Consider the following 142,674-nt stretch of genomic DNA (forward strand, 5'->3'; position numbering starts at 1 on the left):
CCACTGGTGGTGGATGGCTGGGTCTGGAGCATTTGACCTGTGAGGAGAGGATGGGGCACATGGACTTGTTCAGCCTAGAAAAGGAACAGTTGTGGTGGCACCTAACAGAAGCCTCCAGTGCCTACAGGGCTCACCATGAAGACAGAATAGGGTTCTTTATAACGGTGCCAGGTGGGAGGATAAAAACACATGTAGACTTAAACAAGGGGTGCAGACAAGTTGCAAAACCTTTGCACCATGTGGATAGATGAGCAAAATGCTCAGAGAGGCTGTGCAGACCCTGTCCTTGGAAATTTTCAGGACCTCCTGAATCCACAGATTTCAGAGCATCTTGGTCTGACCCTGCTGTGAGCAGGAGGGTGGACCAGAGACCTCCTGAGGTCTCTTCAGCCTGAACCATGATTGCTGATTGTACAGCAGGGAGAGATGGGAGAGATGACAAGGCCTCAGCTGTACAAACTGCATTTCCCTCCTTCAGAATACTCAGTTTGATACAATCTGGGACTGATTTTTAGGTGGTGCAATAAATTCTTGAACACTGTCTCTCTCCTAAACAGAGATCCCAACACCAAGTCCACAGTCCAGGCAGGTAGATGAGATGTAGAACTATAGCTGATGGTCTCTCTTCGCAAGGACGATACACTGATGTTGAGGTACCTCTCTTTCTTGTGTTGCTTTACTGAGTGGTGAGAGGAGACTTCATTTAATTTCAGCTGGGAAAGGCAATAGCTCAATAACCTTTTCCTCCTGATGTGCTGTTTTGAGGATGCTCGGATAACAAATTAGAAAATGCAACCTGTTTGTCTCTGCTATAAAGCCAAATCCATGGGCTAAAGAGTCCCAGAGCCTCTACTTGCTTCGTTAAATACTTCAGCAACGTGGGGGGTTCTACCTATCTTGCTAACCTTTCCCAACAACAGAATTTCCTATTGTTTCTAAGATCTGTGCATTGAGATGGACATGGACAAATCAAAGAATCACAAGTACAGGCCTATGAACAGCAAAAAAGCTGAACACCACCAGGCTGGCACCAGACCAGGTCCAGCTGTAGCTGCATCCCACTGCATAACCCCTTGGTACTGTCCTCCCTCACTTGCTCAGGCATCACCCTGCAATAATATGTCAGCAGGTCCAAACCTTTCCAAGGGTTTGATATGGAAAACTGGACCTTTGGTCTAAAGCCCTGGATCCACATGGGTAGGGCTGCTCACCCAAAGCACAAAACCAGACAGGATCTTGTCATCCAAGTAACCACAGATGACTTCACCACACACTCAAAAAGGAGAAAGAGTTTTTGCTCTCCATGTTGCAGGGAATGCAGTTTTGCAGGAGGGCAAAAAGGAGGACCCTCTATTCAGGTGGCAGTCAAAGGGAGCGGAGAGTGCTCAGCCGCCTGCCGGAATTGGCCCTGTATTGGTTACACCCCCAGCTATTTGAGGTAAAACTTGGCCTCTCAAAGCTCTCTGCCTCTCTCCTGCGCCTTTGTATTCTCTAGAAGGTGAAGCATAAGGGTATAAAAAGCTGCAAACAAGTTCCTACCTCTGGAGACCAGGCATTTACTCTAAGAAAGAAAGACCAATTGCTTCCCAGAGCATTGTCCACCCACATTAGAGAAAGGATTAAGCAGATATATTCAGCTATTCTAACAGATTTTCTTTAAACCTTGAATACGCCTCTCACACTTGGTAAGATAATCACATTAGTTTTGTCATTAAAAGATCCCTTTTATAGAAAGTACCTAAACCGCTTAAACCACCCAGAGAGGTCGCATACATTAGAAAACAACAAGACAAACGGAAGGGATTTGCTATTCCCGGTCTCAGTGTTTCACTGCCCCTACTTTCTAAACTGGGGGATGGAAGCAAAAGATTGTTCAAATCACCAGCGGAGGGAAAAGTCCCTGAGGGCTGGGCAGCCCCCACCCAGCCCGGGAAACCCTCGCTCCCCACCGAGGAAACACTTGGGTACAGCTCTGAGGACTTTGGAGAGAACCTTGTTGCATATGGAGATGGCCACAGGTTACACTCCAATCTCCCCCACAGCTGAGTTTCCTCTGCTGAATATCTGGCACCCAAAACCCAGCTGCAAGATCAGCAACAGCTGAGGCTGAGCTTATTACTGCTTTGGAGAGCACAGCTGTGAGGTGCTCCATGCTGAAGGAGCACATCCTCACTGCTCCCTGCTGCGGGTGTTGAGGGCATTGCTGTCTCTGCATCACACCCCAGGACCACGGGGCTGCAGCCAGGACAGAGCAGGTCCCTACCTCAGCAGGGCTCACAGTAGCAATGCAACCAGCTGTCAGCAATCTAACTGTTCTGTCAGGCAATTTCTTCATTGAAGAACATTCTTGTGTTATTGAAAGGATACAGAGAAGAACACTGCCCTGAAGCATGTGGATCAAACAGTCTCAGATTTGCTGGGAAAGTGAGTTGGGCTGGGGGGTAAAAAAAGAAAGGCTTATGTTCCTTCAGCTGGAGGCAGTGCTGTGAAATCAAGGAATCAAAATAATACAGGAGCAGAAGTCCACACAGACCAGCGGAAGTCCCAATGCCCAGCATCTTTAAAAGATAAAATCTGGATTTTTTTTTTAACAATAGAAGGGGGAAATGAAAAAGTACTTAAACACTTTTAATTTACCACAAATATCTTCCATTCATATCTTTTACCACTGTTTCACTGCACATTTTCTGCTAACCTGCACTACCAAAACAAACCATTTTAGGATTTTTAACAGGGACAATCTTAAAGACAGATTTGTAGTCATCTTTGTAAGACCAAGGCTTTGGTTTAAAAACACAGAGAGGTTAGATTATTGGAAAAAAAAACCCAAAAAAACCCCCAAAATGTGGAGGCTACAGTAACATTCATTAAGATGCCAGTTACAGCATAACAATGATGTTCTGAATCAACAGGGGAGAGCAAAACATGGAGACTTGGAGTGTACAATCCCCTGTATGCTTTCATCTGATGTTTAGTGGTTTCATAGCATCCTCCTGACTGCCAGAAAGGCACAATGATTCCATTAGTCCTGCAAGGAGCTAAAATATCCAAGTGTCTATGTGCAGTCTTTAACATCAAAAAGGTCTTTAGATCCCTCATGATTCCTTAGAGATTTGATTCACAACAGCTAAATACCCTTTTAAAGAGCAGAGGTAGAAAAAGAAATCCCCTTATTTAAAGCATAATGACATTTTTCTGCAACATCCTTGGTGGGCAGACAGCATGGGAGACAAAACTTCTCACTTTTCCTGTGATTTAGAATCCATGCTCCAGGGGGGACTTTCTACACACCCCCTTGTTGATGAAATGCTTTATCATCTTCCAAATTAAAATTATCCTACAAACAAAATGAGTTGCAGAACCTATTTAGCTCCTTCCCAAGACTCTGCAGCCTTAGCTCTGCCCTATTAACTACTTGGTTAAAACCTGCCCTTGCCAGGTCATGGGGATGTTACAGATCTGTCCTCACAACCTTCATGATTAGTGACATGTGGGAAGTGTGTGTTTGCTTGGGAAAGCTTTCAAAGGGAAAATGGACTTTTCCCATAATAGATAGCTTGATTGCATTTAACGTGGTCACCTACAGAGAACAACCAGCTCATACACCTGCTCCTCACCACAGCCAAACCTCTGAAGTGAGAAACTACCAAAGGAGTTCAGACTCACCATCTGTCATCCTGACTGCCATGTGTGAGGATTTCTGTAACCAGTTTTCCTCCTGTTCCTCAAGAGTCAATTACAAACAAGACAATGTCACTTGCAGAACTTGGAATCTGCCAAAGGATAAAAATTCATGTCCCTGCAAAACAAAATCCAGTTCCAGAAATTCAACATTTCATTATTTTAATGCATTTTTATGCATACAAATGGCAGGTTCACCACTAAGATTCATGCTTTGGGGAAAACACTGATTCTTCTTCTGTCTGCATTTTTCCCAGTGAGTAGGAAACACACAGTTTTGAATTCCAATAATTTCTGACACATGCCAAGGACTTACATAAGCCTGAGATTAAGTATGGCCCATCATCATATGCCCAGAAAGATAAATCAACCATTTTTTGTGGCCCAACTTGTTCTCACCAGTATGAAACACACAGGAGAATCAACATTTAGATGAGGTAGCCAAACCACAAGACAGTCCCTTGGTAGCCTTCAGGGATGTGTACATGGATTTAAAGATGAAGTCTGAATGTTTGAGATAAATAAGACCTAAAGTTTCAACTAGTCAGCTTGATGGGGAAAAAGTAAGAAGATAAATTAGAAATAACATAAAAACAAGTCACAGAATTCATAAGCTGGTCCAAGCAATAAGAACCTCATCCAAAGTGCACTTGAATCAGTCTCACAGACAGAAACTGAATGAAACAGTAAGATTATTAAACAACCCCCACCAAATAAACAAAAAACACAAACAAATCCCCTCTGAAAAAGTCTTAAGTGTCATTTTACAACACTTAGAGTTTAAAAACTACGTTGTTTTAAGTGTTATTGAGGGTAACATTCTGCTTATGAAAGGAATGAAAAGAGAAAGAGGAATGAAAGTTTAAATTACTTATGCTGCTTGAAACTAAAAAGTGTTTTCCATAAAACAAAGCAGCAGCTGTTTCCTGAGACAGTAAGTTCACTAGCAGGGGAGTGAGAGGAGGCACAAGTTGACTAATAATATATAGTAGCTGTTTATTTGGACTGTTCACAGCCCAGTACATGAATGTCCCCACATCTTTATCCATACAACTTGGAAATGCTTATCCTAAATTTTTCACTTGGAGTAGCACCCTGAGAAATCAGTGGGCAGTAGCAACAATTGGACCGGAATCTTGCTTGCTTAATTAAACCATTTCCAATCCCCCAATTTATATTAACTCTTACAGGTTTCATTCCTTGCCCTAGAGTAAACCAGGACATTACCACACACCAATTAACGTGTAAGAAGATACAACAGTATTTCTAAAAACTTTGCTGTAACATAATTGATTAAAAAACAATAAATATTATTTGTTTCAAAAGAATCAAGGACATATTATAAAGTCTGTGAGAGAGAGTCTGGAGTATATTTACAGCAAAAACTGGAACTATTGGAAAAGGGGATCATCAACACCTTTTAGTGGACAGGCAAATCCTACACAGCTCTTCCTTTAGCCCTGTAGCTCTTGTCTGGCCCTGTTCTCTGTAGTCTCATTAAGAAATTACCTTGCTCAGAAGCATGACAGGTTCAGATTGCAGAGTCTGAACATGAATGCCATGTTTAACACTAGATGAGGAAAAAGACAATCAATTGGAAGAAGATACACAGGAGTGTTAGAAAAGAGAAAAATTCAGTGTTGGGTTTGCTTTGTTCCCAGAGGATGGGAGGAGACTGGAAACAGAAAAGGCCACCTGGGATCTTAGGAAAATACTCAACTACCAGGCATATCATCAAAGCTGAGAAAACTTTTCAACAGAGATAGAATTTTAAGAGTCAGGGGACACGAAGACTTGCCTGAGTCATTCTAAAATGGAATTGTCCTTTAAACTGCAAAGAATCCTTTCTGAAGAAGGGCTGCAGTGTGAATGAAGCCAAAGCTGGAAAATGAGGGGACTGCCCCAGCCATTTATTAATGTCAAATATGCTGTCTCATGAATCAGGGCAGTTTGTCTGGTTTGGAAGCCTTACAGAAAGCCCAGTGCACCTGGCTTGGTGAGCTCAGCATCAGGCTTTAGGCTGATCCAAGGGAATAGCTGCATTCTGTGTTTTCAATAGTTTGTCCAGCAAACAATTTTTTTTAAAAAGGCTTTTATTGAAGAGCCATCAGCAAACAGATCATGCAGAATTTGAACAATACACAGAATGGGGAGGAGGGAAGAACTCACACAAGGCACAGCCCCAATTATTTGTCACTTCATAAGATCTAGCCAGCACAAGTGTCACATTTGCTCAAGAGAATAGCTTCTAAAGCTTCCTGGTTTTAAAAAGCTAAGTGTTTGTATGGGATACACACACATACACACACAAAATATACCCACAGTTTTCTTTAGTAACCATCATCACAGATAGTGACAGATGAAAGTTAGGACATACAGCAAAAGAAGAAATAAAATCCTGATGCAGATTGTGCATGCTCAGCCAGTTATCAGTGGAGTGAGCCTGGGCCCAGCCCTGACCATTCAGTACAGCACAGAATACAAAAATCCACTGATTAATAAGCTACAGGAAAACTAGGTAGAAAAAGAAGTTGTATATTTCCTTTCCAACACTGATTCCAAAAGGTAAGGGCTGTTTAGTTTCTTTACAAACAGCACAGCCAGCTTCCCCAGGCCTTCCCCACACCTCCACCCAACATGTGGAGATGTGATTTTGGTTCCCTCATCATCTCCACCAGCAGAGGATGTCTGAAATTCAATCACGCTGGAGGAAGCAGGAGTTTCACCACCAACACTGCCATGTATTCCAACTGCTGGTATAGCCAACAGTGGAACAATCACTCAGTGCAGTGAGGAGAAGGGCAGCAAGCCTAGAAGAGCAGCCCATTACTATGTGGTAAAGTACAGATTTTGAGAAGCGTAGAAGAGGAAAGCAAACCAGAGCAGGCAGCTCAATCCATGCACTTTGACTGGAGTTTATCATCTGAGAATGCTCTCCATCCATCTGCTGCCTGCCTCTCTCACGGACACAGGCCGTGGCGACCCCTGCAATGCAGGTGAGGAAGCAGGAGGGAAATGCTCCAATGACCATATCATAAGGCCTGGCCCTGCTCCCAGCAAAGCCAAGAGAGGTGTAATGGCCACAGCTGTTGCTGTACCACTTCAGTGGCTGTGCCTGGCCTCTTCAATCCACTGCTTCATGAGGCAGATCTCCAAGGCTCGAGCTTGCTGTACAGACTTGGGGTCCAAAGGGTTCCGGCTGCGCAGGTCCAGGTGATGTGCTCCATCTGGGATCACAACTGCCACGAGGGAATTGGTGATATTTTGGGTCACCCCACCTGCAGACCACGGATCCAGGCCACCATTGCTATAAGGAAAGAGTACTTCATTAGGGTACATGAGCACAGCAGTCAGCAGCAAGGCTGCAGCTCACATCAGTACTTCTACTGGTTTTGCATATGCAGCAGCAGAAACAGACCTCCGCCTTGTCTTAATGTCTTGTGCCCAACCCTCTATGAAGAGGCACCTTTTTGACAGAGGTACGGAGCTATCAGCAGCTTAAGCAAGGCTACACTTCTTACTAATTATCTGCTAATTCAGATAATAACCCATAACAAGTGCCAAAGTGCCAAAGGCTCTGAAAAGAAATCTGCTGCCACCTGTAATTGTCATAAAAGTTTCAGGTTTCCCTCTAAAAAAACATGTCTAAATTCCCAAATCAAAGCACTTCACTTTCCTTCTTTGCAATCTGCCATAAACAAATCACACCCTCTAGGGCTGAATTTTCAGGAAGTTCTACCTTTTACTTTCTCAGCCGAGTGCCAACCTGGTTTTGCAAAGAAATGCTCTGATAGTCTGTTAGTTTGCTGATTTCAATAACAACCATATGAAAATCAAGATTTTATCCCTTAAACTGTCTAAAATTACTCTTCCTCTGTGACAGGACAATTTAATGCCATTTACTCCCCCTTCTCCCTCACCCCAAATTAATTAAAAGAATTCCTTGCACTACAGATATGGCTCCAAAGAACAGTCCATGGAGCAAGCAATGGCTCAGCTGGGGAGAGAACTTTCCATCTCTCATTTCTAGCTTTGGACTTGACCCAATGACCCCTACTACATCTTGTTTTCCTTTACTGCAATGCTCTTCCCACACGCAGCCCACCTTTCTGCACAAAGAAAACAACATCCATGTACTTGTGGAACTACACAAACACAGATCTGTTCCTCATTTAAAACACTGGACCTGCCCACAAAAGGAAATGTCAGAGATGGGCTGTGGTATGGGAAGGTAAATTTCTAGAAGGATCTAGAAAGTTAAAACATCCTTGGACATTGAGAGATACGCAGCTAGAAAAATACCACAATGGTGGCACCAGACAATAACAGAAAAATGACAAATGAAAAAAGAGCTTTTTTAAAAAATAATCAAGAGTAAAAACCTGATGGGGTCTGAACTAATATTTAACTGAAAAAAAGCCAAAAAACCCCAACTAACCCCACTCTGTAGTTCTTTATTTTCAGTGATTCTAAATATGACTTGGGACAAGAGAAACATTTTGTAACCTCAAAACAAAAAGCATAGAGAGCTGCCCAATAAGCCAAAAGCATTGGATTTAAAAGGTCACCTGAATCAGCAGAGCACCTTGGCAACAGGGGGATGAGTTGCTGAGAGACCCATGATGCACATGAACTTGGATCTTTTGGTCCTAGTCATGTGGAAACTAAGCATGCCACAGGCTTTTCTGTGAGCTTCTGGCTGCATCTTCTACATCTCCTGCCAAAGGATGGCACCAGAGGCACTGACGCAGTTTGGGAAGTGAAACTTGCTGGAGGGAGGGGGGATGGAGGGCTCACCACAAAAATCATAAATCTTAACAGTTTTTGCAGATTAAGATGATTCCAACTGGAATTAATTATTTATGTGTTAAAACTAAGCATGCATGTGAGTACTCAGTTGCCCATGTCACAGGACAGGAATTTCCCAGTACAAACCGAAGAAGCAAAGGAAGAGGAAGAATAAAAGTCACCCATTTCTTTCTAGCAGTGGCCAGGCAAGCAGGACTTCAGAAAAAAACTAATGCAAAAATCAGCATGCTAGTCCTGTTTTTAATTCATATACTTCCTTAACAGCATACATAGGGTTCTGCCTGTCCCACAGCACACAGCTCCCTTTCCTATATTCTCTTTAGTCTCCTCAGCCCTGCCCAGTTTTACACAATCTTAGCAGCACTGTCTGTGCATCCTTTAACATGACCACTCTCCACAATCGTGGGGAAAAAATGATTCCTGTTATTTTTTCCTCACCTTTTCTCTTCAACCATTGTTGCACCTTCTCTTCTTTGCCACCATTCCCTTCTTTAATGCTCACAATTCTCCCTTCTGCACAGAGCACCAGAATCTCTTAAAACAGAGCCTTCACTTTCTGCCTCTCCCCTGCCAGTGCAGAACTGGATATATGGGTGCCCTGACTTAGAAGCCTACAACCTAGATGTGATTCATTGAGATTGAAAAATACCCATTTTTAGACTGTACATACCAAATTTCATATTGTCTGATACAACCTGGGCTGATTTTGACTACCATAGTACACTGATGAGATACTACAACTGCTACAAGCTTTCTGCCACCACATGCATGAACAGTGCTGAAGTGTCACTTCCCACCCCAAGTACACAACATGTTCTAGTAAGAGGAGTGAAAATGGCTGGAAGAGAAAGGGGAAACAGTGTTCTGAAACCCCCAATTTCCTCAAACTAGTTTAAATAAAGATGTGCTGCCCATCAGGCAAGTACCACCAGCCGACAGCCTAAGTAAGCACTCACACACTACATAACTCCAGGAAGGTACCAGAAGAGCAGTGGAATTTCCTGCATTATTACCACACAGTACAAACAACACAGTGTGACTGTGCAGAGTGATGTACTGCTCACAGAGGGAGAAGCAGCAGCAGCAGTTTAAGCATCCTGGCCAAATTTCGCTGCGTCTGGATAAATCCACCCTACAGTGGTTCTCTTTAAATGGAGTACTTTTCCCTTCCTGCACTACACTGTTGTGCAAGTTGCCTGTCACTTGAAGCACAGTCCTTTTCTCCCCACAGGGAGCCACATCCCCTGGTAAACACTGGGATGTTTTTTGTAAAGCACTCTGCAGTGTTTGAGGATAAAAGGCTCTTATATAAAATGTACAGTGTTGACAATGTATTTGTTTGAAGAGAAACATCCCAGCTTGAGATCCAAAAGCTTTGTGTGTACAGCACTACTTTAACATTCATTTGGTTGCTTTCAGGCTTTTCTCATTTCCAGCTCCTTCAGCTGGCATAAATTCTTAAACACTTATTTAGATTTGTTTGCTTGTCGATTGCTTACAAAGCAGATTTCTACTGTACAGAGCTGTGCAGCCTTGGAAATAAGCAACACTCTGCAGAAACTAAGTTAAACCAACAAATTTTTATTTAAAAGTTCTCCAAAAAAGGGTGGAATTTCTCACTCCAGGGTAGATATCCTGCTGGGACAGAAACAGCAAGAGGCAAACAAGAGGAAAGCAACAGGCCTTTGCAGCCAAACAGACTGACACTAACAGCTGCAATCCAGAAAATAATCCCCAATTCAAGTAAGAACTTTCTACTCTTAAAACGCACACCTATCTACTACATCTAAACAGACTGATTCTGAGCTTGGTTTGTAGAAGTGGCAGGGTTTTTATGAAAAGGCCTTGCACAATTTTAACCAGAGCACAGAGGAATATATACCCAGGAGCTTCCCACAGTGGGCAATAGGTACAGCAACTCAGGACTTCTGAGGACTCAGTGTGGGTGTGGAACACCTCCCTCCCACATAAGAACCTGACAGACACAAAGCACTCACCTGGATCACCTCACAGCAGAAGTACAACTACATTAACCTCCCTTTAAAGATAGAGTTTAATCTTAAAAATCAGGAAAGTGAAAGTGAATAGAGCACAAGCATCATACACTAGTTTTTTGTGCTATACTGAAACATCTTTCACTTTTTGTCCATATATAAAGGTGTTTCAGACAAACTTTTGTTGTATTGCCAGTATTCCTTACCAAAATAGAAACACCTCTGTATTTGGATCTTACACAAGTTTATTGAAACTTGCCTAAATGCCGCTAAAAGAAAAGGGCTGTTGGCAGTAATAGAAAAACTCCCAAAGTTACTTCCCTCTCTTTTCTGTATCAAAGGGAAAAAGGAATGTCATGCCAGCCCCCTCACAAGGCTATCCCTCAGAGCAATTTTGGTGACCAAGATTCTGTGGTATAACTAGAGCTCATTTAGACTTCCCTTTTATGTATAAGTGACAGTGCTTTGGGCTCATAAAAGTAGGAATTTACCAACATGGGAAGCCTGGATTTTGCCCACAAGATAATATGGAATCCACATGGAGAGAAGAGGATGTTTGGCAGAATCCCAGCCCAGATTCATTTTTTAAGGTCACACAGGCAGTAACCGAACAGTTGGCTACTTTGGCCACTGCAGACTGACCATTTTACTCTCAAGAAGAACACAAAGTATGCCCATCATTTATTCAGCTGGAGTGCTGGAGATAGATTCCTTTCGTACTCGGGGCAGATTCTCTGCACTGACAACCCAAACTGGTGGAAGACTCTACACTATCAGCTGAAGCAAGGCTCACCTGAAGATGATGTTGCTGTGTGAACTGATGTTTTTTCCTCCATACATTGAAAGAATCCAAGAGAGGCGAGGCCTCACTCCCCACATCCTGTAACACTCTTCTGAAAGTGCATCAAAGTCCCATTTCTGAGGCTCAAACATGTCATGGACACCATCTGTGCACAAGGGCATTACCATCTCAGTGCAAGCCTGAAAGAAAGGGCAGGTCAATATGAAGTGTTCCCAGGAGAACATCCAATAGCTGTTACTGCAGTATTTAAAAAAGAAAATTCAAACAGCATTTGATGAGTAATTACTATCAAACCATTACAGAATTGTTTAGGTAGGAAAAGATCTTTTAAGATCGAGTCCAACCATAACCTAAAACTGCCAAGTCCTCCACTAAACTGTGTGCCCTAAGTGAATACTGCCTTTTAAAAGACTCCAAGGATGGGGACTCCACCATTTCCCTTTGCAGCCTGTTTCAGTGCTTGACATTTTTCCTAATATTCAATTTAAACCTTCCCTGGTACAGCTTGAGGCCATTTCTTCTCATTCTATTACTTGTTACTTAAGAGACAGAAACCTACCTCCCTACAATCTCCTTTCAGGGAGCTGTAGAGAGCATTAAGGTCTTTCCTCAGCCTCCTCCTTTTCTCCAGAATAAACATTCCCAGCTCCCTCAGCCAGTCCTCAGCAGAGTTGTGCTCCAGACCCTTCCCCAGCTCTGTTGCCTTTCTCTGGACACGCTCCAGCCCCTCAATGTCCTTCTTGCAGTGAGGGGCCCAAAACTGAACACAGGATTTGAAATGTGACCTCACCAGTGCTGAATTCATGGGGACAAAAATTTCCCTGCTCCTGCTGGCCACACTATTGCTGATCCAGGCCAGGATGCCATTGGCCTTCTTGGCCACCTGGGCACACACTGGCTCGTGTTCAGCTGCTGTCACCAGCACCTCCAGGTCATTTTTCACCGAGCAGCTTCCCAGCTTCTCTGTCCCCAGCCTGCAGCCCTGCCCAGGGTTGTTGTGACCCCAGCACAGGATCTGCCACTTGGCCTTGTTAAACCTCATACAACTAAATGCTGTACATAATTTACAATTGACTGCTGTACATAATTTTCCACTCTATATGAAGAGCTGAAACTCAACAATTAGCTAGATTATGAAAACACAACCTAAATCTCCTGGAAAAGCTGCTTGTCTTTCCTGCCCTGCCTTCACCTCTACAATCATACTCGGTTGGTGACCACATCTGTCATCAGAACATCAATACATCTAGCACAATATATTGTCAGCTAAAAGACAATTCTCATCAGCTCTAGCCCAAAAAGCCCTCACTGATTTGCAATTTATAAAGATTAGTGTGAATATACCTGGTAGTACCAACCCATTTCGCCCAGGCTCTTTGTTGCAGTCTGTGACACATCTAAGCATGAGGTTTCTCCTGTATAATTGTAATATAAATTTACTGCCTGGAAAACATTCTGCATCAACTCTTTGTCAGAGAGACTGGGATCCTTCAGGAACTTGCAGACTTCCTGCAATGAAGAGAGGAGAAGTCTAAATCTATAGGAATTAAATATTAATACATGATACCTGGTAGGATATTAATTTCTTTTCCAAATACAGTCAGATCACTTCCAGAAAGTGCCTATGAAATTATATATCCTGATTATCACAAAAAGCAGTATTACATGTGTGTGGTGCATGCTACTGTGAGGAACCTGAAACTTTATATTTCCTTATTAAATTTAAAAAGAAAAAATAGTGCCACCTTAATGTTTTATTCACCAAATTTTTCAATCAATTTCCCAAACTATAAAATAGATTCAATTTAATAAATAGTATTTAGTTCCTCTGTAATTACAGTAAAACCAAATGGTCAATTTTACAAGATATTGGTTCTAAATTACCTGTATAGGCCAAGCTGGCAGAGGCTGCAAGAAGTCAGCTTTATAGGGATAATTCACCATAGCCAAATTTACCCACGTTTCACTCAGCCAATTTTTCAATACAGCAGCATCCTGAAGATTTTTTAAAGGGTTGCACAAATGAAATGTGTTGGAAAGCCACTGCAGACCTGCATCTTTAATAAAAATAAATAGATAAAACAATACTTAGTGTATTGTACCTTTAATGCATAGGTCAGTTGTGCTGCTACTAAAAAATATTTCCACTTAGCCTAACTGATTTAGTGAAACTATTCCACATACATACAAGCACAGCAGATCAAGTTTTAGTCGGCACCTCACTACAACCTCTTTTCAGGTAGTTGTATAATCACAGCATCACATTGGCTGGAAAAGATCCTCAACATCCTCAAGTCCAACTGAGTCCCTATCACTGAAATCATAATGATTACACTAATTTTTGTTTTCCTGAATGCTTCAGCTGGCAAAGAACGTACTTTCTTATAGTAATGACTATCTGGCCTATTTTGTCAAGAAAGAATATAAGCTTCTGAAGTCTGCTCTTATCTAACCTTAGGGATCTTTGGACCTAGATTCTGCATCCCACCAGGCCTGAAAGAAGTCTGTGATACAACCAACCAGGCATTCAGAAGTAGCGCTATGTTCACTTGGCACTTTTCAGTACCAGGAGCAGAGTTTCACAAAATCCAATACATATGCAGATGAAAGTCATAACACAATCCTGATAATTGCTATTCTTTGAGAAAGCATTGGTGAAGTCTTACCTGTTGAGGAAAGGTGGTTAATAGCATTCCAGGAATTCCGGATGCTCTCTGAGCAGCCTGTGCCACTCTTTTTGAAATCATTGGTCACTATGCTGAAAAATGTGCCACATGGAACCAAGTCACCAAACTGCCAGATTGGGGCAGAGGCTGCCAGAGCTCTGCAAAGGGACATAGAAAGATCCTGAACTCCTGCAAAGTGAATTTCCATCCTCTGGTCAATACCCTCCCCACAGCCCTATCTAAGCAATATTTATAATTCAGCTTGGACACTGTGCTCTAGGTGAACTAACCATAATGTTGCAAAATTATTCCACAAGTCTGAATGCTGTGGAATACAACAATATCAGCAAATACAAGCAGAAATTCAGACTTGATTACTCTATTGTTTTTCATTCTTATCTGTCAATTAAGTCTTTCTCACTAAGAATTGAGTGAACTCAAATGAAGAGAGCCCCAGTCCACAAAAATATATTCTCTAGCTTGTTTCCAAGAAGGTAACTAGAGCATTGAAGAGATTAAAGACCTGCCTAAAGTCACCAGGAAGTCTGGAGACCCTAAAAAAAATTTAGGTGCCAAGCCAGCATTCACATGCTGTTCTCACAAATCTAAAAAACAGATAACTGACAAAATACACCATCCAGTACCTGCTGACCTACAGTTGCCTTTATTAGGTGCCACTTCCCAAATTCAAAGTAACTTGATTCCTTCTCCCAGCACTGACAAATTCAAGCCAGCTTCAATTATGGTACTTCCAGAACTGTAATACTTGCAGCACCGAAGTAACAAATGCCTACTGTATTTAAGCAGGATGAGCACACTCACCCAACCACCACATGGGGATACTTCATCCTAAACCAGGCTGCAAGCATTCCTCCATAAGATCCTCCTATAGCTATGACTGGACTGTGCCAGGCTCCTGCAATGGTCGTCTTTAAATACTCCACAAGTACTGCAAAGTCTGCCAGAGCTTGTTCTGATGTCAAGTAATTTAGGTGCTTGGAATCCTGAGAGAGAGAAGGCAGGATGTAGACAGCATTAGTGATTTTCAGCAACAGTCTTTCTATTCCCTGCAGCAGCTACAGCTAAAATCAGGTCTACAGCTAAAATCACAGGTCTAAATCTGTGCCTGAGAACAAATGAAATATTCTTTGCAGGTGTCTCATGAAGCACTAAAAAAAAAAATCTCTAGGTTTTTTTTTTACCCTAGAATTGATAGTTACAAAAAAGTTTCATCTTACTCAAGATAACACTCATTGCCCTGGCAAGAATTAAAATACGCAGAATTATCTCTGTATGGAACGCATTTATTAGGAAGACAAAAGATGGCACTTACACTGAAAGACTCATTCCCAAAGGGCAAAGATTCTCCATAATATCTGTGCTCAGCAAATACCAACATAGCATCAAGCTCTTCAGCCACATCCCACATAAAACCCTAGTAGGAGAAAAACAGACCATGAAAATAATTCAACTTGTTTAAAAGTCTCTAGTTTCAGTCTAGTGTATTCCAATTCTTTCATTAGAAAGATATCCCTATCAAAATGCCACTAGAAAGACAGAGTGAAATTTGGTTTTAAAGTATCACTGAAGTAAGAAAACACAAATAACACATGAGTTATGGCATGAGCTTAATCCACAGGCAATATAATAGGCTAAAGGAGAAAAGCATGCATTTGAGTTAAGACTAGGCTACAGAAAAAACAAAACTTGTTTGGCAATAAGCAATAATCTAGAGCATTGCAACAGAATTATTTTCAAGTAATAAATAGGTATAACTTGTTATTACTTGTTGATAAAAGTTTGTTACCATCAGCTACAGAAAGAGGCAGACAGAGATCATCTGCTGACAGCACAAAGCATGTAAGCAGCCCTTGGTGGCTTTGAGCTAAGCTCATGCCACCTCCTGTCGTGTTACTGGACTTTGAAATGGCTGAAAAATACCCACACAGTCCATTCTGCATTTTTATCAGTCAGGGAAGTAAAAACTTCCACAAGTATTGCAGAGAACAAGAATTATCTAGCTTTGATTTACAGCTCCCTTCATGTATTTTTTTAATAGAGAAAAAAAAACCAAACATGAAAATGTCCCATTTTACTTGGGGAATCTAACATACTAGGGTAAGTTTAATTTGGTCCAAAATTCTGAATTCTTAGGTCAAGGCACCTTATGGTGTTTCCTCTAGAAATTTTCTTCACTGCTCCAGGAATTTCATATTTTAATTTAAAGTGTATCCCTTTGGTGTGTTTGGTCTTCAAATAGGACCCTGAACGCCCTTAAATTTTTTCTGTGCTTTTGTTCAGCTTCCTCTTCCTCCTACAACAATAATCACAAACTTCTCTTTCAATGACCTTCCCAGACTGTTTTCTTGTTCCTCCTCACTTTTTCAGCATGCCATAACTGAAAGGTTGGACTGTAGTTTAGGAATCTGTTTCCCACATACTGTATTGTTGCAGAACCACGTGATGTCTCCTTCATTGCCTGTGTAAAATAGTATTGGTCCATTGTCCTTCTTCCAGTACTGATCTGCTACCAGGTACCGCTGCTGGAATGTATGATTTTCATCAAATCCAAAGTGATCAATCTGTAAGAACAAGGAACAGCAACATGTTCAGAAAGCTAGAATTCATCCTGGAGTCCACTGGGAGTGCCAACAGACACTTTGCAGAGAAAAAAAAGTCATTAAATTAATTTATATTCCTACGTTTTCTTCTGCTTTGTGAAAAGAAGAGCCAAAATTACAGGTATATATACTGAAGGAGAAACACTATTTTCAGCCATTAAGAAAAAAAAAAATCCATTCCCTTTTTATAGTATCACACTTAACATCAGATATTCTAAATATATTTAGGAAGTCAGACAAATCTGCTGAGAGGTCACAAAGCATCTCATGCAATAAAACTGTATCTACAAGTAAAAAGAGTACTCACAAGATGTTTCGAGCCTTGTTATCAAAAGAAACCAAAAAGAACAGCAAAGTAAATTAAAAAACCCCAAAACTAAAACCAACAAAAATGCCTTCTTTTCTTCTGGCATAAGAATCAAATTTAAAGAGGCTCTTGTTACAAAGTGGGTTTTGATTGTTTTCCACTGCCTTACAAATATTGCTGGCCTATACATCCTACCCCTTAACCCAAACCCCACAGTGTTAGATTTATTCCCTCATTAGAAATTCAATTGCTAAGGTCATTTTTTTCCAGCTTTTACTCACACTGCTTTGTATTCACTATCCACCTTGACCCTTCCCCTAGCATTCATCCACACTCGTAAGTTTTTCCATTGCTTTTACAAGTAACTACCTGCATAGACAATGTTATTCTGGAATACCCATGCAGGCTTTTACTATGAAATATAAAAAATTCAAACCAAACCACAGAACTCCAGAAGATCTATGCTACTTAATTATCATATGTTAACAGTTCTTCACTATTTTATTCATCAGCTGAAGAGGATCTGTAGCTTCCCAATTTTGACTTTCATCAGCACATCAATTCACCTTTTGCCTCCATAGTCCCTGCTGGTGGTAACAGCCTGACATCTGCTGGCTTGAGGATCTCTGTTTGCTCATCCATCTGCCTTTACACCCAAAACCTTGCCATACCTCTCAGATGCTACAGGAACCAAACTTTCATGTTCCCTGTTTTGGCAACATCTGAAAGTTAATGCTGAAAAGCAGCAGATCACACACAAATTCATGCACTTGTTATCACAGTAAGACATCTGCTAGGCAGACTCCTTTAGGCAGCTCAGAAAAGCCTGACTACTCTTGACCTGCACGATTCAGCTACTCCACACCATGTACTTACATTTGCTTTGGGCCAAAGAGAGCGCAAGAACTTATTTCAGTTATACAGTCTGCTGCAAAATGTCTTTTCTGAACTGTCTCAAAGGTTATTCACTGTTGGACTCAGGTAGGAATATATGTATGCTGCAGTTCATTCAGTTCATTGCTACAGCAGCAGGAGCAGAGGGAGGTCTGGGCATGGTGTGGACAGACATGGTCTTCACCTTCAATAAGTAACTTCAGTGACTGCTTCCAGACCCAAATAAAACTAATTTATGTACTTCTACACTTTTCCTCAGCGAGGCCATTTACTCCTTATTCATAAGTACATGGTGATGTTATCATTTGCATATTTAAGGACTCTTTCCCTAAACTCAAGTACTGACAAACACATGCTGGGCTTGGTTTACACTGACAACTCACCTGCCCCTTTTTCATTTGCACAGTTATCACTAATTTTAGTTTCATCTATTAAGAATGATTAGATGTAGAAAGGCAGAACAAGGTCAGCAACTGATAAAGTCATTGGTTGTAAGACCTTGGGAGAATTAAAGAGAAGGATCAGTTAAGGCACATCAAAAAAGTCACGGTAAAGTTTAACAAACTCCAACACTATTAGAAAGTGCAACTAATACATCTTTTGTTCCAGGTCTGTTTGTAAAGGGGAGAAGTATCTTTTTATATTTAAAATTTCTGGTTAGACTGCTTTCCAGAGATAGGAAAAACAGGCCCATGTGTCCTGTTTGCCCTTTAAGGATTCATCTAAAATTAAACATTTAGTTTTAAAACCTAATTCTGCATCATTCCTACCAGAAGCCAGAGCTCCAACTAGAGGACTACACCTGAGGAAGTATTCAACTTTCCTAACTACAAAGATATGTACCAGTGCAGGCAGCTTAACATGCAACAGACAAAAAACAGAGTGCAGAGGAAAAACTAAACAAAGCAAACCCAAGCAAACAAAACAGAAAAGAATTGACACCAGTCTTATCCAATGGCAGAATAGATTCTAAAGACCATCTTACTGTTCCTATTCCACAGGAGCTAGAAAATTAGGATGATGATACTCCAATATGCATATACTTTCCCAAATTATAGCTAGTTTTCTTTAGAGATGTGATTTACTGTGGTTTTCCTCTGATGTGATCTGCAAATTTACTTCCCCAAAACAAATCCCACAAACCCCAAAAATCCCAATGCTCTCTGTGAGTCAGTTTCTCAATACCAAGAGGAGAAAAATACAGGAATTAAGGTTCTCTTTTGGTGGTTTCAGTAACCATGTTGATCAAAGTGTCATGATTCTCTGTCTTGACTCATGCTGTACACTCCCTCACTGCCCTCGGCCATGTTATTCTTTCCTATTCTTCCCTCAATCTGTAAAAATTTGATAGCTCCACAACAGCTAAATTACCTCTGTTCATCATATTCATAGCACATCCAGCTATGGACATGTGCAAGATCCCAGGCAGCACAGACAAGTCCAGACTTCTCCAGGAAAAAATAAAACAAAATCCCAAGCAGATATTACTCAACTGAAGAGCAGAAATTCCTTTCTTGCTGGATGATGGGGCTTCATATCTTGTAGTAGCTTGTCTTTGCAAGGATAAGGCATACAACAAAAAAGAAAATCCAAACCAAAACAAAATCTAATGTTTATAAAGCAGTCAGAGAAGAAAGTGTCACAAATGCTGGTTATTGCCAAGAAATTCAAAGAAATTCTGAATCCAGAACATCAAAACACAGTGTGGAGGTGTCCCAAGGAGTATCTTCTCGCAAGAGTAAAAACGGTGTGAAAATGTGTCAAGCCAGAAGGAAGAAGCCCAAGAATCAATACCAGTGAAGTGAAAGGTTTGGACATGAAGGTAAAGCTGCAGTTCAGGAACAGCAGATGGAGCTGTCGTGTAGCCAAAGTGCACTGCAGCAACATGCAGGGCTCTGCACTGGAGCTGCTGGGTCTCACAAACAACTGCTTCGTTTCACCATTCTTTACAACACAGGTATGCAAACAGGTAATAAACCCCAGCAACTGTGTGAAGCATACTGTACAACCCAAATGAACCAGATATTTTTGTAGCTTTTTTCCTTAAGTCAGATGTTAAAAGGTTGAACCACAAAGGCTTTTTTCCCTACACTTATGCAAAAGGAGTAAGATAAAAGCAATGACTTTTGCAACCAGACTTGATTGGAATAGACCACAACGAAAGAAAAAAAAAAATCTGTTTAGTACACATTTAAAATGCCTTAACTGCTGGTTAAAACAATGGTAATGGTACAGTAGCAGATATGTTTTTTCCAATTAAAATTTTCATAATTACAGCTGTGGCCAGGATATCAACAGTAAGTACAAGTTCCTGAACAGTCCAACAATTTTGAAATTGGCCCTGCTTTGAATGGGAGGTTTGATGAGATGATGTGCAAAGTTCCCTTCTCAAACGAAACTCTTCTATAATTAATGCAAACCAGTTACTCAGCCCAAAGTTCTAAGCTTCTGTAAAGACAACTGTGCAGCAAGTTTGGTAAAAAATAATAACACAGTCATCACCAGCAACAGAAATGTTTTACAGATGAAAGCATGATCTACTGACACAAGAACAGCCATTCAGATACAAGTAAGAGGAAGGATAAAATTAGAAAAAGCAGCACTGAAAGTCATAAGTTATGAATAAGTTTTTAAGAGAAACTTTTGTCAGCTGAGGCAGGCAGGATGGCAAAGTGAGGAACAAAATTTCAGTTGCACATACAAAAACCTTTGTAAACATTGTTCAGTTAAGAAAACCTTGTATTTCCCTTCACACTTTTGAGTCCAAAGACTCACAAAGCATTTGGGGGAAATAAAAGCATACATATAGCAGATGGCTTGAGAGGCAGACAGCTCTGATGGAAGACTGGACACACCACCCAAGGCACTGCTGCTGGGAACTGCACTCCCTGGGCTGGATGACAAACATCAGTGGGCAGCACAAGGCACTGAGCCCACGAGGCTGATGAGAGCACCAGACTGATCAGCAGCTTTGATCCTTCAGCTCAGAGACACTTTCTACAGAGAAGTGCAGCTCGTCAGCTCAGGGTGAGGCACCTTCCCCAGAATGGTTTGCTGAACAAACACACTATGAGGAAGGGCCAAACCCCACCTGGGTGCCTTCTGTTTGAAATATACAGCACCTTTCTGTATCTTTACCTTACATGTGCACAGGTACCATGTGCTGTTGTTGAGCTCTCAGAGATTACTTATATCAGGGTGGGGGTTTTTTGTAATGTGTTTTTTTGTTATTTTAAAAGTCCATCTAAAATAAAACTAGCCACTCTACCACACATCTCCCCTGGGGAGGAGACAAAAAAGGCACAACAGATGTTAATTATTGTACAGATGTTAGTGTGCTTAATGTACTTCTGGAAATACTCAGGAACTCTGGCAGTGAGTAGAGTACAAAGACAAAACAGGACATGTGGGCTAAAATCCACTTCCTTCTCAGCAGCACCTTAAGGTCATCAGTGACTACAAAGACAGGGCAGCAAAGTCAAACCTCTGCCAAAAAAGACTAATTCACTGGGCAGTTTCTAACCAAAAGCCTCTAATACCATTTGAGGCTGTAAATCAGCACCTGATGGTTTTATGCTTTTGGCTTTCTGGCAAGACTGTCAGCATCTGAAAGCCTTTCTGTGATGCCTTGAATTTCAATCCTCTGTGATAGCTTTATTTCCCAAATTGGATATCCCATGTGAAATCAAGCCAGGTTTTTACTGGTGAGAAGCCAAGGGATTTTAAAGAGTCATGCTTTACTCTCCACATGTCCATGGAGTTGTTTTGAGTGCTCATCCTGTCTGAATTATTTCCTGAGGACAGGAAGATACAGGATAGCCTGAGGATATCCTCCTGTGTAAATGGCAATGAGGACCTTAGCCTCCTTGGGATTTCACTGATGTGTTTCTATTCCTGCTTTTACTCCTGATGGGCTGTGGGACTCCAGTTCAGTCAGCTGGCCCTGTTAGTTTTGTTTCCTCTTGTAACCTTTGCTTCCTCTATTCAAATATTAAGTTCATGAAGGCAGGGACTTCCTTGTCATCTTTGTATAACACCATGTTCAAATGGGCAGTGGGGGAGAGGAGGGGGCAGATTTTGTTGAGTTCTACTACAAATAATTAAATATTCAAGCTCATGAACACCACTGCAGCAGTAGAGTACCACTAAGAAAACACAAATTTACTCACTATTTAGTTCTTCATAGCAGGGGAGACAGAGAATCAGAAATGAATGCTAAATAAAATTCAGTTTTAAATCAGGTCTCCCTGCCTGATGCTATTCTTGTTGCTTTGTTTCCTCCCATCATACATTTGCGTGTATCACAGCTTGCCAGGACTGAGGCTTCATGCCACCAATATCTTGCAAGATTCTCTATTTGTCCCTGCTCACTTAGTGCAGAAAAGGGAGGGTAAAAAAAGAAATAAAAGAAAGTCAAGGTTAGCTTTGTTTTATCTTGTTAATTGTAAATGCAAGGAATGAGGGGTTTCCTTGCTTTCAAGGCTGATACTTGCGCAAGGGACAGCAGAGACTGAAGCTTTGCACCCCTCTGTTGAAATGCAGAACCATTTGGTGCTCTGTGGAAGAGCAGGGAAATAGATGTAAACTGCACCTTCTTGCATCAGGCTGTGTAACCACTAACGGGAAGGTCTTAGGCATAAACAACACAAGAAATTTAAGAGATAGGATTGTAGATTAGAATAACAGAACTGCTTAGGCTGGAACAACACCTTTAAGGGTCCAACCATTAACCCAGCATTGCAAAGCCCACTCCTAAACCATGTCCCCAAGAGCCACATCCACCCTTTGAACACTTCCAGAGATGGCAATTCCACCATTTCCCTGGGCATCCTGTTCCAGTGCCTGATAACCCTTTCAGTGAAGATTTCCTATTATCCAATCTAAACCTCCCCTGTTACAACTTGAGACTGTTTCTTCTCATTCTGTTGCCTGTTACTTGGCCACACTATTGCTCATCCAGGCCAGGATGCCATTGGCTTTCTTGGCCACCTGGGCACTCTGCTGACTCAGCTGCTGTTGACCAGAACTCCCAGATCCTTTTATCCTGGGCAGCTTTCCAGCCATTCTTCCCCAGCACTGCCTGGGGTTGCTGTGACCCAAGGTCAGGACTGAGCACTTTGCCTTGTTGAACCTCATACAATTGGCCTCAGGTCATACATTCAGCCTGTCCAGATCCCTCTGCTGAGCCTTCCAGCCCTCCAGAAGACCAGCAGCTGGATTTAACCCCACTCATCACCACTCTCTGGGCTTAGCTATCCAGCCAGTTTTCCACCCAGCAAAAAGTACACTCATCCAAGCCAAGACTGACTATCATTTTCCTTGAGCTCCATAATGCAGAGGTTTTGTTTACCAGATTTCATTTTATGTGTCACATTTACCAAACCATACAGATAACAAAAGATAAGCTTTTTGATTATTTATTGTTTCCAACTTCTATTCAACTATTGAGATGGTCTAGAGCAACTTAAAGCAAGTTTTCCCTGACCATAATGAGCTTCCAGCCAATATACCCTCAAAGCAAATGCAGGCTTATGATCCTTGTAACAGAAAGAATCTATTATTGCAACTGTGTCCTTGAGAATACACTGGCCTTTGACCAGGCACAGGGTTAGTGATAAACCTGGCAGTGTCACATTACCGATGAAACTTGATGATCCTAGTGTTTTCTAGCCTAAATGCATCTAGGATTCTATACTCTATGTATCTTTCTGAAGCTTCTCTAATGCTGCAGGAATCACAGAACCTGGTCTTGTGATGCTGTTTAAGGAAGTCTGATTTTTAGCACTGATTTATCTCTTCAATGATTAAAAGACATGGACAAGGAAAACCTCAGACAGGAACTCTACCCCTGCCCTGAGTCACACAGTTTGGACAGGCACTGGAAAAGACCAAAGAACATTTAAACAGCCACAGGATATGCTGTAGGAAAGCACCAGGGTACTCAGGTCAGCCCTTGTTAGAAACAAACAGTACATGATGAAAGGTTATTTTTATGTCGGAAGCCCAACCAGCTAATGAGAACACAAACAAATTGATTTCAACTTCCACAAACCATTAATAGTTTTGTGCTGCAATTGAAACTCCAAATTCTGCTTACCATGTAAAAATGAAGTCCTAAATAAACACATTTAGGCTTTAATGACTTAGGTATAAAATCCTCCAGCAGACAGTGAAGATGCTATTCCCTGTTAAAATTCCTCCATTTGGAAGGACAGGTAATCACAGGCACTCTCAACATTTTCTGTCCCAGACTTGAGAGCCACAAAGCTCCAGCACAAGGGTGAGAATGGGTGACCAAGGCAGGAATCTCTTCAATCAGCTTTACTGCTGACACTCCTTAACCACAGTCTCCATTCCCCTGCCACCCAGTTCTTCTCGGAGCAGAGAAGAGGCTTGTGCTGCTCAGAATCCACCAGCTACATAAGTCTGTAACAAATTACTATAGCAATAAATACCCCAAATGTTCACACCACTGATGCTTCCATTCAAGGTATTATTTTCCTGGTGAAATTCTTCCACAGGGCAAGGGATGGGGCAAGGCATAGGGAACAACCAGGTCAGAGCTGTACTTCACAAGGTGTGATTTCACAAGGCTGAAAAAAGCACACAGATGCACTAAACCAACAAGAACAAAGTTACCCTCGTGCAAGGTCTCTCAGACCCCTAACAGGCAAAGGCCACTAATTTTTTCCATGTGCCTTACAGATTGAATTACAAATCCATCACATTCAAAGGATTAACTTCAGAGGAGAGGAAAAAATTGGATGTTAAACGTCAATATGTCACAGATTAAGCAGCATAAAAGCATTCCAGGATTTTTTAGGAGTGTCCTAAAATTCTGTGTAGGACTAATTGTTTAAACAAAAGAATTTACAAAGTTTCATCTTCTCTTATGAACACAATTTTCATTTGAAAGACTTCCTCAATTATTTTTTTAACAAAGACACGACATAAATGATATCGGATCCAACATATTTTTATTTATTCAAATTAAATATATAAACCAGCTCTACCCCTACCACAAAAAAGTCTAGAACTGTCCTCTTTGCTAAATATTTTAAAAGGTTTAATTCAGCTTGAAATTGTTTTCAGAACTACAAATAAATTTGCTTTATCATTCTCCCAGCCTTAGTTCAACCACTATTATTTGTATTTTATTTTCTATTGCTAATCCTACAAAAGACAGAGGATCCAAGGAAGCAGAGATGAACAGTGACAGCAAACAGGAAAACTGTCCTGTCATCTATCCAGATAATCTTCTAATTAGGTAAAGCACAGACAAAATGACAAAAGCTCAGTGCAGGGATTGCAGTTTATCAGTATTAAAAGGCTAAGTATTTTACATGTGCCACTGTGTACTTAGTTGCCACCAATTCTGATGAGCATCAAGGTGGGGAAAGAGAAAATTTCAGACAACAAAGCATCAAAGCAGCAATTACTTCTACAGCTCTGATGCAATAGCAAAAATACCACGTAGCAAATGCTACTTTGGCAAGCTTGCAACACCGAGGAACAACTTCTGCTTGCAGGGCTGCAAGATGTTGGTAGACAGGATGATGGGGAAACCAGCAGCATTCAGGGAAACATCATCCACGGCCCCCTGCACCACCAAGTGTGTCCATATCAGCAATCAGAGGGAAAAGACATCACACAGTTTCATAGCTCCCTGCTATCCCATGCAGGTTGGCTTCTCAGTGAACATCTCCTCTTCAGGAAAGAGACACATGTCTCAAATTTCACTCTACAAGCAGCCATTCCAGCTAATCTTAACATAATCACTTTGGCTTTAAGCCTGACACAAGGGTGAACTTGTCTGTGAACTGTATCTTGGCTGCAGGCGTGAATAATGGAAAAAGCTGCTACATCAATTTAAAGTTAGAAACAACGTACAAGGATCAGCAGTTTTGTTCTTTGCTCACCGTGTGTGTTTAGAGAACAACCACACAGCACACCTGACAGTAGCACTATAACAGCAACAAATATCAGAACATACTACATGCATGCTAGAGCTGCACTAAAGCATAGGAAACAGCAACTAGAAATTTAAAACAAAAAGAAAATTATCCCATTGCACCACAGGCAAGTAAATAAGATGGCCCAGTACAGCCTGGTTTACCCCAGTAAATTTCTTATAAGCTTATAAGATATAAACTCCAAATATCACAGAATGTATTAAATAAATTTAGGTATTCTGTTTTTGAAGGCTTAAAATGAATCAAGGCTGACTTCTGCTCTCTCACCAACTTGGTAAAATGCTACAAATTATCTGCACAATCTACAAGAATTTCTTATGCTGATGGCTGGTCTTGATCTCCTCAAAGTCAGATGGAGAAATAGATATGGAACTCATTAGCGTAACATTTTATTTTGAACTTAATTTTCCTCCATATCTCACCACCCAGTCCCCTACACAAAAAAAAAAAAAAAAGAAAAAATATCAGCTCTAAGGCTTTGCTTCAGCTGGTAAGAAGCTCATGTTACAAGTCAAATTCAATGAAGTTAACAGGACTTCTCATGCACATCTGTCTTGTGAACAGCTGGCTACTTAAGCCATGTGCAGTTCTGCGTATTGTTTTGTTCTTTAGACTTTCTTTAATGTAGACAGTCTATCAGAAATCTTTCAGTGGCCTATTACAGCTTTTAATGATTAAAGCTAGTGAGATATGAAAAGCTCACTTTCAATAAGAGTGCAGTGATCATTGATGTTTGTTGAGTCACTAGTATTAACTGCACACTTGAAGGAAGAGGCTGCAAGTTGTGAGGAAATTGCTTCCTGCTTAATTTAAGAAGCTGATGTCTGCATTGTGACCCCACAGATAAGTAGTGCATAAAAATAAAATTTCACTGACAAGCTTTAACAAGTACTTCCCCGTTTTCCTGTCCACTGAATAAGAGCTATTGTTTCTGCTTATGGACCTGGTGTATAGCTTAGAGTTCCCATTTTAAATCACACTATGAAATCACAGAGTAAGAGCTGCCAAATACTCCTGTACTACTTGATGAGTAAAACATATATTCCAAGTAATTCACCTCAGAGACAAACATCAGCATCACTTCTTCTCTAAACACCAGCATAACTTTTAATTGGTACCAAGGGGCTCCGTAAAAAGCACTTTGTTTTTTCCTTCACCAGAAGCCAAAAGTGCTATTGTATTATGGTGCCAGGTATGAAAAACAAACCCATCTTAACCATTCCCAGCATCTGTTACTATTCTGAGACACAGCCTGAGTCACTATAAGATGCTAACCACAATTAAAAATTATAACCTCAATCCATCTCAATGCCTTCCTAAACAAGTTTTGGACCCATGATTGAAAACTACTTCATTAGGTTTAAAAAACATTTATGTATAACTGTTATATACATGTTTTTAGTGGTGCTCATTTACACACAACAGTAAAAATTTCAAATACTTAAAAATGCTGAATTGGATTAAAGGTATTTTGCTCAATAAATGTAAACCTCCTTCTTGTGATATAAGAAATGTAACATTTAAGAGCAAAACTGCACCCTAAGTTTTTACTAATTTGATAAATTAAGACATTACCATAAAAAGGTGAGCCAAGCTCTTCATCACATATTTCTTTACCCTGCACATTCATGAAGTAGTCTGACAGAAGTCAAATTGGTTTTTGATGTAGTACTGATTTACAAGTAAAGCACAAAAATTCTTTTATTTGCTCTCTTCCTCTTAATAGATCCCCTTTTATTTGCTCACTTCCTCTTTGCAGTCCTTCTCAAATTCCCTTCCAGCTTGAAACTTGCATTATAATTTTCACATTTTCAGTCAAGGCTTTTATTTTCTATACTTCAAAATTTTAGTCTGTAACACAAAATAGTGCATTAAAAACTCCCAATAAAGCCAGAAAGGATCAAACTGCATTACTTCTTAAACTTCATCACCTTGAAGTTTCAACAAATCTTCCTTTTACACACAATGTGAAGTGTGGATGTGTTTCAGAGCACAAAGACTTGCATATGAATTTACTCTGAAATACTGACATAGGCGTGAAAACTAGGAAGTTATTAAATGCAATCAGAATTCTTCTTTCTAAAGGGGTGGCACAATTGACATGTATTAGTTCAAAAGAATCTGACTGAAGGACCAGGCTCAGTAAGCTGCTGAACAAAAATTAATTTATACTTGTTACATTGCTTCTTAGACAAACTCATAGCAGTTCACAAACTGTGACTGAGGTGAAGGATCCACCAGCACATTAAATTTCACACAGCCATCAATTATCAAATTGAGTGAAGAGACACCACATCCATTCTCCCTGTAAAGTTCCATTTTGGATGGATTAATTTAACACAAATCACAACCAACCGCTTAGCGGTTGGAAAGGAAATTACCAAAGACTTGCCTACAACAAAAGTCTTGTTAATCACATCAGAAAAGCCATAGAGGAGACCATCACCCCCTAAATAGATAAAAATTTGTGGATGTAAAGATGTATGTGATGGCAGAGCTTCTCCTTCAAGGGCCATGTACTATGCTAGGTCTGCATGAGGTACCTTTTTACTTTACGAATTTATTTATTTCACCCATACACTGGAGGAGTAGAGGGCTGAAAGACATCAGTTACTTTTGAAGGGAGAGGAAAACAAACAAACAAAAAAATCACACCTCCAAGAAGAAATAGAAGTTTTTTAATCCATACACAGGTCAGCAAACAAGATAACATGCTAGTCACACTGACAAAGGCATTGCTTGACTGATTTCTCAATATTCTAGACTTTAGCCCCATCATCATAGATGTCTAACACTCAAGATGGTAAACAGGAGGAAGTTTAATGCAAATGAACATTGAGCTGAACTCTGACCCTGTTATTTCTCCATTTTTATGAAAACAGACTTAAATGCCACTGATTTACAGTAAAAGCTGACACTAAACCCTCAAACAATGTTACATATCTATAGACTGTCATGCCCAGAGGTTCCAATGTGCAGCAGTAATAAATTATTCCGTGATCAAGAAGTAACTTTTTAGGCAACAAATAATGTAAGGAATCTATTTATATTTTCAAAGTTTTCTTCTGTAGAAGTATTAAATATTTACTCTATTTAAAGATATTTTAATATTAATTGGTATAAAAATGTTTCCTTTGTGACGGTAATATTTTGCCATATTATAAAGGGCTTTTTTATATTGAATGCTTTTATATAAATTATTTCAACTTTGGGGAATACCACTAAAGAAAGAAACAAGAATCGAAACAGGAACCTCAGCTGAGATGAAGGGCTTGGCAGCATGGAACAGAAGCAGATAATTCATGTCATAAGTAAATATAATGTAAGTAATTAAACTTCAACAATCCTGAGAGGTGGCAAAGTCTCACCGCCCCTATTTAACATGTTAATCATAGTTTTTATGTTGCACTACAGAATAATGATGCAATTACAAATTCCCAGACAACAGCACTGAGTGCATGTTTCATCAGGGCTGAATGCTATCAGCTCTACACACTGTGCTCCTGATAGTGTGTCTTATGCCCTCCCTGTGATTAGACCTCTCGTGCTACTCCTGTATCTTTCAAGTGCTAGGCAGAAGCGTTCAAATCTGTGATGAATGCAAAAAATACATGAATACACACACCTCTCACGCTCTGTTCAACAATATTAGTAGGTCTTTGGACAAGGAAAGCAAGGATTTCAAGGCCTGTGAATGAGCTCCCTCTTTCCTGCAGCAGCCACTCCCAGCCAACATGATTTTGCTTGGAGCATGAGAGGAAGACAGCATGGAAAAGATGGAAGGGAACAAGATGTAGTATCAATATATACAAAAGGATGTTACTGTGACTCTTCCCTCCCTTCCCTCAACACCTATGTACATCCCAAAATCCACAAATCTCAACTACACAGCAGCTCTGCTGCTTTGCTGGCAGCTGGATGTCACCCGGGCTGCCTGTGCTGAGAGCTGAGGAGAAAAGCCTGGTGACACCACAGCCCTGGGAGGAGATAAGGACAGAGGTGTAACAGATGGTGACAAAGGGTGGTTCAGACCACGGCACAGAATTAGTATCACTGATACTATGATAACAGTGTGTAACAACCAGTGTGCCACAACAATTAGAGTTAATTACACCACTATCACAGGAGTATTATCCTGGCCAACGCTGGCCACACACTGCGGATGGTATCTGCACTATGCTCACAAAATAAGATCCAGGGCTGTTAAATGAGCTAATGCAGGGACACAAATCTCAAATCATTACCCGAGTGAGCATTAGGCAGAGATGTTTTCAAGATACAGGAATTCCATTATTTATGCAGGGAGACCCCTGAACAGGAGCATTCCCAAACCAGTAACGCTGTCTGAGGAAGACTGTAATCTCAGTGGATGGATTTCTCACTAAAACCATTCCCAATCTATCTCTCACCTCAAATGACAGGGACCTTGACCCTAAAATTACTCCGTAGCTGTTCAGGATAATCTTACAAGGGTTATCTGTCTTCTTTACGTCTATTCTGTCTGTCAGTGTAATCTTCCCATTTTGACCACTCCATCATCACTTCACCTTGTAAAAAGCTGAAACAGAAGATATTCAATCCACATATCACCCAAGATGCCCAGTCACAAGTCGCACTAAGAGAGGTTCAGACAGGATATTAACAAAAAATTACTCACTGACACAGTTATCAAGCGTTGGAAGGCTGCCCAGGGAGTGGTCAAATCAACAACCCTGGAGGTGTTTAAAAGAGGTGTAGACATGGCATTTGGGGACATTGTTCAGGGGTGCACTTGGCAGTACTGGGTTAATGGTTGGACTCGATAATCTTAAAGCTCTTCTCCAACCTAAATAATTCTATGCCCATGAATTAAACACCTTCTTCTTCCCACCACTCCCTATGTAGACCAGGACATGAAATTCAGATGCATGCTACAAGCCTGATTCTGAACAAAGCAAGAGAATACTAGAAAAATATCCTCTTCCTTACTATGCCTCCCAGTAAAAAGAGCCATTGCCTCCCCTTTGAAACCCAGGTACAGAGCAGGTGACAATGCAGACACTGCTTGACACACCAAAGGAACTGTTCACTGTTTTTATGAAAGCCTATGAACAAGGGGCGATTTCAAGTCTTATTCGAGGAAACTACACCAACACTTAAAGACAACACTGCAGAGCTCTCCATTCTGTCCACACGCCACATCCTGCCCACAAACTGGAGGAGACAGTACGACAAAGCTCAAGTTAGTAGCAGAAATCTGTTCCATATTCCATGCAGGGGAAAGTGTCCCTGCCAGGGCTGGGGCGAAGGTGGAATTAGATGATCTTTAAGGTCCCTTCCAACCCAAACCATTCCGTGATCAAACAAACCACCAAAAAGCTGCCGCAGCTGCTGTTTGCAAGCACGCCGCGGGTGCCTTTGCCGAGCGCAGCCCCTCGCTGCCGGCACGCCGTGCAGCACAGCGGGCATGGGGCTGCAGGGCCAGGACACACTGCGCGGACACGGCAGAGCGCACAACTGCCTGACACTGCGAACAGCGGCACTTCACTGGAACGCGCAAGGCTCGGGACACTTTGCCACAGGAAACCAGCACTGAGGGGTTTTTGCCCACCTGCGAATAGCCCTGTCCCGCCTGTGGCTCAAGTGAGGCTAATGACAGCGGGAAATGCCCCCAATTCCCCACGGAAACTCCCTCCCTCCCCGCCCGGCTCCTACCTGCTGGGTCAGGTAGCGCGTCAGGTAGGGGCCGACTGACGGCGAGGCGCTGCGGAGGCGGCGGCGGAGCGGGGAGGGCAGTGCGCTGGCCGCGCCGAGGAGCGGCAGAATCAGGAGGAGCCGCAGCATCGCCGCGGGCAGCAGGAGCAGCGGGAGGAGAGGCGGAGCAGCAGGAGCAGCGGAGGCCCCGCCGCTTTATAGGGGCTCGGCTCCCCGCTCGGGCTGCCCCGGGGCGCTGCGGGCCTGGGGCGGGGCCAGCCCCACACGTGCAGGGGCGGGGCCTGCGCAGCGGCGCCTTGCGATTGGCTGTCGGCCGGGGCTGAGCTCGCGCGCGCCTTCGCGGTTGGCTGCGGCCGCTTCTATAGGTGTTTCGGCCGCGCGGCCTCCCGCGGGACGGCAGCGATTGGCCGCTCGAAGCACGTGACACGCCCGTCTCGCCGCTCCGTGCCGTGCTCCCTTCTCGCTTTCTGATTGGGCGAGCGGGGCCGCGCTCCCTCCGCTGTGCCTCGCGATTGGCTGAGCTCCGCTTCGTCCCGCCCCCGTGGCTGCCCTCGGCAGCCGCACTTCCGCCCTTCCGGCTGCCCTCAGGCCGCGAGACCGCCCGTGCCCCGCTGCTCCCGGAGCGACCCGGCCTGAGGGCACCGAGCGCAGCCCAGCGCAGCCCAGCCCAGCCCAGCCCAGCCCAGCCCAGCGCAGCCCAGCCCAGCGCAGCCCAGCCCAGCCCAGCGCAGCCCAGCCCAGCCCAGCCCAGCCCAGCGCAGCCCAGCCCAGCCCAGCCCAGCGCAGCCCAGCCCAGCCCAGCCCAGCCCAGCCCAGCGCAGCCCAGCCCAGCCCAGCCCAGCGCAGCCCAGCGCAGCCCAGCGCAGCCCAGCGCAGCGCAGCCCAGCCCAGCCCAGCGCAGCCCAGCGCAGCGCAGCCCAGCCCAGCACAGCCCAGCCCAGCCCAGCGCAGCCCGCCCGCAGGTGAGTCGGACCGGAGCGGAGCGGTCCGGAGCGGCCGGCCTCGGGGCGGCTCAGGGCTGAAAACTGGGCTGTGGGATGTGCTAACGACTCGTGCTCTGGTTTTCCGCAGGGAGCGAGCGAGGCGGCGGGATCGGCAGAGGGCTCCAGGCACCGCCGGGAGCCGCGCTGCGGGCCGGGCTGCTGAAAGGCGCCTGCAGGGCTGAGGGATCCCCGGCGGGGCGCTGAGGCTTGCGCTGTTTCGTTTATTACACAAAGTAAAGCAGGTCTGTTCATGCAGTCCCCTTTCAGTCTGCGTCCGGATAGCGGATTCTGTGTTTGTTCCTAAGGGAAATAGCGGTGTGGGTCTGGGGTCTGTTGGCTCTTGCCAGAGCCTGTGTGAGCATTAGATGCTGTGCTTTATCTCCCGTATTTCAGCTGAGTGCTTGCAGTGGGCTGTGCTTTCTGGGCTGTGCGGGTTTGTGGTTTTTAATGTCTTTTTGAAGTGCAGGTAACAAAAACTATGTAAACTTTGTTTCTGAGTTGAAAACAGGTGGGAATGTGAAGCACCTGCGAGCTTCTCCAAGCCCACCTTTTTGGGCAATAAAAAGTCAGACTTAACATTATTACCCCTTTTATATGTATTTATGTGTTTTCCACGTATTTTTGCTGGTTTCTTGTAGTGTGACTAAAGCTAAATTGTTCCCTTTTGTCAAGAGTTGAAGGCATGCACCATTTAATGTTCTGAGTCAAATGAGTCTCTGTTGATATGTGTGTTCTGAAGAGATGTATTTATCCCATTTTGGTTGGCCCCTTATTAAAGCTTTTCCCTTTCCCTTTCTCTGTTTTCCAAACGTAGGGAACATTGACGTATCTTTTTTGTTTTTTTTTTTCTTTGAACTACTCGGGGTAATGAGTTTAGTCACTCACATTTTTCTAGTACTCAACGTTATAGATCTTATTTTTACCAGAATGCTGAGAAAGGTGTCCCAGAGGGCAAAAAAATAGCCTGGAAGTTTAACTTTCTGGTGGCAAAATATGAACAAAACAGAATTGTTGATCACTGAATGTGGGGTTTTTTAACCTGCAAAAGCCATACTTAAGTTTCCTTTATCTCTTTCATCTTTTGCCTCTCTGAGAGAGTTTTGGGATAAAGATGTGGAATTCACTTCCTGTTCTGAGTTCATCCTGCAGTTTATAGCGAAGAGAGATTTATATTTAGCCACAGCTGTGATAAAAGAGCTTTTGATCATTTAAGTTGGAGCTCTGTGATTTGAGGTATTGGATGTGGCTCTGAGGAACTTGCTCTAGGGGAAGGTCTCCCTGCCCATGGCAGGGGGGCTGGAACTAAATGATCTTTAAGATCCTTTCCACCCCAGACCATTCTAGAGTTCTGTGATTGTTGTCTATGTGTTTCCAACATCTGCTGGGAAAAAAGTTGACTGACTGAAATAAGAGAAGCTTCCTAAAACTTGATATTTTGGGCAGTATGGTATAATAAAGGCAAAATAAATCTGCAGGAAAGTAATACTGAATAAAAATAAATTAATTCCTATTTATTTAAATGTTTAGTTCATCATTTACTTGTCAAATCCATACAGCCTCTGTTGAAATCAGCAATAAACACCTGGAGCTGCCTCTTTATCTCAAAGAGTGTGATGTAAGTGCAAATATGGTTGCTATTGTGAGCCTTTCTCAAGATCTTCTGAGCATCCTTCCCAAGTCATTGGTGTTGAGGAGTTTGCAGAATTACAAGTGCAGAATCATTTCAGTTTTTAACCCCATGTTGTGGCTTCACTCTAAATTAAGGAAAATAATTAGAAAGCAATTTGCTGCAGTGCTGTGCCCAAGGGTAATTCTAATAAAGGTTCCCTAAATGCAAGTGAGAATTTGCATGATCTATCTGCAGTGGTGCGTAAATGCCATGAGCACTTCCTTCTTATTACATAATTTTATCTTTTTTTTTTGTTTTTAAAGAGTTAATTAATAGAATTTCTGTTTTCAGACAGAGATCATAATTTCCTGAAGATTGCTGTTAAAAATGTTATAATAACCCAACTGAAAGCAGTGAATATTAACATCTCATAAAATGTGAACTCTTTGAACCATTTTGACTTACTCATTTCAGGTGATGCTGTGAGCACATGAATAGTGTACAGGGACTCTTGGCTGCCTCTGTGATTTCCATCCGGAATTCCTGCTTCTTCTATCCTGCCTGTCAAAACTGCTTTTCTAGGCTGCTACTGGATTCCAGGAGGTATGTCCTGTTTTGGGAATCATTTACTGATTTCCATACACTTGGGAATCTCTGTTAGCTTAACAAAAAACAAAAGGGTTAAAATCCAGCCATGGTAGAAATAAGTTCTAATTTCAGCTCTTATGTTACTAATCACTGTTTAGATCTCTGTATTCCAGGAGCAGTTTGGAGGTTGTTATGCCTCGAGAGTTCTCTTGTGCTCAGTGCTTTGTGGTATCAATTAATGGTTTAGCAGAATAAATGATGTGTGTTAAAGCTTCTAAGTGTATCCCCTGCAGTCAACCCAGTCCCTCAGTGCTGTTCCTAAGTTGGAAAACATTGTCTGAAAGCCCCTCCAAATCAAATCCTGATTTTCTTTTTTTTCATCTCATTCTATATGTGTATTGCACCTGGTAGTCCTGTATGACTCTTCACTGAGTGCATGTCCAGAAATGTATGAGCTTTCCTTTTAAATTGCAGTGTTGGGTGAAATCTCTGACACACAGAAGAACAGGAAATCAATGAATGTCAGCACTAAATGGAAGGAGCTGACTTTGTAAAGCAAGGATATCTGCTGTTTCAAATGCTGAAATACAAGATAACAGTGCTGTTTCCTGATTATTTTTTTAAACCTAGGTATTTGTACTCAAGCTGCAGGAAGAAATATCCCAAAACAGAATGAAATGAGAAAAAAATGGGTGCAGGGAATTCAAAATTACACCCCAACAGGCTCTCAAAGCCCAGTGTCCTTTCTAGTTTCACAACAGGCTAGCATTTAATAAATCAGTAAAAGAAGCCAGAGGCATTCTGTCATAATACAGCCATCTTGCTCTGAGCCTTTGGTAAGATTAATGCCTCAAGGAGTAAAGAGTAAGAAAAAAAATTTTGTTTTTTATTGAATATTTGATACATTATAGTGGTAATACTTACGGCTGCAGATAAGTTCTTACCTCAGCACTGATTAACTGAGGTTCGTGCATTCATCTTTTCTATCCTTTTACTGTCTTTTGTCAGGTTCAGCTGTCTGAAATGTGGCTGCACAGGTGAAGCTAAAGATGCAAGCTACAGATATAGATTGTCCCTAAAGATTGCTGACACTAATGATTTGTTTGACATCACTGTTTTTGGAAGTTGCTTAGATCCATTCTTTGGGGTCACCGCAGAAAATCTGCAGAGGTAAGGAATAGATTGTCTGACCATATAGCTGCTGCTATTTATTCAGCCTAAAAAAAACTGAAATGAGCCTAGATGGTGGGAAGATGAGTGGGAAGTAACTGCTAAAGTGCTCCCTTCCAGCATTTCCTTGGTACCCATCACCTTGAGAAAATGCTGAAGTTTGTTTCTTCTGAAATCTTGATGTTTTGAGAGGGATTACTTACAGGTAGAAGAAGAAATCCTCCACTTGTCTATTGAAGGCAGCTACTACTTGTCACTATTTGGTTGGTTTGGCTTCTTGCTCATGTCCCTTCTCCTTTTTTTGAGGTGATTGAATTTTCTTTGTTTATGTAAGTTGGCTTTTCAAGGTAGAGCCTCTGGGTTTTCTGTTTTAACAGTTTGAATGCACCTTGTGACTTTTTGTCAATATGACCAAACTTTCCTGAAGAAAGAAGGAATTTCTAAGAAAGTCTGTTAGTCCTCAGAGACAGACCACCCACACTGTAGGCTTCAGATTTTCTGAAATGTGAAACTGCTAGGATGGGATATTCAGATAGATTCCCTGCTTCTTTCTCTAGTCTGTTGTTTTCCAATGCCTTGTTATCACTGGCTCAAAGATGAATGCTTTTTTAATGCCATATTAGCAGCATTAATAACAGGCTCATGACAGGCATTCTGCCCTACATTGCTGTACTGCTGTCAGCTGTGAAGAGCAGTCATTTCCATGTCTTATCTGGATACTGCTGTGCTGTAAAGGCCTGGGCAGGAAGGATGTGTAAGGGATAGCAGCATATTGACAGCACTGCACAGTCACTGTGTTGGCAGAAAAATCACAACCACACAGGGAACACCTGAAAGCCATGGGTGTATTAAACCTGTTGAGTGGTCGTTTTTTTCTTTACTTTATCTCACTAACAAATTAGGTGAACTAAAGAATTGAAATTATAGGTTTACTGCTTCCTGTTTTCGTTCTATGTTTAGTTGAAGCTACCACAAAATCTTCTCCTTAACATGTGTCCTCATTAACACTGTACTACAGCTGAAATGCTATGTAAGACTTCCTCTGTGGGTCCAATACTTCTGTATGTTTTTATTCAAGGTATATTCAAGACTTCAATCAGCTGGCAGGAGAAACAAACACAGAGTCATCTACAAGAGCGTTAGCTCAAGCAGTAGAAGCCTGTTTCATTGGAAAAAGGTTTATATTTGGAGTGAAGGTAACTTCTAATCCACATTACTGTCTTTTAAGGAGTTTTTGTGGTCAGTTAGAGATATAGACTGAGTTATCAAAGCTTCACATACAACATTTTTTGGGAATTTGAGAAAATTTGATGCTAAAATGAGAAGGATTCTGCTTCTTTTTCCCAAGACTCCTGTGGGTTTTTTTTAATGAGTCACATCCAAAAATCATCTTGAATGGCAGTAGTCAGCTTAACAGCTTGTCGGGGTGCTTTTCAGAGAGCCTGAGCAGTGCCAGCTCCTGTGCATATCAGTAACAGCTTGGAGTCTGTAAAAAAACCATGTACGTTTGGAGCAAGAAACAGACTCTCTTTCCAAGCACTGTCCTACCTTTCCCATGCTGTGTAGTCTCCTGGTGTCTGAAATGTCTGCACATCCCCTTGCAGTATTTTAATATTCCTGGATTTAAGAGTATTTTCAAAATGTTGTTAAAGTACAGCTGTTCAGCATCTGCACTGGTGGCTCTTTTGTGTGTTTAACACACTTCGAGATATTAGTTCTTTGAAATATTTCTACAGAAACAGTCTTCTAGGTTCTCTTCAAGTGGTGCTTGTGTGAGTCATTCTTATTATGAAATCTGTGAACTAAATCCTACCTGGCAGGTGTTTTGCCTCTCCCACAGATATGATGAGGTTTGTATCTGAACTGAGATTTTTCCTGATGTACAGTATGTATTTAATGGAAGCTGGAGGACTTAATGGATTAACTTTACTTACCTGGAACCCTTGACCAGGTCTTCTGGCCTGATGCATTGACAAACATAACTAATCCTGGATATCACCAGCCTTGTGGCTGCTCCTGCACACACAAGGGCTGAACACACATTTGAAGACTGTTTGTTCAGCCCTTGGCTGTAGACATTTCTACAGTTGTGTTCAGCTGTGTATGCAGTTGTACCCTCCCAGATAATACTCAGAATCAGCATGACATAGTTTTTAAAGACTTATCTAGAGGGTTGCTGTCCTTGGCTAACAGCCTTCAGCCTCAATCCTTGCACAGACTCAGGGAGGAGGAGGGTTTTTGGAGATAACTATATCTGCATTTTGGCCTCTCTGACTTTGCCAGACCTTGAGGGGTAGATGAGAGTTTATCCACTTCTTAAAATATTAGCTAATTCCCTCTCTATTTAATGTAATTTTTCACCTGTAACTTCTATTTAGAGAGAAGCGGGTTTTACAAAGAATTGCAGCTGAAGCTCCTTTGAAACACTGTTCTCTAAAAAATTCTGAGCAGATAAAGGTTGTAGCTTATTCCCTTTCACTTTCTGTAGTGCACAGAAAGTCCCATGCTGGCTTTGGTAGCTGAGCTGCCAAGTCAAGTATCTGGTACCAGTTCTTTGCTTCAAGTGCTGCCCAGTGCCTCCTGGATAAGAGAAAAGCACTGGCCTGAGGCAGCCAGCCATTTGCACTGAACTGCACAGGAGGAAGCCCGGAAGCATCCAGTGCCCTAAAGGGAGGAAGAAATTTTCTGTGGAGTCCTTTCTCAGAGTTCTTGGTTGTTTTTCCAGCTCCAAAACTCTGTAACTGCAACAAGCAAAGAACCTCTCACTGTGATGCCCTTTATAGCTCTTGCCAGGGCTTATTTCCCAGGGACTGCCTTGTGTGACAGACTGTTTTGTATTCTCTTCCCTGCAGATCCTGACAAAAAGTGAGACCTAAATTTATGCCTGACTTAAAAGACACGTGTTAATTTTTTTTTTTTCTCTAAGTTGCTTGTTTTTTTTTGTTTTCTTTTTTCCCCCCAGGGGTGGGCAAGGGAAGATGGAGGACATTCTGCTGCCAGCAGCATCTTGCAGAAGTGTTCCAGAATTAACAGAAGTACGAAAAACCTTGTAGCTTGCCAGATATTCCTGCCAAGTGCTGCTGTTACTGGCTTTACTGTTATCAGCTACTTAGATCGTCTCCTGCAGTCGGCAAAATTCAGGAGCTGTAATAACAGCTCATATTTACCTGATGTGTCATCAACTCCCGTAGATGAACCTCTCAGTGAGCTCAGCAGCTTGTCTAGCCTGAGCAGGAACTCCTGTTTTGTTCAGTCTAGTGGCAGGGAAAGTTTTTTAGGGTACTGGCAGCAATCCTTCAGTCTGACTTCATCTGTTGCTTGGGTAACAGCGGAAGACTTTCCCACTCTGGAAGTGGGAAAGCTGGTGAGTGAACAGCATGAACAAGAGGAGAGGCCTGTCTCTGCAGAATTGTGCAGTGTAAGCCTCAACAATCAAACTCTTTGGGACTCACAGTTTCTCATCTCTTCTGTGAAGGAGGGGGATAAAAAGAAGGATAATGAATCAAGTTCACAGCTTAGTCGGACTGATGGTCTCTCTGCAACTGATAAATTGGAGAGAGTACCCTCTTCAAACCCTGAATGTTCACATCAAAACAGTTCCAAGTTGTTACAACATCCCTTGGAATCTGAGGTAAAAAACATTTACCCAAAAACTAATAGTAGAAATTATTGTTACCCAGAAAAATCCCACAACTCCCTTGTTTGCAAGAGAGATGCCTCAGCTGCTAATCATGTAAATGTAGCTGAAGTGTCTCAGATGGACTCTATGCTTTGGGAAGAGCTCCCATTCTCAGAAAGCCTAAATCAATTGTTAGCCAGAATAGAGGATGGCAGGAGTGTTGTAACATCACCCAGCCTTGATGCAGGCAAACATGTCCTTCTTGAAAGCAGCAAGTTGGGTGTAAATCTTAACAAATCATATCCCAGGCAAACCCCAAATGATTTGCCTGCAGCAAGCATCTCAGGGAGGCTGTTGCCACCAGCAGAGAATGATAGCTGGGAGAATATAGTGTTTGCTTGTCTTCAGTCAAATACAAACCCTCTAAGTGATGTGTCACAATGTGAGTCTTCCCTTAGTGATTTATCTTCAACCCTCAAGGAATGTGGAGCATCCTCACCAGTCACACCAGAGCCTTCTGCTTCTCAGAGCAGATGTGTGCAGTCCAAAGAAGCAAATAGTGACACTGCAAATTCATCTTGGTCTTTTATTAGGCTGCCTGGAGAAACCTCCTGTTTGAAAAGGAGAAAGATAGCCACCTGTATGCATTCTGCATGTGAAAGCTGTTTAGCTGGTTGTGAGAATAAAGAAAATTATTCTTCTACACCAAGCCAAAAAACAGATCTTACACTTACGGGGACCTGGGTCTCTGATCCACCAACTCCCAACAATGCCAGAAGGATATATAAAAGAGAATTAAAACCATTGGCAGAACTGTCAGATAATACCTTCAAAAGTATTAGCAGGAATGAGCTGCATGGGAACAACATCTTCCCTGAAGGCAGCTACAATGCTTCTGCTGATCTCTTTGATGCAAGTGTAAGAGCGGTAGCAAAACCTGTGGAATTCTTAAATAAATCATGTAATTCTTTAATACAGGAAGATACTTTGACAGAGAAGGTCACAGCTGAATCAGTCCTCTCTCCTAGAGGTGTTCCTTGTAACAGTTCAAAACTGAGCTCATCCCTACACAGGTCTCATGCTTTTAGCAAGCACAGTACACCTGTAACTTACTCCTTTTGTGATTCAGAATGCAGTTCAGTTTGTGCTCAGGACTTTGTTCCTTATTCACAGTCAACTCCTATGGCTAAACCTCTGCAGAAGCTGTGGCCTGTTGGGGAAAGGAGCTCTTCTGTCACCATCTTCACCCCTAAAAATCCCACTAAAATCTCTGCCAAATGCAAGCGATCTAGGTCTTCCTTTCAGAACACTCTGCTGCAGCAGCTTACTGGCAAGTTAGTGAAACAGGGGAGGCCAAGCAACAGGGAAAACCAAGAAGGTGGTAGCTCTACTTCACAGCAGTTCCTTAACAGCCAACTGCCTGCCAGCTTGGAGGAGTGGATCCCTCCATCTTCAAACAAAAGGCTGAAACCAACACTGTCTTTAAATTTAAAAACAGTTAGCTGGGCTGCTGACTTGCAATCCACCTATGGGCACACTGGCAGGAACTCTATTTCTGAAAGCAGAAAGAGCAGTGAAAATGATGAAAATGTCATCCAAAGTGAGAGATTAAGCCCTGGGGATAGAGCCAAGATTCTAACAACTCCTGTATCTGCCAGTGTCACCAAGACCTTGTCTTTAAATGATACAGTCCTGAAAACTTACTCCCCTTCAGAAGGTAAGAATTGCCTCTCATGTGGAAACTATTCAGGAGTTATATTGGAAGGGCCAACTGTCTGGTCTCCTGAGCTGTTCTTCCATGCACAGATCCCTTTTTCCAATGAGCCAAAATACTAAAACAAATACACTTCTATGCTGTGTTCTTTTGTATTATTTTTTTAAACTTTTGAGAAGGAGCCAGTAGAAGAAATGAGCTATTTAACAGTTAAATAGTTTATACATCTGTTGCTAAGAGGACTTATGTTTCTTTTGAGGCCTTTGTATTACAGAGATGAGGGAAATCATAATTTGCAGTTACTGTATTTTATTAAAAATTATGTAGGATGAGCAAGAAACACTTTTGCAAATGTGTGAATATTAAATAGATCTCATTTTATCAAGTACAAGTAGGTGAAGTGTTTTAATGTTCACTGTTCTTTTTACCGCAAGAGCAGCACTGGAGTCCATGTCCACTCCACATTCTTGCCTGATGACTCTGGGGAGAAAGAGCCAAGTTTTCATCCAAGATTTGATGGTGCCTTGTATCTGAGCCCATTTGGGATCCTGTGACAGCCTTGAGTTGGGTGAAAGGAGCCATCCTGAGAGCTTGGTAGCAGCTTCCAGTTTTCCTATAGGCTTTTTCAAGTTAAAGACTGCTAGTGGCAGATCCCTGACAGTGTCTTTCCTCTCCTTGCTTTAAGATCTTCCATATTCCCCAACCCAAAACAGCTGCATTTAGGATCATTGAATAGAGAAACCTTGGATCTGCTACTGTAAGCTTGTGTATCAGATCCTGCAGAAGGATATGGCAATCTGGTGGCACAGGATCTGAGCAGCCTGAAAATGCTGACATTTTGTTGTGAGTGAGTGTTTTTAAGGTCATAGTGTGGCCTGAGGGGGTGGAGGGGATGTACCACCACACTCATAGAACCAGAAACAGACCTTAAAGTACCTGCTGTAATTTTTTTTTTTTTTCCTTTTGTGGTATAAAATGAATGTGCACCATTTACGTTATGACTCGTGACAGGGAGGGATTACTTGTTTCCTTCTCAGCTGCAAGGTGGATGCTTTTAATCTTCCTATATTTGAGGCCTCATATAATTTCTACAGCACCTATGAAGCCTAGTCTTTGTTCAGAAGAGTTTTGTGTCTCACCATGCAAGGAACAAATTGTATCAATACTGATGTCTAAAGGACTTTCAGGTTATAAAGACACCACTTCTGCCTTAGGAAACCTGAGAGGCAGAAGTTGCTGGAAATTAGAGGAATATCGTGGGAATGTATCATTTGGTGCTGATCTTGTTCCTGTGCATTTTAGTCCCTATATGTCATTGATCATGGTTGGAGTCAGGGCTAGAAGGGCTTCTTGTGTGACTCAAAAGCTTCTCTAACTCTCAGTCCCTTGGTCCCACAGTAGGTGCCTCAGTGGAGCTTCCACTCAGACCAGCAGGCAGGACCTTCCTAAGGCAGCCAACAGAAACCATGGTTGGGATGGATGGAAAAAACACACCTTTGGAATTGGAGCTGTAATCTTTGCATGGCTTCATACATCTTCTACAAAATAATTATGTACCTGCTCATTACTTTCAGGAAACTTAGCAATGAGGGCATTTACTCTCACCACCTTGCTCCTTATCCATGATTTTGAACATGGATCACCATTACAGAACATATGGGTAAACTTTTTAAGTTTTTCAGTCTCTAGCCTAAGTTCTGCACCTTCTAATCAAATGTATTTCCCTTTGAGAGATGGGAGAGAGAAGAATATTTGGAACAAGCTTCTCCTTTGGCTGTGCAAGGTATAAATGAGGTACAGCCTCTCCTGCCAAGGGTGCAGATGTGCTGAGGCTGCAAGCATTCCTGCAGGCTGACCCAAGAAAAAGTTCCACTTGGCTATGCAGCAGGTCTGGACAAGTGAATTCCCTCTACAAAGAAACTTTTCCAAGTCAGCACTGGTTGGTTTGGTTGTTTTTTTCACTCCTTACTTACAGTTGAAATCTAGGCACTGGCTCAAAGATTTGCCTGACATTGAAAGGACATGCAGCAGAGCTCTGGAGATGAGTGAAAGACCTTAACCAGCAAACCATCTCTTCTTGCTGTCCCAAGCAAGATACTCAACACACCACCAAAGTTCTTCCTGGTGTTTAAGGTTCCTGCAACAGCAGACAGCAGTGGAAAGAGCTGCAAGATTTCTTCTGACAGGTCCAAGCCTAGATCCCTGCAGTCCCTGAACCCTAGACATAAACAGAAGAAAAAGGAATATCTTATAGCAAAGAAAGATGGGAAAAGAGCAGAAGTAGACATCACAGTTTTTAGCAACGTTTAATTGATAAGCTGATTATGTTTTTAAACTGAGAGAGGGGAAATTTAGGTGAGATATGCAGAAAAAATTATGCACTGTGAGGCACTGGCACAGGTTGCCCAGAGAAGTTGTGGATGCCTCATCCCTGGAAGCATTTAAGGCCAGGTTTGATGCAGCTCTGAGCCACCTGGTCTAGTGGAAGGTGTCCCTGCCATTGACAGGGGAACTGGAACAAGGTCTTTAAAGTCGCTTCCAACCCAAATCCATTCTGTGGTTCTGTGACCAAGGTAACTGCAAGCACCTGCCTGTGAATGGAGCCACTTGCTAAGTGTGGTGCCAGTGACAGCACTGTTGCAGAGCAGGGGCTCTGCTGTAAGGGACACAGCTCCCTGTGAAAGGCTTCCTGGCACAGCCAAAGGGACATGAGGTAATAGCAGAAGCTAGGGACTTTGTAAGCTGCTGCTGAGTTGCCCAGCTGAGCTTTAGCCCAGCAAATCAGTGCACCAAAACTGCATCAGGGCTGCTTCAGTCAGGGTAGCTCAGGGCTCCAGGATGAGACCAAGTGAAAAGACCTGGGCTTGTGCTTGCATTTACCAGTCCTGTGTCTGCTGAAAAGAATTATTTATTGTAAATAAAATCCTGCTTGAGGAGCCCTAGGGGCATGTAGAAAGGGAGTAAGAAGTGTTGCCTGCCTGGAAATTAGACATCTGCATGTATAGCTCACACAGAAGAAATGAAAGGAAAACCAGCATTACTCATGCCCAAATCAGTGAGCATAGGGAAGGCAATATGGAAAAGGTTTTAAGGCATCATAACACTTGAAACTAGTTTTTTGTACTACAGCATATTACAGGATACTGCAGTTATCACTGGCTCTTTAAGCACTCCCTTGTGATGAACTGGACAGACACCCACTCTATCACCAGGAGTTAGACCTGATCCAAGTGAGACACCAGAGACTTGATGCAGCTAGCTCTGAAACACTGCCAGAGCTTCTACATCATAGTCCTGACAGCATCTTGACATGAAATGTTTGGTCCAGCATGAGTGATTTTATTCAGCAGACAATTCATTCACATACTATGGTAAGTGATAGCTTTGGTGCAGGCTGATGTGATTATAATTATAAGCTTGTACAAAAAGACTAGAGCTCAGCATGTTTAATTCTGAAGGTAATAAAACTCCTGAAAATGCACACTGGTTTTGTGATTGATTCCCTATGCATAGAAATCCATAAATCAAGACTAGATTTTAAATTAGGCAGGACTGTCTGTGCCATACCATTGAAATTAAAGCAGGGCACTCAGATCTCCTGTGCTTTGTGCAAGAGGACTGCACACAGAGTAAGGGCAAAAAGTATTGTGTGACAGGTCCCTGTCAGCAAGATGACATCTTCTGGGCAGAGTTCCTCACATGCCCAGTAGGGAGACTTTGACCATGAGAGGATAGAAGAGAGGCAGTAAAAGCTCTCTTGCTCCTCTAGTCAGTCAGCCTTGCATTTCTTCCCCTGGGCAGCTTGTTCCCTTTTGCAGGGAGCCTTTGTGTGCTCACATTCCTCTCACCCTCAGCAAAGCCTGGCACAGGCTGTACCCTTGCTGCTACACCTGCTGAACAAGAAGGTTGCACACCCCACTGGTTCATGCTCCTGCAAGGAAGAGCTGCTGGTCATCACCTGCCCCTTGCTTTTCTCTTTTCTCCAGCCTTCACCCCCAAAAGCAACACACTTGAGCCCTCCCTTTCACTAAATACTCACTTCACAAGCGGTCTGAGCATCTAAAGGATGTTTTCTTCCTCTCCCTTTGCCTCGTTCCTACCTAGAAGCATAGAGGAACTTTTCCCTATCCAAGTACCTCGCTGTTCTCTCAATGACTCAAACTGCCAGCTTCCTGGGGAAGGAAGAGCAGATGGTCCAGCCCTCATGTCAGACATTTACCAAGGAAGGAGCTTCAAGGTCAGTGGAAGAGGCAATAAAAGACACATGGTGTCTTCAAGCTTCACAGCTCGTTTCTCAGTCTAAGTGTTAGCAGGAGTTGTCTTTGATGTGGAGCACAGCACAGGCGAGGAAACCTGGTCCCCAGAATGAGTCAGAACACAAACTTTATATATTTACCAAAAGACAAAAGGCTTAAAATGGGAGATCTTGTCCAAAAAAGATTCTAGGCCTTGAGGGAGGCAGGTCATTGGAGAACTCCAGTGGAGTTCAAAGAGAATGAAAACAAGTTGAAGGCTGAACAGAAGGAATAACATTAAAAAACCCCAAGTGACTGGGCTAAAGAATAAAAGACAACTGAAGCATCCAATTATCATCCAACATTTATCCTACACCAATCCAGCATCTTGCAAGGACAAGAGTTTAACCTGCCACAGGTTTGCAAGGCCAGTGAGTGGATGGTGCCTCTGTCAAAGGCCCCCTCTAGTGCCTGATGCTGGTGTTTCTTTGACATTTCAAACCTGTACAATTTCTCCTGCTTTGAATATTTTTTTTTTCTCTTCTAGTGCAAAGGGACATTGCCCCCATGGGCAGCAGCTCAATCTCTGCTCTTCTGGTGAGGTCTCAATGCTGTGAGAGCCTTGGTATGCTCAGCTCAAGCAGAAAATCTTTAGCAGCCATTCGTTTGCTGGTCTGATGTCAAACCATATCAACTGAATGCCTTGTATTTAAGGCAACTTTGCTTTCCAATCCAAATCAAAAAACAAACAAATCTCACATTTTAAACACCAAGTGGAAAGGATTAAACATTTATTTACATACAGATACACATGTAAGCAATTTCTAAGTATAAAAAGGACATTACAAATAAACATGAAGCATCATACATTCATCATCCTGGTCATCCAAAACACATTCCTTTCTCAAGCCCACTGTACCACACTTGACACAAGAACTTAGAGAAGAGACAAGCCAAATGCTTCTGACAGTCAATGATTCACAGTTTGGTGATAGTTCCTAACACCTATACCCTCCCCAAAAACAGCACTACCCCAGCAACAAATCAATGGTCTGATCAGCTGTAGTGCATATTTTCCACTGAAATGGTTGTGCTTGATCAACAAAAACCACATCCTCTCCTCATCCTTCTGGCCACATGTTTAGGAATCAGGGTTCTTGCTAAAATTCTGTACATTGTGCTAAATTCACAATTGTTGGGGAAAAGACAGCAGACTTTTGTGGGAAAAACTCCAACACAGGAAATTCTTTTAATGCTGTGACTTCCCTGGCATGGAAATCACAAACAAAATGCTGCTGTTAGTGCTTAAGCAGATTTTTAAACTACAATCCAAACTACAGCTGATGGAATAAAACATACTTTGTTCATGCTGTAAAAGAAATTACGTGCTTCAATGTTGACTTGATAGTAATCAAAGCTGAGGGTAATTCAGGTTTTCTCCTGAGGAAATGAAGATGCCTTTGTAGCATCTCTAAAAATTATCATAGCTTTCAAGAAAGAGGAAATGTTTTAGATTCAAAAGTCTAAAGGTAATGCAGAGCACGACAAACTTGTCAGTTAGATAACATTACAAAGGGAAACAAGCCAGTAAACATAAAATTAAAATGCCTACTCAAAGTATTAATGAATTCAAATGAGAACTGGGTGAGTCTTTCTGTATAGATCAAAGGCAGTTTGAAAAAAAATCTCATGATCTGCAAATTCACAGAACAGCCAAATATGTGCAGCAGAATAGAGTGAAGTGGAAATAAAAGAGCAGAAAGAGCCTTGTCCCATATTGACAGCTGAGTGACTGCAGCTGCTCCAATCTCAGGGTTTTGGGTCTTTTTTTTCCTTTTGTAAACAGCTGTGGAGAATAAAATGGATGTGACATATCTGCAGTGAATCTTATTATGCTAAAAACCATGGCATATTTTAAACTACTTCCCTAATATCCAGAGATATACTTGTCACTCCAAATCAGCATAGTAACAAGCGCTGGGCTTGCTCCATACTCTCATTAGAGGGCCTTTTCTCCACTAAAATGTTGGCTCTAGAAGTTAGTTTTTCCCCCTTCAGTGCTGGCTGTGAGTGGGGTGAGTGGTAACCCTTTCTTCCCAACAGTCTGCAAGAGCTGAGGCAATAGCCATGCCTGAAATCATGGCAGCTCTCCCCACCATAGACCAAGTATTTTATTCCCCCTCTATTAAAATGTAAAAATGGCATTCCCTCTGCTCTGCTTGCCCCTCAGTAAAGATTCAGCTGCTGGGACACTGCAGGACACTACATTCACTAAAGCTCCATGCCACTGATGTAGCCTCAGGCCTTGGAGACATTCCCAGCAGTGCCCCAGCCACAGCTCCTCCTCCACACTGCCCGGAGAGCAGAGAGTCTCACTGCACGGAGAGCAGCACCCACCTACCACTGGAGAGCAACTCATTTGCACCAAACTCCCATCAGTTCTTAAAGTCTGAATCTCTTTTATTGGTCCCCTAAGAAGGGAAATATTCCCGACAGGATGCCCTGGCTGGAATGGGCTTATTGAATTATTAATTTTATGTCCATGGTAAGAAGCTCAAGGCAGCACAGAAGATGAGCCTCTGATGTTCTTCGTTCTAACTAAAGCAGGAGTCAGATCCAGTGGTTCACGCAGTCAGATTATCCCTCCACAGTGCTTGAGGCATGAGCAGTAATTAGGGAGGAGCAGATTCATTGATGAGAGGCGCTAGAGGAATCAAGCTTTGAAAAGTGTTGAGGTTTGCATTCATGTGACACCAGACACTCCAGAGCCCTTGACTGCTGCCCATGAAAGCTTAAGAATACTTTTAACATCCCCTCTGCCCCAGAGAACCATGCACAGCCAAAATCATGACTGACACAGGTTTTGGCCATGTCATTTTTTGCCTGAGGACCAGGGAACTGGCCTTCAGAAGATGCTCAGCAGGGACACCACCACAGTGTACTCACGAGTGTACATGTCCTTCAGAATGTTATCCCAAGATAAGAAGAAGTGGAAAAAGCAAAGGTGCAAATGTAAAGCTGGCATCTGCTTTTTAATTGTAGGACTAACCACAGCTAAAATTATCTTCTGAGCTTACTGGAAAAGGATAACTGGTTCAAAACATGTGGTCACATCCACCAAGTCCCAATTGCAAGTTATTAATGTGAAAACAATCTCTGAGTATTGCAAACCCAGCTCCTGCTCATCCAGACAGATGAGCTGAGCTGTTAACACTGGCTATGCTCTTAAAACCAGCCTAATTTTTCACTGGCAACATTTAAAGCTTAAATTACACTCACTGCCTTCTCATTTTCTGCTCTGTCTGGGTTATCTTCCCCCAGTTATCCCACTGACTGTATTTGGAGGAGCAAGCTTTAGAGATGAGGCTTTCTTTCTGGATATGCAGCTCCCACTCAGAAAGAAACAAACACCCATGACTCACATGGCATCGTTTTTACTTCTGGTTTAAGTTAAAGCTCATTCACATGAGGGGAAAGGTTGTGATGCCATCTGTGAGTGTTGACAGCCAGTGATCTATCCTAGCTGGATATAGTTCAGTACAGCAAAGGCAGCTTTGGGTCAGGTGAGTGAGATGGGGATTAGAGGAGTAAGTCAGAGGAAGGCAGTGTGCTACTTTGGGAGCCCTGCATCATGGTCAGCATGATTACCCTGCTGTCTACTTTCCTAGCCAAGATAAACCCTAAACTGAGGCAGATGTGTGAGCAGTAACATTTATGGTACATTTAACTACAGCTCAAGTGGATGATTGCTTTTCAAAGACACCACCAGTTCCAGTTGACTCTGCTCTGCTTAGAATGCACTCCTTGCTCTTAAGAAATCAAGCTATTGTTTCCCCACCACTCATCATGATAAGACAAGACTGTCCTTCAAAATTATGATCCTTTCATGCTTGTGAACAGCAGCTACAACAATTTTTATTACCCACAGCAACAAGAGGATAGAACAGATGCAAGGAAAAAGGGTGATGCCAGACCCCAAATTTGTTGAGGTAACAAAGTTTATAAAAAGAGGAAGATAAGATTTTGATATAACAGGGTTTTCACTACTACAATTGAATAGAGTATTTTCTTTGGCTCCAGAGGGTTTTTTGGTGAGCACTTATGTACAGAGACATTTAAAAAAGGACAGAGTGTTTCCATACTTGCTCACTGGGAATTCACAAAGTATCCTCTAGAAACACCTTTTTCTAACTGAATTAACTCAAAAAGGACTTTCTTTGTAGGAGCCAACCATATAAGGATTTTGGGTGCTTTGATTGTAAAAGAATGCAGAACTTCAGGCTAAATTTCAAAGCAAACCATTCTGAAAGCCCAGAGCAATCAAAATCTAATTCATAGATGCCATTTTAAAAAAGGGTTGGGATGGAAGAAATCCTGAGCACACAGAACCATCTCTTTACTTGCCTTTTCTACTCGAGTCATCTTTCTCTTGCACAAAGGGCTGTAGCATTCATTCTGCCCCACAGCCAGGAGAGAGTTTCTGTGACAGTGTCCCCAGCCATATCTGACCCCGATGGCACCACAGCTTCCCAAAGGGCATCATATCCTGCATGTTTGCTAAGCCTATTTCAATAGCTGGAGAATTTCACCTATTTTCCAATTGAATTCAGTCTCTGACTTGCAGGAATCATGCCAGCTCAACATTTCAGCCTGATTTACAGACAGTCCTTCCTACTGAAAAGAGAAGACAAGTGGAAAAGCAGCTGAACAAACAGCAGTCCTTAGGGATAACGAACAAGGCAAAGCCCAGTGGATTTGACTATAACTAATTGCATCCCTTGTCAGCAAAAGCTCTGGAAAGCCTGCTGTCCCACGTGTGTGCACCCACCGTGCTTCTGCATCACTAACTTCGACTTTCCCTCTTTTCCAATCACTGTCTCCTGTGTCAGCCTCAGTCTGCTGCTGTTATTACTGATGCTGGAGGAATTCAATAGCCATTAGCTGCTAAACCTAGACTAGCGGGAGCCAACTATTACCAATACAGCCTTTTCCAAAAAAACACAAACAGCACCAGCAGGCTGACAGATTTTAAGGGCTGTTTCATGTGTTCTACAGCAAAGAACAAAGTATCTTGCCTGACAATTTGTCATTCATGTGTGGTTTTCATTAAATAATGATCACACAGCCATTTAGCATTCAGCACAAACACCTGACTGTGTGCTCAAACAGCTTACCTGGAGGTCAAATCAAGACTTCAGGGGTCGAGGTAGGAAGAGGCACCCAGCATTCCCTTCTTTACAGAGGTTGTAATTTCACTTTTTCCACCTTATTTATTTGACCTGAAGAGGTTTTGTTGGCTTTTTTTGTTTCCTTCCCCCTAGCACTTTCATGGGGGAACACAAGTATGGACAGAAGGGAGTCACAGCTTGTCTCAGCAAACTTTCAGTGTCAACACCCAATGCCAAACAGCAGAGAGTACTTCACACCCAGTGACCTGAAGCACTGAATGTTTGGTGGTTTACTCAAGATCAGCCTGACTGAATCAGTGACTCCCACTGGAAATCACAGGTTAGACCATCCAGTTTTCAGAGATGCTTTTACTAATCTCTGCTAACAGGCTAGATTAAGCAAACATCTGTTGATCATCCAGTATTGGCTTCTGCTTGGACATAATCATTGTGCTAAAAATGTCAAGAAAGTGTCTCATTACAGGACTACTACAAAAATTAACACTCAGCCAGAAATTCCATGGCTGTGAATATATTGCCCTCAAAACACATTCAAATGCAGCAACCATACTAAAAGCTTGGCTCTCTTCATAGCAGAGAACATTCCCAGTCAAATTTGGCCCCCATTATATCAATTCTGCATGGCTTTTGAATACTTTAGCCAGCAAGCATCACAATGCTTTTACGGACAGTTCTCTCAAAAATCTAGCAAGGTGGAGAGGTGATTATCACATAATTAGGATTTTTTTATTTTTCAAGACTTTCTAGTTGACGAAGCTTCTCCTTCCAGCTGGGAAGACTTCAGCAGTGGACCAGACAGTAGAAAAGAAGATAAACCCTCAGTGCTACAAGGAAAGTTTGGCTGTGTGCACTATAGAGATATTCAAAGGTGTACAAAAGTAACACCAGCAAAGGAGTTACCACATTAAAAAAACACTTCTTCAAGAAGAGCCATGTTTGCAAACAGCAGAAAGAGAGGCGAGTCTCAAAATACAGCTTTGGTTCATGACCTTGTAAAAAGTGTTGCACATACCATCACTGTTTCCTTTCAACTTTGTAAGACTACATAGAATAGACATTGAAAGGAACCAGTTCAAATTTGATTGGAGAAGTCAGGTGATTCACGTGAACATCAGCCCAGCTGCAGCACTCCATCCTGCCACAAAAGCACATCACTGTCTGGAGATGGAGTCCTTACACAAAGATTTGCTAGCAATAAAAACAAACAGGGCTTTGAGGTTGTTAGTAGGCAGCTAGTCTCCAAAATAGTCTCCAAAATAGTCTGTAGGTGACCTACAGATCAGGAAAGCATTGGGAAAAGATTTAGGCTTCTAGAAAACTCAAAAGTAAATATCCAAGAAAATAAAGTTACTGGTTTCTGCTATTTGACCAGCTCAGCTTGTTCAGTCATGTTAATGCATTAGAGTTCCAGCTCCAGAAGTGATGCAAGGAGCACTTTAAAATGCATTTATAGTGGTACTCAGCAGGGATGAAGAGCACCTGCCCAGCTTTGATCTTTCTGGAAACCTGGCTGAGGAACCCACAGGTGTTTTACTGGGCAGTCTCCTTCCTCCTTGATTAAGCTGATCAAAGAGCCCTGCCCTGTTTGTTATCAGTTATATGCTGATTGGTCCAGCACTGGGGAGAAGAGCTGCTACAAATTAAATACACATGGTATTGATCTTTGACTTGACTGGTCCCTGCCATGGAACACCCTGAGCCCAGCTCTAAAGAACTACCTCAGAGCTGTGCAGAATCAGCTGTCTTGGAGCTGGGTGCTCTTCACAAGCTCAAATGAAGCTGCACTTGGCAATTTGGGGAATGCTCAAGAAGAAAGATATTGCTCTTCAGCACAGGCTGTATCACATGGTCCAGCACAGCAGAAGCCACCAAGTCCCACACATTTCCAAATCCTCCGGATTGCAACATGAGCAGAGACTGAAAAGGACCAGAGCAGAGCAGCAGATGACATGTTCCCCAGCATCTCACACTTACAGAAGCTCTTTGCTAAATGTTACCTAAATGACAAACAAGCTTCATAGCACAACTTCTACATCCTCCTTTTACCATTAGCCATAAAAGTGACCTAAAAATAGCAAGAAAATATTAAAAATGGCCATATGACAAACCAATCCCCCCTCTCTTTGACACAGAGTCAACTCCCCATTACATATCAAAGGCACAGCATGATACAGCCCAAAGAAACTTTTCCAGGAAATAAAAAAAAGCATTTCAAAATGCCTCTTTTTTAATTGATATTTTTTCCAAGAAGTACTTACTGGCAGCTTTTTATGTCAATACAAAAGCTCTGTTATAATCTTCCGTAAAAGCCAAATAATATTAAATTGATTAATTCTAAATTGCAGCATACCACAGCCATGTAATCACCAGGAGAGATTTATCCAGATTAGCTAAACTGAACTCAGACTCCTAAATATAATCATGTGCGCATTCACTATCTTCTGATTTACTTCCATGCCAATGTGTAAACTTACAATGCATTGTATGGCACTAGAGGTGGAGTAACATCACAAACTCCATGGTGCATCCACTTCAGGGGCTCTGTAGGAAGAAGTTGCCTGAACAGTTACATGTACACTGGAGTTTGGGATTAAGGGTACAAAGCATCAAGTAAATAAAATGACTCTACAGCCCTGAACCTAAAAGCTACCCCAGCAGAGAGACTGGATGCTGACAAGAGACCTTCAAGAGCACCTTTGAGAGCAGTTCCACAAGGTGAGAGCTGGATGGGTCAGACATGGAATGACACCACTTGCAACCCATTGCTATTTCCACTTACCATAAAAAAAACCCTCTACAAATTTGTACTCCTGCCTTTCAACAAGAACTGTATCTGTAAGCTGTGTTTTTCAGCCAGACCATATTGCAGACTGCCAGTTCAGACTGTGCTTCCTTTGAACCCTTAGACACAATCCATGCCCACACAACACTTTGGTCATGTCTGGTGCACTTTTTCCAAGTCCACCAATAAGCTTTCCCAAAGCTAACTTTTTACATCAGGACATGACTAATTAGAGGAGGAATGGTTAATTTATTTATTTTTATTTCTGGAAAGTCTTTTCATCCTTTGTTGGATATCAAAGAAGCACACAGTCTTTTCCCACTATGTTCAGGCCTAGAAAAAGAGGTAATGAGATTTTTTTTTTTATTTGTATGAACAGTGCTTATTAGTGTTTTTTCCTAACCAGTCTAAGTTACACATTCAGAAGACAGTAATGTGGTAAGACTACATTTGGCCTATGGAATATTTGCTGAACTGCTAGCACCAAAGGGAGCAACCGAGCTGTATCCATGTCTTCTTCAATCTCAAAAATGTTGCTATATGTAGCTTTTTTTTGTTTATTCCACATTCACAGAAGTGCCTGTAGATGAGAGACATAACACTTATTTCAAACACCAGAGTCCTCCATGAAGATGCAGGGACAGACATTATGTACACATCCTAAGAGCTCGCTGACAGCCCAGAAGATTGCCAGTGTAGTCCAAAGTCAGCGTTCATTGTTGCGTTTTTTCTTGTTTTGTTTGACTTTAAAAAGGATCCAACACATTGTTCTGTAAGAGAGATGTGGATCTCTTCAGTATCTTCCAGAAAGGCTGGTCTGCTCTCCCACAGAAGGAAACAAAACAGCTCATGTTCTGCATTACATGAAGCACTTGTGCAACTCTTCCTTTTCTGACCTTCTCCACAGACTGCAAGAAAAATGAAATTTAAACCCTGTTGTATTCTGCTACATCATCATGCAGCTGGAGCCATCAGCCTGCTATGTTTCCTGGACTGTAACCTGACTGTGGGTAAGCCAGATGGGTCAGATTGGAATGAATTCCTTCAAGTAGACAAATCCCAGCATGGAAAAAAAAAAAATCCACTTGGCCCATGGCAGAAGGGGCAATCACATGCCAGCTCTTTAATTAAAATTACAGCAAGTCAAGTAGCTGATGCTTTTCCCCTCTCCTGGTAAGGGGGATGAGACATTGTTCACAAGGGTGTTCTGTCGTGCCTCGCTGATCAACCGGCAGGCCAAGTCCAGGAAGAGTTTTTCCACATTATCCGATTCTTTTGCTGATGTTTCCAGATAGTACATGTCCTGTGCTTCAGAAAACTCTGCAGCTCTTTGCTGGGAGACTTCCCTCTTATCAGCTAAATCAATCTTATTACCTGCATTGATAAAATATTTTAGAAAAGGAGTTAATTTGATTTCAAAACCAAAAGAAACTGAGGTCTATCAGGGATAAATAGTTTGGTGTTCAATATGTGTATGGACAGTGGTTTGGATATGTTACTTTTCATGCTTGCTCTCCTCTCCAAATAATGCATTCCCTGAAACACCCAAGTCCATTTAGCATAAGCTCATTTAATGAAATATGCCCTGTGAACATCCAAGTCAGTTTGCTTTTATTTAGCACCAGTGCATCTGTTTGCTGCTATCAACCAACATGAAAGGATTTCCATTCTAACATCTATTGAAAATTCTCCTATGCTTGCTCTGAGGAGCACTTAAAATGTCAATTATAGCATATGAGACACTAAACATGATGTTCATCATGTTGTTACAAGCTTTTAAAAAAGTCTGGCATTTAAGGAAGTTTCCCTATTTCAATATTCCAGCATAGGATTTGGCTGTGGAGGCTGGAAGAGGGATGGGCTTGGGGGGCACTTGCAGAGCAAGGTGGGGTGAGAAACCAACCCTTTGGCTCAGAGAGATCTGTTTAACAGAGAGTTGATTAAAGCCTCAAGCAAGCATCTGATATGATTATACACTATTGCTGGCCACTTAACTTCAAACATGATGTTTCTGCCATAAATTAATCTTCCAATGAATGTAACAGACCAGGATCTGCAATAACAGATAGCTCTGTCCATGGACTTAGCAGGTTCAGAAGGAAACACCTCCTGGTCCCACTCCTACCAGAAATTTTGTGAGAACTCCCGGGAGGAAAAGGTGGTGTTTCCACTGGCACCTTGTCTCATTGCCGTTCCCTGATCTGAGATCTCCTCCTTTCCCATCAAAGCAGTTTCTTGGACCCACTACATGCACTGAAGTTACCCTTCTAAATAGATTATCACTCTAAACAAGTGATTTATGGGTGTCACCATCTTCAAAGTGTGGGTTATGACTAAAATATAATTTATACATTGTGCTGTAGATCCTAGCAATTAACTTAATGTTCACTAAAAAATTTAATATACATTTGTTAGCCATCTATTAATTATTTCTGCACCATTTGTACCCAGCCCATACTCATGAAGTATGAGTTTCTTGTACGGAAGCTCTAAAAAACCCCACAGCTCACTTGAATTAGCACTGGGGCACGTAAAACTCAGAAGATTTTTTTTTTTTTCTTTAAATACACTTTTAGACACCTCTTACAATGACCTAGATTTTTTCATTAAAATAGCAAACTATTAAAGGTGACACTGTAGCATGAAACTTTTTGGCTTTCCCCAAGTTATTTTTCCACTGTTCTTTATATATTCTTGGACCTTTAAAAGCCAAGTCCCAGTGATCAGATGCTGAAAGCAGAGCATGGAAAAGCACTGGTAGGCAAAATAACCTTCCCCTTGCTTGTAGCAGACAGATGGCCTGAGGTCTGTTTTGCCTTGAATTGAAGCTCTACAGATTAATATAACATTCAGTTATTTATTTTTAGTTTCCCTAAAATCCATGCAAGAATACCCAGTTTTCCAGCTCTGCCCCACCTATGAATGCTATAATCAGGACATGATGTGATTCCCAGATCCCGACCGCTTAAGACAAGGCTGGTTTGTCCCACAGCCATGGCATACAGCAGCCTGCAGACATCACTGGCTTGAGCAGATCCTCACATTTGTGGAGATCTGAGCTTGGAGTCACACAAGGGAAGCTGCTCTATTCTTAGCTTGGTTGGCAGCTGTGCCATCACCACTTCAGTCTTTTATGGGACCAGCTGGTGGGAAGCATCCCCCTCTGCATGCAATAGCCTTAGACCCAAAAGTGGACCACACTTCAAGAAGTGACTATGGCATCCTGAACACTGCTATCAGCATCCTGGGGTTATTTGCAGAAGGAATGGTCCAAGCACTGAGCTCAAGGCTGTACCCTGTGCCCACCTGCAGATACACCTGGTTGGCACCAAGACCCACCGCCGCAGTTCAAGCATCCCGCAGCTCCCAGAGACGCCAGCTTTTCCTCCTGCTAACCTCTCCATCTGCCAGCCAGCCCTGGGCAGGCACACCCCGCTGGCCACCCCGTGGTCACTTACCCACGAGCACGGTGATGACCTTGTTGCTGGCATACTGCTCGATCTCGCGCAGCCACTCGGGGAGGCAGCGGAAGGACTCCTCGCAGGTGATGTCGTAGGTCAGGATCAGCGCGTTGGCGCTGCGGTAGTAACTCTGCGTGATGGAGCGGAAGCGCTCCTGGCCGGCCGTGTCCCAGATCTGCAGCTTTGGCCACAACAAGGAACGGTGGGAAAAGGAAAAATAAAAAAAAGTTAATTAATTTTTTTTGTTTGATAGCAGCACCATTTTGACCCGAAAAAAAATCCCCCTCAACGTAAAACCAGTGCTGGGAAAGCACTGAGCTCTTCTCCCTTTGGCTTCCCTTCCCCCAGCATTATTTGTTTCTGTTCCTGCACTTGTGGATTGAAATGCAAGGCACAAAGTCAGCTGGCACTGCAGCCGACGGCCCTGGAAGCTGCAGGTCTGTCAGCTTTCATGCAACTTCCAGCATCTCCCTCTGCAGTGGGCAGAGCCGCCAGCCTGGAGGGGCTAGAGGGAGAAAGTCGCTTCTCCCACCCCTGAAGTCCCTAAAGCAGCTTCCATTCCCAAGAAGGAATAAGAATGCCTCTCCTCTAGCTCAGTGAGCTGGTTATAGTTATCCAGAGACAATGCAGTAATGGGTGGAAAGCACAGGACTGAACAAGGAGCTCACCTGAAGGCTCATCTAAGGTTTGGAACACATTTCCTCTCTACAGGTTCAGCCATCTCATCCAGCTGCTCACTGTTTGCCTTCCCAACATGTACAATTGGCTGACGTGCCCTCAGCTACATCACAGAATCCTCAAATGGTTTGGGTTGGAAGGGATCATCACATTCCAACCCCCCTGCCACAGGAAGGGACACCTCCCACTAGATCAGGTTGCTCCAAGCCCCATCCAACCTGGCCTTGAACACTTCCCAGGCTGGGGCATCCACAGCTTCTCTGGACAGCCTGCTCCTGTGCCTCACCACCATCAATAAACTCCTGAATGTTTGCCAAACCCTCTGGATCCACGAAGACAACATACATCTCCCAATAAAAACTACAATTATACTGCTTTTATATTTTGACCATCTGATAGTTTTTGCTGGATCATCAAAACCCCAATTCTTCAAAAAGAAAGTCTAAGAAACAAACATCCACTATTAACACACTTCAAGATAAAAGAGTATTTCTCTGCTTCAGCTTTTATTTTTTTAAAGCACTTCTCCCTGGAATTAAATATGTGGAATGATGATTTCCAGCCAAAATTCTGTGTACTTTGGGAAGAAAACGGTAAAGTATTTGAGATTTTTTCCATATATTCAGCAGCCTGTACACAGAAAACCTTATTCTTGCCCAGTTCCAAAGCTGAGCTACGCCAGCCACTCATCATAAATATGTTCGTTTGAAATGAGAGCTTGCAGTAGCAGCTTTCAGATGTGGGATATAATTTTTATTTTTAAAAAAAAAAGCCACTTTTTTTTGCAGAGAAAGTAATTGTTGCTGGCTCACAGCTCCTAGGCACCTTTGTGCTTTAATCTCTTGGAACAGTTGTACTTAAATGGCTGAACCTGGTATCTGTAAAGTGACACACACAACCATACGTGAAATTACTTGCACATGAAAACCAGTTAATGAGTGAGTCCTCGTTAAAACAAACCAGCCTCCAAACTCTGGCAGATGGAAAGATACAGATAGTTCTGTTGTTACTCAGCTGTTTCCCAGGAAAAACATTTAATCACTGTCTATTGGCTAACTCCAGCTTATATACCTTCTGCCTTTATTGAGAAGATCTCTAAGCTGATAAAAACTTGATGTGAATATGCTCTTCCATTGCTTTAATCTAAGAGACATTGAAAGCAGGAGAGATTGTGCTGGGGAGAGCAGACATGAGTTTACCTGTGAGCTGGGTGCAGAAGGCAGGGAGGAGCCACCAGTCTTACAGTCACTGATAAACTCTTCCTGCACACAAAATGCACATCTCACACTTTCCCTCACTGGTCATTTCTGTCAAATAAAATATTTCACAGCAACTATTTTATTTGTACAATGTTTTTTTCCCCAGAATAACCAAAGGACAGCGTCTGACTCAGCCTGCAGAAAATCTAGATGTTTACTTTCTTGGTGTCAGCTGATGCCTCCTGCCCTCCCAAGGTTTGCACACACATTTAGCTTTCCACCAAGCACAATGAGATCACTGCTCCATAGAGCACAGCCCTCTGCTTGCAGCACTGAGGATGCTCAGCTTGGACCAGCATGGTAGCTGCTATCTGCTTTGCTTCAATTTGTGGGCCCTCTTGGTACAAGTGCTGCACACATATTTGGAGTTTATGAGAAGAAGCCAGGCAGATGAAAATCCCCCACAACTGCACAGTGATCTCTCAGCTCACTGGGCAGTGAGCTCTGGTAGCTGCTCATATCTGGAAGAGCTGGCAAAGAAGTTTTCATACCAGCAAGTCCCTCTCCACTGACTTTCTAATGCAATTTTGAAAGCTGGAAAGTATTTTTCCCCAGAAGTCCATAATTTATTTTCAAGTCTGAAAACTTTTTTGGTAAACAGCTCTGCTCTCTCATTCTGGATCCCAGCAGACATGAAGGGGAGGCTCAGCACAGAGGCAGGAGTCATGGCTCAGGCACTGCTAAATGAGCTAACAGCCAGAGCAGCTCTGTTCTCTGCCTCATTCCTGCTTTTCCCACTCATTTAATGTTTCTTCTCACAAGCACTGCTTATTCAAAAAGTTTCAGCCACAAGACCACTGAAAGAAATCTGTTTGCCTTCCAGACTCCAGAAGGTTCATTCCAATGCCCAAATGTACCATCCTAAACTCCCACCAAGGCATGGTCACTGAGCAGGACTGGGACTTTAGGAACACAGTATTTGCCATGTGAAATACAGCTGATACACCAGCTAGCACTTGCTAAGGCTCTGTGACACAAAATCCTGCCCCAAGGTGATTCAGAGAGGACACTTGTGCATTCATCAGATATTTGCAGGTCAGCAGTGACTTTTCATTTAGCTTGCAGAGCTTCCCTGAGCCATCCTTGCCCCTGAGACAGCCCATATTGGCACATCTACTTCCAATATTCTCTTAAGAAGTCTGCACCCTCTTTTCAAATAAGTCTTAAAACAGGATTATATCACAGGAGCAACACTTCAAACACAGACAAATCCTTAGGGTAAGTTGACCAGTACAAACCCCAGACCTCATATACAAGGGATGTTCTTAAGGCTCCAGCAGAATTTGACAGAGAACCAGATGACTGAAAAGGAGAGGTATGTGAAGTGGATGGGATTCATGTTCTGCAGGACTGCTTTTCTCCCTCTAATGACCAGGACAATCTTGAGACTGCTGGTTCAAACTACGCATATAAGAAAAAAAAGAATTCCACCTCCAGTGCAGTGATTACACCATTTACCAGCCCAGATCCTCTGAGTCGCTTCACTAGGACTGCTTTTGGCTGGAATAAACATCTCTGCTGTCTGAGGAGCTTGGCACAAGCACCATTCATGTCCTGGCCAGCCCTGCTAATAGGCATTGCAACCACCAAGCTGAGCACCAGCACCACTGGGGCTACATGTGATCCTCACTGCTTCCCTGCCTGCTGCTCATGGCCCACTTGCACAGCCAAGTGCTGAGTATCAGCTTGCTCCTTATCAGGTGAAGGATTCTCATGCCCTTTAGCTGCTCAGGTGGGAAAGTCTCCTGGTGAAGCACCACCACTTCCCATAGGTTTGTAAGCTCCTCCCACAGCAGAGTGGCAGCCTGCTCACATGGCTATGGCTCTTAAAATATGTCCTAAACTTAGCAACACAACATCCCATTTTCTTCTTAAAAACCCTCTGTGTGAAATACAGGTTAAAAAAAACAAACAAACCTCAAAACAGGGCTGCAAATCTGCCCAAGTCTACTGTTTCCATCCCATTGCTTACACAAGCTTGCAAACAGGTCTCAGTGTCACACCCAGACACTGTCACACTGGTGCCACTCTCACATTTGCTCACTCTTGGGTTTGATAAAGGCAGCAAGGGGAAAACTGCTGGTTTTCACTTTGATGGCCCTGAATTTCATGCAAGCAGAGTAAATCCAGGAGCAGCTCAGGGACTATGGATACCTTGATATTAGAGGCTCAAACGACTGTACTCTTCTCTCACCTCAGACACCACAGTAGCTCAAGTGAAACCTCTACTAATGAACAAAGTGGCAGCAGCCAACATTTCTGGGCTCTGGAACCCAACCATGCATCCCATTAATGCATGATATTGGTCCCCAGTGTGTTTTGGTCCAGGCAAAGGAGCTCTCTTGCCAAGTGATGCTCAGGCTCAGTTTGGGAGTTAGCTAAGGACAAGGACAGTTTCCCATCAGTTGTTTGGTTGCAACCACACTATTTTTGAGAGTGAAAAAGTTAATAATATGGAGAGGTTTGCCCTTTGGATTTCAACCTGTTTTCTGAAACACCAGTGCTGTGATCATCTCTGCTTCTCCCAAATCAATAACTTGGCAGAAGTGGAAGATGAGCCTGCACTCCCCAATGACCACCTTGGGAGCTCACAGAGAAGACTTTCCTCAAGCACATCCCAGTGGGAATACAACATATTTCTGCTTACCAGAACCACAGTGAGCAGAGGCTGCACTGAAATGGTTCTTTGGGCTTCCTCAACCCCAGCCAGACCCAATCTTACCTAAGCAAGGAGTTTTACAGGATCTCCCTGTTCCATCTTCTCCCCTCCAGCAGGTTCACTGTTACAATCCTGACAGTAATGGTGGAGAGGGGCATATAGATTGTTGGACCCTGCATTGCCCAAGCCATGCCAGGCAGCCCTGGCCTTCCTCAAGTGTCTTCCAGCAGTGGAATGGTTGCAGCAAGAAACCTCAGCTATGATACTGCCACATGAATTTACACTTAAAATCATCAGGCTCTTACCTTTACTTTTTCACCGTTTATCTCCACAGTTTTAATCATAAAGTCAACCCCAATCGTGGCTCCTTGCCCTGGTGGGAAAAGCCCCTGGAAGAAAACAAGAGTTTGATTAAACTTATTTCTACAGCAAGACAAAACTCTCTCTGGGTGCCAATCCTCACCCTTTTCCATCCTCAAAACTATTCACCCATCATCCCCTTCCCATGACACTTATTTCCATCACATTTAGAGTGCAACATTTCCCCAGCATGAAGGTTACCATAATTCAGCCCTGATGTGTTTTCCCTGCCTTATACATCCCTAGCTGCATAGCAAGCCATTAACTTCAGAAGTAGGAAAACAGGAAAAGAAAAGGAGGAAAAAAGAGAGGGGGAAAGCCCTTCAACTTCTGTGCAGTTGGAAGAGGCAGGGGAAGGGCAAGTGAGGACCTTTTCCATCCTACTTCACAATGCACTGAAAGACATGTGAACATCTGTGTGGGATGAGATGCCTTTTGCTCCTGCAACCCCATGCCTTCTGTCTTCCCTCCACAGCACCCCATGGCACCAATAGGCATTTCTGGCAGCTCTCAACAGGGTCACATCTCTGCATGGCATTTCAGGAGTGAAGCATAGAGCCAGACATCACAAATCCCACAGCAAAGGCAAGGGACAGCGAGATGCTGGTGATATTTGATTGCAGCACCATCAGAAAGGAGCAACAGCAAATTAAATGAGAGCTTTTTGATTTCTGGTTGACCAAGTCATGTTGATTTTGGGACACATCCATCCCCTAGAGTAGATGTCCTGACAAAGAACAAGCAGCAGAAGTGGCCAAAGATTTTTGCTGTTAACCTTTTGGGTTTGACTAGATTGTCACCGGTTGCCAGATGTTTTTGGAGAGCATCTAAAAATCACTGTAGCTTTAAAACTAAAATTAACAGTGAAGGAGAAATTGCTGACAATTCCTAGTGGAGAGTGCAGCCAAACCCCCACAACTTGTACTTTATAATCCATCATGCAAAGCCTTCCCTTGCCCTGGATCACAGTAGCATGGTCCTTTCCCTGCTATTCTACCACAGAAAAAGACACTGGACTGACAGCTCAGGACCCAGATTATTTATTTACTAATGACAAATAACAGGGAGAGCTTTGTGCAGCAAAGGTTGGCGAGGAGAACAGGAGACGTGTTGGTCCTTTTAACTGGTTCAGAACGCCACCAAAACAAGAGGAGCTGACCCAGTGGCTTTCAGAGGGGACTTTCTACCTCCAGAGAGGAATGAGCTTTCTCCAACACAAAATCCAGAACAGGGCCAGGTGCAGCACCAGACACAGAAGCACTGCTTGTGCCAGTATGTCACTGTATATGGCACATGCAGCAAGGGTGTGAACAACAAAATGCTCTGGAGCTGCAATGCTGGCAGAGCCCTCAGTGCCATCCCAACATTCCCCAATCCAAGAGGTGGCCAACCTTACCTGAGTGAAGCGACGGACTAAGCAGGTCTTCCCCACACCGGCGTTGCCGATTAAAACAATTTTGAAGAGGAAATCATAATCTTCCATACTCATTTACGCAGCTGCAAGAGAGACAGAGAGCACAACACTGTGTGAACCAAGTCAGTGGGGACATGCCCTTTTATCCCTGCTGAACTCCAAATATTCAGAACAAAGGTCTCTTGGCACACACATTGCTCCTCAGATAAGGGAGAAGAGCACTTCCCACTCTGAGCTGGGGCATCCACGTAGTCAGAGTCAGCTGCTGTGAAACCTTGGCCCCATTTCGGTTCTCAAGCAGTCTCACCTGGCTGCCTACAAGTCATAGATGCTGGGTTTCAACTTTCCAAGCAATGCTCCACAGACCTGACACACTGATTGCTAGATGTTCCCAAATGTTTGTTTTGCTGTTAACTACAGCAGCTCCAAAGTACAGCATGGACTTTGTCACATTGTCTGAGGGGATCATGGAATTTATTCCTGTTAGGGCAATACCCAAAACACCACCATGAACTCCTCCTGGAGGGCACTGGGTGCACACAGAGCAGGGCTTGGGAACACATTGGGGCAGAACTGGGAGGGAACTTAATTTTTAAACAAAAGTAGCAGTGTTTGCCTTAAAACCAGAAAGAGCTCATGTGCTAAAAGTGTGGTGGAAAGTGGGGTAACAGTTTAGCTGAAGTACATTAATAGAGGTCTTTAAAAGACAAAAAGTAATAGATGCTCTCAGGAATGTTACCACTATGATAGTTTTCTTTAGTTTTGTGAGGATAGATTGCTCAAATGGGAAGCGAACAGAGAGGACCTTAGCAACTATCCAGCACACATTCCATGCCCTAAGTCCAAGCTCCTTGGCTGGTTCAGAGACTGACATTTCAGCAATATCACAGGAGATGGGCACAGTTGCCTACATGGGGAAGATCCACATGGCTTCCTATGCCACTCACAGCATGGGGAGGACCAAACAGACAAATACAGAGTTTTCTGCAACTGAGCAAGTCATGAGAGATGAGAATCCACATCTCCATCTCCAGTGCTTCCCAGGGTGCTGCCAACACTGTGCCCAGAGAAGGGGTCTGTCACCTTCCAGGAAAGCAACAACAGCCAGAAGAGATCCACTTGGAAATTTTAGGCAGAAAGAAAAACCCAGACACAAGGCAGCAGAAGGGTAGTGTCTAAACCCAGCTATGTCCAGGAGGATCCAGGCATTAAGAACGGCATCATCAAAGACCCATCCTCAAGACTGCTTTGGAGTAAAAAAAGACATCAGTAAAGAGACACATTTACATGCTACCAATTCAGATACCATGTAAGGCAAAACCAAAGCATTAGTGCCTAACCCACCAGTACCTACAGATTAGGTAATTATTGAGGAGATAGAGTGAAAGAGGGTAAGTGTAGAAGTATGGGGCATGTTGGCGGGGAATGGGGGGAAAAGAAAAAGTATTATAGAAGTGCTATCCTCAGTAAATACTGAGATTGCTTAGAGGATGTTTATAGAGCTGATGAAGGGAGCAAATGCAGCTTGGATGTAACCAACTTCTCATGCTCAGTCCAAAGTCAGAGTGCTGTCTTCCTCTGCCTCCAAAGGTCTTTCCTTTGCACATACCAGAAGGCTGCAGCTACAGACTCCAGTCCCACCAAACAACCATGACAGGCTCATAGTCAAATAACCAGAGAATACAAAAAAACAGCTGTGACAGTCTGGATCTGCCTGGCAGGGCACATTGAAACAGCTCTCCAAGCACCACCAAGAGTTCGGCAGACCTGAGGGCAAAAGAGGTAGAAGACTGACTCAGCTACTCTACATCTATGCGGCCCTTGACCTTTCCAACAGCCTAAAAAAAGGGTAACCACACCAATCAGTGACTAATGAGCTGCATCACATCAGCAGATGGTTAGCAGGAACACAGCTGAGTCACTGCACAGACCTGTCACTTCACCCGGGTCAGGGACACAGTGCAGCTAAGTGTCACCAAACAGTAGCAGCTGGAGGTATCCTGAGGATGCTCTGACTTCACTGTTCTCCAACACACAAGACCTCACAGGTCCTTCTCCCCTCTCAATAAGAAAGAATGGGACCTTAAAGAATAGCCAAAAAAGGCCCTTTTTAAATTTTCTAGAGTTCTTATTTTGTGTAATCACTTCATATCTCCATGACTGGCTTTCCCAGAGTGGGACTGGATAACAACAGCATATTAAACACATGTTGACAGTGCTCTTAAATGAAGAATAAATGTTAATATAAGGTTTCAAGCTTTCACACTAGCTTCTTCCATGACGAAAAACGTGATCATCCACTAAAAGCTATTTCAAGACTAATGATACTCACGCAGCATCACATAATTATTCCTGGGATTCTTCATTCCCCAGAGGGTATGCTCCCCCCAGAGAGATTTCAGTTCCATTACTTGCACCATAAACAATCCAAAATTCAAATTTATCTTCTTAGGAAGCTTAAAAATAAACTTCCTCTGCAGATCTTTGAGGTCGGAAATGCTAAATGGCTCAGACATACCCTAGAGTTATGTCTGATGCCCTTCATTAGGCTCTAGGACTAATCACATGTGATAGTGACCCCAAACGGGAACTGAAAGATGAGCCAAGACCTTAAAACAAGCCACGCAATGATGAGATTAAATGCCAGAACTGAAGATATACAAGGAGTCAGGGCATGGGTGGGAAGAAGTGCTTAGTGAGGCAGACTGGACAGGTGAAGCTGCTCATTGCTGCCCTCTCAGCCCAGCTGGTGTTTCCCCCTCTGAGCACACATGCTGCCCCAGCACACTGGCAGTGCTGGACACACACACTGCATCGGCCACGTTACGAAATCCTTTCCTCCTGCACGCCAAGCCTCACAGCCAAGTGACCTTTGCTGCTGACTCAGGCTCACACCACCCTCCCTCTCCCCAGAGAAGATATGTCTCAACCTCTACCCCACTGCCACAGCTGGGGAATGTGCATCTCAGCAATAGAGCACACTGAGTTATATGCTTAAAAAGAAACCAAAACAAATGCAGAGCATGAGTTTTCTATTTGTTTTTGTTTTCTTGAGGTTTTTTGGTGTGGGTTTGGGTTTTTTTACCCTCCTCTCTTTTCTTATGTTTGCAGGTGCAGGGCTCTGCCTTGCATTCCCTGCGTTGGTTTAAAGTTTTCAGGATGCAGCTGCTTGTCCCACCCTTTGGAGGAGACAAGACCTGCAGTGAGGGCAGGGGATGAGATGCCAGTCCACACCTCAGCCACCCCTCACCACAATCATTTAAATCACAAACACTACAGCACAGAGACATGCCCTGTCATGAGATGAAGCAGGAGTAGAGCCCAAGGCTGGCAGCAGGGCAGAAAATTTGGTTTCACAGTTGTTTTTCCCCAAGGCAGTTTATGCAGCTGGCATCCCAACCAGCCTCCATGGGCTGTTCTTGCCAGCCTCACATGGAATCAATTTTGTGGGGTTTTATTTCATTTTTGTCACTGCTCTGCTCCACTCCATCATGTGACCCCACACATGGTCACTCTGGGCAAAACAAGAGGCCAGGAGGGGTACATCTAAGCAGGGCAACCATCTGGAGAGGTGGTCCATCAGTGGGAATGCAGCTGAAGGGCAGCAGGACATGTTTGAGACTTAGCTAGTTTTCACAGAATCATAGAATCATTAAGGTTGGAAAAGACCTCCAAGATCATCATCAAGTTCAGCACTGACAAGTCCACCACTAAAGCATTTCCCTAAGTGACACATCCATATATTTTTCAAACACTTCCAGGGATGGTGACTCCACCACTTCCCTGGACAGCCCATTCCAGTGCTTGATCACCCTTTTATAGTGGAGAAGTTTTTCCTAATACCCAATCGAAATCTCCCCTGACACAACTTGATGCTTCCTCTCATCCTATCGCTTTTTGCATGGGAGAAGAGACCAACCCCTACTTCATTACACCCTCCTTTCAGGCACTTATAGGGTGAGAAGCTCCCCCCAGCCTCTTTTTCTCCAAGCTAAAGACCTCCAGCTCCCTCAGCTACTCCTCATCAGATCTGTGCTCCAGACCCCTCATCAGCTCCACTGCCCCTCTCAGGACATGCTCCAGAACCTCCATGTTTCTCCATTTGGGCAAGATACTGCAACAAATGCTCTTGGCGTTCTTCAATTATTAATTCCAATTCAACCAAAAGACTAGTGAGATCCACCCAGAGCAAAAGCACAGGCACTAGAGACTTTCACCTCTCCTTCTCCCACCCTAGCTTGTACAAACAAGCTCCTGCTCCCACAGAGACATCTGAAAAGGGAATGCAGAAGTTGTGGGCTGCTTTCCCCATGCTTATGTTCAGCTGCTGTCAACTAGCACCCCCAGGTCCTTTCCCACCAGGCAGCTTTCCAGACATTCTCCCCCCAAGCCAGTAGTGCTGGCCTGGGGTTGTTGTGATCCAAGTGCAGAACCCAGCACTTGGCCTGCCAAACCTCATACCATCTGCCTCAGATCCAGCCTGTCCAGATCCCTCTGCAGAGCCTTCCTGCCATCCAGCAGATCAACATTCCCACTTGGTGTGTTATGCTACCTGACTGAGGGTGCTCTTGATCCCCTCTCCAGATCATTGACAAAGATATGAAACAGGACTGTCCCCAAAACTGAGCTCTTGGGAACACCATTTGGGACCAGCTGCCAGATGGATGCAAATCCATTCACCACTTCTCTCTGGGCTCAGCCATCCAGCCAGTTTTTTTCCAGGTAAAGAGCTGGATGAAAAACAAAACAAAACAGACTATACACAGCTGCAAAGGTTTCTCCACATTTAGGGATGAAGACCAAAACCATATCAACCCAGGAATGCTGATAATTTGCACCTCAGCTCTATCCCACCTCAAAACACCATTACAATCTGCTGCTGCAACTAGACACAGAGAAGGATCTGAAGCATCTTCCACCTGCTGGATCTAACCAGTAGGTCAGGGCAGGTTTTGATGTATTTATACAGTTCTTAATACACAAGTATTTTCTGTCCTTCATCATCCAACAGCTATAAACAAAAATAAATTTACCCAAACATCTCAAGTTCAAACAGCAGCAGTTATGTACGCAGATAATACACTGATCGTATATGCCTTATGAGACACAAAATTCAAGGCTAAGGCTAGTATTTCAAGCAGAAAATTATTCCTCACCGGCCAGAAAATTGCAGGGAATTCAGGTCTGGACATGCTGCGGCATTACGTAACTCAGGATAAAGTATTTTCATTTCCAAAGCACCTGCCAACCCAAGCAGGCTCCTGCACTCAGCAAGCACAAGCCCAGCTCATGGCCCTCTGCAAATGAGCAGCCTGGATTTCCTTCTGCTTCCTTGCCCACCTCCCCCACTCCTCATCTCCACAAGGTTTAATTTCACTTTCATTCACACTAGAAAAATTAAGAGGGACTTAATTCCCAAGAAAGTCTGGATCATGCATGCCTCTGTGCTGATGGTGGCAAAGCCACAAGTACATGGGATCAATGCTCTCAGCACAGCACGACAATAGAACTCCAGGAATGTCTTTTCCAAAATCAAAGGAGAAAGATATATTGCAGGCACTTGGGGTTGCAGAGCTTGGCATTTCCCCAACTCCTCCCATCACACTTGCCGTTTCAGGTGAGCTAAATCCAGTAGCCTGTGCTCCGGCAATCCTAAACATCCCTCTTCAAGGATGGTGCAGGATGCTCTGCTGTGATGCCCACACTTAATGAGACATCCCAGCCTTCCCCCAGCCCATGGCTGGACACCAGACATAACCCTAGAGGTTAGATCTCACACTCAGGATCAATATTGGGATTTTCATATGTTCCTGGCATCCCCTGACAGTGGAAAGGCTAATAGTGGTTTGAAGAGCATCATTAATATACATCATTGATCTTTTTTTTTTTTGGATGTTAGAAAGATGGCTTTTGGGTTGGGCACATCCTTGTGGATCTCAGTGCCACCTAAGACTCTTCAGGAGAGATCAGGCAAGTCACAGCTTGCCTGGTGCAGTGTCCTCATCTAACTTTCTCACCTCCTGGAGGGAAGGGAGACTCAGTGACATTTGTGCACGTCAGCGTTGGGAACAGCCATGGAAGTGCTAAATATTGCATGCAGACAGCAAGTTATATTCCATCAAACACATCTGAGGATTGAGCTGTTAATCAATGATAATTCTCCTCACGTAGATAAACTAATCAGATTTCTGAGTTACGCAGGAATAACGAGATACACACTGTAGTTACAAAATGATAAACAGAACATTAATTTCTTCGGGATTAAAAAAAAACTGCTGACATGCACAGCCACAATGCCTCAGTGGTGTCTGACCAAACCACACACCAACTTCAGAAACCTAGTTTGGAGCACGAGAACAGCCTCACACTCCATTTTACTGTCAGAATCTGGGGTTTCAATGCAATAAAGTTGGTGCAATATTAACACATGCTTTTATAAACACTTTTTAAGACATGCCTGGAGATGGAGACAATACTGCATGCTCAAAACAACACTCCGTTGGTCTTGGCTACATTTTAGCACATCCTGAGACCACCAAGCTGTACACTCTGCAGCAGCATGTTTTTGTGTGTAGAAGCAGTTACAGACTCAGCCAGCACAGCAGACAGGCTGACTTCCAAGTGTGGAAAAAACTGCATTGCCAGAAATCCAGCCAAAAAATGCTGTTTCATCCACTCAAAAACAACAGCCTCTTCCCAAAGGGGGAAAAAAAACCCAACAAAACTATTTTTTAAACTGCAGTGAAGCAATAACTGAAACATATCTTGCATGGAAAAGCCAGGAAAGGTTACCAAGTCCAGCTCTCTATGCGATATAAAGCTCCTACACCAAGACCTGACCCACTAAAATGGGGAAACCCATCAGCAACTTAGGTGAGATTTTCTGTCTTTAGAAACCAGGTGCAGGGTCAGACTGAAGCCCAGGTGTCTCCCACAAGGTTTCTGGGGACAAACTACAATCAGTGAGGCGCAGGCTGCCCAACTCACAAGGAGGCAAAGGCAGTGGAGAAACAAATCCTCAGTTTAGAAGAAAAGCTTGCGCATGTCAAGTATGTAAAAGGCAAAGAAGTCTCCTGATGCATTAGTTTGCTGGGCTGGCATGGGTTTGAGTGGCATCACGATCATACAGGGAGAAGTTTTGAAACTGGGTGACAAGTCTCTGCTAGAAAACGTACAAGATTAGACAGCTTGACACCATCATTTTTGAAAATACATGAGAAGATCTATCATAACTAAAGAATTTCAATAAAGAATTTACAGGAACATCGTGACTCAAATGAGGTTGCAAGTGCAGAATTAGCACAAGTGTAACTATGCCATTTAGCAGTGACATAAGAATCAAATGTATTGTGAAATACGAGTATGTGCCTTAGACACACTTTCATAACCCAGATTATCCAAGAAAATTTTTGTGAGTTTTGACTGCAGTGACATGTCTAACTGCTGTTGACCATCTTGTTTTCATTGTGTCAGAGACTGTGGTATGAACAAAATTTAAAAAAAAATTCTAATATGGTTTTATTTTGCAAGAATGCTTTTTAATTGAAAAAATAAGCCATTATTTCCACCTCTTCACTTCTGCTTAAGTAAGCTTGGGATTTACTGGGATTTACATCACTTCTCCATCAAATCTATTAGAAGTAATAAGTAATTAAACTTCATCTAATTGCACTTGCAGTTGTCTGAGGTCTGAGCTGTGCTTGGTACCTCACAGCTTGGGCTGTGGGCTCCTTTTCCGTGATACTCCTCTGCCATGCCATGCCTCTGGAAAAGGCCATGCCAAATCAACAGCATCCTGGAACAGTAATCAAAAACAAAAAAAAAGGAAAAAAAAAAAAAGAAAAAAAAGAAGCTTTTGGCTCAGGACAGATATATCATACCTAAAGTCTAAACACAAAATATATAAATATATTCCAAAATACACTTATATAATACATAGTTTTTATGTATTATAAATATGTAATTAAAATCTTGTAATAGTAATAGCAATACCAGCAGCCAAGGAAGAGGCAATAAGAAGGATAAAAGTCATAGATCCTTACAATAGTTTGGGCTGGAAGGGACCTATGAAAATCATCCCTGGAAGTGTTTGAGGCCAGGTTGGATGAGACTTTGAGTAACCTGATCCAGTGGAAGGTTCCTGCCCATAACAGGAGGCCTGGAACCAGATGATCTTTAAGGTCCCTTCCAACCCAAACCATTCTAGGATTTTCAATAACACTTCATCTGGAGGAGCTCAATCCCTAACTAGCACCTCTCATGCATTTTGTTACAGTGCAAAGTGCAGTGAAGCAGCTTCCTCAAGACAACTGCTTAAAGGAACCTTATCCGGGAACAAGCACAAAATTACCACGGCATTTATCTGCAAAGTTCAAGTAACCCACTTTCACTCAGTAATTTTCACTGGGTTACAGGAGCAGCTTCTTCCTGGTGACTCAAGAAGGTGGCTGTCACTCCCAGGCAAAACTTTCAGGAATGCCCCCTAACTCAAGGGCAAGCCTGCTACTATAGAGTTGGATTGCTAAGAGAGGAGTTCTGCGTTGTGGTTATTTTTCAACTTACACGAGGAAATAAAGTGACCCAGTGTTTCAGCTGGAGGCTCCCTTTTCACAAGCACACATGCAACATCAGCCAGCCTGTGCACCACACCTGGGCCACCACAACAGGAATAGGTAGCACTTTGCCACAGCACATTTGCATTTCTGCAAGGACTTTTGCCTGTTATAACTTTTAAAGGAAGTTTTCTTAACTAGAAGTGATAGCATTTTTGAACATGAAGTGATGGAGGAATAAAATAGAGTTGAGTGTTACAGGCTTTTGTTAAGGGGGTAGAGGGAACGCAATGGCAATGGCTATTTAAATCCTTACAGGGGAACAGATAAAGTGCTGGAGCACCTGAGGGCAGTCCAGAGAAGCTCATTCCCTAGATCCCCATTGCCACCAAAGATGAGCTTGGAATCCCAAACCAGGGGCCCTTCTCTGCCACCAAAGTCTGGTTTGGGGTGATAAGTTCTCAGATATTCCTAGGCTGATTGTTGCCCCAGTGGTCCTCAATTTGCCACCTGCTGTTTCCAGATGGGAAGAACATTTTTACCTGTAACAGTCAGGCTCGTACACACATGTATGCTTCAGCTTCCTCATGGAGCTACACCACCAGCACAACCTTTCTATCTGCCCTCTAAGAAGCTTCCCCCTCTAAAAATGGTCTCATCTGATGGAAACCCCTCAGCTGGGATCAACCATCCTGTCTGGCAAGTGACTGAGCTGGCAGGCAATATTCTTTGCATTTCTGCAAAGAAACACTGCGGTACAGCTTTAACTGTGGGTATCTGCCAGAGCAGCAGATGTTTCACGAAAACAAATTGTTCAGAGAGGGAAGAAAGTAGAAACAATAGAGACTTGGGTGTAGCTTCAGAACTGGCTTAAGCTGATGTCTCCAAAGGGAAGGCTTCCAGCCCTGCCTGCTCCAGACAGCTGCAGGAGGGACCCAATCCAGATGGGAAAAAAAGCCCTGAGGGTGGGACAGCAGAACTAGACTTTACAGCCTGGGTTACAGGATTTAATTTTATAAAGATGTATGTTTACTATCTTGAGGATCTCAATAATGGTAATTTCATATCGTGGCTCCCAAGTAAGATTTTTATAAGGATATCACAGGTCTCTTCAAAAGGTGAGTAATAATATTCATACTCTGGGTACATTTTGGCTCACACACTAATGCATAGCCTATTTTCAGTTCCCCTTATAGTTTCAGGTGGTTACAGTACTTTTGGTTTGTCCTAAACCACTGCAGAAGTACAGCTAGTCTTCTAGGGCAACTATCTGCTGTTAAAACCTCATCTCAGCTTTGGACCAGCTGCAATTCAAGAAACAGCACGGGGTAAATTTGGCACTAAAACAAATCCTGAAACACAAAAAGGCAGCTCTTTAGCAGAAACTTTCTGCTCCAGGCCTCCTACCACTGCAGGGACATTACTCAAACAGCTTACCTAAAAGAACAAAATCAGAAAACATAATTTTAAAAATTGTGTTCCAGGGTCTTTGAGATTTATTGTTTAGAGCTGATGCAGCAAGCAGTACCTTGAGGACTAAGCAGGCACAAAACCAAGCATTGCATGTGCATGCACACGCACATTAAAAGATGGTGTTGGTCACAGCAGCTCTCCAGCCCAGACAAATCATGTCTTCACCCCTGCACACCTCCACACCCAGCTCAGCTACTCCCCATCTCTAGCCACATGGGTTAATAAATTATTGCAGAGATCTGCAGAGAGAGATTTGCATTTGGAGAGAAGGTGAAGGCACAAGCACAGCTTCTGCAGCACTGATATTCACCCTTTTGATGTCATCCATGACCAGCAACTCTGTGACATAGCCCAAGATCTCCCAAAAAATGATGCTTTTGTTCAAAAACATGTTCCCACCACAAACATGATCTCTCAGGGCTCTTCCAGTATAGACATGGCTGTATTATAGATAACAGCACACAAAACTACACATGTTTTTCTGTATACATGAAACACGTATGCTATCTCCTGGCAGCAGCCCTCTGAAGCTTTCATCTCTTTGGGACTAAGATTAGGAAACAGAAAATTACTTCCTGTTGTTTACTTAAAGCAAGCAGCAGCCAGTCCTTGGTAGCCAGTGATGCCAACATGACGTGTGCAGCCCAGGCAGTGCTGCCACTGGGACAGGGACCTTCGCACTCACAGCCGCACGGTCATGGGGACACAGCCTGGCACGTCAGCACTGTGTTTGTGACCATCTGTTTTTATTCCTTAGCAACAGAGCAGCTTTTGGGGTTGGGCTTTGAGTTTGGGTTTGTGGGGCTTTTTTTTTTTGTGTGTTGAATCTATATTTGGCACCCTGAGGAAATTCCTAAACAGAATATAGCAATTTTTAAGATAGGATAAATGCCAGCATTCAGCTTTGCTGACAGTAATACCACCACCAGGCTCTTGGTCAGTGTGAAATGCTCAGACCTGGAGCCAAGGGAAGCCCTCACACGGACCAGGCATCAAGAATCGTATCTCTCACACTCCCTGCCTTTGCAAAACCTTGCCCTGGCATAAGAACAGGAAAAGATTTATTGGCTCATAAAGTCTCTAAGCCATTTGTATCCTGTGTAAACCAACATCTCCAAGGCTCTGCACCTCATCACTGTTCAGCAGCACTGAAGGGTCCCACGATAATTTTTGTCGTGTGGGAGACAGTGCTATTGCTGAGTAGTCCTGTCTCAAAGGGGGAGAGGGGCAGAGAGGGCAGACTTCAATACAATACAGCAATTCTGAACTAAGATAACATCCTTACCATACATAAATCATGGAAATATCAATATCCCCCAGCTCTCTACAGCTCTTAAATAAAAACATGTGAACTAAATCCCGAGTAATCTACATGAGAAAAGCAAATAACACCTGATGTTTCCCAACTGTTAGCAACATGTCCTTAAATTTTTTTTTTTTAAAAAGATTTCATCATAGGAAGGATAAAGATATCACATGGCTTGGCAGTTTCAATGGTTGTCATGGCAAATGAAAATCCCGGACTCTCCAACTTGCCTGTTTTAGAGGAAAGGAGACATAAAAAATGCCCTTTTTTATGACTAGAAAGGAATGTTTTCCTAATAATCAATCCCAAACCCACTGCACACTATATATAAACAGCTGCTCCTTCCCAGGGAAAATGTTTGCTGTTTCTTACTGAGCAGCTCTCGGGGACCCAGGCAATTCAGCCCCAGCAGACATCCAGGCACGGATAATGAAAATCATGTGCTCTCACATGTGGCGACTTCTTGCCTGCCAAAGGCAGCCTGAGCTAGCTGCCAGGGGGGTCTCAGCTCCACCAGGGCTCAGTCACCAGCTCCCAGGGAAGGCCGCCAGCACAGCACCGCCAGGAGAAGCTGGCAGCAGCAGGAGCCCCTTCCTCTGCGCCCACACTCAGCATCACCCTGCCATTTCTTGCCACACATCCAGCAATGGGTGTCTTCTCATCTGTTCTCAAAGCAAGACAGAGCCATGGATATTTGGGTGAGTTTTAATCTGACAGATGAGTAACAGCAGCAAAGACATCCCAGTGTTTGCTCCAACTCGGGCAATCCAAAGTACCTTGCACACCTTGTACCCTGCCTGCATGACCAGCATCACACATCTTTCATTATGCCAGATTTTCTAAATATAGGCGGGAGTTAATTTGGCTATAACTTCAAAAGATCCCTAGAGAGCTTGCTCCTTCCAGTCACCCTGCCTTTTGTTTTTGGCTGCATGCTAAGAATCTGGGAAGCTGAGGATATCCCCACAGCAGATTTACATCACTGATTTCACCACCAGGTTTTAGTCCACTGGTTTGTCTCCAGCCTTTCCCCTCCTGCAAATCACTCTCCACTCCTGGGCTTCGGAGCAAGACTTTTGTCTAGAAGGAACAACAGGACCCTAAGGAATAATGTTGATTGTACAGTGTTGCAAGCAGTGCTCCTCTGCAGGTTAGGTTTTTTCCAACACCCCCATCCACTGTGATTGTGTGCAGAGATCAGAAGTTGCACCACCACAGATGGGCAGCTGGCTGGAAAGCAGCCCCTTCCCTAAGGAAAGCCACAAGCTCTGCCCCTTATCTTCCAAAAAAAGCAGCTGTGTATCAAACTGCACCACTGCAACACTGGCTGTGTACAGAGGACCACATCCTACCAAAGCCTCAGTGAGTTTGCACTGCAGTCTTCAATGCAACAGCAAAACCATGCTCCTGCACAAACCTCATCCATAATCAGGGATGGCCACACAAATCAGCTGAAGGTAATGAGATAGCATATGGATAACTAATTTGGATCCCCTATCTTTTGGATATAAGGCAGAAGGAAGGCAAGTTATCATTGTCCTTCCTCGCTGGCCAGGCTGTGCCTGTAGGACTGCGTGTGAGACACACACCTTAATTTACAGCCTGCACATGCCAAAAGGAGGTCACTTTGTATCAACTAGGAGCTAAATAGATTCCCACAATAACTTCAGCTGAAACACTGTGAATTGTATCACAAGCCTCAAACATTAACCCTTACCCAAACCACAGAGATGGCAACATTCAGGTTACTGAAGTTGCTAGGAATGCAATAACAAGCCAAGGGACAAAGGAACTTGGTTCTTTCACCCATCCAATAAGCCAAATGCATAAAAAACATTATTTTTCCATGGAGGACTGCAGCCAACTACCCCTCATCACTCTGGTCCTGCAGCATCCCCTCCCTGCAAGGGTTGCTGGCTTGCACACTCAGTCCCCCGTGGTTCAGGGTCCAAAGCGCTCCTGGATTGCTGTGCACAAGGGTGGATGCGGGAAGGAATGGCCAAGGGACAGAGCATGAGCCAATGGGGAATTACAAGGCAGGCTCAGAAAGAAAAAGGGAAACAGACAGAAAACAAAAACCAAGCAAGAATAATTCTCTTTGGGTATTACAGCAGAGCAGGCTGACACTGTTGGACACCACACAGTTTCACTGCTTTTAGCTGTAAGGATGTGACAGAGCAAATATTTTCCATCCCAACTACGATGGAAAAGACTACAGCTGGTTACACTCAGGTGTTCAAGATCTTGACACACAATCCTGGAAAAGAAGTCTTACAGTCACAAAAAAGACTGCATTTTCAGCCTCTCAAATACATATATACTTAAACATCTTCCTTTAGGATAAAGCTTGACAACTGAGATGGTATGAGCCAGACAGACTGCTCATGGGAGTAGGGCACACTTCACATTTGTTCATCCCTTGCATTTTCCCAATTTTGCACAAAACTATTTGGACTAGCACCATTTGTTCTTTAACAAAATGGGCAGTCTATCCAAAAATACTACTTGTAATTCAAAACTCAACATAAGGCATTTTTATTTAGTGAAATAAAGAATTCCCTCACATCGTGTTTCTGTTTGCCATTTATCCCCTCAAACACAAGCACAGCCTTGCTGCCCCCCAGCACAGCACACTCCCATCAAGTATAAGGCAATGCATGAACAGCAGCTCCTACAGCACAGCAAATTATCATAAGTTATAAAGAGGTTTCATGTCTAACAGAGCTTGTGTAAAGCAAACACAACACTTCTGTAGGAAGCTCTACATTTATTTCCATTTCCTGTATGTATTTCTATACCACATGTGACTGAAATTGGATATCCAGGGAACAGATAGATTTTTTTTTTTTTTTTTTGGTTTGTATTTATCCTCTTAGCAGGTAAAAGAGGTGAAGACCAAAACCACAAGTCAGAATATAAGAAGATTTTTGGCTCTGCTGATGACTGCTCTCAGGACAGGTCCTATATGGCACTTTAGATTTTATTCTTTCCGAGGCAACAGTCATCAGCACTGCCCTGAAGTGGCTCTGCAAGCCCAAATCCACCCATCCTGCAAAGCTCCGTGCAAGGAACTTGTATAAAAGCATTATCTTAAGTCTTAACTTTAAAAGCAGATTTATAAAAAGTCACTGTTTTTCTCTCTGAAAACAGAGGGTTTACAATGACTTGCACAATTTTATTGCAGTCAGCTAACTCCAGCAAGAAAATAAGAATTCCAGCTCTGAACCACCTTTTCAAACTACTGTCTTCCATCCTATTTAGCTTTTCTCCACAGGAAGAAAACCCTTCCCTCTTAATATGGGCTGCTGCTCCCTTGGAGCCAAAGCACCTCAGTGTCTCTGCAATAGTCATGTGCAGAACAACTTAAATTGAGGCAACTTGAACTACTGGATGCAAGTATGATAAAAAGCAAAAGAGAAGCTGCTGTGGTGGTAAAGAACCTAGGCAGGGTAACAAGGCTTGTAAAACTGGACTGGGATATTTGCTTAGCTGGCAGTACTTTCAATTGCTACAGATGAGGGCAAAAGGAAACATGTTACAGCTGTAAAAATCTAGGTTTAAAGGGGGGGAAAAAAGGTGGTTTAAAGAAACCATGGGGCACTTTTACATTATAATTATAAAAAGGAAGAAATAAAATTTATAGGCTGAAAAGACAGGGGAAACAGGAAGAACAGAAGAATATGGGATGAATCTGGGCTAGGGATGTCTAGGCAGATGCTGCTGGAGCACCAAGGCATGAGCCCAGCCAGCCGCACCACAGAGAGGAGCATCCCTGCCCAGCACAGCAAAAAAGGGCAGGAAAAATGCTGCCCACAGGGGAAGATGGGAAGGACAAATGGCAGAAAACTATGCCTAACACTGGAATGACACCTGCCAGGTACCTACAGAGATAAAAGTCATGGGGTTACCTCTTCTAAAAGTTAGAACACCTTAGTGTTTTTAAAATTGCAAAGGAGTAGCATATCCTGGCAAGACTGGGTGTTGGATCTGGGAATCTGAATTCAAACCCTGAGCACAAATCAGGTTCCAATGCAAATCTCAGTGCCAGCCTGAACAGTCACTACAGCCCCAGCTAACACATCCATCTGTAACAGAACATGCATTTGGAAGTCACAAATAGGCTTTTGGTTCACTGTCAAAAGCACCAAACAACCCAAGACAATCGGGGAATATAAGGCATTAAAGGTCAAGTTTTCCATTTGCGGTACAGTGCAAGGGGATAAGTTTGACTATCATTTTAGCATAGAGATGTAGGTGGGCTTGTGGCAAAGGCAAGTGTTCCACATCCAAAAAAAGTCTATGTAGCATTTGGAGTGAAGAACTTCACCTCTAGTGGAGAGAGACAAGTTTTCGCTGCGGGCTTGCTAACCCCATGCTTTGGTTCACAGCTCTATTGATGCTCTGCAGGAGCCTCATGTACTGCCTGAAGTTACAGCTGGCAGCTCCTAGTGCTCCTCAAAATTGATTTGGGTCTCTTTTCTTGACAACTAATAACCTCTCCCTTCCCACAAAATTGGGCAAGCACCAAGAGAGACTTGCCAGGTACAACACAAGAGTTGCAGATAATGGGGGTCACACAGAAAGCACTGTGTTTGCTTTTTTTGTATATTTATTACATTTAAGCAGCCAGTGAAGACAGCGTGTGCTTTTTGGAGCAGGTCTGTGTCCACTCGTGTCTGCCCCAAAGCCAGTAAAATAAAGTCTCAGCATGGTTACAAACATCATCCCCTTCACCCTCAACACAAATACACTCTTGGACAGATCCAGAGCCCAGCTGTGATACGCATATAGGAATTATGAAGCCACAATTAAATATGTAATATAGAATAAAGGTAAATTATTCCTTCATTCATTACAACCACCAACACTTTGAACGTGAAACTAAGTCAAACATCATCTAGGTTATTTAAGAGCACCAGAGGAACAGACACTGTATGTGTGGTGTCTCTGCTTGACACACTTCTTAGATTCTTCCCTTTTGCTATTTGCTCTCTGTTGATACCCCAGCATGCATGACACAAGTTTGCTTTATACACAGTTGTACAGACTCCAAAAACATACATGTGAGTCTTGCTTTGAGAGAATATATTACATTTTTTGGTCTATCACGCTGAAAGTAGCCTGGAGCATTTTTAAAAGGTTGGAGCTAGAACTCAAAAGCTTCACTCAACATTTTACTATTGAGGGCACACTTTCCACCTCACATGTTCCCCCTTGTACATCCTTCAAATTTTAAAGGCAGAGCAAGTAGTATGTAAACAGTATGTACATATTTCCCCTTTCCTCATCAACAGTAACTTCAACCCTGGATCATGATAAAACTTGAATTCAAGGCAGGCTGAATTCAATTTCTACACACTCTGTGCTATAGAAAAATCACTTACTAAGAATTATTGTCCATCTCTGAGCACTCTGCACACAGAGGCAAAATGGGGAAAAAGCAACAGATCAAGTGACTTGCCCAAAGTGAGGAACTCAGGAGAAACCCCATATAAACCAGACCTATGCCTCGTATTATCTGTGTTGAACTATTTTACCTCTCCAGCCTCTTTCCCTGATGACATCGCCAACTCTGCTTTGCTTTTCTCTACTATCATTGATGATTATCTTTTCATTCTGCAGTCTCAACATCCACCTTCCTCTGTCCTGGTATCATGCTCTCTATGTGCATTTTTGTCTTTGTCTGCCAAGAAAGTTGTAATAGGGCTGGTATTTTTCTATAGGAACTATTTTATGCCATATTCAGGAAATTTACCATTTTAACTAAGTTTTGTATAAAAGCTATAGGCACCACAATAGAGAAAAGAATCCTTTCTTCTACCTTCTCTTCTCACTCAACCTAGGTGCTGGAGGACAGGCCATCCATGATGGCTCAGCCTCTCCTGGGGTCTTCACCATTTCTCCATGCAGACAGGCCACATCCCATTGCTCTGTAACTGTCCAAATTCTCTTCTAGCCACTAGTGCCTTAGTGCCACCTGTTTCCAGACGCCAATAGAAATGCTTTCTACCCTAATTTAATGTTCTACATGCAGCAGCTGAACTGGTTGATACAGTTATCAAAGTAGCTGATACTTACCTAAGAAGATCTCAGATTTCCAGCTTAAAACAGACAACACCCACCTTCTCTTAAACCCTCTCCTCACTTTGCTCACAGAACAGCCTTTCCCTTCCCAACCAAAGCCTTGCCAACCTGCACCTTCCCTGTTCACACAGGTTGTTTATGTGAAGGAATGGTTTAATCTCCGCTGGCAATAGAGATTAAAAAGATTTTCACTGCAGACATACAGCAGTGAAGCCTTCTACAAAGAGAAATGTCCCATCAGGATTAATCCAACCCAGCATCTACTCACATCTCAGTTATAGCGATTGTACCTCTCTAGCCTTGACAGATCTCATCTTGGATCACTGGCATCCCTACCCAAAAAAAAAGATCCTGTTAAACCACAATTTGCCCAATTTGTATCTTCAGGGTTTCCAGTTTCTCCTCTTTCTATGGTTCCAACTCCTTGTTATTACTTTTCACATTCATTTTACAGCCTAGCCTACATCACACTAATTATCCTGAAAGCAAAAGCAGCCCTGTCAACCATGCCCTCCCTCACAGCTGGTCGGATCTCCTTGAAAACACTCACTGAGCTTTCCCCTGCTCAAAAATACTGCTGTTAACTGGCCTTTCCCCACCTGTTAGTGATCACAACCTGTAGTCACCCACCAGAAAGTGCTGAGCTCTGCCAGGTGGAAACTGCATTTTGCCATTGACAGTTACTCAGGATGCAACGATGGACCATGGGATGCTGCAGCAATGCACAACGGCAGGAGGCAGAAGGAACCTTGCTTGAGTGGTCACTCTTAATTTAAACCAGCAGGTGTCCCCTCTTGAGGCTTATCCAACTGTTCCTAAATGGAAATGTTAGGCTGTTAACACCCATGTTACTCATTTTCCTCCAGGTCTGACCTACAGAGAATGGCAATTCCTCCTGGATCCATCAGGCTGAGAGGCGATGGTGAGATGAAAGCATGTGGCTCAGGTTTCTTGGAAACAGCAGGAGAGTAGGGAATTATGAAGGATTTGAAATGTGACACAAGATGCATTTTTGATATTTACAGGGATTTCTGTGACTATTCAGAGGGAGCCCTTCCCACGCAAAAGCAGAAGTGTGATGGAGAGTCTTCTTTCCCAGAACAGCCAAAATAGCCATTATGAGTCTGTTCTTTGCAAGACGACAAACAACCTCAATCACACACTGAGGCACACTGGCTCAGGATAAAATCATAGATGTTCCTTTTTAAAAGTAGAAGTTGGAGAGTAAAATGTCAGAGCCTTGGACAAAGCCTTCAAATGCCAAACAAGCTTCACAAAATACCCTGTGTAGCAGTCCTTCAGCTCCTGAGAACAGCCCACACTCTCAGCCAACACCCATCTCTGGCACAAGAGAAAGCCAGTGAGTTTCAGCATACAGCTTTTCCCAATGTACCTCTATGTATCACAACACATACTGACACTCAATTAATACATTCTCCCTTCCAAAAGGGCACACAAGTTAAACACTTCCTTCTTTCCCAAGAAGAGACAGATGCTGATTACAGGCAGGAAGGAGTTCTCCATAACAATTTTCTTCCTAAACTATACCAATTACCTTGCCCATTTGAAAGATGCATTTGCTATATAAGAAAAAAAACTCTTATTATTACCAACGTCTGAACCACTAACCATCAAAATTGTTTGGTTACTGGACACATTATTTTTTTCTGCATAGCACTGCTTGAATCCCTGTAGCACCTTCACAGACAAAGTGCCATTAACATGCAAATGAAAAGTTCACACTCCTCCTTGAGATGGTACACAATTATAGTCATAAGCTAAGGTAATGAAAGGCTCAAAACAAGACAGGTTGGTTACACATGTCACAGTACTGCTTGCAAATCATTCTCTCCTCTAATTACCACAGCATTTCCAGGAGGAATCGATTACAGCAATATGGATGAATGGGATCCTAAAACTGAAAAATGTACTGAATTAAACATTAATGCACTCATTGACTGTTATCAATGTATATATATTTAATGGAACATATGGCCTATCAAAATACAAAGCTGATGAGGTTCTAAATGTTTAGAAAGACCAGAATCCTGGACACTGAGGCTTTAAAATAGACTCAGCAACAGAATGTACCAAAAGTATGAATTCATCCATCAGGCTATAATTACACTTTCTGTTTTGTGTTTGTTGTAAACATTGGTGGAAGCCTATAGCCAGGCAGAAAGCCAAGCCACAAACTGTGCTCTATTGACTGCTGAGGTCTCCATTAGGTGCTCCAACAGAAATACTCATTTGCCCAGACCAAGCCTAAACATGATACAATGCAATCTCTTCTCCATGCCAGGCAAGCTTCAGATGAGCACTGCCAAACAAGCATCCGAATTCAACAAGCTCCCTACTCCTCAAAGCCTTATACACACTTTAGCCCTGTTTTCTAAGGAAAACAAGCTTTTGCAATCATCTAACATGGCCAACAGGCTCAAAAGTTACTGAAGAAAAGAGTGTTTTGGCAAAATTACAAAGAACATTATAATTTCTACAATTCTTTTGATCCCCAGGTGGCTGGGATGAGCCCAAAATCAGCATCCACACTGTTACTCTTGGGCTGACCTCTGCTCTTGCCGTTTTTTGTTTGGCTGCAGCTGGTTGGTTGTTCAGGACGCTGATGCCTGTCAACCCAAGAGCATACTTACCAGCCATGCATTTCTTCTCCAAATGCTCCTATCACAGCTTCCAATTCTAGCTATTGATTTGTGCTATCCAGTTTCTGGGCCTCTGTCTACTGCTATGGTATTCAGACAATGCAACTTGGGTACCTATGATTCAGGACAGAAGCCAAGGCTCCACCATTCAGCAAACAAACACCTCTCAATGCAACAAATTCAAAGACAACATCTTTACAAAGCTATTTGCACATTTTAAACGGATTTAGGGTTAATGGGACATCAGCTTAAGAGTAAGAGGGTATACTTTCAAATCTGTGCCTTTTGCCTCTGCAAGAGGAGGACAGTACAGTGCCAGCCACACCAGCCTGAGGAACCACTGAAATCACATTGCTGCACCCCAGTATTTAAATTAAGACATCCACAAACATACTCTGCATGAAAATAAAAACCTGGCTGCTAGCAGGGCTCTTTCTGCTCAACTTGAACTGCACCAGTACCAGAGCACCATGAGGCTGCGACAAAAATGCCATGTTTCACATAAGAGTCACTTGATCTATAAGAATCAATCACATCAAAGGTAAAAAACAGGATTCAGGCAGTGCCTGCTTGTTTTCTTACTTCTCTCCCTGTGTCACCTCCAACACTTGCAGAATTCCTTCCTTGCTATCCCCTCACATCCAGCTGCCAGTTGCACTGCAATATCCATCACGCAGCACCTCCCTGATAGCTGGTGGCTCCTAAGGCAATATTTACACTATGGCTTGCATTGCAGTTTATAAAATCCTTTGGAGCTCTTCCAAAGGGAAAGCCCCACATAAATCGAAGTTATTAGTGTCATCTACAGGCTAAGTCCAGTCAAGATTTTGCTAGAGCTCACTGTGGAGACTGCAGATCTCTGAAATACCAGTCAATGTGCAGCAGAAGGTCTGAGTAATAAACTTCATTAGCATTGCTGGTAACACTTTTCTTCCGTGGCATACAATAAATCGCTGATGAATATTCAAGGCATCCCTCTGAGGTTATCTCGATTTTATGCATGGAGGCAACCAAGAAACAAAGTTTAGAAGGAACTTGCCTATAAACACAAGAGAGATGCAGAATTCAATTGTCTTGCCTTCAAAGTACAAAGTATGTAATTTCTAGAGGAAACTGTGAATTATATAAATTGATTTGCAATGAAATTAAGGAGACTGTCTTTCCCCAAAACCCCTAATGGCTAATCCCACCCAAGTTACAGCACTGGTTACTCACATTACAGTAACACCTACAGACTGCAGAGAACTGCAGATTTTTCACTGTAGAAAATGGGGACTAACAGACAGAAGTTCTGTCTTTATTATCATGAATAATAAAACCCAATCTATACACAAAATACAGGAGCAGTCATAAAGAGATTAATGACTCAAAAACTGCATCAGAGGAAGAACGAGAAATGCACCAACCCTCTGGAGTATCAGACAGACATCAATAAATTCATTAGCTAAGCACCACCCAGCATTGCCCAGGAGATTTTTTTAAAACCTTCCCCTGTATCTCCAAGAACTGATGTCATCAAGCAAAATGAGAAATATTGTGAGAGATGTGCTAACAAGATGGAAAGAATTTTTATGTAGTTTCACACATTTTCGAGCAAGAAGTCTGACATTTAAGTAGGATGACCTGGTTACTAGTGGCTACTGCACAAATTGATGAACACGCTCACCCCTGCAATGACTGACAGCTGCAGTAAACAAACAATCATTCACGCCAGGTTCTTCCTCCCCGTGGCGACAGCTTTTGCAAAACTGCGCAACTTAATGAGATACTTTATTTAATATTTCACAATCAGCCTCCTTTATTCTAACAGAATAGCTCCAGCCCACAATGAATGTTTTCCTTGGTTATTTCATTGTCCAAATCAATACTCAATTTATTCTGAATTTCTTCAGTTGCAAATTCTTAACTAGGGGGGATTTGTTTTAAACATGCCTTTATTTATTATTATTAAATACCAGCTAACCACCCACATGGCTACAAAATTAATCAGCCTGAGGACACTATCCCAAAAAGTTAACCTAGCAAAAAAGATTAATTTTAACACTGACTTATCCAAGCAGTTACCCAATCCAGAGGCACAACAGATTAGAGACAATGCTGATACAAATGTGATGGCTCTTGACAAAAGATTAAACGTTTACAATGAGCAAGGTGAAATTACTAATGATAGAAACAAGTATGAAGGCCATGCAGTAGCTGCAGAAGGAGCTTTACAACCTCCCCATACTACATTCACATCTGCAGCAGCAAATTCAGGAATGGTCCATAATAACCATGTATAATGGCAGAGGACAGGGGAATCTCAACCATCTCCAGCACTGAGATGCCCAGTGCGACCCAGCAGACACTTCTTACAAGCCATGCTTTTGAAGACCTTTTTATCAGTGCTTCCTGGTGACACATAGGGACCTGCACAGCTAAGTCAAGGGCACCAAGACCCAGCTGTCCTGCAGAACTCTGACAACAGAGCAGCTACTTAAAAAAAAAAAAAAAAAAAGGATTTCCTACCAGAGGGAAACACTCTACATTAGTAACAGTCATTTACAAACATAACAGAAATACTGCCAAGTACCTCAGGATATGGATATATTTAAATTTGTTTTCCAGTTTTGGGTGGTAAGCAAAAGAGACAGAATTTGGAGTTAGTGGCTGCTAAAAGACACTGATTGTTTCAGGACTGAACATACACTAGATCCCTGCAGGAGGTGTTCAGGGCATGCCAACAGCAGGTCACAACACAAGAAGAGACTTCATTCCTACAGATCCCACAAAGCACTTTCCACCTGAGTCCCAAACTCATGCCTCCCTCTCCTAAATAGGCCAAGTAGAAATCCATTAGCCTGGAGTAAAGAGCTCAACTTTGGACTCCCCGTTTGCCTGCTGAAATTAAAGAGTTAACAGAAACCTGTGTTTGTGTGGGGTGTTTCTATGTGTGCACAAACACATCAATCCAAGCAAAATGCTACTACCACATTTTAGAAATGTGAATACTGCTGACTTGAAGGGAATGGGCACAGTTCCCTTTTTAGAAGGAACAAATTGTTCAGAACAAGGACAAATGCAATAGAGAAATCAGGCACTGACTCTGCTGCTACACTTTCAAGCCACTGGTACATGAAACTCTGATGCAGTCTTTATATGTTTGGTTTTTTCAATAGACCAAACATTGTTCAAGAATCCCCCCATAACTACCTAATGCTTTCTAGAGCAAATATTTACAGTGAGGATTTTCATATTTTTATATGTGAGAAATTAGAGGATGCCATAATCTTCTGTTGGCTACAGACAGATGAGAGCTACTGCCAATGAGGCTGGAGTAACTGCAGTGGTGCAGATACTCGCTGCACTTGAGTATATTTGAGATAGAAAACACGGAATCTGCTGCAAACTCTGTCAAAACATTCTCTTCAGAGTAAAAGCACTTTCTGTAATTATGCCACAGCAAAGGGGATTACAGAGAAGAACAGTAGAGCCCAAAGCCATTATCACACAGGTAGAACCTGCTGCTACATCTCCAGTGATCCAGATGAAGAACCTGACACTGACTTTTCTGAGGTCCTCAGCAGTCCACAGACACATGGAAATCCCAAACCTGCCCCCCACCTTTTTGTGAAAGCTAGAGATTTCCCCAGTTTTTGCTGGGGTTTAATTAAACTCATTGCCACAGGTTTATCTGAGTTAATACCTTTCCTCTACAGGACATGTTGCACCATGAACTTCAGGCGGGATGCAAGAATAAAAAGGCTAAAGTAATTTTTCTTAACCACCTTCTCAATATGCAAAAATGAACTGACACCCCCACAGCAATTTCAGGCTACCTGATTCTCACCTCTAAAGATTACTTGTCTCAGGATAGAATAATCTGATGTCTCCAGGGGACTAGCAGGGATACCAAATGAGCCAGAAAAGCTTTTTCAAGCCTACATTTACTTTTCAGGTACTTGCATTAATAGTTATAGAGCAAGAACAACAGAAAAAGTATTACTTTTCCAAGTGGCAGTTGTCCCCTCTCTCAGTTAACCAAGTTCTGTAGCTATTATGATAAAGTTTCAGTCTCCAGTGCTGGAGAAGATAGAATTTAAAACTCCCTTCTACCATCAGAAAGAACAGGAAAATAAGACCACACCATATGGAGATGCCTTTGTGGATTTCTTGATGTCAATTCAGGTTATACAAGGTAGTCTTACTACATCTTTAAGTAAGGATGTTATTTTCAGTAAATATTCCCATACAGCCACAACTATCATGAAAACACCATGCTTTAGGCCCTAGAAGCACCATGAAGAAATTCTCACTAATTAGGCATGAATCTGGCTTGCTTTAAAAACTTGTTAGATGAAAAGCCTTGACTGATCTATTTTCCATTTCTCTGAGTTCAGGCAATGAAATTTAAATCACAGAGAAGTGCTAATGATTACTTTTCAAGTCCGCTTTTCATTACTGAAAGCATTCTTTGCAACACAGCAAACCCAAAATCTCATTTCTAATCCTGGTAATCCCTTTAAGTTGCTCTTTGATTGGCTGTAAATCTGAATGCTGGTGTTCATGTCTCAACTAATGATCTACATCCCAAGCATGGATCTGGGATTTTTCTGGAGCACAGATTTTTCTGGATCTCTCATCATGCTTATACTTATGGATAAATGACTATTTGGAGCAAAAGATGACCATTGAAAAGACAGGAAGATTTGACAAGTTTCCACACCTTAAGTTTCATGTGTTTCAGGGAGGAGCACATGTAGGGTGATCTACTAACCAGACAAATTATTCTACTTACCATCTTTAATAATTTCTTTCTTATAGGCATCACGTCTCCTTCAGCTAAGAGTCTCCATTGATACCTACTCCTACAATTTCTTTCTAGTCTGGGAGTATCCAAGCTCCTAAAGGTGCAGCTGAAGTGGCTGCATTGGAGCCAGAAGCTCAAGCAGATGGAAAACAAGCAGGCAGAAAGCAGGTGGGAACAAGGACATTAGCAGTTCCCCTGGAGCTGGTGCTGTCTCTTTAGCAATGCCCCACTGAGTAGTGAAACATCCTGTACAGCCCCACGCAGCTTTGTCAGGGCTGGAAGAGCACTGTGGAGAGCAGCAAAGGCTTCGGGCTTGTTTCTTTTGGAGAAAAGGGGTGACCTCATTGCTCCCTGCAGCTTCCTGAGGAATGGAAGTGAACAGAGAGGTGCTGATCTCTTCCCCCTGGTATCCAGCGATAGGATGCATAGGAATGGTTCAAAGCTGCACCAGAGGACATTCAGACTGGACATGAAGAAGTATTTCTTTACCAAGAGCATGGTGAAACACCTCAACAGGCTTCCTAGAGAGGTGGTCAATACCCCAGCCTGTCAGTGCTCAAGAGACATTTGAATTGTTCAGGCAGTTGGACTAGTTGATCCTTGTAGATCCCTTCCAACTAAAAATATTCAATTCTAACTGCTTGATTACTCTGGAGAGGGGTCCCATCCTTCCACAGCCAGGTGACAGGATAAACCCTTCCGGCAAAGCAATAAAAGCTCCATTTTTTTCTTTGTTTTTTTTTTGGCTGCAAGGATTTTGATCCAAAACATTGAGGAAAGCACATGCAAATGACTGTTACTGTGGAGGATGCGAGACTCTCATATGTGGTCGGATTCATTTTCTGCACTGTTCCAAAAAAACTGGCATCAAGGCTCAGCACCAGCCTACAGAATGGTAGTTCCATGACCATTCTCTTTTGCAAACAACAGCCTGGATTTATATCAAGAAATACTCCCACTTTAAATGCACACATGCTGCCCTCTGAGTAACTGAGTTTTTGCTTAATCAAAAAGAAAAAAAAAGCAGAGTTTAGTTTTTGGAACCTTCATTGCAGAGGAGAAGCAGTGGGTTGGGCTGCTGGGGCTCTGCATGAAGTCCCTCTCTTTATGGAGGGAATCTTTAGCAGAACACAGTAACCCAAGCACTGCTTGACTTCTGTACTTTGGCATCTCTAACATCTTTTTTTTTTTCCCTTTTAAATTCAGCCTGCAGGACACAGTCTTTTGAGAAACCATGCACAAGCTCATCTTTTTTCATGCCAGCACAGCCTTTCCTCCCCTTCCTCTTCTCTCTTGCCTTTTCTCATTACTCTTTTCAAGGTCTGAAAGAAAACACTATTCAGACACTTAAAGGTTACAGTTAACTTTTAGTTCAGCAGTACTTAAAAGACAGTATTTCTGCTAAAGGGAAAGAAAATAAACAGGGTATCCTGTGATTTTTAAAAGGACAGCAGCAGATTTCTGTGAGACCTTATTGAAGGCTTTCTCCTCTGTTTGTACAAGTATTCCCTAATTATCTCAGGAAACTAATAGCTAGGTTAAATAGGTTTTAAATAGGTTTAAATTTTGCCTTAAGTATATTAGGAAAGAGTGCACCTCTGTAGCGTAGTGAGAGCAATAACTCCAGGAGAGGCAAGATGACAAATAGCAAGTGAGTCTCAAGCTGCTCACAACCTAAATATCTCTCCCCAGCTCAAAGCAACAAAGCTCTCTAATTATTTTTATTTATGCAAGGTGAAATCAAATGACATTACAACACAAATCTCACTAATACCTTATGCAAGGCCAATGTTTAATAGCACAGATTAGTTACGAAACTACTGCAATAGCAACAGACTTCAGTGTGGTCTTGACTCTCTTTAAATGCTGACAATGATTTTAAGGGACAAGTTTATCCTTGTTCTGCCCTAATTATTTCAACATATTAGCACCTGAGGAATATTTGACTCAACCCCTTCCCTCCCGCCACTTTAAATTCATGATTTATGCACAGGCCAACCAGGATTATATGACAAACATGACAGATCACTTCTTTCCCACTATGAGAGAGCCATTAAAAATAAAATGAGAATTTAGTTAGTTATTGACAGAAGCACTGGGAGGGAGCAGGAAGCTAAATGGCTTGCTGCAAAATGAAATTGCGGAAACTAGAAAGTCAATCCAAACACTGCCTCAGGTCATCTCATCTGTCCTCCAGCCAAAGCAGTGCTGTTGTTGAGCATCTCTGCCCCAAGACCTCTCCAACTGGGCTGATGTTTTTGGTGTCAGAAACCCATCTGTAACATAGAAAATGAGGCCTCCAAAACCTCCTGTTACAAAGTTTTGCAAACATCCATACAAGCATCAGTACCTAAACAGCTTCATCACTGCAAGGTATGCCCATCTTGTGCTACTTTCCACACTGCTGCCATGCCAGCCACACAATTGCAATGAATCTCTAATTTTCTCACTGCCTGGGTGGTTATTTGACAACATGCACGGACTAGCACCTAGCACATTCCCCACTCCTCCTTCTGTAGACATGAAGAGCAAGGCTTGCACTCAAACTGCCGGTCCTGTCCTTAAAAAAAGGCAAAAAGCTTCAAAATGAGAAATGAAATTGATCGAGTTCCCAGCTATTATAATTTCTTGTTTGGCTACGTTTTATGTAAAAATAAGAAAATGCCAACACAACTACACCACCCACAAAAAAACCCAGCTGCAAATACACCTCTCTGGGACACACCAAAAAACTCAGAGCAAGTGCCCCAATTTGCCAGTTGATGGATGCCAGCTTGGCTGTCCCAGTGAGGAGCAAACAAAGGCAGCTCCAATGCTGAAACCAGAAGCTCTCTACAGCTTGCACTAGAGAGCCACCACACTCCAGCTCAGGCTGCGAGCAACACCTACCACCTGCAGCTGGGTCTGGGAAGATGGGGAGCATAGCACAGGTTGGCCAAGAGCAGAAAGCTCTTCCTCAGCAAGGATAGGAATGGAGGTTGGTTGCTTGCAGACACTTTTCTCCCCTGGCCTGCTCAGTTCCTCCCTGAAGGGTCACCTTCATCCATCCACCTCCTGCTTTGGGAACTCAGCTGTTTCACCCAATTCCAATTCCAGGCTACAGAAACCACTGTCCTCTCATAGCCCATGCCTGGAGCAAAGAGGAAAGTTAAGCTTAAAAGCCAGCAAGGCTGGCACAGCTCTGGCTCTTTGCAGCTCCCCTCATCTCACCATTCTTGGGGTTCCCCTGCACATGAGGCTGGGTGACACCCAAACATCCCGGGGGAGCAATAGTTCTGGGATGGGAAATTTAACACAGTTCAGGGCACTGACCACCACAGTAGGTGGTTCTGATAAAACCACTTTGCAAGGATGTGATTTCTGGCTTTACTAAGAAGCCAATAATTGGCATCATACTCAATTTCATGAGGAACAGGACTGAAAAACAAGAAAACTCTTCAAAGTATGACTATGAGACCACCTAACTCTGAATTACCCTTCAGAAACTGGACACTAGTAAGAAACTGGGAAAAAAGTAAAAGACTGGAGGAAATATTGAGTGCTGCCTTCCTGGGATTTTCTCTCTGCTTCCAGCATCTGGCATTTTGGAGAATTCTTGAATCAGAGTAAACACATACACTGGATTTAGGTCTTTGCAGGGTAAGAGGAAGGGTCCCCCAGCTCATCTGGGCTTTTTCACAGCAATCATTTATCTCCTGAGTGATTTTCTGGTTTTGGTCCCTTTTCATGTGCCTGTATTTCAGCTGCTGAAAGGCAAAATTTCATCTGATTAATATAATAGTGCACATTTCTGAGGTACATTTTTAATCCACCTCCTGATACAGTATAATATAGCTTGAAAATGCTAGCATGCTTTGTCACAAGTCTTTCTAAATCAAACAAATGTAATAAATTTTAAAAAATATACAGATATGTATTGCTATTCATACTTGTTTTGTTAAAGATATATACATGTAAAAAGATGAAAACAATAAAAAAATAAGGACATCACAAAAATTGCATTACTTAAATGCAAAATCTCTGGCCACAGATTCTTTGCTTGTTCTCACCAACTTCTATATTAGTATTTCCCAGAACAATTCCCAAGCTATACTTTCAAATTATTACTTCATATCCAGTGCCTTCTATCCCAGGCTAACAAAAATACTGCTATAAAACTTCTCCTTTTGCAGCCAAGATGGGAAAACCTCTATTAGATTACCTGTTCCCTCCATTGTAAAATAAAGAGGAAAACGCCATTTCAGGAAATAAAAATGTTTAAAAAAGACCAACCAAAGGCAACGCCTGCATGCACTGTTGTCCTCCCCCTTTGAGTCAGTAATAAAGAGGAAGGAAGGAAAAAAACACAGATAAAATAAAAGCAAGGAGGTGTGGATGCAGCGTGTTTATCCCACTTGAGGAGGAGAAGCTGTAAAACACTATCTCTTGCATACGGACACCCCAACACTGCCTGGGTGTTTACAAACACTTCAAGCAAGCCAAACAGGGAATTTCATTGTCCCCACGGCACTCATGTCACCCGCTCCCCAGCATTGCAATTCCAGGGAGAGCCCTGCCAGAGGACACACAGTGCCAGTTACACAAGAGAAGCGCAGAAGCAAATATGCAGCAGAGGGGAGGAAAAAAATTAAAAATATCAGCTCAGCTGCACACTCTCTTGCTGCTCTCAGAACAGCCTCCAAGTCAGGCTTTGGTGAGGATTAACTTTAAAGGGCACTGAAAGATACTGACAGATTTGAAGTGAGCAGGACCCCTCTGTGTGCACACATTTCATTGCCACCAGCAAAAAAATGAGATGCCTGGGGTCCACTAGCAATTGCAGAAGTTATTTACCTATAAAAGGCAATAAAACCTTCTGATGTTAATATACCAATGAAAATATATCTAGTATATTGCACTAATATCTTAGCACTGTTCAAGTAAAGATCTGGACTGCACCTCACAAACAGCAGGGAACAGGGAAACAAATAAAAAGCCACACTAAAATGAAGCTGCTGGACCACAAAGTTTCTTCAAAGTTTAAGATATAGGCACTTCTTGTATTTATGATAAAAGGGAAAGAGCTCAGAGGAGTAGCTTGGAAGTTGAAATAAAACATCAGGCTGTCCAACCAATAATTTTTAAGACACTAACTCATGATGTGACTTGGAAAAGAAACCTGAACCAACTGCACACAGCCAGGACTGAAAGCCAGCTGGATTCAAATCTCCCACGTTTCCCTGAACGGGAAGAAGGAATAGCGGTGTCAAAACAACGAAGCCGCACGACAGCACACCAACGCCCCAAAAACCATCCTGAAACACACCCCGTATTAATGTTGTCCTCAGCAGCCCAGGTCTCGCAGGCTCTGCAGCGCTTAACGACAGCAATTCAAAAATCCATCTTATTTTCCACTCTTATCCAGCGAGGCAGACAAACGAGACAGGGCTCCCTGCCGGCTTGGGAGCGCGCAGCTCCAGGGCGCCCGGAGCATCCCGGAGTTGCGGGAGTTTCCCGGGGCTGCGGGACGCGCAGCGCGGCCGCGGAGGTGCCGAACGGCGGCGATGGGGACTCAGCTCCGCGGGATGAGACCATTTAGGGGCTTAGGGCTTTTTCCCCCTTCCTCCGTCCCTCCGCCCCTCCTTTTCCAGCAGGACCAGGGAACGACAGCGCAGTCCCGCTCGGCAGCGCTGCTCCCCGCTGAGCAACACACAGTGCGGGGAAGGGCAGCGGGAGATGGGGGCCTGCGAGGGAGAGGGTTAACAGGACAAGGAAAAGCACACGAAAAGCGAAGAGGAGCGCGGAACTCACCTGGTTTGGGATTTTTCCTCCCTCTCCACGACCATAAAACGAGGCGGGAGCCAGGAGCCGGTCCCCGGCGATGGGAAGAAGCGGCAGCCCCGGGCCGCCCCACGCTGGGGATAGCGGGGCTCGGCACTGCAGCCCCGCACGCCCGGGGGAAGCGCAGACCCGGAGATGAGCGCAAGGCAGCCTTTTCCCACGGGGATGGGTGCTGGCCACCCTCCCGGCGCAGGGCAGCTCCCCGGGATGGGTGCAGCGGGGCTGGGCGCAAGGCAGTCCCGCTCGGGGATGGGTGCTCAGTCCCCACTGCCCGTGCAGCGCAGCCCTCCGGAACGGCGCCGAGCCACCCTGCGGCCAGGACGCCCGGGACAGGAGCAGCGGGGCTCGGCGCAAGGCAGCCGTGTGCGGGGATGCGAGCAGGGCCGGCCGCCCCAGGCAGCGCAGGAGCGGGAGCGCGGCCCCCCCGCCGTGTCCGGAGCGGAGGCGGCACCGGCCGAGCACAATGAGCGGCGGCGCGCGGCGCGCCCCCGCGGCCCCCGCTGGGCAATGACATCACCCCTCTCGCCCGCCGGGGCGGGGCCACTGCCCGCGCCGCCGCCTCGCCATTGGCTGGCTCCCTCCGGCAGCGGGGGCTTCTGGGGCTTGTAGTTTCTTTAGAGCCCCACAGCGCGACAGCGAGCATGATGTGGACTCGGTTTCCCGGCAAGCCTCGCGCCGCGCGGCCGCGTTAGGGAACGGGATGGGGAAGGAGGCGGTGGTGTCCGCCATGTTGATGGCGTGGGACGCTTAGCTCGGGAGGAGCGGTCGGGGAGCCGGGTTAAGATGTCGGAAAAGGGGGAAGGGTGGGAGTCCTGTCTTGGTTTAAGCGGCAAGAAAGAGCTTGTGCGAGCGGTCGAGAAAGAAAGGGGAAGCTGAGGAATGGCCGGAGGGGCGCGGCGGGTGGGAAGGGGACCCTGAAGGACACGGCCGATTGTCGCCCGGTGACTGCCGGCTCTGGGTGGGGCAGCGCCTCTCTATGGTGGGAGCGGGGCCGTGAGGTGGGAGTGTGTCCCGGGGCGTGGAGGGGCTCGTGCAGCGGCGGGGGGTGTGCGGCAGGCGCGGGGGTGGCGGTGGAGCGGCGGCCGGTCACGGCGTGTGGCGCTGGCGCGGGGCTGGTCGCGGGCGGGCAGGCCGCTGCGTGTGGCGCAGGAGCCAGGGCGGGTCCGCTGGCTCCCGGGACTGCTCCCGCGCCTTTCGGGCAGAGGGGCCCGTGCGGGGCTACCAGCCGCCGTGTTTGGCCCTTGGGCGAAGTACGGACTGTGGGTTAAAGAGCAGGGCTGGCCTTGGTGTGGGAGGCCGTCAGCAGGGAGCAGATTAGGACATGCCCTTGTCACACGCCAGGTGACAGCCTGCGCGTCGCTGGTTTGAAGAGGTTTTTTAAGAGTTGTGGCTCTGTCTGAGGTCTTATAATTGCACTAATGGTGTTTGGCTGTCAGAGACATACGACTTGGTGCGACCAGCAGGAGGAGCTTTGCTTCCTTATAAAGTCCTCAGTATGTGTGGAAGAGGGTAGGTTTAGATTAGCTATACGGCAGAAATTCTTTACTTGAGGATGGTGAGGCACCATCACAGTTGGCCAGAGAAGTTGTGGACATCCTGTTCCTGGAAGTGTTCAAGGCCAGGCTGAATGAGGCACTGGGCAACTGGTTTACTTAAAGGTGTGCCTGCCCATGGCAGGGGAGGGTTGGAACCAGATGATCTTTGAGGTAGTTTCCAGCCCAAATGCATAATTCTATGTCCATGGACGCATAAATCAAGTTTGAAAAAGCTGAGAGAGCAGATGAGATGGTATAAGACATCTCAGCATGGTATAGGAGCAGCCTGACTTGCTGCCCCATTATTTTACCTGTGCTTGCTGCCTAGTGTTGGCATGGCTTAGCCAGCTGACTAGGTACTGTCTTAGTTTCAGCCCTCTGGCTGGCATGCAGGAGGTAGCCTGGGATTTTGAGCAGTGGTTTTAGGCTTTCTTGTACTGAGCATCATCCCTACTTGTGCTAGTCTTTTGTGTTGGGAAATGGGGAATATATGTTCACCAAATGAGAGAGTAATAAAATCTCTGAGGCTTAAGGGCACTGGAGTTCCCTGAAACCAGGTGTGGAAGGCCTGTGCTTGAAACTGGAGGATGCTCAAAGTATTGCCTGGCTTATGAAATAATACCATTTCTAGTTACAGCTGATTCCTGTGAAATAAAGCATTTTATTTTGCCAAGAAGATACTTAATTGAAAAGAATTGTGAAGATTTTTGCAGGCTTGCTTGAAGTTTTGGCTGAAGTCCAATATTGGGTACAGCTCAGGTAAAATGGAGTTGCAAGGGTTTATTTCATACTTTGGCTCCTCCTGGAGGTAAGTACAATGCATTGCTCAGGGTATTGCCACACATTAACTACACAGATGGTGTGTTAGCCCCAGGATACACTGGAGTTTTGGAGGAAGGATGCTGTGAGATGTTCTGTGGTGCAGTTACTTCACCTGAACATTGCAGCCTTTCAAAATTTGCTGGTACTACAGCAATGTGTGCAATTCTTTTGGTCATTTTTGGCGCAGCTGCCTCTAGTTTAAGAAGCTGAACCAGTTGCGTGCTGTCCTACAAAAAGTCCAGTGTCTTGAGTGCTTCTCCCCACAGCCAGGTTCTCCTGTTTTATATTCCTCACTGAAGAAAAGGAGTGGTGGGTGTGTTAATGAAATTTGTAGCATCAGTGGTTCCATATATCTGGAGAATTCTGAATTACAAGTACAGCCCCTTTTATTTCTTTTCTAACTCTGTTTCTTCTCTATGCAGATACCTTTAGATTAGGTGAACTGTGGGTGAAATAAAGGGCACTGGCACAATGACTTCTGTCACAGCAGTTGTCAACTGTAGACTTTAGGCCTATGCTTTTGTCTCTGCAGCTGGTACCTGTTAATGATGGTAAGTATTGCAGTGGAATAGTTGAGTCAAGCTTGGTTGTCTTCCCTATAACTGTCAGAAAAAGTGCATGTGAAATCTTCACCCAAGATGGTCTGCTGGCCTAATGAGAGTATGTTTTGTTAAACTGGTCTAGGAACAATTGGTTTTACCTGCAGTGGTTCCCTTCTCTCTCTCCCCATCCCCCTGCACTCGGTGCTGCTGCTCTGAGGAGGATGCTGTGCACCCCACTTTACAGATAATTGTATTTCGTTTTTTATGTCTTACTTCTTTATCTGTAGATGCCACTGATGTCTCAGCTAAGGTAGGAAAAAGGAAATTACTTTAGAAACTAACCAAATGAACGCCTGATGCAAGAGACAAGTAAAACAGTTTTCTCTCTGTGTGTTGTTCATTTTTATCTGTTTGGGGGGATTTGATACTTGCCAGTGTATGGATCTCATTGATGACAACTTGTCTGAGATGTTAATGTTGTCTCAGAGTTGGATAATCTGTTCACCTGAAGGTGCTAATGTCCAAATCTATGCCAACCCAACAGGTCTTAATTGCAATATGTGTGAGAAGCTGATAGTTCTATTGCAGAAATAAGTGGTGTGTCTGCATTTCAAATGAAAAGATACAAGGTGACGGTAGAACTGAAAACCTGCTTTGGGCATTTCTTAAGCATTGCTGTGCTCTTAAAACTTACTCCAGTGTCTGTCTGGTCCTCAGCCTATGATGCTGATAGGTGTGTGTGTGTACTTTACTATGCTGGCATCCTACACTGCAAAATCTATGGGTTGTCTTTGTTACTGAATTCATTTTGGTCACTGGACTCCTGCAAGCAACCACCCTGTTTCCTGACCTGGAGAATCAGTCAGAAGATCATGAAGGAGGGACGAGGAAGAGAAGTAGGAATGTGTTATGACTTCGCTCAAAGAAAAACATGCCCAAAGTTTAACCTAAGTTCATACGTAGAAACCTGTCTTCATGGCTGAGCTTTCATTCTGACAAGTTTGCTCTTAAAGAAACATGAAGCATTTGGGTGCTGTATTCACCGGGTAGTATACAAAGCCAGGCTGCATGGGAAACACAGATTCCAAGATGAAGTGTAGAAATACATCATGCCATAATTTTAAAGATGTGTGGTGGTCTAGGTCTACTGTCACTGTCAACATCCATGTCAGTTCAGCCCAGAGAACTGTTGGGGTTGTCCTCAGTTCTTGGAAATGATGGTCAGGCCTAATGTTGTTCCTGGTATGCAAATGAACTGGATGGAAAGATTCACATGTGCACTCAAACAGAAAGTAGAATATGGTTTCTAAGGGTGATTGATAACCATCTATGCTTGTCTTGGCACATAGATTTTGTCTTTAGATCCTGTTCTCTTAATTATCCCAGCTATAAAACCTAGTTGTCTGCAGTCTCCTTGGAGGAAGGAGAGTGGAAGTGTCACTGACTGACTGCTTATTTCAAAGCCTATAGAGGAAGGGTGTAAACTCTTTCACGTTAAAGTTGCTGCTTGGATGATAGTGGAAGAAGAAGCTGTGATGAAGGTTGGTTGATTTTAATTGCTTCTCGTGGAGCTGTTTGCTAAAAAGTTTCTGAAGCTGCAAGGAGAAAGGTGAGATGATGAGTTCAGCTGGGTAGAACAGGTAAGTACTTGTGTATCATGTTACTGTTTCCAAGTATCTTCATGATTACTGTAAGAATACATTGTGTAGTCTACTTTGATGGGGGAGCATGGAAAAAGAAGAAAGAGTAGAATGTTTTGGTGACTTTTTTAAGTGTTCTCAATGAAATTGCAGGGAAGCAGCTGTTAAACCAGTATTTGGAAGAGCCTGGTGTTTGTGTATAGCCAAAAGAGTATAAAGCTGCTCTGGAAATATATCTAATGACTAATTATAAAGTGTTACCCTTTTTTTTTTTTTGTCTTTCAGCAAAAAGAAGAGTCCTCTGAGAGCAGTCAAGAGTCAAGTTAACATGGGCATGTTCTTCAGCTGAAACATGGCAGCAGTTCAATAGCAGTTACACAACACAAAAGGGTGTGTCAGCTGCTGCAAGTCCCAGGGTTCCTAAGATCGGGTAGCTGAAAGAAGTCAGTAGAGAGAAAACGGTAGTTGCTTCCACAGCTTCAAACTGAGAGTTGAAAGGAGAGCTCATCTAATACTGAAACAGGAAATTGATTTTATTTTAGATACTGGGGGAGGTAATCACAATATGCAGTACTTAGGAGTGTTAGTCAGGACACTGAAAAACTGCAAGTAGCTCAAGTACAAGACACTCCAAGACTCTAGTTGTGGGAAGCTCCCTTTTGGGAAGGCACATTAGCAGTGGGGAAAACTTGCTAAACTCAAGGAGAATCAAAAATGTAGCTGTTAGCCGCACATGAATATATCTCTGAGGGTGGGATGGCCTGACATGACCACTGAAGACCATAAGGCTGTAGGCAGACCACATTTCTCCTAAAGGGATATATGTCACTACCCAGTTCAGAACCCCCCAGGCAGCTTCAGTTTTTGTCAAATACTCTCAGTTCCTGGAATAACAGCTTCTCTTGGTCCACCTAACTCCTGCAGAGCCAGCTGGCTGCAGCTCTGCACTGAAGATAAACCTTCCCCACACCTGGATTGTTAGAGAATGGCACGCAGACGTGGCTCAGATGGGCTCCAGGGCTGAGCGTAAATCCCTTGGCTGCTGCTGTTCTGGCTTTAGTATACTCAGTGGGTGCCCTGAGCACTTCCATGTGGAACAAGAAACACTTGGGAGTGCATTTCTGCATGTGCTTTTGTGTGCACTGCCCTCTTCAGCACAAAGCTTTATAAAACCCTGTATTACATAAAGCAGGTGGAGGTGTTGCACTGAGATCATGCGTGGTGTGGACCTGACTCAGTTGCCACTAATCCTGGGAAGGTCTATTTTTGTTGTGCTGTGGTAAAGCTGAGTTGGTAACTGATACTGTTCAGCTGATGTGCTTGTTTGTGCCAAGGGAGCAGTCCATGAGCTGGCAAATACTCAAGCATGGTACTAGCTTTTACTTCTTTCAACATAAAAAAAAAAAAAAAGATGGGAAGGAAAAGAGCAGAGGATTTTTAAGGGTCATATAAATTCTACTGAAATTAAAAGCTCACTAAGAATATCTTCATGGGAAGAATATATTTTGAGAAATTACATCCTTTGACAAGGGCAGTATGAGCCTCTGGTTATGGCAAGTTTCCAACACTGTTCTTTGACCCTTTCTTTGTGAGGGTCCTGCACCTGAATTGATATGCTGGAATCCCTGATCACGTGTGGAAGTGTCGTTGGATTCTTCAGGTATTTGAGTGCAGTGGTGCAAAATTACACATTGCTTCCTATATGATTCAGCTTAGAATACAAACTTGGGCAGTGTGAGTACCTAAATAACAGTATTGCAGTCAGAGCATTCCTCAGTGCACACAAACCATTTCCTTCTGGGTACGTAATGCTGCACTGTGAAGAAGCATGCAGCTCTGGACAGCATCATTTGATCATGTTGCCTGTGCCACAATTCACTGGGTTTGTTCTCTTCCTTGACTTGGACTCTTCACCGAAACTTCTAGTTTTCTGTACATTACCACTGGTTGGCTTATTTTTGGGTGGGTTTTTTGGCCATCCTTTGCAAATGCCTCTTTCTGGAAAACTGGCAGTGACAGTAGGTATCTCAGGTTCCTGGCCAAGTTTCCACTCATATGGTTTCACTTGCTCCACTCTGTCAAGTTATTTACATGCAGTGGACTGCTAGTGAGCAGCTAACCTTCATGTCATGGCTGCAATCCACATAGGTCAGGTTTACACAAACCTGCTTCCATGTGAATTCAGTGGCTACTCTTGCAGCCCTTGGTTTCCTGATCCACAGCTTTATGAAAAAGATGATGTTTCACTGCTCTTGCAGGGATTTAAAGTGGACACACTAGGGTTGGTCATACTACCCAATGAGTTGCGTGACCCAGAATTATTTCTGAACTTTGTTCTGTATGCACAATGCCTAGGGCTTGTAAGGTGAGAAGGATACATTCTTTGTGTCTTAACAGGTCTGATGTGCTGCAATACAGAAAAGGTTTTTCAAAACCAGCATAGAGATGTATAGCTGATAACTTAAGCTACCTTGCTCAAGGTAGTCTTACCTTCAGGTTCTGGTTTTGTGAGTTTCATATCAGAGTTGTTTTGTTCCTAGTGGGGCCTCTTTGGGCATGCATTTCTCAGGTGTTATATTGAGCTCCCTGGTTTCAGCTCTCGAAAAATGCAGTTGCACGAAGCAGAGGCAGCAGTGGCATTGCCAGTTTAAGGAGTTTGGTTTTACCTTCTGCCCCTTGCCTTCCCATGCTGTGATACACCATTCCCTTTTGTGCCAATGCAACTACTTTGAGTGGCATACTGAGCTGTCAGGGTGTTTACACACATTCCCTGCCCTGGGAATGCATTTTTGTGGGTCGTGGTAGAAGTGGAGGAGGTTTGCAGTTCTGTGGCTTTTTAAAACCTGAATTGGGTTTGTCAGCTGGTGTAGAGCATTTGCACTGTGGCACAAAAACCAGGTGGCCGGGTGCATGTCAGAAGTCCTTGGGCTTGTTGCTGAAGTCTCTGGCTTATTAAATCATGCATCTAAGGATGCAATTTACATTATGGAGGAGGAGCAGCAGTGTCCCTTGTGCACATGGGTGCTTTTGTTAACCATGTTTTTCTGTGTTTGGTCTCATGCCACAGCCTTTTGTGGTTTTGCTGTGTGTAGCCTTGTGATCAGGGAGCAGCAACTCGAGACCCTGCTGTCTGTAAACAGCACTAGAGATTGTTCAATGTAGTCCAGACCAATCCTAGTGCAAACAGAGAGCTGGCATAAGATGTGGAACAGTTTTCTCCTAAATTTGGGGGCTTTTTTTGTTACTGAGACTACCAATATATTTTCCTTTGATGGAACTAATTCTTATGTATAGTGAGTTCTATGTTACTCCTGGACATATAGCCAAGTATAATTTTATATTTAATGGCAGAATAGATGGGCAAAAGAGAGTATTAGGTACTAAAATGTTTCCCGTATTATAGATGGAAAGGTAATCCCTGTTTTACTTATCAACACTTTTGCAGTGCTCCCGCTACCAGTGAAGGCTGCTCTGCTATGAACTTTTGCTATGTAAATATGATTTCCTTTCTCTGTTGTGATAATGGTGAATGTTGCCTTCTGACGAGGACAATGTGGCAGCAGCTGTTCCAGAGAGATGTGCAGTGGCTTCACTGTGCATGCTCTGCCTCAGTGGATATCAGCTAAGAGAGTAATTGCATCCCCCAAGAGTTAGATTTTTGCTGCTGTTAACCTTTCTGGAGAAACAAACACGAGGTAGAGACAGGTGCAATCCTCACAAGAATTGGCAGGAGAGTGTTGCATAGCCAAGTGTAGGCAGACTCCTAGTGTCTCTTGAGGGATGAGGGGCAGTCACACTTTACTAGCTCATAGCAGTGAGGTCCATTTGGCCTCCTGCCCACCAAAAGCTCTCATCTTCAGGGTAGATTGTGACTGGAGCAACTGCTGTCCCAGTGCTACCTCCTGGAAATCCGTGGGTGATGAAATGGAGTTTATTTTAGTAGGTCCAATGAAAATGAATATTCTTAATTATAAATATTTATACAATAATAATAATTAAGTATTTTTATAGTGTAAATTATTTATAAATAGCTTTCTGGAAATCTAGGCATATACGTATATAAAATGTATATTAAATGTATATATTTAAATACATTTGTATACATTGGTTTTATATATTATTAATTCATAATTTAACACTTGCAAATAGATAAATTAGTAAGTTGGGAGAATCATGGAAAAGGAGAGGAGCTTTGGGCTTTTGACAGACTTCTGGGATGGAGAAGCTATTCCCTCTTGAGAACAAACGGAGTGCAAATGTCTGGTCCCCAACAGATACAGTTTGTGTGAATTGTTAAAATGTCTACTCACATCTGTCTTTTAAACTCTCATCCTTGAGAAGGTGGGTTAACCCTGTGATGAGTACCCAGACATGTGACATGCTTGGCTATGAAAGCAAGGATGTGAGGGGTCTCTCACAAATTTCTGTCAGCATTTGAGTGATGTAGCTCTACAGGATGGGTAGCATTGCTGCCATTCATTCTGAGTGGCATTGCAGCCTTATTCACATGAGTTTGATGGTATCTTGGACATCCCAGCCTTTTGCTATAGTCAGTTCTCTGTTTGCTGAAGGTAAATTTAGCTACAAATGACATCAGCCAAGATCCTGGGTTTGGAACATGCCTGCCTCACTCATTCCGGTATGAGTGGCTCTGCCTATTGCTCACTGTCAATTTACCATCTTATTCCTCCCAAAGGAAATGTGCCCTGAACTTTCCCAGTGCGCTGGCAGTGCTTTTTGTGTGCCACCTTCAGCTAATGATCACCTCCATAGATGTACGAGGATAGCTATCCCAGTCTTTTCTGAATTTTCTGCTTAGCAGTCAGTGACATAGCAGGCAAGGCAAGGCATTATTTTGCTCATGTCCACCATCCACAAATGTCATTTGGTTTTGTCACCATTTTGTTTCTAGCTCATATGTAGGTGTGTGTCAACACACAGGTTTTCCAAACTTCCATTTTTTTCTTTTTTTCCTACTGTTTCCTTGTCACCCATACGTAATACATTACACTTAGTGTTTAGTGTGTGAGAAACCCTAGGATCATTCCCTATAGTAATAATCTGTCAGCTGTGTGGAGATCGTTATTCTGGTGGCCGCAGAATTCCACCTGTGGCATCCCATCATTATAAAGAAAAAGGTAAGCTTGGAGGAAAGAGTCCTCCTCCTTGAATCTGGGGCACATTTCTGAGTCCAAGATACAAGGTGGCTTTGTGTTATTTCTTTAGAAAACAGTAAAAGTCGTAAGAGAAGCCCTGTCTTCAAAACAGAACCATCAGATTTTTGGTTTTAATTATCTGAATGCATGCAGGTGGTTGCACAAGTCAGTACCGGGTTTGTTCAGGCAGGGTTTGTGGTTTCCTAGCCCAGCTGCAAAGAGAATACGGTTTGTGTTAGCTGTCACAGATCGTGTTCATACCTTCTCCCCCACGGCAGACTCCTAGGGCCATGCTGTAAGCTGAGACCCGGTCTGGATGCAGATGTAAGGGGAGCTAGGCAATGGCAGAGCTCCCACTTGAAGAAGCCGTGGCACTCTGTAATGCGAACGGGCACGGAGAGTGCCTCCCTCGGTCCCTCCCTCTCCCAGCTCCTCTCGGGTCACTCTGCTCAAGTCTTCAGGGTAGCCAAATGCTACGTGGGCAAAATGCCCGCCAGGGGCGTTGATCTCCGCTGGCTCTGAAACGAGAGGCTGCTGTAGCTGCTGGCCCACTGTACCGGTGGGTGTCCACCAGCAGAGGGTGGCTCTAAGACCGTTTATGTATTGCTTTAATGTTTAAACACTCAACAGGGTGAATATTGAGAGTGATGGCCTTAGTGCTTCCTTTATTTCCTAATACTTCATCTCTAGTTAATAATTACAAGAAAGACATATCTAGCAAAGATTTTCATTTCAGCTTTTCCTCATTGTTTTGTTTATGGTTTTTTTTTGCTTTGGCATTATTCTTCCAGGTGAGAGTAACCAAATATAGTTAAATTTAGGAAAACAGCTTTGAAATAATGTTGGTGTTGATTGGGAACTGCTTTTGCCTGGGACCAAAGTATTTGAAATAAATAACTGAATAAGTTGTCAGTGCTTTAGCATTTATTAGGGACTGAAACATCAGACACTAGTAGTGAATGGAAGTCATCTCCCTGAAGTTCAGACACCTAGTAGGTGCCCAGTGTGTACTTGGGCTTTCCTTGCACTCTCTGGAGAGGACTGCACACATCCCAGGGTTGATTTCAGCACCTCTTAGCCTCATTGAAGAATCTCGGTTTAGAGGACACAAGCTAGCAGGAGCCTGAGCCCAAACAGCATTTGTGCATGTATAATTATTCTCACGTGGAGCCCCACTATGTGCGACAGTTAGTGGCTAGATGGTTAATTATGTGAGTAGCTTATGTAGGAATGGGCTCCATTCTTGTGCCTGTGTTGCCGGGAGACTAATTTGTCTCTTGAGATGTTGTTTTCCGTTGACCACAGAGGAAGCAGAGGTTAGACTAGCTCAAAGTTAGATATCTGACCTCCATATCTAGCTGAGATACAGCTCAGCCGCTGTGCCTGCAGGCTGCTGCTACTAACATTGAGTAATACTCTGCCTCGTCTTTGAAGGTCTGCAGGCACTTCATAGATTATATGGATCTGATTTCACATCTAAGGGAATTAAGTGTGACAGTTAAAGCCATGTAATTAGTAGATAGTCGTTAGCTTTTCTGAAATCAGTGGAATTCCACATGGGACCATGTGCACGAGTATAAGTAGTTCAGCCTGTTGTTCACTGGAGACCTGTTGAGAAACTTTACGAAATAAAAGGTAGTAGTAAATGATGAAGGAAACTGTATCGTGTTCTAACATAGTGATTTATATTCTGAATTAGATGTTGTGTTCAGAATTTTCTTACATACCTTTAAGTAGTTTTAAAAGGTTTGAACAAAAATTCAAACATTTCTGTTCTTGATTTCAGTTTATTTACCATTCAGAAATTATTTTCAAAATTGAATTCCTATCTAAATTTCTTTAATTAAAAAACAGAAATACCTGAGTAGCAGCAATTTTTAACTATTGCAGAAGTATAGCACAGATGAGGCCTTAGTATTTACTCGAATAGGTAAAATTCCTATCTGTTTACAGAAATAGAGCAACCTAGTAACCAACTCAAGCAAAAAATTGAAGAGGCATCTTCACAAAGGCTACAAACAACAGATGACCTCTGGCTTTCTCTTCCACAAAAGACAGACAATACCAAACACAAACAGGTTTCACATCCTCCTCGTGTGCAGGTATCAAGCCTTTTGAACCTGTTTCCCAAACCATGTCCATGGTGCAAGAAGTGTGTTTAAAGCATTTAAACCCAGAGAAATGCCACAACAATTATTAAGGGATTAGTTAGGAGAAGGGTCGGGAGGATAAGAGAAGGTTATTGCAGACACAAGGGTGTATTCATGACACCAGCATACAAGTGGTTCTTCTGGAAGTTGCCAGTCTACACAAGACTATACAGAGCTTCCTGCAGGATTTAAGCGTGCCCAGCACTTGAGCTCTGCTCGAGGTTAATAACATGGAAAATCCTGTGTGTGATTCCTTGCTGTAATGACCTGTTTGTATACAGATGGGCTTTCAAGTTATGGAAATGACCTGTGACTTATGAAATAGCCTCTTCCTGTTTGCAATGATGCAGTCAAATATTGAGTCACCTCTAACTCCTGAGCCTTCCCTGTACAAGTTCTTTGTTGCTTGCAACCTGTCCCCTGGGATTTGGATTAATGATAATGGACAACTGTTTTCACTTGAACTGCTCCCAGTATTACCAGTTTTGGATGAATTACTGCTCTTTCCTAGGGAAAAGATTTGATCCATATTACTGCTGATTTGAATTATAATAACTCAGTGGAAAATCACCTGTGTGTAGTTAGGTTTAAATGAATGAATTCTTGATTTGGGGGATTAATTACTTGAATATACTGTATGTACCTAACTGTCCTCCCATAGAGTAATGAGTCCAGGGGTCCACGAAGTTGAGGATTCAGATGGAAAGTACATACTGCAATGCTCCACCAGATTATATTTCACTGCCTTTTGGAATGAGGCCTTAATGCCAGTGAAATCTCAGCAATATGACATCTGACCCTTCAAGGGATGAAATAGAGTATGTGACCGAAAACATAACACAAAATCTTTTGTGATGTATTTTTTAGGTATTTTGTCCTTTCTCTACAGAATAAAGCAAAGGCTTAGGTGGATTAGGTTGAATGGCCCTAAAGGTGGCTAAGTTTAGTTTAACTTTGACATAACGTCTTGGCTGAAGAGCTGCATTTCTAGTGGCTGTGCAGCCTCCTGGGTGTGCTGCCAAATAGCTGGAGATTGCAGGGCTATGCTGTTGTTGTTAATTCCTTTCTGGCAGAGAGACATTCCTGTTCATCTCTGGGACAGTGTCATAAGTCATTTATTGGTCTTGCCCATAGCTGGACCTGGTATGAACTCACACATAATTTATATGCCAGTGTACAGCCATCATGCCTTCGTAGAAGCAGCTCATTATCCTACAAAGAAGGAGCAAAGAAGGTGGAACAAGCCAAATTACATGGGTGGGGTAGAAAGAGCCAACAGTTTTCCAGATTGAAATGCAATGCCTTTAGATATTGACAGCTGACAGTTGCTTCATCAAGGCACAGAATTTTGCAAAGTCTTTGACAAGTTAAATACAGATGCAACATGATACATTTTCTTGTGGAACATTTTAATGGCTATTCTTGGCTTTCCCAGCAGGATCTTATTTTCTTAGAGCAGAGATTTGTCACCAGTTAATTGATTTGTCTGAACTTCCTGCCAAAATCAACAAGGAAGGAATTGACAGGACAGACTTTAGAAACAGGGAGGTTGTGACGTGTTTGAAGAGAACGCACGCAAAGAGGAGGGTCTACATCTCTTTCAAGAAGCAGTTTCATATCAGCAAAACAGGCTCTACTCTTTCCTGCATGTGTCTTGTCCCTGCTTTGCAACAATGCTAAGAAGATTTTTCATCTTGTGAAAAGCCAAGGGAAAGAGATTTACTGAAGAACATTGCAGATGCTATTGCAACTCCAGTCATTCTATTGAGTTGAGCTAAGACAAGCATTAAAACAAGCTGAGACAGTAAGGATTAGAAGTCTTCACAATTATTACAGGCTGTGTTTTTCTACTGAATCAGTGCATGCTGCAGCTTCTGTGGCAAAGGAAAGACGTACATAGTGGTACAACAGTACAGGAAAATATCACCCTGCTGTCTGGTCATGGGTGAAATGGGGCAGACTTGTCAGTCTCCTGAGAGAAATCCACAGTGCATAACTCATGTGGTTAAAAAATGCCATTTTTAATACCCAAAGATCAAACTTCAAGCAGTGGAAAATGTGAAGCAGTGCCCAGAGAACTTTTATCTTTCAGAAATCTAACAAAGCAACAGTAGCCAGGAGTTCAAGAATTAACTTAAAACAGCAATGATGCCACTATTTCTCCATTTTTCTCCTCACCATTCCCTGAAACACTACAACCAAAACCAACAGCACACCATGTCTTCCCAAGCATCAATGTTCACTCGTACATCGAGAAGAACATGGGAAGCTTTTTAAAATCCTCTTTACAACTGGTACAAGAAAACTGTTTAGCTATGAGTGGAATGTCCTCTTACAAAATGCCAAACAGCCTAGTGTTTTTCAGGCCAAAAGCTAACAAGTTGAACTGTGAGCTCTTATTACTTCTTCTGTTCCTTCACAGTAAGAATCTGGAGTGCTTTAAAAATGCTGAGAGCATGACAGTGATTGACAAGAAAAGAAGGAATGTATGGAGATAACTGTGATGAAGAAATTTTAATTACTTTTGTAAAACAAAATTTATATTGGTGCAGGTCCTGCATTTTCAGTTTGAACTAGGAGCCAGGGCTGTTTTCTCAGCCATGACACTTACACACTCTGCCTTGCACCCTTATGAAGGAACATCTAATCTGGTAAAATCCCAGAGTGACTTTAAGGAGAGACATCCTAAGAAATTAAACAGCTGCTTGAACAATTCACATTTTAACTTTTCCTCAGTGAAAGCATGTCTTAATTTTAGTGTGTGCAGTGCCTGTATGAGGCTGTTTCCATAATTTTTATTACTGGATGTGGGCACTGATGGATGCCCAAGTGTATGGGTTTGGTTCCAGTTCAGTATGGGCACATGACCACATTGCCATTGAATTAAGTATCTGTGGTATGGAGTTCATATGAGATTTATAACAGCTGGTAGCTGATATCTAATCTGATATAAAGTGACAATGGCACAGAGATAGCAGTAGTTGTCATCACATTAAGTGTGTCAGTAAAAAATCAGCAAACTTTTAAAGAGATTTTAACCGACAGCATGAGTGAAAGCTGGATCTGCACCTTGGGTAGCAGGTTTTCCTATATCTTGTCCAATGCCAAGGGCCCTAATGTTGGATTTATTGTGCCATTAAGCCATGGCCAGAGAGAAGGAGGGTGAACTGTGTCTCTTAACAGTTGCTAAAAATGGAAAACACTGCCACTGATATGTTCTTCTCAGTGAAAAAGCCAGTGTTATGTGAAAACTTCTGTTGCAGATGGTTCAACCATCATCTGCCTACATGTTAAATCTTCAAAATACTCTGTAACTGCATACAGATGGCAAAAACAATGTAAAGCTGCTAACATATAAAACCAGGGAGACTTAAGGATGTGTCACAAGCATTTGTATAACTGCACTTGTTGAACTTGTTGAACTCAGTTCAGCTTGTTGAACTGAGCTCAGGTACATTTCTTGTCTGCTTGGATCATTTAACTGGCCAAAGACCAAAATATAAACTTAATATTCCACAGCCACCCATGCCCAGTAATGACAAGGTCCTCCAGTAACATGTTAACTGTGTCAATAAAATATTAGCTAAATAGTAGCTGCATTTTTCTGGTTAAAAGAAAACTAGACCTTCATTATATTCCAATATAAGCTTTTAAAAAGTTACTTTTTTCATTATGTGACCTGGTTATCTGCTGTGGTGACTTGGTGACTGGATAATTAGGATCTGCTAATTTATTGGCTTAACTGAAAACACGGCCTAAATCATCTAAAATATAGATCATTGCTTTGTTTTTCATCAGTCTGTTGAAATTTTAAGTAAATTAAGTAAATGTGCTTTGTGAGACTCATGCATACATGGGATATGAGATGTGTTTACTTCATCAGCCCATGACCTGGTCACAGTCTGTGAGGGCATCCAGCTCTGGGGTGAATTCACCAGCCTCTTGCACCCATCTCCAAAGTGACTACCTACATCCTTTACATTACACAGGCTCTACGTCCCCAGTAAAGTGACCACAAGAGATACCTATCTTGCAATGCTGACAATGCGGTTGTTTATATAGACTGTAAAAATGCTTATGCACCCTGCATTTGCCAACATGCCTTCATTTACCTGCATAAGTCAACACAAGACACAAAATTGCCAAATATCTTCACCTCTAATGAACACCTACCTAGACACATAGCTGGTTTGGAACAGGACAAAGCAGGTAATGACAGAGCATCTAAACCAACTGCTGCAGAGCAAAGCAGCCACAGCCCCCAGGCCTCCTTCTGTAGCTTGCAGGGGGAGTACCTGTTCTCTTCATGTTTAACATCTATTGTGTTCCCTGGAACATGGCATGTAATAAAGCATGTAGGCTGTTGTTTTTGCAACAGGAAAGATGCTGCTTCTGTCTTGGATGCTGCAGCTGTGGCTGGAACTCTGAAAAGGGAGCAAGATGCTTTTCTTTGGTGCAGTTAAGCATGATGAGTTGAGTGAACCACTTTAAGGATAGTATGGACAGAGAGAAGTGTTTGAAAGAAAGAACCTGCCTGACAAGGAATTAATTTAGAAACTTTCTCTTCTGCCTAACTTGAAGTGTTCTCTATGGTTGTGTGTTTTTTCAAAAGTATTCCTTTATGTTTAACAGAATCTGATTTCTGAAGTTAAGAGCTTTGTGTTTTAGGATGTTTGTTTTAAAGGAAAACTAGAGGTAGGTCCACCTCAAAGATCTGCTGACTCCACCAGAGTGCTAATATAATTATACATGTTTATTACCTCCAAAATGAGGAGGTGCCTGCCTTAAGATGTCTTGCAGGATTATAATATGAATTCTTTAGTTAATTGCCAGAATGATGTTCCTCTGCCCTGTGCTTAGTGGATTTGCACTTAGTAGATTTACATGCTTACATGACAAGAGCAAATTGCACAACACAAAGATTTGAATGTAAACCCATTGCTAAACTTTGGCCTGGAAGCAGCAAGTTGTTCTTCTGATCATTCACGTGTACAGAAGGTGAGTACAGAGGTAAAGAGCAATAAAAGGGCAAGGCAAAAGAGAAGGACTCATAAAGCACCTCATCAGAGCTACCCTGTTGGACCGTTGGATTAATCAATCTGAGTTTTGCCCTTTTAAATGCTTGTGTCTTTGCACACTTTACACCATGGGGCCCTTTATAACAGATGCAGAATGTGAACAAAGCATATTTGCAGCTCCTCTACCCATCTGTGAGCTAATGTGTACAGTTTGCAGTGTTTCACATAGTGTGAACAAAACAAGTAGGTACCTTTATACTTCCTTATTCCTGATAGAAGCAGCAGGGGGGAAGGGCAAAAGGAGAAGCCAAAATTTCTGCTGTCAGGAAGAAAATGCAGATAGAGAAAATCTAAAAAGATTTTATTTGAGCAACCTACTAATGTGTCTGCTTGCTAATGAGTTCTGCTGTAAATCACCAGCTCATCAGTGTGTATATATTCCGCTTATTTGCTGTATTTACTTGGTGACTGGATAATTCAAATCTGCAAATTTATTGACTGAACTGAAATTGCAGCCTAAATAATATAAAATGTGGAATATATACGTATATGGATTATTGTGGGTTAGTTTTATTATGGGGCTAGATTCTGTCTTCTTTCACAATGGTTAATTAGACACAGAAACACATAACTTTTTACCCTTTTTATGCGAATGTTTAAAAATATGCTAAGATACCCAAACACGGTATTATCACATATAAACAAATGCAGCTCAAAGCAAGAACTGGCTGTGATGAGACCAGTAACCTGTCCCAGTTCTATCTCACTTGGCACATCTCCAAATGCTGATTCTCATGGCATATCCCAATATACCAGTTGCTCCCAGTGTAAAGACAACAGTTTGTTAGTTCATTATTAATTGTTTATGATTGACAATATTTACTGTATTTTGAACTAACACAGTGCTGTAAATAAATAGGGATATTAGGCAGCGGTATGTTCCTACCCCTTGCAAATAAACTGTAGCTGGAGGTTTTTTACTGCTACCAACTCAGACAAACAGATTGTAAAAGCCGTTGGGAATTAGCCCAGGACTTTTATGATGGTTGTGGAGAAGTACATCATGAGTACTTCTGCAATCATTCCATTTAGGTCAGCCAGTGAATTGTTTTACTGTAGAGTATATGGAGTCCTTAAAAAGATTACACTTAGCTTGGCATTTACTGAGGGACAGGCAGGGGTTTTAGGCATGGCTAGTATGGGAAGAAGTAATCGTGGTTGTACCACAGTCTTGCAGTCCTGGGGAATGGGCTGTCAGGCACAGATCTGCTGCAAATAGGCCATATTCTCTGTCCCCACAATGTCCCCCACACCAATATGCCACTATTGGACTGATGTGTTTGATAGGCAAGGTCTACTCAGAAGTGCTGATTCATGGGGACCTGATTCATGTGTGGGACCTCTTGGGCAGGGTCTGCAAGAGTGCCACAGCTTTAGCCCCATCCCACCCACCGCCAGCCAGTTTCCACCTCCTCAAAACCTTTGCAGCACAACCAAGGGAGCTTTCCTCTTCCATATACTGAAGTGCTTATTCTGCTATAACCAAAATAGGATGGTTTTTCCAAGAGCTGTGGCTGGCATCTGTATGCAGCTACAAAGCTCTGGGGATTCTCTAGAGATGGATGTAGGCAGGGTATTCCAGCTTAGAAGTCCTCAAGACCAGCATAAAATATGTATAGTCATTATGTCCTTCTGTTTATTCTGACCCTGGACAAGATGAAGCTATGTGTCATATGCTTAATATTAAGTGGACTGAACAGGTCACTTGGTTTCTCTTTAATTCTTTTAATCTTCTTACAAGATACAAAATAGGCTTAAGTCAAAAACTGTTCCTTAATGTAAAGGGTTGAGGGGGGCAGTTGCTTGCTTGGCTGTTTCGTGATGATGACAGCTGTCCCCTAGAAGGATTGGGTTTGTTGAGTGCTGATACCACTGCCCCGAGCAGGTTTATGCCTCCTTGCATAAAGGTTTCCATACAGATTTCTGGGAGACAATTGCATGCATAGCATAGGAAGAGTCACAATGTAGTTAAACCTCCCAGCCCACACACAGTAACAGGAAAATCCTGTTTGAAGAATCAGGGAAGCGCCTAGTCTGGATAACAAGAGATAAAGTGCTGATAATGCTGCAGTCCCCCCACCCTCTCTGCGGTTACCCTGACAGGCAGCAGAGTCCAACCCAATGTGGTTTGATATTTTTCAGGGGTTGTCCAGGGTGGGATAAGAAGAGAAAAGTTTCTAAGTGTTTCTGCGGTTGAGCTAGCAACAATTGTATTTTTATGAACACGAGCTTGGGGCACTGGAAGAGTAATTTGCTTTCTGATCCATGCATGGGTTTTCTTGTCCAGGCTGAAAATTAGAGAGGGAAGAGAGGGTAGTGAGATAAATAACAGTGCAAGCCATCCAGCATGGGAGTGGGAAAAGAGAGGGTGCCTGATTTGCCTCCTACTCAAGGTTCTGTGGGTGTTAATGTTGCTGGAACTACAGCTGTGTTAAGTAAGAGTTAAAACACCATCCGGAGACCAGATTTGCACTTCTCAAGAGAAATGCTGGGAACCTTCTACAACACAATACACACAAAAAGATTTTTCAGCACAATACAAAGCTATAATTGGGCTAGAAGTGTAAGCTGAACCCCAAAAATGGACACTTTCAGGCAAATGAGAGGAGATTTTTAGCCTAGAATCACAAGACTTCTTCCTCGAAAAATGCCCCGAGGAGCAGTATAAAATTCAATTCAATTAGAAGGTGCTTGCTTCTAATCTAAATGAAGGGCTAAAAAGAAAGACACCACCTTCCTTATCTATTGATTTTGGGAAAACTACTTTGCACCTCACTGCCAAACTGCATTTTCTGATGGACAGGGTTCTTTTCTTAAAAGAGAAATTGGAGCTTTGTTTTTAATTAAAAAACACCAACCAAACAAAAACCCCATAAACATATCTTTTTTAAAATGTCTTGCAAATCTTTGCCACCATTTCAATGTCTTTTTTTTTTCCCAACAGATAACAAAGATATTAGTAATTGGTAACGTTGATTCACCTTAAAAAAATCTTATCAAACCAATGGCAAACCTTGCATGGGTACGCAGATTCTTGGAGAGGGAAAAAGCACTGAAAATGTCCACTTGAGTAGGGCTTTTGCCTCACATAACAGTTCCATAAGCAAAGCAGCTACATCTTCTAAAGGGGTGCAAAACTGGTTGTGTAACTGTACTCAGAAAATATTTATCAGTGATTCACTCTCAGAACAGAGTGATGTGCACCTGCAGGCACCCATCTCAGCTCTGCTTCCATAAAGACATAAGGGAATAGCTCTTCCTCTTCAGAGCTTGATGTTTACACTGCCTTTTTAATTCCAAATTGATTTTTACAGTGTTAGTGCAAAGATCAGATGCTCTTCTGTTAGTCAAGTCCTTGCTTGCTGTGAGCACGCAGTGGTGCAGGCTGTAAATTCATTAGATAAATCAATTCCAGCATTTCTAGTGGCTTACTGTAAGGCATGTAACGTCAATAACATCAATAAGAAGTAGGATCTGATGGGTTTGGTCTTTGGAACTAACAAATTAAAGACCAGCCATCTTCAGTTCCTTCAATTTGTAGCAAATAAAGAGTTATTTGTAAGCACTTGGAAAAGAACAAAGGGAGGAGTAGCAGCTACCATGGATTCATCAGGTATAAATTACATCTAGTAGAAATTGCAATCAAATTTCATTCTATGATAGACTAACAAGACTCACAAATAAGCAAAAAAAAGGTAGATATAATCAGATATGTGGACTGCAATTCAGTGGGGACCAGCACAAAGTCAGACACTAAGGCATGAACGATTAGACACAGATATAGGCTGAGTAGGAGCTGGTGAGCAGTTGGTTTTCCCAACAGAGTCTATGAAGCAAAATGAATCACAACACACCTTCCATCATCTGTCATACTTTGCAACTGTTGTCTCTGGCAGAAGTATCAGTTGCATGAATATGACTGGATTAGGTCTTTACTCTCATGTGGATCTGTGAGCTGTCGCTGTTTGGACTAGAAACCACAACCAGATGTCTAGTGCTTTCCAGTCTCTTCATAGTTTATTCCACAGAATTGACAGACTAGGAATAGCTCTAAAAAGGAACCCAGGAAAATCGGGTGCATTGGATAGATACCTTACAGAGATGGGAGAAGTCAGAACGATAAGGTTTTCCAACTTGTACAGAGGGAATCCTCTTGGATTTGTGTGTAGAAGGAGCATTTCAGTAGTTAATCAGCTTAACACTGAGTTTTAACGAGCACTTGTGTGATCGTGAGTAAACAGAACCTCAGCGTTGTGAGTCCCTCACTGCTGTGGGTAGCCAGTGCTATCTGTGCCAACGGCTGCCCGTGGGCAGGGACAGCCAGGCAGATCTGAAACCCCAGGGAATCCTTTCCAGGTTAATTCCATGGTGTTACGTGACTGCCTGCGCTATCAGTGAGAAAGCCAGCTGCCTCCTTGGCGGCTGCACGGCACGAGGGATAGCTGGGGGAGTGTGATGTGATGTGATAGGAGCAGGTTGAGTTAAACGAGGAGTCTTTCCCATTATCTTTCTGAAAAACAGTTGTCAGAGATGCCTGCTGGGGTTGCCCTTCTAAAAAAAAAACCCAAAACAAATAAAACCACCAAAAAACCAATACAACTGTGAAGCAAAATGTTTCCAAAATACAATACACTTTAGTAAACATGCCTTTACCTCTCTAGGAATTAGTTCCAGCTAATCACAGCTGCTTTCCTTGGAGCTGCCAGCCTGTTTGTAGGGAAGGCACAGAGAGCTGGCCAGCAAAAAAGTGAATTATTTATGTTCTTGCTGAAAGCATTAGTCTTGTCACTAGAGCCTTACTTGATTGAATGGATCTGCAGAGACAGTTTCTGTAGCAACCCAGAACCTTGCCCAGCAAAATGTCACCCAGCTAACAGAGAACAGTAATAAATATCTGTCTGGGCAGCTGAAGATGACACAGATGTGCCAGAGTAAAATATATCTGGGTTTTGAGTCCTCCAGTCTCTCAAGACCCACCAAGATGTCATTTCAGAAGGTGTGCTGCTGGCATGTCAACTCTGGTACCAGTAACAACTTAGCTGTGACAACACAGGGTTTCCAAAGATTACACAAACCTTCCTGGGAACACAGCAAGTCTTTAGCACCAGAAACACAGGGTGCTGGGGTCAGGCTTTTAATGGTAGCCCAGGTAGTCAAAGTCAGTGTAAATAAAGATGAGCTTCACAAAACTTACTTTGGCACCTTTGGGTGTAATGTCCACATACCAAATACTGTGTTTGATAATACTGTCCAAAATATTTCAGAGATCTACTTCTTTTGTTGTTGCTGTGGATTTTTTGTTGTCGTTTTTTTGTTTGGTTTTGGTGGTTTTTTTTTTAATTGCCATGGTACTTAGTGTAGATTGACAAAGACAGAAATATGTAGACGTGTTAGTTTGAAAACAAATCAGTGGAGGAATTAACCCCACACAAATATACTGTGAGAGATTCCAAGTCAGAACTATAATTTACTAGGAAAAATTAAAGGCAATAATACAGAAACACCAGCTTAAACTGACAGAGTCAGAATACAACCTGCCACCCTGTTGGTCAGGGTGGTGATTGCACTCCAGTTAAATGGTGGCTGTAGTCCCTTGCAGTAATGGATGTGATCTGGTTCAAGTGACAATCCTGGGTCTTCTCTGGAGGTCCAGAGGTAACTCTCAAGCTCTCCTCTGGGAAGCCAGTGGTAGTGGTGCTCCAAGGCTCAGCTTATATACAGGTAGGAATGGTCAGTTCCTCCCCTCTGGGTGGGGCATCTCACAATGGGATGTTTAATTCTATGAGTCATTCCTGGAGACCTTGATGACCCATTATGAAGATAGTCCCCCGGAGGGTGTTATCAGGGCTGAGTCATGCTGAAGATAAAGAGCACTGCCCACTTGCCTTTAACAGCTTATGAAGATGGTGACAGAATACATACTTTTTGGTTACATCTTCCATGTAACCTAAGATAGTAGATTCAACAGTTTCTTTTCTATCTATGCTTAGTCTTTGATCTTGGCTCATTGCTGCTTGATGTCTGTCTGCTTTCCTGCAAAGATGAACCCATCACAATGAAAATGTTACAGAGATTACAAGGTGCCAGGACTATCTTGCAAAGTTTTGAAAGGCAATACAGGTTAGCACATGAAAGGTTAGCACATGAAAGGTTAGCACATTTGTCTAGACATACTAAACGTATTTTTTACTACGTCCATATTTGAATTTTAACTAATTATCAACCCAGCAAGTGATCTTTTACTAAATATATTTATCATGTCTTCAGAATTTCTGAGGCTATAAAACTCAAACCATAATAGAAAAGTTACAATATCCAGGATTTTGTAAGTAGAGAAATGTTAGTAGATGATTCCTTCATCATGCATCTCCAATTCATGTCTTCAGACACCAGAAAAATAAACAGCAATTTTTTGTGCTTCCACAGATCCACAATTCCAATGTTTGCTACATTTTGACCTTATGAACAAAACCAGGCTCTCTGCATTCAGAACAATCCAGGTGCTTAACTCTAAACAGGAGATAATCCAGTTATAAAAAGCTTGTGGTTATTTGGACAGAGGTCACCAAGGTACAACTCTAAAGGTGAATAAAAGTGAGGGAAGCTGCCTGACACCTGTGTAACCTAGACAAGGAGTAATCTGGCTGGCAGACAACAGGGGCTTGGTTTGTATTGAAAAGTTTTGCTGATTTAAGCAATAGCAGGACTTTAGTGACACTTGCTAAGCAATACAGCTTTGCTGGCAAAAACCTGCAGGCGTGGTTTCAACAGGAAAACATCCTTTACAGTTCTGGTATAAGCAAGAGAGTTACTAAAGCTATTTAAATTGGATCCCAGCTCTAGGAAGGTTTACCAGGTCTTCTGCTGTAGCTACACTGGCAAACTTTCTAGTCAAGGCTGTTCCAGAAATCAGCTGCTAGAGAGAGCGAGGCTGACGACAGCGGAGCTGCTTTGGAGGCTTGAGGAGAGCATAAAGCTTTGCACGCTCTGGGAGGCCCACCGAGAAACACAGTCTGCTTCCTTAAAAGAATCTCAGCTGGAGAACAAAGGACTTCAGCTCATATGCAGAGGGGTGATTTACATCTCATTAAAACAATATTTTAAAATCTGCGCTGTGTTTGTTTCTCTAGTGTCTGTGTTTTCCTCTTCCAGGCATGTCAAAAAGGATGCATTTTCAATTAGTTGGTTCTTTTTCACTTTTCCAGAATGAAAAGCAGCAAGAACATTTCTGGATGACAAGCAATCCTCACCCCCCGCCCTCCATCCTTGTATAGCTATAAAACAGTTTAGAGCAATTGAATTAAACTTCCCGAGAAAAATTCATCTCATAGCATAAACACATAAACACAAGCATGAGTATTTTCAACTACAGATGTTTTGAAATGTAATAAATTCTTGGAAGGAGTCTTACCTTGATATGTTTTGTTATGTAGTACTATAATGTGCTGACTATCCAGTGAAACTTCCTTAATTATCAATTGCTGGTGATTCTCAAGTCAAGTGTGCTATATGTGGGTCTAGTTGAGAGGTTTTTAGCGGGTTTTATGCCAGCAAAACCCATAGCTGCATCTATAAAAAACCCTGAAACGACCCAAATATCCAAACTTTATCTGACAGCTACGTCAAGTGTGATAAGAAGCAGTGGAATACAGAGGCATTTCTAGGTGATGCTTACAGCCAAGCTATGCTTTTGATAGGAGGTTCAAGAACACATGCATGAAGTGTGCTTTTGTAAGCACAGATAAATCCACACTCTGCAAACATTGCTGGTACAACACCATTCCTGTAATAATAAACATAAATAACATAAATAATAAACAATTCCATAATAATGAACAACTTTTCATTAAAGAGCCCGAGGATAGACTCAATGGGCATTCCTGTGCCACTTTTAATGAGCTGTTTCAAAAATTGCTTAGAGCACAGAGTATTTCCACAACTCATCAGCACACAGGGGCTTCACAATCAACTTCTCTCAACCAACCTGGTGACCTTGCTGAGCTACCACTGGCTTCACATGAAGACTGGTAAAGGCAAACTAACATTACACTAAAACATGAGATCTGCTTGGGCACGTTGGGTGCACTAAGGCTCAGGAAAACTGTCTGTTCTGGAGGTAGAAAACTGCTTCGCCTCGCATCAGGCTCAGTCCTTTCCTGATTAGTAAACAGCAAATCTTGTTTTGAGGGTGGCCTTGGACCACATGGCATCCTCATCAAGGCTGTTTTGCTTCTATTATTGGTTTTGCTCCTGTAATTAATAGGAACGAGCATTCTAACTTACAAACACGGACTGTGGAGGAGGAGCTAGATTTCCCCACCCCCACATTTTTCCCCTAGCAGCAGAACAGCGTGTTCTGTTTTTGCCAAATAAACTGGGTATACATTATGGCTTGATTCCTGGTACATAATTAATATTCTTCATAGACAGTGTGTCTTTAAACAGCTGTCTAATATTTACACTGAGAAAAGGTCTTGCAATCCCGGCTTTGGTCAGCCAGAGACGGAAACTTCAGTTTTATTTTCTTATCTTGTGGTGACTGTAAAGGCGAAGTGGTGTGTTCAAAGTACAGCATTTTGGGGCTTACAGGAACAAACATGAACATGCAATTCAACAGGCAAATAGAAGATGCTGTTGCATTTCCTGTTCCCTCCTTCCCTCTTTTTCATAAAGGGGATACAAACATGAAAACAGAAACTAATATACATTTTTAGCCAGATAAAAAAACAAGTAGCAACTCTTGCCAGAAATGTGCCAGGTTTAAGTTTTTACTATCTTTCTGCTACATTTACAGAATATATATATGTGTGTGTGTAAATGTATCTAATTTGCACTTTAAACATGATCACACATGATGAGTTTTTTGCAGTGTATTTTAATGAAGCATTCACCCTTTGCCTGGTTTCAAATGCCGCCAGTTCTCCGGTTACCAAGGAATATGAAGTGGGGGAAAGGAATGACTACACCTGAAAACGCTTTGCAAGCAAGCTCGCTCCCAAGAGGTACCTTTGGGCAAACCTCACGAGCAAGGCAAGGCAGGTTTTGTTACTTTTCTCTCTCGCTCTCCCCCACAGCTAGGTCTCTCCTGCGGCTCCTGGCGCTGTGCAGACCTGGAAACACTGCTGCGAGAGGTGACTTGTTCAAGGGATGGCATCAGAGAAACGTGCAGGGCAGGGGCGCTTGCTGAGGCGAGCGAGCCACAGAATCACACATTGTCAGGGCTGGAAAGGACCTCTGGAGACTATCTGTTCCAAGCCCCGCACCAAGGCAGGGCCACCTGCAGCAGGTGACACAGGAACGCGTCCAGGTGGGTTTGGGATTTCCAGAGACGGAGACTTCAGAAACCTCTCAGGGCAGCCTGGCACCCTCAAGGTAAAAGAAGTCCTTCCTCATGCTGAGGTGTAACTTCTCGTGTTTCAGTTTACGGCCCCTGCTCCTCGCCCAGCGGCTCCCCAGCCAGCAGGGAAAGCCCCGAGCAGCTGGGAGCGGCCGCTCCGGCGCTGAGGGCTGCGGGCTGAGCCAATGCCGGGCGGGGCGGGCGCGGAGGGAGGCGGGGCTGCGGCGGGCACCAATCAGCGCTCGGGGCAGCGCGGGAAGGCGGGAGGAAGCGGCAGGGCGGGACGGGAGACGCGGCCAATGGCGAGTCGGGACGCGCGTGCGAGAGCGGGACTTGGGCGCAAGAGCCCGTCAGCGCGGAGGAAGGGCGGTGCCGGCCAATCGGGGGCCGCCGTGCTAACGCATGAGCCAATGGCGAGCCGCGCAGGCGGGGCGCCAGCCAATCAGGGCGCGTCCGGCGAACAAAAGGGGCTCTCCAAGGCGCCGGCCCTTCTCCCGAGCACAATTTCACATGACGCAACGGCTGCGGGAAGCGGTTCGCGAGCCGTGCCCGCCGCCGCCATTTTGTGAGCGCCGAGACTGAGCCGGCGGCGGCCCGAGGAGCGGCGGCACCGGCAGCGCAGCCAGCGGGAGCCGCGGCGTGGAGGATGCGGTAGAGGAGCCCAGCGGCAGCGGCGGGGGGGCGGCATCGGCATCGCTCGGCGGCGGCGGCGGGGGATCGCGGGGAGGGGGCTGTCGGTCGGTGGGTCGGGTCCTGGTCGGAGCAGCATGTCGGCCCCGGAGAGCAGCGCTGGCAGCAGCGAGGCCCGGGAGGACGCGTGCCGCGACTACCAGTCGTCGCTGGAGGACCTGACGTTCAACAGCAAGCCGCACATCAACATGCTGACCATCCTGGCCGAGGAGAACGTGCCCTTCGCCAAGGACATCGTCTCCCTGATCGAGGCGCAAATCGCCAAGGTTTTTATATTCCACCGACTACTACTCCTACCTATACTGCTGGGGGGACCGGCCGGGGCAGCGGGGTAGGGCGGCCTGGGAGCCCGCAGGAGAGGCGCGGGGGGAGCCGAGAGGCGGAGGGGTGTCAGGGGGACTCAGCGAGCCGGGGCCCGAAGGATGGGAAGTGGGGAGAGAGAGAGAGGGAAAGGCTCGGGTGGAGGCCGGGCGAGGTGGGCATGGCTGGGCTGGGGCGGCGAGGGGGCTTAGGAGGTAGTGCCGGGGGGGTGTTGGTAGTGAGGGGGCGAGCAGAGAGAGCAGGATTAGGACGGAGTTCGGGGAGGACGGGGGCTCCGAGGGGTATAGGAATCTGGGGGTCGCCGTGGGGTAAACAAGCTGGAAGAGGGAAGCGTGTCTCAAGTGGGATCAGGGAGCAGAGGGGCGAGGCGGCGGGCGGGGGCTTTTCCTTCCATCGCGAAGCTTAAGGCTGCTGCTGCTATTTGAACCCCCACCGCATAGGGAGCAGGGGACTCGAGGGAGGGGAGCAGCCCCCACAGCACCCCGCTGGGAGTAGGGAAGGGTTTGGGACTCGGCCCAGGAGAGCTGAGGGAGGAGGGCAGCGCGGCTTGCGCTGTGCGCCCCGTGTAAATAGCAGGCACAACATGGCGGCCCGGCCGTGACTGGGCAGCTCACTTCCTCGCCCTTGGAGCTGGGCTTTCCCCCGACGTGGAGCCAGGATTCGGGGTCCGAATCTGGTGTCTCAACCCTTCGATTTAGGCGATTTCGACTGTAGGTGAATAGTGAAGTCATTAGAGAGGACCTGAGTAGGGAGATCTCGTGGAGAGTTGGGGTTTTCTTGGGGCGTAGTCTAAAAGGGAAATCAGGTTAAGTTTCTAGAACGCAAATTGCCCTCCTCGCAAGGGCTAAGTATAATGATGTCCAAGTATAAGTTAAAGCAGCTTCCCCAGTGCGGTCCCTGTGAGAGATTAATTGAGGGGTGGGGGAGTCCCTTATCTCGTAAAAAAGTTTGTGGGTGAAAGGTGATTGTCTCCTTCGGTTAGAGAAGTGTGTGTCGTGATGATGGGGGTTGTGTTGCTATGCCTCATTAGAGAAAATTCTGTGGGTTTGAGATAATCTATTTGGATTTCAGGTGCTCTGTGCCCCCAGTAAGACTAGTGTTGTGTGTGTATTTATTTTGGCTAGAGGAGTTTACTGGTTGAGGATGTGGAAGAAAAAATTCTCCCTGCCTGTAGAAACTGCAGCAGCCTGTAGGATCCTAACATGGCGTCTGAAAGGCACATGATATAAAAAGGGAAAGAGGAGGCTCCCTCTGAGCCCAACCCAGGCAGTTGCTGACATCAGTCAGCCACTGCACATGCATGGGGGTTTGCAGCACCTCTTTAGCGAGTATTTTAGAAGAAAAGGGTTATTCTTTCAATCCCCCTCCGTATTCGTGCTAGCCACCCCTCCCCCGTTGTTTCCCTTGCTCCCTCTGTTATCAGGTGTTAAAAGGCTTTTTTCCTTTGGCTTTAAGTCGTGGTTTATAATGGTGAGAATTGTACTGTCTAATGATGGGGGTGGGAAGGATCTTTTAAGTTACTTAATCTATCTTTCTATCAATGCAGGATGTCTTTTTAGTGTGCCACAGTCCTCTGCCAGTCTAGTTTTAAATGCTGCCAGTGGCTGAGTTTTGCCATTCCTTGGGGAGGTGACCTCATAATCTAATAGCTCTCACCATTATATCTCCTAAAGGGCAGTGGATGTGTATAAAATGATTTGTGATGAATAACAATGCTGTCCGGTTTTGGTTTTTTTTTTTCCTTCATTTCTGGGTGGTTTAGAACCTGCCCTGAAGTGTGGGTTTTTTTTTAAAAAAGATGTCTTAAATCCTGTATCAATGGTTAGTTTTGCCTAGTTACTGTTTATGACTGTAGTTTATTCAAGGCAAGTTTTTAGTTATTTCTGGGAAAGTGATCTCCTTTACTAAGCCACTTTTTAAAAGTGTTGCCTGGAGACAGACTGTTTAGTGTAAAACTTGAGTGGTCTGCTTTACAATTTAATAAATGGTTCTGAAATGTGTGACTGGTATTATAAAATTTGTAAATAAAAAGTGTGAAATATGTATTTGTCTTTTTATTTACCATTGTATAGTGCAGAATTTGTTTCCAAGACCCATTTCATATACAAGGTTGCTTTTTTAAAAACAATTTTTTTCACAAGTTTGTGACTTGGGGTTCAATTGCCAGATATTATTTTTAACTTGAAATCTTTTAGGAAACTAATAAAAAAGAGCCACACATTTCCAACAATAACTTTCCTACGTTATTTGAAGGAACAGTGGGAGTTTTGTAAAGAAGTCTTCAATATTATGCTGATGAGCTCAGAGTTAGTGTTCTTCTGCGTTCTGGTGATTATGCGGCGCCTCCCTGCCTTTTGATTAGTGCCGTGCGGGCATCTTCCTTGCTTGGGGGTATTGCTGAGACCTGTAACCAAAACGCATTCCGGTCTGGGATTCCCTTGCCTGGTTATGGGAATATGTGCTAGATACCTTGACATAATAAACACTTCCAGAAGAGAAGACTTAAATATTCCAACCATATTTAAGTCACGTTTATTAAAACGCGACACCTGAATAGCTTATATTTGAAGCAGGGTACGCTGCTCAGCTGCTAATTGTGCTCCATAGTTTGAAGTAGGCTTCCTTACCTAGATTAGGGTGTTTCCATGTATGATTGCTGTTAACAGTCTGGTGCATGATGAAAGTGAGAGTTTACCTTTTTTACAGTGCTTTTGCTACTAATGGTTCCCCAGCATCCAGCTTAGCTGAGTATGGTGCGCTACTTTCCCCATTGATGAAATGGAAGACTATAAGCTACTCGGGGAGTAGCTCTCGGGCATAGGTACTTCTCAGGCAGCTCTTTTTGTCCCTAACACTGCTGACTAAAAGTCAGAAATGGTGTGCTGTCATTTTTGTATAAAGGAAGGCACTCAGAACTGGAGTGTTTTTAATGTGCCATTGTGCAGATTGCTTCAAAGAAGCAGCCAGTATTCCACAGACATTTTAAATAGCTGCAGACCCACAGTCTGATGTCTGAGACTTAAGCGATGCTTTTTTCTAACACTTGCACATTAGGCTGTTTACAGTTCAGTATTATGTTATAGTGTAAGTTTGGCTTCTAATGAGCTGCAATTAGTTTTAGCTAACCTAGCTGATTTTTTTGTTTTTATTTACAAAATACGTCACCTCCCTGTTTCTGCCTTTTTCCAATGCATTCGAAGGCAGTGACACCCTCCTGCCCCAAACTAACAAGGAGTTCTGCCCTCTTCAATAATAAGTTTCAGGTCATGGTAAATTAATACACATTAAGGGTGAGGAAACAACTGTGATTGCCCATGTACAAATACTGTTTACCTTCAGAGTGGGTGCCCTTCTGTGAACCACCTTAACGGGGAAGAAATTGAATTTAAAATGGTGAAGCAATAGCACTTCACACACTTTTCTGGATAATGGGTCTGCACTGTAGGGTGTCGTTTATTAACCTAGTAGCCTATTCTGTTTATAGTGAGCAATGAGTGGAGTTACTCTGGTTTTATCCCAAGTTTACCAGATGGTGAATGGGACTTGAAGTATTACTAGTGGATGCTCTTCCAAGGGGATAATGGTCAACACACACTGCTTGTGTTGCCTTTCATGTCCTCTTCAACAAGTCTGTGGACTTGCTGGTGCTTTTTGGAACTTTGCTGTGGCTTCTGCTTTTTGAAAGCCACTGCCAGGTATTAAAAACACTTTCATTGGTCCAGTACTGCTTTCTGTAAATTGGAAGTTGCTGAAGCGGTCCAGGGTTACCACACTTTCCTCGCACAAACGTGCTCTGAGTTTTGAAAAAGGACTTTAAAAAAACCCCAACCAAAACCAAACAACAAAACCCAAGCGTCTTGTAGCAAAGCTGTGTCCAGAGTTTGAAGACAACCTTCTGTGAAAATGATGGTTGCAGTTCCTGAGCTTGTCTCTGCATTTACCCACTTGACCAGATGATTGAGTTTTGACTGGATTTTGAACTCTGTTCTGACTGCATTTTTGCATGCATTCTGGAAATCTGAACTGTCGCCATCTACAAGTGCCAAGAGAGAATGGGACTCCTTGATCTGTCCATTTGGATTACAGTGAAATAATTGCAACCTATTCTGCGTGTAATTGATGAGAGACTGTGATAATCAACGTATAATTTACAGTTATGGAAGTTCACTAACTTGGGCTATTTGCCAGAAGTCTAATTTGTGTTCTGTGAAATACAGAAAAATGCATCCAAGAGGTTTGAATTATAAAAGATTTTTAGAAGTTCCTTGAAGTGCTGATGGTGATTTCCTGCTAAGTTACTTTCTCAAGGGAAAGGTTACACTCGGTACACTAGAGGCAGTACTGTCTTGTGGGCTTCTTTTTTCCTCTTTTTTTCACCCCTTTTTCCATGGCTTTGATACACAAAAAATTAAACTAAGGTGTTCCTTTTTAAATTTTTTTTTGTGATAGACCCACTGCATTTTACTTTGAACTGAGTTCATTTTTCAGATTAAGTTTTTGTATAAACAAAAAATCCCAATCCAAATCCCTTGGTATTTATAGTGGCAACCAAAAAGAGAGGTCTGTATTTCTGGGATTGGTAATCCCTTTATTTGAAGAGGATGAAGTATGTTTTTGTTGTACTAAACTTCTCAGTTTCTTCTTATTGCTCCAGGCTCCTGCATCAGAGAAGTTACCCGTTATGTACCTAATGGATTCCATTGTCAAGAATGTGGGAAGAGAGTATCTCACTGCATTTACTAAAAACCTAGTTGCAACATTTATTTGTGTATTTGAAAAGGTATATACACTTTCAGAAAAGTATTCTAAGCAAAATTTGTTCCTGGTAAAATAAGTACGTGCTTTCAGGTTTGGGTTTTCTTGGGTGGTGAACTATACAAATTGATTGGTTTTTATAAATCTCAATATCTATACTGTGAAAGATTATTTCTTCTGCAATCAAGCATGTAGGCTAGCTGAAAGATGCAAAGTATTACTTAATTTGGTGTATAAACATCAGTAGCTTTCCTGTCCAGGCAAGATTTTACTAACAGTATTTTGATTATTGGTGGCTTAGCTGGATGGACTTCTTGTAATGTATAGACCAATTGATTATGACTCGTTGGTTTATTTTTAAGAGAATTAGTAGTCCTTATGCCAAGAATAGACTGAGAGTTGGTTTCCTGTGGATTTTTCAAAGTCTCTCCTGTAGTTAGATTTGTCTGATTTACGTAATTCACATTGTGCAGAATGAGTGCTGAAACTCAAGAGTGAGTAGCACTGACACTTGGTTCTCTCTTGGTGGTCTGGCAGCTGAAAAAAATGCTGCAGCTGTGTTGGGGAAGCATGACAACATCATATTACAAATAAGTGTTTTGATTTCATTCAACATTGAAAGCTGCTGCCATATCTTTCAATTTTGACTCTTAATCTTGAAACCCAGTGAAGTACTTATGTGCTTATTCCTCAGTGAGAAAAGCACATTAAAGTCCACGTTTTGAAAGGGTGGACTTGAATGGGTTTAAATTGAATCAGAAAAAAATTCAGTGGTTTCCTGTATAAGAAAGTGGCATTTTATAAGAATGAGATGAATGAAGCTTTTGCATATTTACCATTACATATCAGCAATGATCTGAAATCCCAGTTTGCTTTATATATGGTTTTCAGATGTAAAATGCATGATGAAGTAAGGGATAGATCGTTATCATGACTGTAGAAGACCTCAACTCCCATGTACAGAGCAGATAGCGATAGATTTACGTGGGTTTTTTGGTATTAAATTGTGAGTGCTCTTCTACTTAGTTGAGTTTAAGGTTGTAGCTGAGTGAAGCTCTGGATAATAAGTAATCTTCAGAGTTTTACATGTTAACTTGCTACTTAGCTAACTAGAGCTATAAACATGTACTAATTAAATTAAAAGTGGCAGTTGTTTCTCATAGTTTAGTTGGTCATGTTAAAAGATGTGTGTAGAATTCCAGCACAAACATTGTTAGAAATTTGGTTTTATCAGTAATGGTCACTAAGGTATCTTTAGACACTTGAAGTCAGAAACTTTGCTCAGTCATTTCTGCACATTTTTGCAGTGAACTTCAGTGAACCCTCTCATGGAAAATTGTATAGAGGCATCCCCCAGTTACCAAGTATGAATTACTTTTATTGAAACTCCTGCTCTTACACAAAAAGAACCTCCAAACTTTGCAGAATATTCTATGTGTAGCTGTAACAGTTTAAAATGGCAGCAGAAGTCATCTACATGGGCAATATTTAATGATTGGAATGTTGACATAAGGGCAGCTGCATGTATTTTTTCCTTTAATGTTTTTCAGTTAATTGTTTAATTGAGCCACTCAAGTTACGAGATGAACTAAATTTTGCTTTACTGTAAATTTCTAATTCTGCTGCCATGAGATAATCTAAAACAATTGTTTGTAAAGAGAAGATGGGCCTCTGGTCCTACAAGTACATGATCTGTGACTCATACATAGAGGGGTCTAATTTTGCAGCTGAACTGAAATAACTGACTTCATTTTAGCTAATACCCCTTTTATTGCATTTTTTGGGAAAAAATCCTTCAGTGACTAGACAGCTGAGCAAAACACCTTTTTTCTGTTCAGAGTTTGGTTTTTCTTGATTTGTTTGTCATTGTTACGCTCCAGCACAAACACTTGAATAATGTATTGTCTCAGAGGCTGTTGCCTTTCAATACTTTTGTTACTGTATTTTTTTCCACAGAAATTGGGCCAGTAAAATGAGAATTTTGCTAATGGAAAAGTTGAAAGAAAATTCTCAGAGCATGGTAAAACACAATAAAATCTTCAAATGGCCTTGAAACAACAATTTGACATTTGATCTTCCGTTACTGGTCCTGTTGATAAAGATGTGTGGTCTGCACTGTGTATAAATTTTGTGTAGCAAGTTTAGTATGTTAAAATGGCAAGATAGAAATAGGAAATGAATGAAATCTTAAGTACTACAGAAAAGTTTAAGAAATTGTTCTATATTAACTTAACAAGCCATAGAATTGTTTTATTGTTTTAGGTGGATGAAAATACTAGGAAAAGTTTATTTAAATTACGCTCCACATGGGATGATATTTTTCCTTTGAAGAAACTGTATGCACTTGATGTCAGAGTCAACTCATTAGATCCTGCCTGGCCAATTAAACCTCTGCCCCCAAATGTGAATACTTCTAGCATCCATGTGAATCCTAAGTTTTTAAATAAATCGGTAAGTTTTTCTGCCTTGTGTAAGAACAGATGGTAATACATGTAGTTTTCATTGTTTGTATGCTGCTTTTTGACAATTTAGAATATTAAGAATGAAGTATCTGACCTTTGTAAACAGGTAAGAGAAATCTACAAATTCAGAATATTTTAAGGGGTTAGTTTTTTTTTAAATTTAAAAATAAGATTCTAGGTTTTGGAACATTGATGAGTTAATGTTGAATGACCTACACTTGTCAAAGCAGGCAAATTGTAGTGGGGCCAAAGAAATGCAGTTTATAACTGCTGTATGAACTAAGTCCCGGTATTGGATCATGATAACACTGAAAGGAGATGAATTTAGTCGATGCCATTACGATTTTAAATGTAACTTTTTTTTTTCCACTTTGTTTTTAGCCAGAGGAATCTAATGCACCTACCTCTGCTGTCACTTCTGGTGCCTCTACTCCTCCAGCTGTTCCTGAAATACAAAAGAATTTGACACAGGAGCAACTGATAAGGCAGCAATTGCTTGCAAAGCAAAAGCAGTTGTTAGAACTTCAGCAAAAAAAACTAGAGCTGGAGCTGGAACAGACTAAAGCACAGTTGGTGAGTAGGATAGTTGATAAAACTTTCATAGTTGGGTTTCTCTTTCGGAGAATACTTGGCTGTACTGGTAAGTACAGTACATTGCTTTTTCCTCCTGTTAGGAAAGTAGCTATTTTAGGATTACTAGAGCAATACAAGGTGATCTGGGGTTCCTGAACAGTTTTTATTACCGTAAAACCTCAAGTATTACACTTAGAGATGGAAAAAAAAGGTGAAGTTCTTGTTTGGTTTTAATTTCTCTTCAAAATGATACCTGACTGTGATCCTCATCTTTCACCTCTTTCAGCTGACAGCATGCTGGGCTATTTCAAATATGTTTGTTCCTAAGGAATACAGGAGCCTGATTGTTTGTAAACAAAGTTTCTTGGTTTGATGCTGCTGTTGGGCTTTGCTGCAGTAGTTGGAAGTCTTGATATATTGGCAGTTGACAATATCAAAGCATCTTTGAATTGAAGTGTGCAGATAGGATACTTGTCTGGGATAGCCCTACAGAGGAGAAGTGTGGTTTGAAAAAGAAACCTCTTCTATCGGATGCAGAACTAACCTATTATGAGTTGAGTTGCCTAGAGAATGTGAAATATGTAGGAAAGCTAGCACTGTGATTGGAATGTGTGCCGAAGTTACGTGTTTTGCAATATTGAATTTATATACTGGTGGTGCACTGTGCTTGAATTTGATATTTTGTAATGGTACTGCGTTATTTTACTACTTGTAATTAGCAGTCAGTGGTCAAGTTCAGTTAAGTGGCTGAAGCTCATAACTTTCAAGACATGGCTATTAGTATTTTGTTTTTGAGAAGGAATATTAGCACCTCTGGGCAGGAGTTGTGGCATACAGATTAATGCTGGATTTTTTTCAATTTCAGGCTGTATCCCTTAGTGTTCAGCAGGGATCATCTAGTATAGCTTCAGTTCCAGCACCTTCCAAGCAACACATGTCTCCCACACCTCATATGACAGTTAAACCACCTCATCAGACTGTTGTGCAATCTGAAAAAAACAAACCATCCCCAAGTCCTCCACTCCATGATATCAAAATAGTAAACAGGGATCCTCGGCTTAATAGGATGGGTCAACATTCTTCTCATACTAAAGATCAGTCTCACAGGAAAGAATTTTCACCAAGTGTGACCAGTCAGTCTGAGACCAAGGCAAACAAAACAGCACAGGCTGAAAAACAGAACTCAACAAAGTCAGAAAAATCAAAAGCAAGTGAAAAAACACAGAAGAAAGAACTTGAACAGTCCAAAGCAAAATCTAAATCGCCATCCCCTTTGAAAAATAAGCTGCCCGATACTAAAGATAGTAAAAGCCAGGAATGTGAAAGCACTAAGGTATCTGACATCAGTAAGCGGGATCCAAGACTGAAAAGACATCTTCAGGATAAGTCGGAGGGGAAGGAAGAGGAGGTCAAAGAAAAGAGGAGAAGTACAGAGAAGAAAGAAAAAGAGGAGCATAAGACATGTGAACATAGGCCAGTGGGGAGCAGAAATAAGGTGATTAATGGTGCTGTTCAGAAACAAGACACAACTACAGAGGAGTCAGAAAAACAGGGTGGAAAACAAGGGAGATCAAGTAGCAGGAAACGGTCACGATCACGCTCTCCTAAAGCAAGGTCACCATCTACACATTCTCCAAAAAGAAGAGAGAGGAGATCACCTAAAAGAAGACTTAGGAGTTTATCTCCTACTTCATCAACTCCTAAAATTGGAAAGATACGTCAGATAGGCCCTAAGCAGTCTCATGTTGAAGAAGGCACACAAGCAGCAAGAGATGAAAGAAATTCTAATAAGAGAAATGTTAAACAAGAGGTGCGTGATCCAAGGAGATTGAAAAAAGCCCAAGAGGAAAGACCCCAAGAGACAGCGACCCAACATTCTGCAAAAGCTTCTCCAGATCCAAAGGAGAACGCAGAAAACTGGCAAGGATCCAAATCAGGCAAGAGGTGGAAATCTGGTTGGGAAGAAAGTAAAAAGTAAGTTACTATCTTTTAAATAATTTCTGTGTGAAGTCAGTGAAAGTTCTCCTGTTGGCTTCAGTATAGTTGATTTTGGGAAGCAGTGTTCAGATTGTTAAAGCTGATAGGTTGAAGTTGTTTCTACTAGTGAAATACAGAAACGATGCATACTTAGATTCTAATGTGGTAGTGATGTTTTGCCATGATCAGTTCTAGTAGGAGCATAACCATTATGTCCTGAATAACAAAATAATCTATATTTTACAAATATCCTTGCTTTCAGCTCACAGCAGAATGATGAACACCAAGCACTTGTTAAATCCCCTCACCAAAGACACCGGGAAAACTGGCCTGCTGGTAAAGGAATTTTATCACCCCGAGCACCAAAGCAGCAGCACCGGTTAAGTGTGGATGCCAATTTACAGATTCCCAAAGAATTGACATCTGCAAGCAAAAGAGAATTACTTAAGAAGGTAATACTAATAAATCTGTCTTCATAGAAATATCCCAGGTATGGGGTATTCTCTTCTCTTTTTGGAAGTCTAAATTTAAACTTTATATTATAGGCTAATGACCGCTTCGCATCTGGTGAAATAACACAAGATGAGTTCCTCATGGTTGCTCATCAGATCCGACAGCTCTTCCAGTATCAGGAAGGAAAGCACAGATGCAATGTCTGGGATAGCCCTACAGAGGAGAAATGTGGTTTGAAAAAGAAACCTCTTCTATCGGATGCAGAACTAACGTATTATGAACATAAAGCTAAACTAAAAAGGACACAAGTTCAGCATTCATTGTCAAGGCTTGATCTGTTGGATCCTGATGATATTTTGGATTATCCTCTACCTGATGCATTACTTTCTGGAATAGAATGTGAGCAAGCAAAAGCCAAGCGTGGTGTACAGTTTGACAGAAAAGAACCATTTGCAGAAAGGTCAAGGAGACACTCTCCTGTTAGTGGCACTACAAGACCTTTTGCCGAAAACCTGTCACCACTTGAGAGTAGACGAAGACTTGAAGAACAGCGTGCTGCTAAAGGAGCAAGAAGTTCTGATCCTTATGACAGCTGGGGAGAATCGGAGGAATTTAGAGATGCTCTCAGACAACAGGGGAAAAGCACAGCAGAATTCCAGAAAATAGATGGTGATGCACTCTGCAGGTTTGATAATCGTGAAGAAAGACAGCTTCTTGGGCAAGGTGGTATGTGATTTTACCTTATTTAATGTCTGTTGAGTAACTGACAATATATTAGCGAGTGGTTATCTGATTTGTTCTGGTTTTTTTAGGTGTTCGAGAAGAACCAAGGTCCCCATTCAGTGAACGTTTCAAAAGAGCTAGGTATGAAGATCCAGAGAAAGCACCATTTCCAGAAAGTCCAGGATCAAGATTTGGAGGTATTGAAGCAAAGCAGAGGATAAGTGCCCTGATGGAAGACAGACCTCTGTTTGATGGCTCACCTAGACCGACTGCTGCAAGGGTCGGGGTAGATGGACAAGGAAGTCCTTTTGTTGATGGTCCTGCTGCTGGTTCAAGTTCCAGAATTGATGGGCCAGCTGGACAGGCTTCTCTGAGATTTGAGGGGCCTTTGGTGGGGGCAGGTGGATCTCAGTTTGATGGACCACTGGCAGGAGCAGGGGGAGCTGGAGCCCTAAGATTTGATGGACCAGGGCAGCTGGCAGGGTCCCTGAGATTTGAAGGACCCCCAGGCCAGGTTGGTGGAGGAGGTCCACTGCGGTTTGAGGGACCTCTTGGGCCTTTGCGGTTTGAGGGGCCTGCAGGGCAGCCTGTAGGTGGTCCTAGATTTGAAGGACCTGGAGTTGGTCTCAGGTTTGAGGGTCCTCATGGTCAACCCTCAGGTGGTCTCAGGTTTGAGGGACCTCATGGTCAACCTATGGGGCCTCGGGGTCAACCAGGGGGTGGTCTCAGGTTTGAGGGACCCCATGGTCAGCCCTTGGGGCCTCATGGTCAACCAGGGGGTGGCCTCAGGTTTGAGGGGCCACATTTACAGCCATTGGGGCCCCATGGACAACCTGGAGGTGGCCTCAGATTTGAGGGGCCACATGGTCAGCCCATGGGGCCACATGGACCATCAAGTGGTGGGCTCAGGTTTGAGGGGCCACATGGACCATCAGGTGGTGGGCTGAGATTGGAAGGACCACGGGGTCAGCCAGGTCTGGGTCCTAGGTTGATTGATGGACCAGTACACCAGGGAGCTGGTGGACTTAGATTTGATGGTCCTCTTGGTCGGGCTGGTCCGAGATTTGATGGATGTCATGGAGCTGGATTTGACGGTCAGCCTGGACAGCTGTCTCTCCTGCAAAGATTTGATGGAATTCATGGACAGCCTGGTCCAAGGTTGGCACCTGGACAGCAGGCACAAGCAAGATTTGAAACAGCCATACCTCAAAGATTTGATGGACCTCACCAGCCAGCCTCTAGGTTTGATTTGCCCCTTGGCCTTCAGGGCTCACGTTTTGAAAATGTAGCTAACCATCCTGCCTCAAGACTAGAAATGTCACCATATGGACAAGGTGGTCCGTTTGTTGAACATCCTGGCCAGGGCTACAATGGACCAGCTCATGGAATGCAGTTCCAGAGACCTGATATGTTTGATGGTTCGCCCGGACCAAATTTCAATGGGCCAGCTGGCCCAGGAGCACAGAACTTCCCACTGAGAGCAGCTGGACATTACTTCGAAGAAAAGGGTCTTCAAGGTCCTCAGTATGGAAATTTCAGTAATATGCCAATGGGAAGTAATCAGGTAAGAGCTGATTGCATCAAATAGTTTGCTTGCAGAAGTGTTTTTGTGTAGAGAATTAGCAGTTTTGCTTCTGTAAAATTGAATCTTTTTCTGAAGAGTTGGGAGGCTTAGAGTTGGTTTCAAGCCAAAAAATGACTAGATAGTTTAAGAAGGACATGCATTGCTATGTTTCAAGAACCTTTTTTTAAGAATTAGACAAAATAGTGGATCTTTGTAATCACTTCATAGTTCAGAATACATCTGTGAAGTCATTATTTATAACAGAACAAAACCAGGTAATAGGATGCATTTGGTATTTTCATTAAATTTTAACAGAAGTTAATTCTGTATAAAGCATGAAAGATAATGTAAGTGAATGTACATGATTAATTTTTCTAAAAGGTGTGAAGTTGGACTGGATCAAAATTATTGTTGCATTTTTGCAGCTGTTAGTACTGGTGATAAGCCAGTTTTAAAGAGATACTCATAACTTGGAGGAATTGAGAAAGATAGGGCCATTGTTGAACTTTCTAACTCAACTGCATTTTGTCTTTTGAAATATTCTTGGCACCATCTTGCCATGACAGGTTAGTTGTCTTTGCTGTTGCCTCTTGGAAATGCTCTCTTCAAAAGGAGGAAAATGATACTTTACATTAGTAAAACTGATGTGATTTCTTTCTCAGTAGTTTAGAGATTTTAAAAAGTATTTTTTGTTTAGGGGATTAAAATTGAATGTGAAGAGTTAACTGGTTGTATTAAAGCAAGGTAATGTGTCGTGCAGACCTCTAACGGGATAAAATTTTAAACTGTAAATCCAGAAAGCAGCCAGTTAGGAAAAAAAAACCCCAAACATTTTTATTACAACTGTTGTGAAAACGGTTTTTTTACTTAAAGCTTACTGTAGCTGATGTGCTGAAAAGTCTTGTTTTCAAGTTTTGTGTCTGTAGTGAATGCTGGTTCAGTTCTTAGATAGAATTAATCCTGATATTTGTTAATAGACATTTACCAGTTCCTTGAATTTCTTGGAGGAGCTCTGTTTTGATGAACAGGAGCAATTTAAAAGGAAGTACTGTGTTTGGAAAATGAGATTGCTAAGCAGAAGGAAAGGTGTTGGGGTTTGGTTTTTTGTTTGTTGGTTTTGGTTTCTTTGTTTTTTTTTAATGTTAGGCAAAATGAGGATGTGTTCTGAATTTTCCTAGTGGAAAATGAAAATGGGGAAAAGATCATATAGTCATTTGGTGTCCTTTTCAATACCAAACTGACATGGTTCACTCCCAGGAAGAGTTTAATATACGTGAAATTATTGAGAAACATCTAGAAGTTAATAATGAAATGTGCCGAGTTTGTAATTGCATTATTACACAAAGAATACTTGAATGTTTACTTTCACAGGTTTCTCTCATGTCTGCTCAAGCAGGACATTATGGCCAAGGTCAGCAGTACTTGACAAATCCTGGAAATTTTGTCCAGAACCCTACAGGTGTGTAACAGTAGAGTTCCTTTTATTTCTTTTGGATTATTTGTTTGGTGGTGGCCACAAAAATTACCTTTATTAATGTCCTGATTTACTTGGTCTGTGTGGATTAAGGGAAGTCTCCTTAGGAGGTGGCTGTAGATGTGGTTTCTGTAGCACCTTAATCTCTTTAGGAACTTCTCTCAAACACTGAAAGCTTTTGTTAGTTTTCATTAACCATGTGGTTTTGGTATAAAGTTGTGCTGAAAAAACCAAAAATTAGTTTTGATCCGTTTCTTTGGAAGGCACCAATCTGTATGTCTAGCTTGCTTTGCTGGAGTGTGCAGACATTTCCTGTGTATGAGTGGTTAGTAGTGAAAAACTTCAAAAACATCATAAAAGGTTAAACCAGGCGATGCAGTAGATTGATTGTGGTGAAATATGTAAATAGGAATCAAGGACAATACTGCATTTCAGTAACCACCATCCAGAGGAGATCTGTGTATGGGCAACCAGCTTAGATAGCACTTCTGAGTACAAAATGAAAGAAGCTGTTGCAAGGGAAAAAATTAACCAAACACTAGATAAAGCAGAGAGTTGGTAAATAATTTGGAACAAAAAATTAAAGAAATGGCAGGCAACAGGAAAATTGTGTTGTGAAATACACTGATAAAAGTGAAGTCAATTTCTGATGCTAACTTTTTGCCATCCTGAATGTCTGTGTTTTTCCTCAGGAGCCCTTCCACATTCATATCCTGATAACCACCTTGGACAAGTTGATGTGAATGAATTATTTGCTAAACTGCTGAAAACAGGAATCCTCAAATTGTCTAAAACTGATTCCACTTCAGCACGTATGTGGATTAATTATGTTCTAACTATTCAGTTTATCCACAGCTCAACTGTAAATCTGAGTATACAAACTTCTGTGAACTCCTGTATTGTTTTTGGTTTTTTTTTAATTGAACTTTATTTTGTGGAAGGAATTCAGTACATGTGGTTGAGTAAATTCTTAGTGTCTTGTTTAATTTACACTTCACCTATTCAAATCAGTCAGTTTTGTCTTTGGTGCCATACTTCAGTAATTTGTTCTTGGTCATAATCAGGTTCTTTGCAGCTTCTGAAATATTTCTGTATCTGTGAAGACTGAATTTTAATGCCAAACACTGAGGTGAAATACTGTTTTCCTCAATAGAAATTCTTGTTTAGTTTCTTTTATGCTTTTTTAAATGGTGTTAGAGGATGCCCACTTGTGCTTTACCACAGTCAGATTGTATTTTTAGTATTTGGAAAAAAAATAACTTCCAGGAGCATATAATTTCTTTCTGATGATGTACTGAAATTTTGGTAAAATAATATCTTAATGGTTTCTAGAAGCAAATGAAACATCAGCCCAGCCGACTGCTGAAGAAGAAGATGATGATCAGAATGAAGATCAAAATGTTCCAGACCTCACTAACTTCATAGTTGAAGAACTTAGACAGTGAGTATAGTAGAATGGGTTTACAGTAGGAATAACTACATGGCAGTAGCCAGATAGTTAATCCAAGGCAGTTAAAAGCTTTTGAAAGATTATCTCTCACTTTATGATTAAGAGTCATCTTAATCATAAGACACTTCCATTGTTTGATGTCAGCCTTATTGAATTTGAGAAATGAAAAAGATGGAAGATTAACATGGGAAAACTTAGCTTTATGCAGAGGTGCACATTGTTACTTAAGCACTAAGGGTGTGATGGGTAGTGAAGCCCAATCCTGGGCTGCATCCAAAGCTGTGTGACAAAGAGCTCAAGGGAGGTGATTCTCCCCCTCTGCTCTGGTGAGACCCCACCTTGAGTGCTGCTCTGGGGCCCCAGCACAAGAACGACGTGGACCTGTTGGGAGTGAGTCCAGGGGAGGCCATATAGATGATGAGAGGGCTGGAGCACCTCTGCTATGGAGACAGGCTAAGAGAGTTAATGTGGTTCAGCCTGGAGAAGAGAGGGCTCCAGGGAGTCCTCATTGCAGCCTTCCAGTACCTAAAGGGGACTACAAGAACAGCTGGAAAGGGATGTTTCAGAAGGCCATGTAATGATAGGACAAGGCTAAGGGCAAATGGCTTTACACTGAAGAACAGATTTCCTGTAGATAGTAGAAAGAAGTTCTTCACTGAGAGGGTGATGAGGTACTGGAATAGGTTGCCCAGAGAAGCCATGGATGCCCCAGCCCTGGAAGTGTTCAAGGCCAGATTGGGTGGGGCCCTGAGCAACCTGGTGGCAGGTGTCGCTGCCCATGGTGGGGGCAGGAGGAGTGTTGGAACTAGATGGTCTTTTAAGATCCATTTCAACCCAAACCATTTTATTATTTTAATTTTACCACTTCGGTGGTAGCTTGTAAAGCTGGGCCAAATGAAGGCATTGCTATTTGAACGTTATTAGATGGGAAAAGCTGGTAGGAATGAGACACAACACTAACATGTTTCTCATGAGTTGTTAATAAGAGCCCATTTTGTTTGTTTAAATTGATTGTGCTATGAAAATCAGGATGAAATTAGTCATATTGTGTACTTTTAACTTGCAGCAGATTCATGATTTTCCCCTGCTATTGTAGGCAAATGAAGCAACTTACTGAGAAGATTCTTGCTGTCTCTTTTTGAAGAAGCATTAAGATTTTTTTCAATCTCTTTTTGTAGGCGTTATGATAGTGTTATAAATCGACTGTACACTGGAATTCAGTGTTACTCTTGTGGAATGAGATTCACTACTTCACAGACGGATGTTTATGCAGATCATTTAGATTGGCATTATCGCCAGAACCGGACAGAAAAAGATGTTAGCAGAAAAATTACACACAGGAGATGGTACTACAGTTTAACAGTAAGTAATGCAGTATTTGTGTTTATAAATTACAGACTGGATTCTGTGTTTTACTCATGTGCTGTAGGATTGCAGCTGAAATTTGCATCACCTCACGAGTTTGCTGTGATAAACAGTGATGTCTTAGATACTTCAAGTAGTCCACAAATGCCTGTCAGCATACAAAAGGCAATTGTATGATGAACAATAAGCAGTTTAAAGCTGCTTATTGCACTGTTTTCATTCCACTGAGAATGGGATTTGAAGGAGAGTGATTTTTTTTGAAGAAGTGCTTTTGAAGTGTAGCATTGTGGGAAAGAGTACGCTGTGCTAATGCTGCATGTGAGGAGTATTTCAGTTTTAACAAAGGTAAATTTATTAAATATGATACTTTGGGATGTCTGAGTGAGCATGAAAACTTTTTTCTTAGGACTGGATTGAATTTGAAGAAATAGCAGATCTAGAGGAGCGTGCTAAAAGCCAGTTCTTTGAAAAAGCTCATGAAGAGGTTGTGTTGAAGACGCAGGAAGCTGCAAAAGAGAAGGAGTTTCAGAGTGTCCCAGCTGGACCAGCTGGAGCGGTCGAGGTAAGTTTCAGCTTGCCAGATAACAAGAATCCAGTTATCAGCCCAGATCGCAAGAATCTAGTCCTTCAAAGGCTTGTACTGTATTCTTCTTACTATATGTAGACTGGAGTCTTGTACTGGGGCCTTAGCACAGCCCGTCCATAGGTCGTGTATGTAATGGTTGCTTCCCAGGGGCAGAGAGTAGTATAAACCACCTGTAGTTAAAAAAAATGTACACCCATTGGTATTCTGGCAGAATTGAAAAGGGCAAAGTGTATTAATTTGCTGAATGTTTACCCAGTGAGAGTAAGTAGAGTAAGCAATTTGTCCTTTGATGGTCCTTTGTCATTCAAATAACTAGTGGGTTTACTGGGGTTTTGGTACTTTCAAACACAAAAATTTCTTTTTTGGTAGCAGATAGGCATTAGAAGAAAGAAATGTGACAATCTGAAAGTAACCACTAGAGCTGTGTTTTGGTAGATGAATTGGTGTAGTAGTCAAATACAAATATTGTTAGAATTACAATTTATTTTTTCATTCTAAGTCTCTAAGAAACTCGCTATGAAACTACACAGGCCTTTTTTCCAAATTTTAGGAAGTACCTTTTGTGCTTTGTTCTCTGAGTTGATAATTTTTCACAGAAGTACTAAAAATGTTAGTACTCCCATCTAAAAGTTCTGCCTTTTTTGACTTAAAATTGCAGGTTAAGGGGGAAGAATGAAGATAATGCCATAAATAAAATTAGTTAAATCGCTCTAATGGATTGTCTTACATGACAGTAACACACAGCATTACATTGTTACAAAGTGCTTTGCTGACTTACTAACTGAAAGGGCAAAGCTTACCTTTCTCAAGTGACAAAGAGTATTCAGGGCCAGAAGGTGATCCTTTCTCTGTCTGCAAGCCATACTCAATTTTTAATTACGGTTTACTAATTATTAAAGTGAGTTTTAAAGTGTGGAGGAGAGATCATGTTCTAGGCTTAATGTATTTATCTTAATTTAAAAGAACCTTATTTGACTTCTACTAGATTCTTGAAGTTGATGTGTTCAGTAAATTGCAATAACATCATTAATCTCTGTTACTCCAATAACTTTTCAGAGCTGTGAAATTTGCCAAGAACAATTTGAACAGTATTGGGATGAGGAAGAGGAAGAGTGGCACCTGAAGAATGCTATCAGGGTAGATGAAAAGGTAATCCGATTTTACTTACATGTGATACTAATTTGTAGTAAAACCCCTGAAGAAGAAAACCCAGGGGGAGGTGGCAAGTGCTCTTTTTCTCCTGGAGGATTCCTCTTGTAGTTTTCCTGGCTTCCCAATACATAAATATCTCTGCCTTTGGAAGTGTCTGAAATCCTGGTGTCATTGGTATGGGCTCCCTAGTGTTCCCTTACAACACTGCAGTGCTCAAAGAAAAATGGATGTCCCTGTGTATGGGTGTAGGTATTGGTCCAATTATTTCTGTATGCAGCTGTGCACAGATAATTCTGAGCACTCACCAGGCTTCTCTAATGCACAGCTCTTGCTAGCCTGCTGTATGATAAGGTTTCCTAAATAAACATCGCAGCATTGTTTCTCAGGTATATTTGACACCATGCTTAGCCTGCTCAGACCATAGTTTTTCTAGCTGAATTGTGTGCTAATGTGTAATTGACGCTGTTCAGTTCATTGTCAGTGATCCTGCTATAATTTATTCTTACATATTTAAATGTATAACCTTTTTTTTTCAGATTTACCATCCATCTTGTTACGAAGATTACCAAAATGTAAGTGGATCTTTCATATTTTTTGAAGCATTTTGCTTTCACTTTGTTTGCTTGATCTCTTGACCTTGCAGGGAGCAGATGTGTTCAGAATGTGCTGCCCATTTCTCTTGCCTAAGACTTGGAAGGCTTTGGGCATGGCAAGTTTATAATACAGAATTAGCTGAGATGAATTTCTGGTTGTGATGCACCATGACAGCTTGTGTGCCATAAAGCAAAACCATGGTTTGATGGATTTATTGTGAGTAACATGTAATCTTAGGAATTTGTAACAATGGAGTAGATAGGTATTGGTGTGTTTGACATTTTTAATGCTTTGGGAGTTACAATTGCCCTGAGGGTGGATAGTAGGGAACAATTCATGGAACTGTATTAAGCATTTCATCACTGCTTGGTGATAACTTTTCAAAGGAATTGAAAAAAAGTAATGCTATTAAAAAATGAATTTGTTTTCTTCCAAGTTTGACTAAGTAGAAGTTTGGATTTTGAGTGCCTGACCATCAACATACTTGCGTTTTGAAAAAGAGCAAAAGGAGTAAGACACTAAAAATGGTTATTTTAGTGTGTTAATGCTACATTGACTTCTACTTTGCAGACATCATCATTCGATTGCACACCATCTCCCAGCAAGACTCCTTCAGAAAATCCATTAAATACAATGTTGGACATTGTAAAACAAGAAACAGAAGAGTCTTGTGACTCACCTAAAATCAAAGAAGAACCTGATGACACCCCTCCTGCCTGTGCAGAAGAGAGCACACCTGCATCTACAGAAATAAAAACAGAACCTGAGGAGTCTGTTTAAAATAAACTGTGGTATGATTTTGATTTTTTTTTTTTACAGAAGAGCTGCTGTGTTAATTCTGGAAGGCAAATACTTTTTATAAGAATTAAAATGTCCAACTGAGGCAGGGCCTCAACTACTGTTTGGTTAATAAATACATTTTTGTATTTGAAATTTCTTATTGCCTGCACAGTTTCAGGTGTCATTGTGTGAAAGTTCTGTAGATGCGTGAAAATTTAATGGTATATGTAAAAATGTAAAATTTTCACTTGTTGAAATGTAAATTATAAATAAAAGATATTTTTGCTATATATGGAGTGTAATGTTTATGCACACCATCAAATAAATACAGTGTTTCTGTACTTTTTTCAGTTTAAAATGAATTTTTGCTTAATAAGATTCAGAAAAATGGAAGTGAGTCTCTTCCTTCAGTTATCCCATAGGTGGGTTATCAAGGGAAGGAGCTTCTTAGACAGGCCTAGATTTCTTGTCTTTTAAAAGTTATTTGAACAAACTTACATATCCAGATGCTTAAAAAAATTACAACAAGAAAAAAAAATCCACAAAAAAACCTCACAAAAAGACAGTTCTGGGTAGAAGGGGAAAATTCAACAAACCAACCGGAGTGCTTGATTGTGGTGAACACAAGTGCCAACAACAAAAATTAACAAACCAGGATGCCTGGTAGTTAAGACATTTTTAATGAATTTTTTTTCCATTAGTCAAACACAAATTTAATAAAGCTGAATTTTCTTTACAGGGGGGGGAATGAATGTAAGAATGCTCATTTGAAACATGGTTAACGTTTTCCTTTCTGTTGCTTATGACTGGATTTAGATGGTAAACCAGATATCCTGAGATGTTAATATTTCTTAAATGTTATAAATAAAACTAAGCATATATTTGAGTGTGAGTCTCTTCCTTTCAGTAATGGGTCTGTGTGGCTGGTACGTTTGTGGGATTGGAAATAAAATGGTGTGTTTTAGGACAGTATGCATTTGCTGTTTCATTCACTCTGCTACTTAGAGTGTGTTTAACTTGTTGGGAGCAAGGCAAGTACTAAAAGAAAGCAGTGTCTCAGTCCTAGTGTGTTACTCCCACAGTGGGGATACTTGGGCCTCACAATTCATGCTTAATGTGTGAGTAGAAGTAATCAGCAGTGCAGATGTTGGCTGCAAAAACTTCTTCCCATGTTGACACCCAGCCTTCTTGCAGTTTTTAAGATGCAAATAATAATTTCTTTTATTAGGGTTGTAGCAGTAGTCGTGAGCTTGCCCTGTTCTAGATATCAGCCTTAAAAATGCTGTTTAATTAGAGACAGTCCAGAGGAACAAAAATACAAGATGGATCAGGGTGGTGTCAGTCCATACGGAGGTGTGCATGGCTGCTGGCTGTGCTGTGGGGTGTTATTCCTGTGTTTGTTATTGCAACCTCTTCTTGGAGCAGGGATGTAGCCTGGTCTCCTGGCCCAAATATGATGCTGTGTGTCCTGGAATACTGTAAACTTCTAAACTACACCAACTGAAGTTCAGAGGAGACTAAGCAGAGATGTGATGTCTTTAAATATGAAGAAGGCTGTTAGGAAAAGGGAACAAATTATTCTGTCTGCTGGAGAAAGAACAAAAAGAGACCTTTAAGTTGCAGAAATAGGCTTTATGACAGCTCTCGAAT

General features: G+C 42.7%; 4 protein-coding genes and 1 long non-coding RNA gene across 12 annotated transcripts; 2 read left to right on the forward strand and 3 right to left on the reverse strand.

Moving 5' to 3' along the window:
• Positions 1-6,200: 6,200 nt before the first annotated feature.
• On the reverse strand, positions 6,201-31,693 carry PRCP (prolylcarboxypeptidase). The gene is made up of 9 exons (XM_085065463.1): positions 31,442-31,693; positions 16,394-16,534; positions 15,286-15,387; positions 14,775-14,956; positions 13,953-14,110; positions 13,171-13,343; positions 12,631-12,795; positions 11,278-11,465; positions 6,201-6,988 (listed from the first exon to the last, which is right to left on the reverse strand). Exons 1-9 carry the CDS (start codon positions 31,568-31,570, stop codon positions 6,784-6,786), a joined length of 1,443 nt encoding a protein of 480 aa, XP_084921589.1. The 5' UTR covers positions 31,571-31,693; the 3' UTR covers positions 6,201-6,783.
• Positions 31,694-32,396: 703 nt separating this feature from the next.
• Positions 32,397-41,491, forward strand: DDIAS (DNA damage induced apoptosis suppressor). 2 transcript variants are annotated; one of them, XM_085065488.1, is made up of 5 exons: positions 32,397-32,666; positions 34,508-34,636; positions 35,630-35,791; positions 36,870-36,987; positions 38,754-41,491. In XM_085065488.1, the coding sequence occupies exons 2-5, from the start codon at positions 34,524-34,526 to the stop codon at positions 41,244-41,246; spliced, it is 2,886 nt and encodes a 961-aa protein (XP_084921614.1). In that variant the 5' UTR covers positions 32,397-32,666; positions 34,508-34,523; the 3' UTR covers positions 41,247-41,491. The 2 variants fall into 2 exon arrangements, with proteins under 2 accessions (XP_084921614.1, XP_084921603.1); XM_085065477.1 differs by lacking the exon at positions 32,397-32,666 and adding an exon at positions 32,909-33,123 and having other exon boundaries at positions 34,499-34,636.
• A 4,642-nt stretch (positions 41,492-46,133) lies between these two features.
• RAB30 (RAB30, member RAS oncogene family) lies at positions 46,134-95,002 on the reverse strand. 5 transcript variants are annotated; one of them, XM_085065619.1, is made up of 5 exons: positions 93,816-94,319; positions 63,144-63,244; positions 61,693-61,776; positions 56,789-56,972; positions 46,134-54,704 (listed from the first exon to the last, which is right to left on the reverse strand). In XM_085065619.1, the coding sequence occupies exons 2-5, from the start codon at positions 63,234-63,236 to the stop codon at positions 54,454-54,456; spliced, it is 612 nt and encodes a 203-aa protein (XP_084921745.1). In that variant the 5' UTR covers positions 63,237-63,244; positions 93,816-94,319; the 3' UTR covers positions 46,134-54,453. The 5 variants fall into 5 exon arrangements, 3 of the variants coding, with proteins under 3 accessions (XP_084921745.1, XP_084921749.1, XP_084921752.1); XM_085065623.1 differs by lacking the exon at positions 93,816-94,319 and adding an exon at positions 63,469-63,487; XM_085065626.1 differs by lacking the exon at positions 61,693-61,776 and having other exon boundaries at positions 93,816-94,323.
• A 21,201-nt stretch (positions 95,003-116,203) lies between these two features.
• On the reverse strand, positions 116,204-120,341 carry LOC146445015 (uncharacterized). The gene is made up of 3 exons (XR_014853296.1): positions 119,818-120,341; positions 118,180-118,551; positions 116,204-116,801 (listed from the first exon to the last, which is right to left on the reverse strand). It is a non-coding gene; the product is annotated as an uncharacterized LOC146445015 (long non-coding RNA).
• Positions 120,342-120,602: 261 nt separating this feature from the next.
• Positions 120,603-141,910, forward strand: PCF11 (PCF11 cleavage and polyadenylation factor subunit). 3 transcript variants are annotated; one of them, XM_085065521.1, is made up of 17 exons: positions 120,603-121,061; positions 125,771-125,896; positions 128,134-128,322; positions 128,715-128,906; positions 129,772-130,880; positions 131,146-131,335; positions 131,429-132,062; positions 132,149-132,751; positions 132,833-133,623; positions 134,995-135,082; positions 135,790-135,909; positions 136,430-136,538; positions 137,726-137,909; positions 138,319-138,474; positions 139,555-139,647; positions 140,187-140,222; positions 140,815-141,910. In XM_085065521.1, exons 1-17 carry the CDS (start codon positions 120,873-120,875, stop codon positions 141,022-141,024), a joined length of 5,019 nt encoding a protein of 1,672 aa, XP_084921647.1. In that variant the 5' UTR covers positions 120,603-120,872; the 3' UTR covers positions 141,025-141,910. The 3 variants fall into 3 exon arrangements, with proteins under 3 accessions (XP_084921647.1, XP_084921630.1, XP_084921639.1); XM_085065504.1 differs by having other exon boundaries at positions 132,149-133,623; XM_085065513.1 differs by having other exon boundaries at positions 131,429-132,059; positions 132,149-133,623.
• Positions 141,911-142,674: the final 764 nt, after the last annotated feature.

Source organism: Lichenostomus cassidix, chromosome 1 (genome assembly GCF_008360975.1).
Source record: "Lichenostomus cassidix isolate B80296 chromosome 1, HeHo_3.0, whole genome shotgun sequence".
NCBI lineage: Eukaryota > Metazoa > Chordata > Aves > Passeriformes > Meliphagidae > Lichenostomus > Lichenostomus cassidix.

What these genes read in the sequence shown, in the direction of transcription:
- PRCP (XM_085065463.1), bottom strand. Translation starts at nt 31,570, where the DNA reads ATGCTGCGGCTCCTCCTGATTCTGCCGCTCCTCGGCGCGGCCAGCGCA. An exon ending in CGCGCTACCTGACCCAGCAG is followed by an intron (nt 16,535 to 31,441) that starts GTAGGAGCCGGG and finishes TTGTTCTTACAG; the next exon opens with ATTGATCACTTTGGATTTGA. An exon ending in TTGGGAATGAGTCTTTCAGT is followed by an intron (nt 14,957 to 15,285) that starts GTAAGTGCCATC and finishes TCTCTCTCTCAG; the next exon opens with GATTCCAAGCACCTAAATTA.
- DDIAS (XM_085065488.1), top strand. Translation starts at nt 34,524, where the DNA reads ATGAATAGTGTACAGGGACTCTTGGCTGCCTCTGTGATTTCCATCCGG. An exon ending in CTGCTACTGGATTCCAGGAG is followed by an intron (nt 34,637 to 35,629) that starts GTATGTCCTGTT and finishes GTCTTTTGTCAG; the next exon opens with GTTCAGCTGTCTGAAATGTG. An exon ending in ACCGCAGAAAATCTGCAGAG is followed by an intron (nt 35,792 to 36,869) that starts GTAAGGAATAGA and finishes TTTTTATTCAAG; the next exon opens with GTATATTCAAGACTTCAATC.
- RAB30 (XM_085065619.1), bottom strand. Translation starts at nt 63,236, where the DNA reads ATGAGTATGGAAGATTATGATTTCCTCTTCAAAATTGTTTTAATCGGC. An exon ending in TAAACGGTGAAAAAGTAAAG is followed by an intron (nt 56,973 to 61,692) that starts GTAAGAGCCTGA and finishes TTGTGGCCAAAG; the next exon opens with CTGCAGATCTGGGACACGGC. An exon ending in GGTCATCACCGTGCTCGTGG is followed by an intron (nt 54,705 to 56,788) that starts GTAAGTGACCAC and finishes TTATCAATGCAG; the next exon opens with GTAATAAGATTGATTTAGCT.
- PCF11 (XM_085065504.1), top strand. Translation starts at nt 120,873, where the DNA reads ATGTCGGCCCCGGAGAGCAGCGCTGGCAGCAGCGAGGCCCGGGAGGAC. An exon ending in AACAGACTAAAGCACAGTTG is followed by an intron (nt 128,907 to 129,771) that starts GTGAGTAGGATA and finishes TTTCAATTTCAG; the next exon opens with GCTGTATCCCTTAGTGTTCA. An exon ending in GATGGTACTACAGTTTAACA is followed by an intron (nt 137,910 to 138,318) that starts GTAAGTAATGCA and finishes CTTTTTTCTTAG; the next exon opens with GACTGGATTGAATTTGAAGA.